Source organism: Phoenix dactylifera, chromosome 2 (assembly GCF_051530095.1).
Source record: "Phoenix dactylifera cultivar Ajwa chromosome 2, Ajwa_hap1_PhDact_Kaust_v1.1, whole genome shotgun sequence".
Lineage (NCBI taxonomy): Eukaryota > Viridiplantae > Streptophyta > Magnoliopsida > Arecales > Arecaceae > Phoenix > Phoenix dactylifera.
This window is the reverse complement of record NC_143191.1, coordinates 49,718,663-49,845,895: the sequence shown is the minus strand read 5'-3', so window position 1 is coordinate 49,845,895 and position 127,233 is coordinate 49,718,663. Positions and strand designations below refer to the sequence as shown.

Genomic DNA, 127,233 nt, shown 5'->3' with positions numbered 1-127,233 from the left:
AACCGGAGGAGTCGAGGAGACCTTCTGGCAAAGCTTCATCTATGAGAATCTACCTGCTCCGTGTTCCAAGTGCGGCCGGATTGGGCATTCGGCGCCGGAGTGTGGCCGATTCCCTCCAGTGGCTGGTACGGGGGAGACGACGGAGACCGGGGGGAGGAAGACGCCTGGCATAGGGGCGGATGATCAGGGGGTTGAAGGGCAGAAGCTTGGGGAAGCTGATGCAGTGGAGGAGCCGGCGGCGTATGGGCCATGGATGGTGACAAGCCGTATCTGGCATAAGCCGGTGGCCAAGAAGATGGTACAGAGGAAGGAGGCAACCGAGTTTGCATCTCGGCCGGACCCGGCGGCCACTCCCTACCGGTCCAGCGAGAACTCAACCGGGGAGTCTTCGCCGGTCGACCTTTATGGGTGGCAGAAACCTTCCAAGGTGGCCCGGCGAAAGACGCCGGAGAAGGATGTCACGATGGCTGGTGCGGGTGCGGCCACTGGTGGGATGAGTCAACCCGGTGCAGATGCCGAGTTAGGCGACGGGTTGGGCCTGGGTCGACTCGATGAGGCTTTGGGCCGGGGAACTGGCCCAGGTGAGTGTGGGCTGACTGATGGACCGAGCCGGGTGTCTGACACACCGGCTGGGCTGGTTGTTGGACTGGGCTGTGGCGGGCTCAGGCTGAGTCCGAGGAAGAGATCCAGAAGCCCATGCCGAGGGCTTGGGTCTAGGGGTCGGAGTGCGACTGGGAGCTGTTCTAGATCGGGGGTGATCCCCCTTCAGCCATGTCCGGAAGGATGGCCGGACGTAGGTGGCCATCGGAGGAGCTGGAGCTCCCCTCCACCGTTCTCGGCGACGGGCAACCGACCCCCTCGGGCGGAGCGCGACGGCAGGGGGGCCGGTGACACCTCGCGGCGTGGGGTGATGGCGGTCTCCGGAAGGAAGACGAAAAGGGCAAGCTCGGCAGCGGCGAGTCTCTCGGCCTCCGGATGGCGTTTTCCGGTTAGGACGTCCGATGAGGTGGGGTGTACGGACTGGCGGGAAGGGAGTGGGATGGCTCCGGACGGCTCCAGGCGAGGTAAGGTTCCTGTGCTTGGCTCTGTGAAGGTTTCATTTTAGCCAATTCCTATGGGCCATGGCACGGCATACACTATGTCAAGCCGTGAAGAGTGTGGTCCTGGGAGGCAGGAGGTGGGGGAATCAAGCTCCAGTGTGGATCCCAAAGGTAGTAGCAGGGATGGGGGGACCAGAGTGGAGTTGTGTGAGGGAACGAAGGCGGGTACTATGGCAGGATCTGAAGCTTCTTGTGGCACGGCACACCATTTGGCACAAGCTGCTGGTGGAGGGGAACATCACCATATCCTGTCCCAATTGATGGCAGCTGTGAAGCAGGTGAACCCAGTGGACTTGGCAAGTGGAGGGACTTCCGAGGAGGCGGTATTCCACGATTGCAACCCCAGGGTAGGGGTTGTGATAAATCCATGGGTGAATTATGAAGGTCCTTCTATGGAATTGCCGTGGCGCGGGAAAGCCTTCTTTCGCCCCGGCTTTTCGTAGGGTTGTGCAGCAGCACAATCCGGACATTTGTGTAGTATTGGAAACCCGGTTGTCGGGACAGAGCCTACAGAAGGCTAGGAGAGCGGTACCGAGGTCATGGGGATTCTATTCAGTGGAGTCTCAAGGGCTATCAGGAGGTATTATTGTTACTTGGGCGCAGGGACCATGTAAAGTGGATATTTTTCATGTTTGTACCCAGGAGGTGATTATGGTGATTTCAGAGGGCAGTATGAGGCCTTGGGTATTTGCTGCGGTGTATGCCAGTACTGATTTTAGAGTGCGACGGATACTGTGGGAGGAGGTGCCTCAGCTAATCAGTTTGGGTTATCCTATGTTAGTAGCAGGTGATTTTAATTGCATTACAGATCCCTCTGAAAAGATGGGGGGAAGACCGTTCACCTATGAGAGGAAGATTACGGAGTTTCAGGACTTTCTGACATCGACTGGATTGATAGATCTGGGATTCTTGGACCCCAGGTATACATGGTGCAATAATCAGCAGGGTCGTGCTAGAGTGTGGGAGCGACTTGACAGAGCTTATGGGACCGCTGGTTGGGTTCAGTGCTTTCCGGATCATCGGGTGAGCCATCTATCTAGGATAGCGTCTGATCATTGTCCTCTATTGGTGAGCACAGATGTACACATTCCAGTTCGACCCCCATTCAGATTTGAGAAGATGTGGCTATGCTATCCGCGGTCGTGGGGGATGGTGAGGGAGGCATGGAGTACACCAGTCAGGGGTGATGCTATGTACCGAGTGTCCCGAAGATTGGAGCTGACGAGGAGACGGTTGAGGAGGTGGAATCGTGAGGAGGTTGGAGACATCTTCAGGAGGATTGAGGAGTCAGAGGATGCTATTACCAGATTACAGATGCAGGAGGCTCAGGGGGGGCCTTATGGAGGGGGAGATGGTAGAGTTGAGGTCACTTTTGACATTGCATGATTGCCTCCTTAGACAGCAGGAGATTTTTTGGAGACAGAAATCGAGGGCTCAGTGGATTGTGGAGGGGGATAGAAATACCAGATTTTTCCACCAGGCGACAATTATTAGGAGGCATCAGAACAGGATCAGAGCCATCAGGGGTGAGGATGGGCAGCTGTCAGAGGATCCGGATATGATTCAGAGGATTATGATTAGTTTTTTCAGGGCCAGGTGGACTGAGCAGACTACAGGAGGGAGCACTGTGGATATTCCATCGCCTTCGATAGGGGTATCTGAGGATGAGACTGATGCACTGATTAAGCCGGTGTCGGAGAGGGAGATCAGAGAGACGATGTGGTCCCTAGAGGGGGACAAGGCCCCAAGGCCGGATGGCGTTCCTCCGTTATTCTTCCAGAGATACTGGATGATTGTAGGACGAGATGTGACGGCGGCCATACAGCAGTTTTTCGATACAGCAGTGATGGCGGCAGATTGGCAGCGGACCTTTATTACCTTGATTCCGAAGCGGCAGGACGCTACGGAGCCGAGTCATTATCGCCCGATTAGCCTTTGTACGACCTTGTACAAGGCTACGACGAAGATCATTGCCGCTAGGTTGAGAGTTGTTCTCCCTAGACTCATTGGTCCGAAGCAGGGGGCCTTCCTGGAGGGGCGGAGCATATCTGACAATGTGCTTATTGCCCAGGAGTTCATGTTTGATCTCGGTAGGGCCCCGATGAGGGGAAGCTTGATGGGGATCAAGCTTGATATGGAGCGGTCCTATGACAGGATGAGATGGGATTTCCTGCAGCAGTCCTTGCAGGGATTTGGCTTTCATGAGACGTGGATTAGATGGGTTATGGGCTGCATTCAGATCCCTTCCTTTGCCATTCTGGTGAATGGTTCGCCATCCCGGTTCTTTGTGTCATCTGGAGGGTTGCGCCAGGGTTGCCCCCTATCCCCGCTATTGTTTATTATTTGTGTAGATGCCTTGTCTAGATCCCTACGCCAGGCAGTGGACACTCAGGAGTTGGAGGCTTATAGACCGGCGGCTGGGGCCCCTGCGATATCTCACTTGCTCTTCGCCGATGATTGTTTGCTTCTTGCCAGGTCGACGCGGCAGGCGGCCCGGGTTATAGGTCAGATTCTTCAGGACTACTGTGCAGCATCAGGACAGAGGGTCAACTTGACCAAGTCAGCCATCATTTTCAGCCCGAAGATTAGATTGGCTATGAAGCACTTGATATTGGAGACTTTGGGGGTGGGTGAGCAGGTGGGCACGATGATGTATTTGGGCATTCCATTGTCCGACCGGCGGTTGCGGAGTTGGGATTGTTTGCCTAGCGAGCTTTGTATCAGACGCAGATTAGCGGGGTGGCAGATGCATACACTATCTATGGCAGGGAGGATCACCTTGGTGCGCTCGGTTCTTACATCGGTCCCTGTCTATCTACTTTCCAATGCCATTGTCCCGGTGAGATTCCTGCGATCCCTGGAGCGGCTGTTTAGGGATTTTATATGGGGGAGGAGCAGTGGTAGAGGTGGTGTTCACTTGATGGCATGGGAGGTGGTGTGCCAGCCGACTAGTTGTGGTGGCCTGGGGGTTCAAGCCTTCGCAGTGAGGCGTGAGGTGTTAGTAGCCAGACATGCGGCTAGATTTGTGCTTGAGCCCGAGAGTCTATGGTCCTCGCTGATGAGGGCTAAGTATGGCGCCTTGGTACCGGGTGTGCGTGTGGGACGTCGTCATTCCCCGGTGTGGAGGGAGATGTGTGCCAGAGCTACGGTGGTGCTTCCAGAGATCGGATGGGCTATTGGCGACGGTCAGTCTATCGATGTGCTGGAGGATAGGTGGGTGACTGAGTTACCGCTTTGCTGTATGCCGACCATGGTGGATTCGACGAGATTAGCAGGGTGGAGGGTCAGTGACCTATTGGATGCTGAGGGGGGGCGATGGAGGGAGGAGTTGGTTCGGGAGGTATTTGGGGAGCAGTTGGCGGAGTTGGTCTTGGCCCGAGCGACCCCTAGGGGGGAGGCGGATAGGCTAGTATGGATATCGACGGGGCGGTCACGGGTGCGAGCTAGGGATCTTCATGCATTGATCAGTAGGGAGCCAGTACGACAGATTAAGGGGCGGTGGATATGGAGGATGCGGGTTCATCCGCGAGTGGCACTCTTCATCTGGAAGGTGGCGTGGGATTGCCTCCCGACTAGGAGTTTGTTAGCTCGGCGTGGTATGAGGATCTCTCAGTGTTGTGAGGAATGTGCAGATATCGAGGAGACTATGGAGCATGTTCTTTTGCAGTGCCCTAGGGCCCAAGAGATATGGAGGAGCTCACTGATTCCGCTACCGGCCTCGGTGATTTCGACGCAGGATCTGATCCATCTGCTGAGAGATTCCATGCGGCGTCCCAGATCTGTTGAGGCAGGGATTTTTGTGGCGTACCTGTCCTACCATATATGGTTGGACAAGAATACCGGTATATTTGAGGGGAGGAGGGCGCCTCCGAGGATGGTAGTAGACCGGGCGATGTTGCTTGCGAGGGAGGTTATCGGGGCGGCTGCGGTAGTCACTTCTGGGTTGGTCAGGGACATCTGGGGTGCTCATCACGCTGTTTCAGCGCCACGGTTTGCCCTTGTTTCTTGGGCACCCCCACCCCTTGGCTATCTCAAGGTGAACTTTGACGGCAGCAGGTCGGTAGATGGTATGTGTGGAGGGGTCGGATTTGTGATCAGGGACCATCTTGGCAGGATGATAGCAGCAGGAGGGCGGCGCACGCTAGGATTTACAGTGGTTGGAGCAGAGTTGCAGGCAGCCTGGGAGGGTATATCCTATGCGAGGCAGATATTTGGAGCCGAGCGGGTGTACCTCGAGGGTGATTCATCGGTGGTGATTGATTGGATTCGGGGAGTGGATCGGTTTGGGGATGGCCACCCCCTCATCCGAGAGTCCCGCAGGATGGCTCAGATGATGGTTGACTTTCAGGCGGTACATGTGTTTAGGGAGGCGAACCGGGTAGCAGATTGGGTCGCCTCCTTTGTCGCCCGGCACTCCGGTGATTTCCTGTGGACGTCTGATGCAGACGTCCCTTCACAGTTGTACTTTTTACTTTCCTGTGATTTGGAGGGTTGTACTCACATTCGAACTATATGAGATGAGTAGCCATTTTTACCAAAAAAAAAAAAAGCCCTGTTTGGAGGAGCTTTTGGAGGGCCAAAAAGTACTTTCTGGCCCTCCAAAAGTACTTTTAGCTAAAAAATGGTGTTTAGTAAATTTTCCAAAAAGCTGTTTCAGCTTTTTTTTTTTTTTTTTTTGGCTAAAAACGGGTTTTCATACAGTACGTGTACGAATACACCCAATAAAGTCAAAAAAGACTAATTCACGGAGAGCCAGTGGCAGCTCCCCCTCCCCCACCCAAAAGGTGTACCCTGAATGATGAGCCGCGAAGGCAGCCACCCAGTCGGCTGCCCCATTGGCTTCTCTGAATATATGTTTGGCCTGGATGGCCACCCCAACCCCACACATCGTCCCTATATCCCGAACCAAGGGTGGTTTGAGCCCCCACCCCTCAGCTCCTCCTGGATCCAATTGATAACTGTGGCTGAGTCGCCCTCCAAGACAATCGCGCCAGCCTGCAGTACCTGCCTCGCATATCGAAGACCCGCCCAGGCGGCTCGTAGCTCTGCCCCGGGAACCGATGTACCGAAAAGCTGACAGCCTCCTGCTGCCACCACTCTGGAGTGCGGATCCCGTATCACAAAACCCGCACCTCCTCGCGCGCCTCCATCCATGACCGATCCGTCGAAATTGACCTTGAGGAAGCTCGGGGGTGGGGGTTCCCAGGTGAAAAACACTTGCTGAGGAGCTGCCGGAGCAGAGAGGGAACCCCAGGTGTCCCGAGCTATCAGAGGTCTATCTGAAGAAGGTCTGATCTCCAATGCCTGGACTCGCGCGAACTCCGCAGCGAACCTCGGTGATACCCTGCGCTCACCGAAGGTGCGGGCGTTCCTCGCCAGCCAGATCTGATGTGCTGTGCAGGTCGCTCGAATAGCCTCCTGACATGTCCGAGGCCGGGCCAGCCACTGCTACATCATCTGTACAAACTGAGGCCTCCCACACCAAACCTCCTGCGGGAACCCTGCCCACAGCCATGCCGACCTCGCCCACATACACTGGAAGAGCACGTGGTCGGTCGACTCCTCAACACTACATGTCCCGCACTCCGCAGGGATCCCCCAACCTCGCCTGCTCAGCTTTTGCGGGAAGCTGAAAACAGCTTTTGGAGGGAAGCTCCAATTTGGAGATTTCCAAAAACGTTGTTTTCAGCTTTTTCGCAAAGCTGTATTTTTGACCAAAATACCCCCATTTAAAAAAAAAATTTCCTCCCAAAAACCTCTCTCTCACCGTCTATTCCTCTCCCACCCAACCCCACTCCCTCTCCCCCGCCGCCGTACCCTCTTCCACTGCCCCGCCGTCACACCCCCTCACTCTCCCCCGCCCCCATGGTGGGGAGGTGCCGAAGAAGAGGAAGACGAGTGGTCTTCCCCTTCCCGCGGCCGCCGCCGGCGATGATGCCCCTGTCACGGAAAGGCCCGGCGCCCTCCTCCTTCCCACGATGGGGAGGGGCCGAAGAACAGGAAGAAGAAGGGGGCGGCCTCCCCCTTCCTGCGGCCACCGGCGGTCACAACCCGCCCCCCTCCCGCGTCCGCCACGGCCCGGCGCTGTCGGCCTCGCGGGAGGAGAGCATTTCCCAGGTGGCCAGCCGCGGCCGCCGAGACTGCCGCGGGCACTGCCGGCCACGGCCCGGCCCCGTCCCACGGCCGCCGGTGGCCCCGGCCCGTTCCCCTCCCGCGGCCGCAGCAGCCTGGCCCTCTTCCAGCGCCGCCGGCTGCGCGGGAGGAGAAGAAAGGAGAACGATGGAGAGGAAGGAAGGAGAAGAAGAGAAGAAAAAAAGAAAAGAAAAGGAAAAAGAAAAAAAAGAAGAAAGGGAAAGGAAAAAAGAGAAGAAAAGATAATTTTAAAAATAAAAAATGAATAAATAAATAAATAAATAAATATTTATATAAATGAATAAATGAATGAATAAATAAGATAATAAATAAATATATTTCAATATTATTAATTATTTACACTAATAATTATAATATTTTATACCTTTATTATTGTATTATACTATAAATATTATATTATATTACATTACATTATAATACATTATTATGTTATTTTAAATAATTTAATATTATATTATATTATGAGAAATTAATTTATACTAATAATTATAATATTTTATACCTTTATTATTATATTATACTATAAATATAATATATATTACATTATATCATAATACATTAATATGTTATGTTAAATAATTTAATATTATGTTATATTACCAAATATTAATTTACTCTAATAATTATATTACTATTATGCTATATTATAATAATATTATTTTATATTACAAAAATATTATATTATATTGTATATTTATGTATTAATATATGTTATGTTTTATTACGTTTTGTTGTATAATACTATGCAATATCCTTTATGGTAATTTTGTCATACAAAAGTACTTTCTCAGTTTGTTTACCAAACACAAAACAAAGTACCACAACACTTTACGAATGTAGTTACCAAATAGCAAACAGCTTTTTATAACAGCTCTACTTCTAACAGCTCTACTTCCAACAGCTCTACTGCCAACAGCTCCCCCAAACAGGGCCTAAATCTATTAGGTGATCTTCTAATATATTAGAAATAGCCCTAAACATGGAAGTGTATGAAAGATGCCTACTGAAATAACTGGAGGAGCTATGTAGACACTTTACAAATTAAATTCTCAAAAATCTCTCCATATATTTGTGCAAATTGTTTAATAATTCTTACTCCATATATCTCTTCATCTGAAGATGACAACTAGGATTTATACACTATAAACAATTTCTAGTAATCTATCATGGAGAATAGGTTTGACAGAAAAAATATTCCCAATTTTGGAGATATATGAGTAAGTGTTTTGCCACATGTTTAATCTGAGAAATTATGGAATGAATAACGTTATTATCTAAAAAGTATCAACTTGGAAAGAAATCAGTATCTCTTTTTAAGGTTTTTTTTTTAATTTTAATTTTAAAGATAGAAAGAGAACCAAGGAAAATGAAAATAGGTGCATGCACTAAATTTATCATGTACCAACATCCTTTTATCTTTCCTCAAATGCAATAAATTTCTATACACAAAATTCCTTGGAATCCATTAATTTATCACTTATGAATTAGTCACAATTCTTTTGTATGTTTCTACATGTAAAGTTCAGGTGTGAAAGAAATTAATTTTGCTGCACAACTCTAGCAGATTTAAACATGAGTTTGTACTAGTAGCATAATTGCAAATTAAAATTATTATTTGAAAAATCAAACATCGAGCATAAAATATCATAAAGTTGGCAAATGAACAATACTAAAAGAAATTATGCATGTAAATGATTCATAGTTTTTATGCATGCAAGTGTCCTACTACTATAATGGAAGAACTGGGATAGGATCATAGGACTCTTCCCCCCTCTGCCACTCCAACATTCCAATAACTACTAAACTAACATGCTGCCCCTAAGCAGTGGCTCCAGGAGCATGACAATGTCATCATTTTAGCATGAAGTAGCTACTCGAATGCTAATTATCTCAGCATTTCCTCGGTCGCTGGTGACTTTGATCAAGTTAGATCCTTTTAGATCTCTCTCTCACACACAGACACACAGAAAGAGAGAGAGAAACATGATCAGACAACATTTTTTTTCTCTTTTTTTTAATGCATAATGGCAGCTGAGTATATGCAAGTACGCTGACCATATATCTATCCAAGGATCTGGTTGATCTAATTAACAACACTTAAATCCTATCCTAGATTACATGTTAATGAATTGTTTGAGCTGCTTTCCATAACAATCATTTCTATGTCATGTGACACAAACCGTGTATGTTGTCACTCCTTTTATTTCCTTTCACTTATTATATAAAGCTTTAAATTTAAAAGAAAATGGGTAAAAATATATTGCCAGGTTTCTGATATTTAGGCAATTTTTCCTCATACAAGTCTGGTGCAATTAAACTGAATGCATAACTGATGATCAATATCATGAACCTAAGGCTTGCTTTCTTAAGTCTTTTCATCTTCTTTCCCTTGCGGTTTCAGCTACATAAGCCCTAGACCCTACTCAAGTCTTTTTTGAACTTCAAAGTACTGGTCGTATAACTAAATAAAAAACAAGGTGACTGCTACCAGCCAATTCCAACTATACTTCTTGTTGTCCTCCTTTTAAAGATCGATATATAGATACAAATTATTGAAACATTCATTTAGTATTTAGATTATACCTAGATATGGATACTGAATCCATAACTCCTTTCTATTCTTTGGACTGACATAATTGATTATGCCATTTCTCACCTATCTGAAGGTCAGATTGTTCCTATTCAAGACCAAATCCTAGTATCGGACAACAAGAATTAGAAGATAACAAAGCAAAGGAACAACTGGGAATATTGTTTAAACTCCACCAAGAAAAAATTCAGATGCATTACTCTTGTAGATCCCTTACACATTCAAATCCACATCTTAATTCAAACAACAAACATGTGCTAATCATAATACAAACATAAATTTTCCAGTGGCCATTCGTACCCTAATGCTATATAAGGATCACATAAAATTGCTTGCACGTCAATGCAGCTGCAAGTGTTGAACTACCAATTCAGAATGAGTGAAGTTTGCTAGAAAAAATACAAAACACAAGGTCTCGAGTACCTGTTGGCACAATGAATAATAAGAGAGGGGGAAAGAAGATCAAAGAATAAGGACAATATAACAGCACAAAACAATAACAATCAGAATTGGGTGATGTTTGGTGGTATTGCTAACAAATATGATGTTAGAATTAAAATATTTAAAAGAATTAATATGACAAACTACCAGCATATGCCATGCTTTTTGCATGACATTTCTATAAAATGAAAATTTGTAAGTGGCATCTCTATCCTCTTCAAGGCATCAACTACTTATATATAAACATCAGAATATAGAAGGAACAATAGATGTACCAAAGAAAGCTCGCAATTTGTTGAGCAATTGTTTGTCCATATCCAATGTAAAATGTTCAAGGATGCATTATTCATTTTAAAGTCTCACATATCATTATTTCTGAACTCTTTAACTCAACTGAGCTCACAATGTATATGCAAGCTAAGAGTCAGCGGAGCGTACAGAAATCCTTCGCTGAATGGGCGTCCTACATGAAGGACAGTCCTTCATACCCTGCTTCTCGTGAAGCTCATTGCATTTGGTGCAAACAACTTGGTGGGCACAAGGAAGGAAAACAACAGACATCTCTTCAGTCAAGCACATCACACACTCTCGTTCGGGCTGTATGTCATCAGATCCCAGGTCCTGGGCAATAATCTTCATCAAATAATGTGCACTACTGTTCTTTCTTCCATAAGAAAGGCATGACGCATAACTTTTATTTGCGCCCCATTTTAATGTCGCAAACTTTGAGGAGTCTGTCATTAGCCGCAATTGCGCAGTCTGCTGCTCAAGCCTCCTGATATCATTTTTGTATTTTTGTAAATCATTTTCTTCTTTCACTATTAATGCATTTTCCTGTGATTTTGCTGAACTCTCAATTTTTTCTTGCTTAGTTCTTTCAGAGTTGGACAGTGAGAGGGCTTCATCCTTCATTTTTGCTTCTTGTCTCCACCTAGCCTGTAATATTTTTCAGGTGTAATAAAAACAAAAGAATTAGATAACTCTGATTTAAAGAACGTGGAACCAAAACAGAGAGATGGTTATGGATGGTGAAAAGGATTTTAGCAATTCAAGATAAAAGGTCACTGCTCTTCAAGGAACGTGATTGAAAAAGAAAAAAGAGAAGGTAATGGAAAATAAGATACCAAAGACAAGCCTACTCTTCATAGATTTTCCCAATATGTTCTTTTCATTTGAATATTTTTAACAATCAAAAAGAAGAAAAGGTTTTGGCCTTTCCTTCCTGAAATAGTTGTTGATTTTTTTCATTTTCAAATACCACTAGAGTGAAACAATTCAAGAAAATAACAGCTCAATATAAGGCTGAGATCAGGTCAAAGCTTTTGGTATGAACATTAATAATTATCCTTTATCAGTGAAAGAAACAGGTGAACTTACAATATGTTTTACCAAATCCTCAACTACCACATCCTTTTATCCAAAAGGCTAATCACTTATGAATAAATCATTCTTCATCTTCATCACTGCAAACACTTCCAAACAACTTGGCAGCAAGAACGCAGACAAAAGTTGCTTTAAGGCATAAAGAGAAACTGAAGAATGATTTCAATTCCATATGTTCAAAAAACATCTCAGTCTGTGAGTAAAATATGCTCCTATGCAATATACTCGCAATCTAATTTGCTACCCTATGTAAAATAAGCCTCCATTGTACTTTCACACAAAAAAAATGTCTTTATCTTTTTGACATACACCAAAGACACTTTCACAAGAAAAGAAAAAAAAAACATTGCAAATATAAACTAATCCACTTAGAGAAAGGCAAGATATTCAGGTACAGGATTGAAAAAGGTGCTGTGCTAGAGCATAATAATATCATGAATTAAAGCAGAGAATTTTGACTGCTTAAAGGGAGTTACATGTAATGCACCACACAACTCACCTGCACAAGCAAAAGGCACATACACCACACCACTCATTTGCAAAAGCACAAGGCGCATAAACATCATATATATATATATATATATATATATATAGAGAGAGAGAGAGAGAGAGAAGGGTGAGGGAGGGAGGCGAAGAGCTTCCATTGTACTTAACTAGAACTTCACCAGAACTTCACCTTATCTTTTTGAGATACTCAAACCAAAGACATTTTCACACAGGAAAAGCAAAACCAATACAAATATAGACTAATCCACTTAGAGGAAAGTAAGGTTGTTAGATACAGGATTGAAACATTAAAACATGTGCTAGAGCATAATAGTTGCATGAATTAAAGAAAAGCAGTCAGATTGTTCAAAGGGAGTTACATGTAGCAATGCACCAAAACAAAAACTTGAACAAGCATAGGGGGAGAGAGAGACCTCTAATTGACCTTGTTGCTCTTTAGCTTGTTCTAGTTGCTGCAGCAGCAGAGAGAGTTTCTGCTTTTCACTCACAAGCTCCTCTTGAGACAATGACTTCTGTCTCTCCCATGACTGGGACATTTTATGAGTCTTGACCTCCCTTCCTGTAACTTTATGGCAACTAGCCGCCGCTTCTGCAGCCTGTAACTTTGCAGCTTCCATTTCCAGCCTCAGCCGGGCATTCTCAACTTCAAGCCTGCGTGCAGCAGCACTGGCTCTCTCAACCTGGTCATTCGCCTTGGATATTGCGATTTCCATCTCCCCAAGCTTTTTTCTGGTGTTATCTTCCAAATTTCGCCTCTCTTTTTGGAGACGAACGACATCTTCCTTGTCCTGCCTCAGGGTTTGCAGCTCAAGCTTATCTTTGCTCAGTCTACGGGCAGCCTGCATCACCTTTTGCTGGGCCCAGTCCGACCAGTCCTGCAGTTGTGCCTGCAGTTCCCGTAGCCGGGGAAATAGTTTAACCAGCATGTCATCCTTCTTGTCCCGTGGTACCCAATCCCTAGATATCTTATCGGAGGGGATGGCAGCAAAATTACTGCAATTGGAAGCCTCAATACTACAGTCTTGTTTAAAACCAACACCACTGCCGCTTGTAGAAGGCAGAGACAAAGAAAGTTCAGTGTTTGCAGCAGGTGTTGGAGATGGACTGCTAACTGGTTTTGCACTGCATGATGCACTGGAGGAGAGTCCAGCAGTAAAAGAAAGGTCAAGTGTCATTTCCGCTTTTGACTTATCTACTCCCATTGCTTTGCTTACCTTAATGGAGGTGCACTTCGTATTTATAATTTTAGAATTGAAAATGGGCTTGCTTTTCCTATCCAATATTAAATCCCCCAAACCACTCTGTTTGCATGCTCTAAAAGCTGCTTTAGATCCTAATGCTCTGTAGCTCTTCTCAAAGTGAATGGACTTCTGCCGGAGAATAAATTCCCTCTTTGAACTACCTACATGGACCCTTCTACTACCTACTGGCTTCCCTTCTCGTAGAGATTGAGAAATGGTTGAAGAAGAGGATTCCTCAATATGACCAGATGAAGAAATTGGATTCTCCTTCCCTGTGTTAAGATTTGGAACCATGTCATGGACATTGCTCGAGGCCAGGAACCTGCCATAAGGTAAATTTGGGATCCCTACCACAGAGGACATTTCAGGTTGTGGAGTATTCTCAGGATAAGGTAAAACAGTTTTCAACTTCTCAGGTCCAGGAGCATTTGATACAGGAACGGTTGGAGAAGAAATATTATTGGAGTTTGAGCTTGATTCCACTCGAGGAGAAGCAGAATTGCCTGAGATCTCACCATTTCCCACACTATTCAAGGGATTGTCATCCAATGCACAAGCATGGCAAATATTTAATTCACAGATCAGCAAGCACCACATCGCATCACCTGTACTGAAGAATGGTCGGACCTCCCTAAGCACGGTAATCATGTCTGCCAAAACAGTCTTTGCCAACTTCTGCAAATCCTCTGATGAATTCTCTGTTCTAGAAGATTCAACCTCTTGCCCACTCCTCAAAAATTCCAATGCATTGTCAACAATGTTAGAAACTGTATCTTTGCATCCATAACACAGCCCGGACCTCAAGACAACACTCCTTGCCACCTCCTCAGAGTATCCAGAAGAAGTGATAGTCTTAATTGCGCTCTTAAAGATGGTATCCAAATTACTCAACAAGATCTCCTCAAGTTGGGTTTCCGTGAGATCGGTCCAATCTGTGTCTTGGAATTCCTCCAATCCAAGCCCTTCTAGAGGACCGCACATAAGCGTCCCACATGCACCGCAGGCACCTTCATGGTGCTCAAGGCTGAGATCGTCGGAGTTCCTCTCAATGGGGAATAATTCATCATAGTTAGAGCATTTGGTTTGCAATGGAGGGTTGGCTGCAATTGGGTCAGTTATAGGTGGATCAGCTCGAAATTTTCTCTTGTTCCTCCTACCCTTTTCTTGAATAGAGATCGAGGAAGACAGAGGACTGCTACCCCTAGCCACCATTGTCGCCATTCTAACAACTGATCCCGCAACAAGTCTCTATCTATATGCATCATCAACGCGAAACCCAAATCCAGAATCCAGACAAACAAAAACATGTGAAAAGAAAGCAAAAAAGAAACATGATCAGAAAGAGGTGCCAACGTTTAAAACCTATCCCGAGATCTCCCTTTTTTTCCAAAAAAAGAAATATCCAATCAAAAGAATCATCGTGATTAACTAACTCGAGCAAGAGATGGGCGACGAGCCAACCTTACGATGTGGAGATTATCGCATAATCCGAGTGAAATCCCTGCATCAAAACAGTCGATTTCCATCAATAATGGCAATAACCAAATATAAAAATCAAAGGATCATGCATCAATCTAAAAAAAAAAAAAGACGAATTCGTTGCAATAGTACTAAAAAAAAAAGAATAGCTTTCATAAAATTCCAAACATAAACACAAAAATCAATCAAAAAACACTCGAGAAAGAGGAAATCTAACATACACGAAAGAAATCGACGAGGGAAGAAGAAGAATCTATTGGATTGAATATAGATCGGAATAAATCCAGAGAAAAGCGGATTGAGAAGGATCGACACCCACCGGTTCTGGAACAACGGGAACTGGATCGATTGGCGAAAGATCGGCGGGCGGAGGGACTGACGGAAGGGGCGATGAGGGTTCTGCTGGAGCTCGCAGAGAAGAACGCCTCCGCCTTTTCGTTTCTCTATCTCTGTCTCTATTTACTTCGCTGCATTGGGTTTGGTTGTCAAGGATGTCATTCCATACGTGTCACCGCTTGGTGTCAGGTGTTAGCAGACGCTCGTAACCACGTTGGGCTCGTGGTGGTGACCAAACCCTAGGACCGACCAGAGCCAAAAGGTCCGACCTGACCCTAATCTATTTTGGCTAGGTTCGGGTTCGGGTCAAGAGCCAATTGAACTTTTTATGATTCAGAGTTCAATTGAGGCATGAATTGAGCCAGATAAAAATAGAGATTTTATGGGTCAAGTTGGGTTGGCACACATTAGGGTTGCAAAGGAGCCGGCTTCTCTAAATCGGTCTGCCATGTGGAAGAACTAGTCAAGTTCAAGCCAAGCTTAAGGTTATTTTTACGATATCTAAGCTAGCTATCAAGGTCAGCCAAATTGAGTTCCTATGTGTTTTTACAAGCCTTTGGCTTCCAAGCTCATTTATATGCCAGGTTAAGAACCTATTTGAGCTTACTTGTTTTCTAGCTAAGCCGAATTGAAAGACGTCTATTAGCCAATTGATATTAAGCTATTCATGAACAATTAAGATCTTTTATAGCTATAGACTAGACAAGATGATTCGGGATTTAGATCCCATGAGAACAAGATGATATCTCTGATATTGCACCATTCTGACATTAAAATGGGTCTGAGATAGTTGTGGTGTTGGAATTTTCATATTCTTTACTTTTGGTTTTTAACTTTTGTTGCCTCAAAATTATTTATATTTTATATTAGTTTCATTTTGGGATGTTTCAAACAGATGCTATCAAGTATAATACCCAAGCCTTTTAAAGCCTGATACCAAGCTGGGCTAGGTCTATTTGATTGGCCCAGAAGTATGTTTCGGCCCAAAAAAAAAAGGCCGCACGTGCATAAGATGTGCGCCAAGGAGAGTCTTCTTCCTCCCGACCTCATAGGAAGGAATCCGACCAAATGTCAGATTTTAACCTTTCTCCACCTCTATTTAGAGCTCTTTCAAGGTTCTCTTCGATCCCACCAGAAAATCTAAGCCTCTGATTGAAGCCCGTCACCCGATTTCTTCGAAACTCTCTTCGATTGCTAGAAATCGTTTGCGCCGCCGTCGCCATTTGCCGCCGAGAAGATAGCTAAGAACCCGAAAATCTATAGATAACCCTTCTCTCCCTCTTCCGTGACCTTTGGAGTTTTGTTTCTGGCTGGGATCACCGAAATTTGGTCGAGAATAACGAGTGCTTTGTTTTTTCCTGTTTTCATTGGATTTTCTGATTTCGTTCGATCTTTTCGGTTGGTAATGCCATCGAATCGTGTTGCCGAGGTTTCCGCTGGTGCCTCACAATGGTTTGCAACCATGATTGGGGCTCCCATTGCCGAGATGTCTCAGTTTCATGGGTTTTGGGGTGGGGGGCTTAAACTCCTATTTTAGGAGAGTTTTTTCCTTGCCGTCGGCCACCGATTGTCGTCGGCCGCCATCCACATTGGGCTTCCATGAGTCCCTGACCCCGGGCACCACCTGCAGCCACTCCCTTCTCCTTCTCTTCCTTGATTAGAGAGAGGAGCTTGTTTCCTCTCTCTTCTCCATCTTTTTTTTCTCTTATTCTCTCTCTACAAAGTTTCTCTCTCTTGATTCATGGCCAGATATGTTAATTGATTTAGGTTGATCGTGCCATTGACAACCAAACCCAGACCCCTGATTGAACTCGGTATAAGATTCTCTCTCTACTTTCTCCAGGGTAGTTGGATCCAGTAGAGACTCTTCAAAATAATTTTGGATTGATCCTTCTGAAGGGTCTTCATCTAGGATCATTGAGCGGCATGTCAGCCCCTACCCCGACCTCTATCAATCATTGTTAGATTTGATCACCTCGATCTTTGTTAAGCCATCTGTGCCCTAGCCCAAGCAAGATTTGATGAAATTACCCAGATTGGATCGACTTGGATATCAGGCACTCCTACTTGGTCAGTTCCATGAAGAAGTTAGAATTTAAAATTTTTATTTGGGTTTTTTGCATAGATACCCTTCTAAATATCAGATTTTGCGTGAATACCCTTTGAAAATTAGTATTTGCATGTATACCCTCGTAAAATTTTGTTATTGTACAAATATTCCTAATATAACGGTTGTTCTAATGATGTTAAAAAAAATCATATTTTTATTAATTAAAATAAAATAAAAATATGAAATGATGTTATTATCCTTACTTCCCTCCCCCCCTCTTTTTGTCCTCGTGAGAGGGGAGCTGGGAGACGCCAAGTTCCGTCCAATCAGTCATATAGATAAAAAATAGTGTGAGATGAAATTTGGAGGACAAAAAAAAAAAAAAGGAGGGGGGTGGTGATGGGGAAGCCAGGCACGGAGAGCGTGGGGGGAGAAAGGAAGCAACGATAATAACATCATTTCATATTTTTATTTTATTTTTAATTAATAAAAATATGATTTTTTTAACACCATTAGAACAACCGTTATATTAGGGATATTTGTACAATAACAAAGTTTTACGAGGGTATACATGCAAATACCAATTTTCAAAGTGTATTCACGCAAAATCTGATATTTAGAAGGATATCTATGCAAAAAATTCTTTTTATTTTAATATTATGATAAAATTCTAATAACAACTATAATTTTAAAATATTAGGCTTTAAGAAGAATTTTTGAGATTAATTGAATATATGAGTTAGATTGCATTTGTAAGGTAAGTAATGTATTCTTTCTTTAAATTTATCGATAAGTTATAAATATTTTTTTTGAATTGAATTATTCTTGAGTTATGAATTGATGCATGGTGTTATATGCCTTTTTCTACAATATTGTATGATTCTTAATTGAATGTATTGATTTTAATATGAATTAAGTTTGATTGATTCCGATATTGCATCTTTCGATTTGGGATACTAAACATATTTTGAGAAAAATGATTTTAAATCGAAATAGATTTAGACTCGCAGTCAAGCTATGTTGAGGATCTCGCCAATAGGGGCTAATATGTTGCCACATAATTTGTCCCGAAGATTGTGTCCAATATGATTAATGACATACCGCCAGCAGACCAGTGGGCCTAAAGAACTTTGCTGCAAGTTGATGTGCAGCTCACCGCAAGAAAATTAGTCGATGTTATGACCCTGACACCAGAAAGATGTATTCATAGCTCTTGACTGTTGAGTTGAATTTGATGATTTAAAAAAAAATTAATTTATGAACGATATTGAATTTTGAGAAAAATTAAATTTAGCATAAGTAATGTATCACTTTTTTCTAAATTTATCAGTAATCATTAAATTATTATATTCATGACTTTTGAGTGGTATTATTCATAATGCATGAATTTAATGCAAAGTATATTATTATGAAATATATTATTTTGGAAGGTTATGACGATATATGATCTTATTATGAATTTGATCGATTGATTTTGACACCTCATGACTATAGAACTAAAATATGAAATCTAGAACTAGATGAATTTCGACCTGGCTATATTGAGAACCCTGCCAATAGAGGCTAATACTTTGGCATATGATTTGTCTTGAAGGTTGCGTCCAAGATAATTAGCGATATATTGCCAGCAGATCAACGATCTTGAAGAACTTGGTTGCAAGATGATGCACAGCTCACTGCAAAAAGATTAGTCGGTGTTATGATGCCACCACAGGAAATATGTCGTCATAGCTCAGAATCAATAATATAATTTGAGTATTTAAAAGAATATGAATTCATGAACGAAATTTAATATTTAAAAAAAAATGATTCGTATAACAATGTTGCATATATATTTATTTTCTACATATTATTATCTATTTAATAGCCTAATTTATCTAGCTAAAGTATTCATTACTTGCTAGGCTGTTTAGCTTATTATACGATTTTTTATTTTTTTTACAGATTCAGAAAACTAATCTATCGAAATTTTCAATATGAGAGAGCGACTAGAAGAACTATGACATAAGTTATATTAGATTAGAGTTTATTTAAATTGATGTTTATCTTAGATTAATGTTAGAATTGGGAGACATCGTATGTTGAGTTAGTTAATGAAATAAAATTTATATATTATTAGTTAAATTATTCCGCTATATATTTATGATATCATGTTGAGATGCCTTGCATATTCGTGGGGTAAATTTCCTATAAATATGCGGCAGTTGCCGCAACTTCCGGCTCGCGATCTCGGATCGGAGGCCTGACACCAAGTCTTCATTAGAATAGTTGTATAGGCAGATGCTTCTAAAGCATCAAGTCTCTTTGCTTTCATCTTTTGGAAACTCATAAATACCAGTTCATAAGGTTACTCAAGTGACAGCGTAAGAAGATTGAGGGAATTTTCACAATATTCATGATCTATTCTGAGTTTTGCCTCATGTTATTTCTATCAACTTTTGGGCTTAAGACTAGTTCAAATTCACCCTTGAGACATATAATTGGAGTGCGCAAAGATAATTATGAAACAGACCATTGAATATTAGGTGAGACCGTCATCAAACATTTTATGCTTTCTGCTAAAGAACAAACATTTATGCTAGGACAGGACAAATTGCACTGAAAAGGAGTTCTATCCATAGCGTGCTTGGAATCATTGATATGTTTGGAACTTATTTTTATTTATTTTTTATTTCACTATATATCTTATGTTAATTACTTCATTATATGTGATAGCAAACATGATTTTTTTTCCAGCATGCTAGATAATGACTTTCTCTTGAACTAGGATGTCCCGTAAATTCGATCCATCCTCACCATGTCAACACTTGGGACATACTCGAATAATTGTGATGAACCTGATTTGTTCCGACCATATCATCTTGCCTGGAAATCATATCGTTCCAGTAGATAAACAAGATAGGCCGAGGTATCCTAGAATGATGGTTGCTATTATAATGACTGTATCATTGTTGGTGTTAAAGTGATTCACATAAAGGTAAATTTATATTATAGTAAGATAAAGTCGAGTGAGCAAAATCTTCTTTTATCTTTATTTTTTTGGGAATTTTAGCATCAGATGGGTTTAAGATGGATTTGGTTCGATCAAGATGGTTGAGTGGGTAAGCGGGTAAGGTAGGAAGAACGGTTGCTATGGGTAGGATAGGATGGATGCTTTTCTTGCCCCTTACAATTTTCACAATAACTCTTTTAATCTATAAATAAGATGCGTCGTTTCCACAATTCCCTTCTTTGACAGCATAAGTGTGTTATGATGCAGTCTTGTAAGCACCACTACCTAGCGGGCAAACTTAGTTATACCTTTTGACCATTTGAAGTGATGGCTAAATTTAAATTTAACGTTAGGAAAGAGTTTTCTCTAATCTATTTTTCCAAAATTTCATTATATTTGGCTAGTTAGGGATGAAAGTGGGTCGGATAATATCCATCTAGATTCATTTTTATATTCCAATCTGTCTGGATATAGCTAGAAATTTGAGAATCCTAACTAATAGCCATATCTGTTTCATATCCGTCGAATAAAAATGAACATGAATATTGATAAGTAATTATCCTATCCATATCTGAATATCCGATTTTTTTATAAAGTTATTTAATTATATATAACGCTCATAAACTTTTAGGGCTCGTTTGGTTTGTGAAAAAAGAAGAAAGAAAAATGTGGTCAACGAAAAAATAAAGAAAGACCTCGTTTGGTAGGAGTTTTCAAATAAGAAAGATGGAATAATAGCATTGCTATAAAAATAAGATTTTCGTGTTTCATAGAAAAGAAAAATACATAAGGCATATAGGAAAGCTACTTTCCTACTGATTGAGAATTTGATTTTTTCTTCTTTCAAAACTATCTTTAGGCCATCAAAATCCACAAATAAGGTCTTTTCTTTTATTAAGGGTATTAATAGATATTTCACACAACTCTCCTAGAAAAGTAGATGATCAACGAAACATAAGCCATTTTGTAATGTACCATATTTTCATGGTCAACCAAACATGCCAAACTATTTTTTTAGGCATCATATTTTAAGAATTATCTTCCCAAAAAAATATTTCGATAAGAAAAAATTCTTCCCACGAACCAAATGAGTGCTTAAGAAAAGTAAATGACCACATCGATTGTTATTATAATTTGATTTACCTTTTACTTAGAAATATCTTTAATTTTATGGTTATAAGTTTTAATTATCCAACTCAAATTTGGATTTATATCTATACTTCTACTAAAACAAATATGGATACGAAGTTTTGCATCCGACTAATATCCATATTTGTATCTATATTTGTCAAACAAAATAAATATGGATATGGACATACTTATATTCGATCCAGTTTCAACCCTAGTTCAAGTTCAACAATGATCTTCTTTCACCAAGATGCACTTTAAGAGGGATATGAAGTGGTTTCTTTGATCTTAGAATTAGACCAGATCTCTCTATTGAGGGCTCTGAAGCAGCTATTCAGAAACTTCATGTGAGGCAGGCGAGAGAGCAGGAGAGGTATTCATCTGGTGGCATGGGAGGTTGTCTGTCAGCCTCTCAGACTTGGGGGCATAGGGATTCTATCATTGTTGGTGCGGCAGGACTCTAGCAGCACAGCGCGCCGCCAGATTTTTTTCTTGAGCTGTTCTGTGGTGCGCCCTGTTGAGGGCGAAGTATAGTGGCCACTCGATGCGAGAGGAGCTCCGGAATGGGCGCCAATGTTCCTTCATTGGGCGGAAGATTTGCTATTCCGCGCCCTCGGTGTTTCCGACGATCAGGTAGATGGTTGAGGATGGGCAGTCCATTGACATTTTGGAGGATTGATGGCTGGCAGAGCTACCCTGCTCTGCAGGATGCCGACGATGGTCGACTCTGCGAGATTGGCCGGTCGCAGAGTCAGTGATCTAATGATCCCTGGCGAGGTCCAGTGGGATGAGGCCTTGATCAGGGAGGTTTTTAGGACACAGCTAGCAGAGCAGGTACTCGTCACTCCAATTTCACAGGATGGGATGGATAGGCAGGTGTGGGCGGCTACTGGGTCAACTAGGGTGAGGGCAGCTGATATACTTGCACTACTGGAGGGTGAGCTGGCCAGGCATTGTGATAGCAGGTGGATTTGGAGGATGCGGGCTCACCCGCAGGTGGCACTGTTCATTTGGAAGGTGGTTTGGAACTGCCTGCCGACTAGGAGGATGCTGGCTAGGAGAGGAATAGGGGTTTCTCCGATGTGTGTGACCTGCCCGGAGTCGGTGGAAACTATTAGCCATATGCTATTTGAGTGCCAACAGGCAGCTCAGGTTTGGAGTACATCTTTCCCCTTGCCAGGGCTTACTTTTGGTGTGGAGGACTTTCTACGGCATGTGAAGATTGTGCTACGATCGCCGAGCACTGCAGGGTGGAGTATTGCATCTGTCTACTTGGTGTATCATATTTGGTTGGACAATAATGCCGGAGTCTTTGAGAAGAGAAGGGCTCCCCGGAGATCTGTTGTATAATGGACTCTCTGTTAGGCGGTGGAGATCATGGAGGCTGCTGAGTTGCATTTATCTACGATGGCTAAGAACATATGGTACCCCCTTTTCGCTATCACAACGCCCAGATTTATTTTTGTCTTGGAAGCCCCCACCCCTAGCCATCTAAAGGTGAACTTCGATGGGAGTCTGCCCGGTGGTGCCAATCGGGCGAGAGCAGCTTTTGTCATCCGAGAACATGGCGCCAGGCTAATTGCCGCTGGAGGATATCGCTCCTTCAAGGCCCCGACTTTTGGGGTAGAGCTTAAGGCAGCTTGAGAGGGGCTTTCTTATACGAGATATGTTCTGCAGGCTGGTTGTATCACTGAAGGGTGACTCAGTTTTCCTAATGGCTTGCCTTACAAAGGAGGGGTGGCAGGAGGTAGAGCACCCGCTCTTGGGCAACATTCGCCGGATGCTACGGGAGTGTCGGGTTCTCCGGATTAGGCATGTCCTTCGGAAGGCGAACCAGGCTACTGACTAGGTCGCCTCCTTTATTGCACACCACTCCAGAGAGTTTCTTTGGACTCAGCAATCTTTCGTTTATTTTGTTGTGTTGTTTACTTGATGCTGATGCAGTTGGCTGTACTTATACTAGAGTAGTGTGAGCAATCGATTCACCACAAAAAAAAATAGAGCAGACAACACTAATCGACCGTCGCTTTTGAGGATTTTCCCCATTCAACTAGTGAATGTTTAGGAATGCTCTGGAGCACCAAGAATGGATCGGACTCCTTCCACAATTATCCCAAATTCTTTTTTTTGGCTCCTGGTGCTCATCTTGACAGCCCTCACACCCGAAACTGCTTTCGACGGTGAGGTTTTCTCAAAAATCTATATTTTATTTTTTTATATTTTTATTTTTTTATCGACCCCGATCTTTTTTCGATTCTAATTTTGGACTCGGATACACAATAAAAGATCGGATCGAATTGGGTCGAATCAACCGCTACAATTTTTGGCGTAACGAATTTTTCAGGTTGGGTCGGGTCCATGTATAACCTAGGCCCGACCCAAAAATAATTCGAGTCCGGGTCGCTCTGCCAGAGAGAGAGAGAGAAGAAGGATTGGGGGGGGGGCTCGCTTAGGCAAGAGAGGGGGAAAGAGAAAGGGCGGAGAACCGCCGGTAGCGCTGGTGGGTCACGGCGGGAAAACCGGCGACAGGGTGTGGCGGCGGGTAACCGGAAAAAAAGGAAAACTAAAAAAGCAGGGGAGGCTAAAACAGTGGTCTTGGGCTCGTTATGAGCCTCAGCTCCCTCGTCGATGGCTGAGGCTCTAAGGCTCAGGCAATGTCCCAGCTACATCTCTCGGCAAAAACAGAGATAGGGTATGGCGAAACCAAAATCACTTCATAAAATCCAGAAGAAGAATTAAGGCTTACCTGCCGACACCTTGGCGAGGGTCTGGATGTAGGTCTTGATCATCTCCTCGCGGGTGGGAGCGGGGTCCTTGAGGAAGTCCATCGTGGTGAGCCAATGGTTGTAGTCGCAGCCCTCGAACAAAATCTCGTCCGGCTATATCTTCCTCTCCTCGTCGCCTTCCTCCTGGCGGTCGGAGAGAATCGTCGACGACTGGAAGGAGAGAGATTGGACGCGATAATGGGGCCGAATGCTAGGGTTTTCGAGGAGCGTTGGGGCGGCGCGCGGCTGCGAGACAGGGAGAAGAGGGGAAGAAGAGGAGGCGATCGAGAAGAAGGGCTCGACGGAGGTGGAGAGAGAGCGCCATGGCCTGCGGTTTAGGGTTTCAGAGAGCTAGTAGGGTTTTAGAGAAGAAGGAAGGAAACGACGAGCGAATGAGCGATCGCATATTATAAGTTTATAACAGGTGCTGGGCCCAAAGTCTTGCCGGCTCCAACGAGGCATTGGGCCCAGAGTTGTTCTAAGCAGTTTGGCTCCAGAACGGGTGCCGGGCCAAATTCCATTTGAAATTCTAGACTTCACTTATTTGGTTTATACCATGCAACCAGTAGGCCAAATAATCTGATTGGATTAGAGAGAATTGTAGAATTGAAAACTTCAAATTATTTAAATTTTAAATGGGTCAGATCGAGTTTGAATTTAGTAAACTTAGACCCAACCCGAAAAATGGAACAAGTCCAATTTTAGGATCCGATCCAGCCCCACGGGTCCTCCAAAATGGATCAGATTGGATCTAAGCAGGTCGGGTCGGGTTGAGTCACGGGTCAAGCCGATCCATTTGTAGCCTTAGTATGAATACATCCAAAAAAGTCAGAAAGTACAAGCCTTGGAACGTTCTAGATAGCTCCCTCTCACTAGTTCAGAGGACTCCCCTAAAGTGTTTTGCCATAAACGAAGCCACCTAATATATAACTCCATTGGTCTCTCTATAGACATAGCCCGGAAGACGATGTCTTTGCCTACTATGCCCCAAATGTTCTAGAGTAGTGGACGGTAGCCACCCGTGTCGCCAGTTGATGAAGAACTACTGCAGGGAAAAGAGGGAAAGAGGAAGAAGAAGGAAATGAGGAGGAAAAAGAGGTTAAAGAGACGCAGGAAGAAGAGAAGAGGAGGAAGAAAAGAAGAAAAAGAAGAAGAAAGAGGCTAGGTTTTTTATTCAATCATCAATTTTCCTAATTCATGAGCGGGGTGGCCCTTATATAGGCCTTACATCATGAATTGACCAAGTCAAACAATTAACAACTAACCAAATTTGGATCTTTCAATTAATTGACTAAGTCAATTAATTGATTATACATCAAATTAAACCTTACTAACATTAGATTATTAAACTAATTGATCGCACCCAAAAATTGGATCTTTATAATTAGGTCTTACATTGATCAATTGATCCAATCACTTGACTCAACAACCAAATCGACTCAAACAAAAGCAACTAATGAGGCAATAAAAAAAACATGACGCGGACTATATTTGACCTAATCCAGAGCCCAACTCAATTTGGTGGCTCAAGAGCATCTCCCAACCACAATAAAGTCAATCCCTGGTGCAGACGCGAGCGAGCGGCTCTGATGGCTCGATCGTCTAATCAAACGGATCTGATGTCTCCATCAACTCCTCTCAGATGGAAAAAACTCAATCCGTCGAGTGTAGGTCTGGCCGACGGCCGTACTGGGTCGGGGCACCATCAAAGGTGCGGTCGCATCAAGTAGGCTCATAAAATGGAACAAATCGGATCTGACCACAGCAACACGACGGATCTGGTCAAATCGGGTCGGATCGGCGAGTCTGATCTCGGGAACTCGTGGGGCCTAAGTGGCGTCCGAACAAAAAGGGGGGGGGGAGGGGTGTGCGGCGTGCGATGTGCGGGAATGGGGCCTGTTGGGGTTGGGAAGTCGGTCGTAAACTTCCTCCTTCCCTCTCCTCTTCCTGTATCTCTTCTCCTGACTATCTAAGATAAAAAGGCTTGCTTGTTGCTGTATCGGTAGTAAGTAGGGTCTTTGTTCATAAAACGGGGGTGTAGCGCGCGAAGGGAGTTACGGGCCTAGTCAGTTTTAAAGATAAAAGGAACATTTAAATAAGTTTGATTCTTTATCGGATCGTAAAAACCTACTTTTCTAAGACCATAGATCGAGGGGGGAAAAAAATGATGGGCTTGAGGTGTGGAAGGGCCAGTGTGGGCTGATGTAAAAATGGTCCTGTTGGGCCCAAGGAATAAAGAAAGGGGGAGTGGATTGGGCTTTTAAGTGATGGCGCGGGCCTGATGATTTGGGCTCGTGAGAAGGAGCTTGGGGGTTTGGGGCGATGAAGCAGGGTTTCGAAACCCTCTGGAGAGGAAAATGGGTTCGGGAAGGGGGGAGGAAAAGGGCTGGTGGTGCGGACGGAAGAGGAGGCGGGGCGGTGGAATGGATCGAAGTCCTATGTTCTAAGAACAGGGATGGGAAGAGGGTTATGGAGGTTTGGGTCTTGGGGTAGATGAAGAAGAAAGGGTGGGTGGGGGGGGAGGGGTCGTCTCGGGTGAGGAGGTGTTGGCGGAGGCGGCGCTCGGGGGGTAAAGGGATGGAGCGGCGGTGTGGCAAGGCTCGGTCGGCGCGGCTGGGCAAGGAGGGAGACGGCAGCGCGGGACTTCTGCTTGCTAGTGATGACGGCGGAGGCTATGGAGCGCGGGCGGCTGGCGGCAAGGCGGAAGCAGCAGTGGGGTGGCGTGCCATCGGAGAGGAAGCGGCGGAGGCTGCGTGGAGGGGACGACATTGTGTGCGACGAGGGGCGGGGCTTGGGACGGCGGCGGCACTTCGGAGGAGCTGGGAGGCGGCGGCAGCTCGGGCACTGGTGGGGTGGCGGTGTTGGCTCGGGCACCGGCGGCTCGGGCAGTGGACGACGGAGGACAAGGAGGGGCTCGAAGGCGACGGGGAGGCACCGTGAGGAAGCGGCGGCACCTCGACAGCTCGGCGAAGACGGCGGCGGAGGAATGACACGGATGGGCGGCGCGGTGGCGGTCTCTTTCTTTCCTTCGGAATGGATCCGGGTTAGCGGGTGACGGGCTAGTGGGTTTGGGGCTTACCCGTTAAGGTCTTCTTCAACCTCTCGATGGGTTCGGGAGAACACGCCGATCCTCGTGGCAGCGGCGGCAGGGTGGGGCGGGGGTCACGGCAACGACTGTGGGCTCGTGGCGACAGACAGCGGCCTGAGAGGGGCGGCCGGTCACTGCGGCGGCCAAAGGTGGCTTCTAGCGGTGAAGAACATGGACGAAGCTAGCATAAACCAGATCGAGGGCTTTGGCAATAGAGGCAAAGCCTGCCAAAGCTCTGATACCAAGCTGATAGTGGACCACTGCAGGAAAAAGAGAGAAAGAGGATGAAGAAAGGAAGGAGGAGGAAGAAAAGATTATAGAGATGCAAGAAAAAGAGAAGAGAAGAGAAGGAAGAAGAGAAGAAGAAGAAGAAAGAGGCTAGGGTTTTTTATTCAATCATCAATTCTCCTAATTCATGAGCGAGGTGGCCCTTATATAGACCTTATATCATGAATTGACCAAGTCAAACAATTAACAACTAACCAAATTTGGACTCTTCAATTAATTGACTAATTATTTGATTACATACCAAGTTAAACCTTACTAACATTAGACCATTAAACCAATTGATTGTACTCAAAAAATGGACCTTTATAATTAGGTCTTACATTGATCAATTAATCCAATCACTTGACTCAACAACCAAATCGACTCAAACAAAAGTAACTAATAAGACAATAAAAGAAACATGACGCAGATTAAATTGGACCCAATCTAGAGCCCAACTCAATCTGGTGGCTCAAGAGCATCTCCTAGCCACAATGAAATCAATCTCTGGTGCGGATGCGAGCGAGCGGTTCTGATAGCTCGATCGTCTGATCGAACGACTCTGATGTCCCCATCACTAGTGCACCCTTAGATCCAGCCGAATCACCTTCGAGGAGGATTGCGTTGGCCCACAAAGTCGTATCTTGTACAAGAAACAAATGTCTTCTTCTTTTTTTGAGATAGGAAAAAACTTAGTTTTTTTTTGGGTACATTGACAGCTCATACGTAACGAGTGTGAAAATAGCCAACAAAATCAGAAAACAAAATGTTGTGCAAAGGTATAGGCACAACCTTGTGGTTTAGCCAGAAAAAGCCTTCCGAATGATGAGCCGCGAAGGAAGCTAACTTGTCTGCAGCATTGTTCGCCTCCTAATATACGTGCGTGGCCTGGTAGGAGTCAGCCTCCTCCAGTGCTCTACGAATATTGTGGAGCAGCGGTCGGTCCTCAGCTGAGCACCCCCGTTTCTAGATCCACTCAATCACCGTGATCGAATCTGCGATCTGCACTTAGTACCCACCTCGCATAGGAGACACCCTCCTAGGCCGTCCGAAGCTCAGCGGTCACTACTGACGAGTCAAAAATCCTCCGCCCACCTGCCGCCACAAGTCTAGCGTCGTGATCCTTGATGACAAATCCCACACCTTCACATCTCCCGTCCTCTGCTGTGCCGCCATCGAAGTTTACTTTGAGAAAGCCAGTTCAAATTGATACATTATTTAAAGCATGTTTGGTTGAAAGGAATTAGACTCTAGAATAGAAATGAAATTGAGTGACACCTATTTTAACCATTTGGTTAGAAAAAGTTCCATTCTCATTTCGATTTTAGATAGGAATGAGAATGCCTCAATTTTTCAAACCCTAATTTCTACTATCTTTTAGTATTTACATTCCATTCCGATTTCAATTTTGAATCCAGTCACGAACCAAATACATCGAAGTATATGACCATTCTGATCCTTATTCTAATCCATCCTGATTCTGATTCATTGCAAACCAAACACGCCCTTATATCTCATTATTTCCCTTGTTGATTCATTTAGGAGACGGAGCAAGTTCGTGGGATATGAAAACCTTAAGCATCGGGTCCACACCATGGACGCCACCCATCACCCCGCCTTGCAGCTCTACCTCGCCGCCCTCTTCCAAGACCGTTGCACCCTCGTCCTCATGCTTGATGAGAAGGATGTCACCCAGATTAGTCCTCTCCATCACGGAGAGGGATAGAAAGATTATAATAATTTGCAACCCCATCACGGACCCATTACTTGCAACGTTATTTGTATGTAATATTAATTCTTTTATAAAAATAAATTTGCTTCGGCCTCGGTGATCGAGAAAATCTGCGGTTGACTCTCCGAGTCGGATGGGCAATACTTACTCCTTGACATATGGTGAATGGTAGGGGACTGTGGCTCCTTCAAAGCCACACATGTGTATCGGAAGGCCAACTTAGCTGCTGACAGAGTAAGCTCCTATGCGGTGCATTACTCGGAGGATTTTATTTGGGTGAACCAGGTGGATGTTTTCTACTCGCTTAGTTAACCTTTTTTTTTTTTTTTTTTGATTTTTTTAGCTGTACTTATATAAGTTTGGTGTGAGGAGTCGATGTTAAAAAAAAAAAAAAATCTTGCTTTACATGTGGGGGCCAACGGTATGAAGAAATTGTTGGGAAAGCGGGAGAGGTCCAACGGAAAGATGGTGGAGAAACTGTTGAGATTCCAAATTCTAAAATCTCGGCCATTTTCGTCTACACAAGAAGGGAGGGCGGAGAAACTACTCGAGGGTGGAGAAGCCGGGCATTTCTGTACATACGGTTAAAGTCACCACTTTTCAACAAAAAGTTATTTGGTGCGCGTACTAAAAATAATTATATGGAGCAGTTTCTATTTTCCACGTCTCCTATAGCGTGCTTTTTAACATGGAACCAAGAGTCATATTGGGACCATCTTCTCTTACTAACAGAGTTCATCCGTCCCGCAACTTAAGAAAAAAAAAATCACGATATGCTCATAATGAGTAGGGGCCGCCCACTGCTTGCATCCTTTTTTTTTTTTTTTAATCATCTTCAAGGCCGTCTTCGTCCGTTTGTGAGAATTTCCTCCATCCATCCATAGGATTTTTGATTCAAGTGGAAATAGTAGATTATTTCAAGAATTGCAAAAGTTATGTATTCCTTTTCAAATACATTATTGGAGTTATGTGATACAAAGTTTGATGCTAATATATACTTGATGATTTGCTGATACATACTTTAAGCTTCTTTGATACACACCCAGCAACGACTCAATATACATCTCTAGATAAATTAATACATAATTTTCAGAATATTCTTTAGTATGTATTACATGGCCAGATAATATACATTTTGCATATTAGTCATCCAACAATCTATTACATACCTTCGACAAATCGATACACAGTTTTCAGAATATTGTGTTTGCTAATATGGTACATAGTTTGGTGATACACGCTTGTCAGCTTTCTGATACGTACGGTAAGCTTTTTGGATATCAGGCAACAACCTAACATACATCTCTAAGCAAATTAATATATAGTTTCTAAAACATAATGTTTGTTGGTATATAGTCCGCAATTAGATAACACATACCTTGCAAATTAGTCATCCAGCAACTCAATATACACCTCGAGGAGAAAAGTTTTCTAAACAGACATAAAGAAACTTGACAAGAAAGAAGAGAAAATGCGGGTGGACGAACAGCCTAAACTTTTTTTTTTTTTTTTTGAGAAAATGTAAGAAACATCCGCTTAGTTCTCCTAGAAGAACCAAATAGAATGATACACCACAAAGGAGACCATCCAGTCAGCTGCACTATTCACCTCTCGGTTAACATAGATGGCTTGAAACGGCCTAAACTCTTCACATATGTATCATAATTTTCTTTTCTATTTTATATATATATATATTTTTAAAGTTATGAAATAGACGGGCTCCATTAGTACAAAAATTCAATCCTAATACAACTCTTCCGTTTCTACATTCAAATGCACATTAAAGGAGCTATGGCGAAAAAAGAAGCCCATTCCATATAATTTTCTTTAGCGTGCAGTAAAGAATTTTTGTTCCCACTTTTCCTTCCAATGAATAATATCATGACAGATAACCCCTGGATTGAAAAACACAGATTGTCTGCGGTGCATTTGTTTCACCACATTGAGTAGTGAGTGGTGCATGCTTGGATTGCCGCCACGTTACCCACGTCAAAAAATGGATGACTCTCACTAAGGGAGCGTCATGTTGAGATGCCAAATACACCTGTAGCTAAATACACAAGTGGGGTTTAAGCGAGAGCCTTCCATTTCTGAGATGGTTGATATGACAGGCAAGAATGCATATATTCTCCACAGCGTAAAAAAAAAAAGTACCATAGGGAGCCGAAAGCCCAGATTCCCAGGCTTATTCATCCAACCAAATGTATAGAACTTCTATTCAAGAGGATAGCTCAACCCTCCAAACTTGTCCAAACAACTTTCCCTTATTCCGCCGGAATATATTCTACAACTAGGCGAGATAATTTTGACAACCAACAACCGAAAATTTAAAGATAATACCATTGCCAGCCTGCACACCCAAATCTCTACCACCACCAGAACAAGGTTCCTTCATAAATAACCAGCAGATGGAGAAAATTCTAGGGATTACAGCTCACATGTCTTCTGAGCGCTGATATGTTCAGGAGGGAATAAAAAGTACTGCTGCAGCGACATTTTCCCTTTGTCATAGAACAACTGTTTGGCCATAGAATTCTTTTAATATGCAGATGTTTCTGAATTTATAATCTCGTCCAAATGCATGCAGTAACACATAAATCAACCTTTTTTTTTTTTTTTTTTTTTGCAGCTGCAAATCCCAACTGGTTGGCGTGCTCCCATCATTGATAATGTCAAACGCCATGTTCAGCATCTGTAGACCTGAGAAGGATGTAATAATGAGAGTCCAAAAAAATGTGTTAAAGCATGGTGCATTAGTAGTGTTATGCATATCTGTATCCTTGTATTCTTCTACATTAGTGCATGTATGGCAACTGCAGAAATAACTTTGAAGATGGCATGATCAACAATTCCAAAAAGAAGCCTGGTACAAACTTACAATTCTAAATGAACTACCGACTTTGCAGGGAAGAAGATGCACGCATCAACCTCCAAAGGACATATCGGTAGTGGTAAAGTAATATAGAAATATAATTATGTGAAAGAAGCAAACCTTCAAAAAGAACTGAACTTCTTTACTTTTCCATATAAACATCATATTTACAAAAAAAATTGAACTGCAAGTTCTTTCTCAGGTATACATGTCAGAGCCTTGCACCCATGGAAGCAACTTGATGCGCACAACTCATCTGACAAAGGGATCCAAGAGAAATACAATGACACATGTACATATAAAACCTGGATTTGATGAGACAGAAACACCACCAAATTCACCCATGGAGGTTCCATTTTGCTCCCTTGCACCGTGATCTTGTATTTCAACTGGTAATAATCAGCATGTCTTCCATCATTTCCAAAGTAGCCATCATGAACTCCGAATTTAGTCAGGCTTGGTGTACTCCAGAAGCATGTGTGGTGACCTGTAGATTTTCACAAGTGTCCAGTAAAGGACTTCTTCAACTTCTAACTCACCCTCTGCCCGTGCAGCATAGATGTCCTCACAGATCGCTATCAACCTACACCGAAATGATAAGATCTTCTGAATCTTTAAAGAAGCATAGGCAGAAACACAGAATATCAACATGACATTATAGCATAGGCAATTTAAGTATTTGCTGCAGCTGAAAAGTCCAGAAGATAGAGAAAAAGAAACAACAAAATATGGAGTGCATAATTTTATCCCAAAAGGGCAAAAAAGAGAATATGAAAACAGCCCCATATAACATAAGTGATGATCCTCCCCCTCCATCTAGACTCTTTCCAGAGTTACAGGGTTTTTGGAGGCCAGTTTAAACTGAAATCCACAAGGTAGATCTATATAGTTGTCAACTGGCTTCATAGATTTCATAGTACATCACTCTCTTGCCAAAATCTGCCCAATGAATTCAGCAGCAACTTTGCAAAAGACATCAGGTAGACATCTAGTAGTAAAATCTAATCATCCTTGTATGGAGACTCCTCACCTTAGAGTTGCCTTGTACCCATATATGATGAGAAAAGATATGCATGATGATGACGAATGGGATAATAGCCAGAAGCTTGGAATTGCATATAAAAAGTTTAGTCTACACAATGATGAAGTTGGAGATTAATTATTATTACTTGATGGTTTATAGCTTATACTTGGATCTTATACTTAGAAAAAATTCACTTATATTTATTATTGATACAAGACAAGCTACCCATCTTAAAACCCCTCCATTAAAAAGAGGATAAGGGAGAGTTAATTTGGTGCAAAAACTATATGATGAGAGTTTTAGATCTTTTATTGGAATAGAAACAACTTTTTAGTTCATAAAATGATGGAAATCTAAGATGAGTCATGATGCAGTGGAGGGCTTCAAGACTTGGAGACTTTTTGTCAATTTGAGGCATTTTTCTTTCATTTTTGTTACTTTTAGTTTTTAGTGGGTTGTTCTGAAGCAAGCGTTGAGTCAGAAAGATCTCCTACCATTGTCAATTTGAGGTATTTTTCTTTCATTTTTGGTTACTTTTAGTTTTTCGTGCGTTGCTCTGAATCAAGTGTCGAGTAAGAAAGATCTCCTACCGTTTAGTAACTTCATAGGTCTATTATTTAGCACTATTTGTATGGTACTATTTACACTACAATAACAGTAACCATTTCTTGTGACAGTATTTTAAGGGTTCTAAAAGTCTTGAGGTACAGAGTGGGTCTGATATTATCTTTCCTATTTCCTTCATTCTTATGTACATTTTGGTTTTGATTTCATATATCTCCGTTGTTTATAGGGCTGGAAATAGGCTCAAACAGGACCGAAACCTGTGGACCGGGTTGGCTTCAAGCTGGGTTTCGGGTCAAGCTAATGGAAGTTCAGAACAGGCTTCGGTCTGAAATCCAAAACCCAAATGAGTTTCAGGCTGCATCTAAGCAAAGCCTTGGCTTGGACCATGCCCAGACTGAAGCTTGAAAATTAAAACAAACATATATTTTCGAGAAAATAAATGTTTCATATAAATTACATATACACATAAATTTTTTGGTTCAAGATTTGGACTCCATAAAATGATAATAGATGGCCAAAATTTATACCCTAAATTCAAATTCCCATCCTAATTACTCTAGTACCCCCTATCCTGCGTTTCCTCTCTCACATCTCGCCTCTCTTTGCACATTGGCTCGATGGTTCCTCCGACATGATTGAAGTCCTATCCTTTGACATTGCTGATGTCAAGAGTTACCTCACACCCTCCTTCCCATCTCCTCTGGTGATCATATCAACTCATAACCTCCTACAATAGTTCACATACCAAACCTTTGAAAGACGACAAGCCAGCATATTTGATAATCTCAAAGTGCTCTGTGGAAGGAGGTGAGCAACATCAACGGGCTTCCATTAGTTCCTGAGCCCCAGCAATCCACTTGCTTGAGTGAGACCTAGGCCATCCCCATTGTCTCCTCTCTCCATCCGTATGGCTCGGACAATTGCCATCATCTCCAGACCTCAATCCTATCGCAGGCGCCACCTCCACAAACCCCATGCTTTCTTTCCACTCTTCTCTTCATAGACCTAGATGGCTCCACTCTTGTTGCCACCGCCACTGTCACTGACATTGCAGGTAAAATCACTGGATGAAGAGGAGGGAAAAGGGTCAGGAATGGCCCAGCCTCAACTCTCCCTCTTAATTGATTGATTCTTCAAATATGTTGCCATGCCTCATCACAACCACCAAGGAGGGAAGCACCAATATGATCAAGACCTATGTCATGGCCACAAGCTCTCTCTTAGCTACACAAGCCCCCTTCACCAACCAATCCCCTTCCCTTCATCCCTTCTTCTTTATAGAACTTATAACGAAGCTCTCCCTTCTCTCTTTTAGTATTATTTGCCGGTTTGACCTGGTGAAGTTGTGAGGATTATACCTTCCTCCCAGTTTACTAGAAAAGAATGAAGAGTACATCACTATAAGAAGGAGAAGGGCCAAAATTCACCAATTTTGAGGCTAAAGACTAGAAAAGAATATGATGGTAGGGGACTTGGAGAACAAAAAACAATGGAGATGTTTTGATATGAGATTTGAACCATATATGGTTAGTTTGGGCCAATAATTCTAGCACTGGATACCAATGATAGTAGTGGGAGATGCCAATAAAAGATGTTAAAACCCAAAATTATATGGAGATGCCAATAAAGGAGGAACCGTCCTAGCATAATGGTATGTTTTCAAGGACTGCATGCATCTTGATTCGAGCACTAGTTGAGATTTTAGGGTTGCTAAAACTGTGACTATCAGCCATCATAGAAGACAAACGATACTATGATAAAGAAAAGAGAGAACAGGAAGAAGAGAAAGATCATATTGAGTGAAGCCAACTGATCTCACCAATAAGTAGAATTAAAGAAAATTCAAGCTACGCCAGCTAGATCTTTTCATTATGGAGGGAAAAGATCAGTATAATCACAACAACTTGGCAGAAAATGCTAGGATAGTGGTAAGCATTAATGAAACAAATTTGAAAGTTCTATAGCTTGGATTAGGATCAATACCAATGTGGTCTGAATGCCTGGTGGCAAAGCCAAAATATAATCTGAGAATAGTTGGAAGTTGGAAGGGCAGAATAAATGACTTCACAAGCAATAAAATTTTTCCTCAGTTATCTTGCACAATGCATCTCTTAAGTCACTAACAATCTTAAGCAGACAATATCTATCATTCATACCATGTAACTTTAAAATGTTAAAGAATAAAGCAGAAGGGTAATAAATCCACTGTGTTTAAATAACCCACGCTATATCATGATGCTCATATAAGACATAACTGAATATAAGCAAGTGTCACTGCATGTACACACAGTACAACTATACACACTTGCGCATGTCCAATGCATGACATGACGATTTTTCATAATTGACTATTCAGTGGTTTATTATGTGTTAAATCCACCAAGTAAGAAATGACCTGTGCTAGATCATGGTCCTCAAATAAGATATTATCTGACATGTATGGCTGTCAATGCATGTCCGAATGTAGTTGACTCAATGACTTTATAGGATGGAATTCATCTTGGAAAAAGTATGACATCGGAAAACATTATACCAATTAAGCACAACAAAGATAATGATTATCTTAAATTCCAAGAACAGCACATAATATATCTAACTTAAGCTTCAAAATACAGAAAAGTTTGGCATATGTACCTGTCACAAGAAGGAAGATTTTCATAGGGTATTCTCATTCTCAAGTCGGAACATTGAAGCCTGATAAATCGACCAACAGCTAGAACAAAAGTAAGATACAGACTCCAAATGCTGAATTTGCTAAGAGTTTCACCAAGAATACCCTCTGAAAAGTAAAAAAGAATAATTAATTCAAACAAACAAAAACCACTTATGCCTTAATAACTGGAACTATAAATCTTTTCTTACGCATGGAATACTTAAACCAAAGAAATATAAGGCAGGGAAGTATTTCTGATAATGGTTGAAAATGGTAAAATCTTGCCAACATTATTATTCTCCTTTTCTATTTGAAAAAAAAAGATAAACCAAGGAACACTCAACCCTGTGCCTGTCTGGTTTGAATTGAACCATGCCAACTTGGCTAGGGGTGTGATCATCCTTCCAATACACAAGGATCATAAATGCTTTGCAATAGCAAATATAATGGACAAGTTACTGATCCAAAATTCTGTGCAGCATAAGCTCTCGAGGGAAGACATACACACATGGACAGAAAAGTTGCTGGCATTTTAAATTAAGTTGGAAAAACTATTTCAAAGTAAGCAGAATTAGAATGTTGGTTCTCTAATGCCAAGAAATTTGAAAAGAGGCAGTTTATTTATCATACCATACCCTTTTACCTTAGCTCAAGGAGAATTTATATATTTACACAATATTTAGAAGTACCAATTGAAATTTCACCAATAGGTCTCAAAGAATGATTGAATTTTATTTTTATTTCTAGTGAAATCAATAGGTCTTTATGACACAGATTTCTTTGAGCCCGTAATTCCTATCCAAACTAAACATCAAATTCCTCTCCCCTTTCTGCCCATATTAATCCAGCAAAATCTTTGTTCCACAATAGCCTGAACAATAGAGAACGTAAAATGCTTTCATACACAAAATTTGAAAATAAAATTCGAAAAAAGAATTTTAAACTCTGATAGAACCCAGAGGTTTTAGGTCTATCACAACATGAATCTATATTATACAGTTCTATTATGTCAATGAAAAAACAGTACCCAAGTCCTTTTGTATCTAACTAAGAATACTTTAATTGATAATTATTATATAAAAAAATTAAAGATTCTAAAACTATTAGCAAGATAGAAATATCATCAGCCATACATCCTCATCAGAATAAGAGAATTTGCTGTCAAAAATTTCACCATCAAACTTATTTCTTCCAAAAATGTCACCTTCAAAATTTTGCTTTTAGATCCCCATACCAAAGAATACTAAATTTCAAGTTTGGTAAAGGTAAGAAAACTAATATTGCATCATTTTTAAATTATTTTTGGTAAGACTAGTGCATCTCAATACATTTATATTCCATCACCAAGTCTTGATTAATTTTGTTTATTCTCTTATAAGAAAAAGCATTGCATAAATGGATAAGGAGTTGTATATAACAAATCATCAAAATAAGAATATTTTAAGCATTAATCAATCTTTTATCAAATAAGTGTATTGCTCATGTCCAACTTGCTGATATATGCATCCCTAAAAAAAGTTATTTTTTGTGATTAAGAATTTAAGATAAAAAATGGTTACAGTCATTCAGACTGTGGTTAATTTAGGACAGTAATGATTACTTTCAGTCTTTTAGAATTTCTGTTGATCAAAACTAAGATTATGTACTGCACGAATTTGTGAAGAACTTTATCACTTGAGGGAGCTCATATCAACTAGAGTGCAAAAGTCATCACCAACACCATCCCCAAGCCTTGTACTGTTAAGTTGGGTGAAAAGGAGGGGGGGTGGTCGGGGTCGGTGGGTTGGGGGCAAACTAATGAGCAAAACGTTAAGAAGGCTCTATGGATGGTCTTTGTAGATCCTATGGCCTATCATTGACCCTTGAAAAATCCTGAATTCATGGCTTAGGCAAGAGATGCGCGTAGGGAGATCTACCTTCTTTGTCAATATTTAAGCTCAAATCCTCCAAAAAGTTTCTCTAAACTTGTGAAGTGTCAAGATGAAGGGGGAATGTAAAAGCTTTTAATCTATGGAGTCATGCTCATCCTTATGGAACAAATAAGCCCTAACCTTATGTTTGGTTGGGTCATGAGAGGGAGGATGGATGGGGTTGGAAGGATAGATGGGCCCCATCCACCGGTTGGTTCAAAAATTTTAGAAAAGATGGATAAAAAAGGAGGGATTGCCCATCCATCTTGGCCCACCATTTGCATCCTCCCAAATTGAAAACATGCAAGGAAGGATGGGTTGGAGCATGTGAGAAGTGGGTTTCTATGTTGACAAAATTACCCCTCATCATTAATTTTTTGACAAAAGACGACACCCATGCCCCACCTTTTATATCAAAGGGTAATTTAGTACAAATGTCATACAAATATCATCCATCCTCCCTTTCATTCCTCCTATACCAAACAGAGAAGAAAATCATTCTCAACCATCCTTCTATATTTCACCAAACACATAGGAAGATGGATGGAAGACCCATCCATCCTCTCCCTCATCCATCCTTCCCTAACCATTCTTCATACCAAACAAAGGCTAATAGATCAAATGGACGAGGCAAAGGGAACTTAACAAAGCTAGGAATAATGGAACCTTTCCGAAATAGGTTTTAAGAAATCATCACTATAGTCTTTTATCTAGATTGAGAAACTTTGATGAAATCGTGATTCTGGTTCCAATTAAGGCCAAAGATTTTATGTTGTGGGGAATTTTATCCTTAGGAGGATAATACAAAACCATCAATGTGAAAGGACCAAAGGAGAAATTGAGAGATCTGAAGAAATGGCGAAGAGGTAGGATAAACATCAATAAATATTTCACACACCAAGGTTTTAAATTCTGTGGGATGGGGCAGTCCCAATTTTTCAATAGAATGGGATGCGCCATCGTCCTGCCTTGTCCCGACACTTGGGACAGGGATGTCCCAAAACGCACCAACCGGGATGCTAGGACAATGGTGAGATAGTCCTGTCCTGATACTAGGGATGGTACCCCATTCCAGTGTCCCGCAGAATGTCTCACTAGGACTTGAGTCCTTGTTGCACGCCAATAAGTTGTTTAGTTGGCCAAAAGATAGATGAACCAAGATGGGGATGTGCTTTTAATGATCAAATATCAACAGATATAGGGCATATTTGAGACCAAACAACTTTAAAAATAAGCTCCAAATATATCAATAAATTAGACTTACCAGGCTCTTATTAATTAACTTCACACCTGACTTACGGAACTCTTTCTTGTGCTAGTACATGAATAATAAAGCATCCAAGTTCCAAGCAAGGTTTTGTGCCTTGGTTGAAACTGATCAATTCGATCAAGACCTAACCTAAATAGTTTTGGTTTTCAATTAGTTTTGACAATTTTGTCTAGGAGTTTCGATTAAACTGATTAGTCTTAGTCTAGTTTTGGCAGTTTTGGCCAAAATTGACTGAAACTTGATATAGACGCTTTTTGAAATCCATGTTTTGGTGTTTGTTGTCATATTATAGTCATTTATTATTTGTTTAAAATTAAAGGCATATGCCATGTATTTCTAGTTTTCAATATATTTTCTTTTCTTTTCTTCAGTTAAAAGATTGGATAAACAATACAAACAACCTTTCATGGGCTGATGGCTCTGAAAAGGCCCTAATTTCAGTACTTTCTAAAGAATACTTTGAACAATAGAATACAATCCAGGAAGCATGGTTACAGATACAGGATACCGATACACCCACAATACGGATATCCTATATGACAACTTGAAAAATTAGGATATAGTGTCTAAAATACGACAATAAATAGATATACTACTTTAGATATGGGCTTCAACAACATCTGATAAGCATGATTGTTTATCATAGCACACCATATATGAGAACTTATGCAGGCATATGTTTAGTCTAATATCGTGCATTGGGAAGGTCTTGGGCATTTAAACAGGGCCAAGGACCCCAAGTAACAACTCTTAGCTAGTCTTTTTGGATGAGATATTAGGTCATTGAAATGGTATCAGAGCTTAACCTAGCCCATGACCCATGTGTATATGACACCTATAAGGCATATATTAGTCCCACAATTGTGAATTGGGAAGACCTTGAACATTTAAGCAAGGTCAAGAAACTCAAATAACAACCCTTGGCTAATCTTTTTGGATGAGGTCTTGGGTCGTCACAATGGTATCGGAGGCAACCCAACCCAGACCCAAGCATGAGTAAGAAGACAAGGCAACATGGGCCATTTTGGGGATGACCACGAGCCAGTCAAAGTGCATGTGATTGGATTGTATCCAAGGTGTCAGGAATAAATGGGGAGTGTGCATGGATCCATGCTAGAGTGTTTAGTCCCACAAAGGTTGTCAATTTGGAAGGTCTTGGGCATTTAGGTAGGCCAAGGACTCCAAATAACAACTTCTGAGTAGTCTTTTTATGTGAGGTCCTGGGTCATTAGACCATATGACAATATTCGACATCAAAAATTGTAAGCTACTTCCTAAGAACATGGTTCTTCCCCTCCATGGTCTACCCAAGCTCCAAACTACGATCTCTCTCATAAAAACCAGGATAGGTCTGCCACCTTACCCCCTCTACTTCTACATTACTAATCTCTCCATTCATTGCCTTCTTTATTCTTATTCTTTATCCTTTTATTCTAATCCTTAGCTATTTACAACAGAAACATTGTCCTACAATGACGCCACCCTTTCCTCCTAGGCTCTACCATTTTTTCAACAACCCTTATTGAAATATCCCTACTCAGTCTCGAAACAGCAAGGTTTCTTGGAGAAGAGATGAGTAGAGAGAATTGAGAATGCACTTGCTTGATTTCTGGTCAATTCAAGTGAAAAACAACCTAAGGCATAAACCATGTAAAACATTGATTTATTTATTTTTTGGATGCTCTTGGTTTCCATATATCACTTTGCTCCTAGCTAAGTTCTATTCATGTTGTTAGGCTACCAAGGAAAGAAATGGTATACAGGAGACCCCATAATGAGCTTAAGAATGTGTTGGAAATATGAAGGCATATTCAATGCATGTTAGTTAAGTTATATTTTATGATTGTTTATTAGTTACATTGCCAGAAATATAAAGATCTAATCAGTTCTGGGAAATGTCTTATAACTTTTTTTTTACCAGACATGTTAAGATACAACTATGTTCTCATTGAGAATTATTAAGTATCATTAATTTTTTGCTTACAAAATGATATGTATAACTTCTTTTTCTTTTGATTGATTTCGAAATCGGTCCATGCAATAATCTTAAGCTTATTATTAGTGGTGTACTAATAGACTAATACTAAAGTGTAGGGTTTTACTAAAAAAATTCTTCGATGAACTAATTTGTTTAGTTGTACCTGGATAATTGAAACAATGAACAAAAAGAAGCATCAATGACCAAATAAAGTGCATGTTTGTTACCAATCTCAGGTATATCTTACTTTAACTTTTAATATTTTTATATAAAACCATGATTAGATTTTAGTAATCAAATATAGAAAATAATGGTGCCCCCTGCACGAAGTTCCTGGTTCCACAATTGAAGAGAACTTTATAAATTTAATATAAACAAGTGGTAAAAGCTATAGCTATGAATACTTCGAGGGGAAAACAGAGTTCGAGATATGTACGTGGTGTCTCCTCAGATACAACGACAGCCATTGGCCCAGTCAACCCTTTACATGCTGCTCCATCTGATACATCAATATCATAGAAAGACCACCATGGAGGACTCTCATGATTCAAAAGAAGATCCCCACTAACTGAGTTTCCCTGCATATATAAGATGGTAACCTTTAGAAGGTCAATCAGCATTTAAATATTAATGTATGGTGCTATTAAGTATAGATAGGATAAGTGTAGATATTGCTACATACTATTGGTACAATTAACCGCACTTCACCAGAGCCAGTCAATCGAAAGTATCTAGGGTATGCGTCAACTATCCTGAAGCTGTTAGCTGTCCCATTAAGCACTTGTTTGACATCATCCTGATTTGGAGAAAATTCAACAGGTGCTTCATATTTTACTGCTTCCTTCCCCTTTGGCCTCTCCCTTAAAAAGATCCATGTTATAACTATTTCCATATCGTTGTCCTGGTCAATGGATCTGGTGTATTGATCTTGAACGACTGGAGGGACCAGCCACATTGTACTTGCATTAGGTTGGCAGCAGATCAATTGAATGTCCTGTACATTGTAACTATCCAGGTAATGTTGCGGGTCCAGATCATCATCTAACTGTAAGTTGTTCCATGGAAATCTTTCACACAGAGTTGTTTGGAACAAGGTCAGCCTTCCGCTTTTTGCTTTAATATCAATCTGAACACTCACATCTATAACATGGTTTGCAATGTTTGTTGGGTTGCCACTACTGTAAATCTGTGAGGACATTAGAGACATCAATGATTAGAGAAAATCATGACAACCATCTCAAAACAACTAAAGTTCATGATCCTTAGATGAACCAAAAAGAACAATATACATTGAGAAACTAAAAGGAAGAATGAATTTTAAGATATCAGTACATTCAGCTGAAGGACACTGGAAGGACTTATTCTAGCATTATCATGTACACTATTCTCTAACAAAGCTTTGTTTAAAAAGGCATAATTTGTGAGCAATAATCTACTTATGGAGTGCAGGACAGAAATTGCACAAACAATCTTGAAGCAACACTAATTATATTTAACATTATACATGAGAAGTAATTCTAATCACATTCTATGATCATGTAATTGTGATCATACAAACTTCAAGTATCAGCATTCATTTTACAGCTTTAACTATATTCAATACACATGTGAAGTAATTCTAATCCCATGTTATGATCATGTAATTATGGTTATACAAACTTCACGGATCAGCATTCATTTTGCACAGGAACATAAAATTACAACCATAACCACAAAGCCTTTTACCAACTATTTGGGTCAGATTTAAGGATCCTCATTCGAAAAAAAATATTAGTACAAAAAGGAATCTTCCAATACTTCCTTGTTGGGATTAGTTACTAGCTCTAATTTAATAGAAAATAATATTTTTTGGGAATTTGTGGGAATGTGTTCATATTTATTAATAGGGCTTTGGTTCACACGACCGATTGCTACAAGTGCTTGTCAAAAAGCTTTTGTAACTAATCGTGTAGAATATTTTGGTTTATTATTAGAAATCCTAGTCTCAAAAGACTCTCTATTCTTGTCCATTCTAAATAGGAAAGCATCAACAAAACTTTCCTTCAGCTACACAAACCGTTGAAGGCAGTTCTAGATTTGGGCCAGAACGAACTATTGTAGAGAATTTATTGAAACCATTGAATCGGAACATGGTAAATAGCACCAGGCTGGCGAACTACACGACCTGGAAGAGCAAACGATCCACCTAGACAACTCAACTGAGACAAGCCCAATCTTTAAATGGACATATGTGTATTTTTATGATAGAGCTAGGGGCGAAAGATTGGAAATTAAAGAACATATTTGGGTCAAGACTATAACACGCTATTCGGATTCCCCATGGTTCTAGTATGAATCAAAGATTTCAATTGATTCATAGGGTCAAAAGAAGAGGGCCCCAAGGTGTGTGTGTGTGTGTGTGTGTTTGGGTGGGGGGGGGTGTGGAGGGTGTAAGAAAAATAACCCACTTAACACTTAGCCCAAGCATTATATTTGGTTATTTACTAAAATCTCCTTTTGAGGAAGAAGGATAAATTGTTAGTGTGGACGATTCAGAAGATATAATTGGAGGGCATGTATCATTAGGTTCCCATAGTATACTTGGTGGAATTTGGCATATCTTAACGAATCACAATTATTTCAGCTAAACAGTTTCTTTCCCTTGAATCAAAATTCAATTAGTTGAAGCGGAAGTCTTTAAAAGTGTTCAGTGCAGTGACTCGAAAGAAATCCCAACAAAAAATCTTTCTTTGTCCGTGTGAAAGCAAAACCCCTCTTAGTGTGGGTCCCCAGTCAATAATCACTATTTAGGGCTACCAGTGATGTTAGTTAAGCCTTTTCAAGTCTTTTTCTCACAACTTCTATCCAAGTTACTTTCAAGTATTCAAGTCATAGTGCTAGTAGGCTTGCTTGTCATTTGCTAGCATGAATGTTTCACCATTGTGCCCGAAAAAAAATTAAACCTTATTAATTAAAAAATATCAAGAAAAAGTTTTAAGTATGTGTCCTGTTGACCTAGTGTAATACATGTGCCAGATAGCATGGATTTGCATAGCTGGAAACTAAAATCATGATTGCCATTGGTCTTTCCCTTCCCTTATATTTTCTAATCCAATTTGAGTACCCTCCCACGGTATGCCGTACCGGGCGGTACGAGGCATACCGTACTGTACCGGTTCGATACCAGAACTTGATACGGATGGCGTATCAACACTCGGTACGCCAAAAAAGATCCGTATCATACCGTACCGATACTGTGGTAGCATGGCACCGGTACGGGGTTCCGGTACCGAGACAGCGAACCTTGTACCCTCCTCACTAGAGCACCCTTAGATCTTTAATGTATAAGGCACACCATCGTCATTGCTGTAGCTCCTACAGTATACTCACATCTATAACATTATACTATCCTAGTTTTCCACCCAAGATCTAAATATAAGAAGCTAAAAATTAACAAGCAAATATAAATACAAATATATAATTTAGACAACTTAAATGTAGTAAAATTACATTCATATGTTATGCTTATTTACACATCCCACGACATAATGTATGATCCAAATTTGGTTCTATAGTACTACTACAAGCAAAATTCTATCACGAGATATTGGATATTAGAATATAACAATATATACAATTTCATTTCATGCACTATTGCAGAAAAATATTACACATTTCATATCATATCAAAACATGCAAATTGTCAATTACAACATCAAATAGCTAATATGATTACACGTTAAGGCTCTAAGGGGCACATTTGCATTTGAAATAGAAATGACAAAAAGGAAAGTTGGAACTATATAAGGGAGGGCCTTCAGTTCTCCAACTTGGAGGCCTAAGCCACCTCCAAAATGATTTCTGGCATTTAATTCCTTCAAAATCAGCAAAAAGAGTCCAGAAAGACTCAAGCCTTCATCAGGGACGCTGAACTCCACTTTTAGAAAAGCAAGAGAATCTAGAGGAATCTTTGCAATAGAATGAGGCCAAAAATGTCCAAGGCAGGCTTATTTACAAGCAGTGACAGGAAACTACTGCCCCTTTATTAGAGATGCATGACATCACCTATCAGGCTAATCTGAATTCCAACTTCTATCAGGGCCTAATCCAATTATTGTTCAATGGAAATATTTCAGTGTTGTTCTACATCAAAAATTTTGTCCTCTAGATGCAAGTGCTCTTTGATTACAGCAAATGCTAATAGAAGTTGCCCAATGCTATCTACAGTAATATTTGCTGGTAATATGTCCGTTGAAGCATTTGAAGATGCCGCATAACTAGAGGTTCACCATAAAACCTTTTGCAAAAAACTAAAGCATACGAGCACTTTTATGATGAGTTCATACAAGTGCATATGGTATGTCTTTCAAGAACAAACTTCATCTCAACATATACACTCGAGTTCTAGATAGCTATTTTACATGGACTCGGGTACGGGTGTCAGGTGAAGATGTGTCTAGGAGTCAGATTTGTGTTATTCCCAAATCTTAGGAAATGGGGACTCTGCTTAAAATGATGCAAAAGTTGAATGCAGGTATGCGGGTATTGGCTGTTATTTTGCATTTAGTTTTATATAGTTCTCATTGAATTTGGAATCCTTTCACAAATTAGGCATTATCTCTACACAGTCTGTTCATACATATTAATGAGTAGACAGGGCTAAACAATAATAAGCAATTATTTCAAAAATTAAACATGAATTTTGCCTTTTGAAATAGGGCCACATGCAGAACAAGTGCTAAGCGTAACAAAACCTAGCTCTTTTATCATATATCCTAACCGATCCTGCCATGTCTTCCAAAAAAATACCTGCTTCTGTCCGCATTCCACCAAATTGCCAAGTAGGTACCCCCTCTCTCTCTTCCCCTTCTTCTTTTCCATCTTTCTTTCTTTCTTTTTCTTTGTTTATTTCCTCTATTCCTTTTCCTTTTTTTCTTTTGCTTCTTCATTCCTTCTTCTTTTTTTCTTTTCTTCCTTCTTTCCTTTTCTTCTTTCCTTTCTTCCTTTTTCCTTTCTTTTCTTCTTCTTCGACTTCTTTATTTCCTTTCTTCCTTCCTTTGTTGCTGTTTTCTTTCTTTTTCTCCACCCGGCCGATTTGAGTGGCATTACAACCAGTCCATGAGGGTGAAAGATCCATATCCCATACTCATGTGGTGTCATGTCGTGTCGACACAGGTATGCTGGGCTGAAATGAATAGTGTGGTTACAGTTGCAGAAAACCATATTTCAACAATCAATGGTCTCAATCCATCAGATCAGTCAACCGTAGTTTTTGATAAGCAACTAATAATTTTTGCATTGCTAATCATCTGCTTAGACTTGCAAACCATGGAAAACCTCAGTCAAATTTAACCACCAGGTATTTTGGGCCACAAATGAAAATTTTCCTCTCCAAAGTGATTGCTGATTTCTGTTAGGTCGTCTATCTTACAGGTCACATAGCCCAACTTATCACCTGAAATTCCTGAAATACATCAGGTGACTAACTTGATCCCAGCTAGGTGCCTTAGGCGTGAAATTCCTGACATATATCCCCTTTATGTAATTGATGACTTCTCAGCTTTGCAGTTCTATATCTTTCAACCTAAATCTCTCGTTCATGAGATGCTTCAGTCAAATCTAGTGACACTGATAACCAAGGATTGCCAAAATGGGCCGTACCGCCCGGTTGGCCCAAACCGGGCCGACCCCATCTCTGATGGCCAAACCGGGCCGACCCCATCTCTAACCGGGTCGGTTTGCTTATGGAAAACGGTTCTGGCCTTGTAGGTGCTGAAACCACAATAACACTGGCTGGAATCGGCCAGTACTAGACAGAACCGGACGGTTCCATCCGGTTCAATCAGGACTCGGTGGGAACCGGTCGGTTCGCACCGAGTTGGGGCTATTTTGGGCCTTTGGCCCAAAGCCACAGCGCGCATGCGCTATGGCCTTTTTTGCCACAGCGAGCCCGCTGTGGCAATTATTGTATATAGGAGACGGGCTCCTCGAGGTCATTCAGGAGGACACGATGTAGCTGCAGATAACCTCGCACGTGGAGTTGGATCCATAGATGTATCAGGTTTCAAATCTTATATTGGATCCTATTATCTGCAGCCACAGGCAGCCTATAACCCATATGCATACGGATATGGAAATGGTGCATCTGAGACATCTTCCGGTGGCTACTACCTTACGTAGCCCGAAGCATCTCACAGGTCGGATTTTGCTGCTGACATATTCGGATGGACCCTCCACAGCCGTATTATCAGCCAGAGGGCACCTCTCAGAGTCAGAGCTTCAACGAGAGATCCGAGAGTGCTTAGAATCCGGCGCGCATTTCTTATGAAATAAACATACAAGACTACAACGCTGCTTGGATAGAGGGGTGGATTGATGTGCCTCTTGATTATGCTGATGATCTGGATATCTACGAGAGGCATTGCCACTCGATCCGATTTTAGATATTATGTATATTTGTTGGACTTTAAAAGTATGTAATTGATTGTATCTTGATTTGAAGATATTTTATATTGTTCATTTTATGAATTGTTTCATTTTAAAGCAATAAGATGCATCATCTAGCTTAAACCAGAATCATGGAAACATCAGAAAACATAAAAAAAATCAAAAAAATATTAAAAAATAAAAAAAATTAAATTAGACTTAAATTCATAGAAAAAGTTCGAAAAGAGAGAAAAAGAGAAAACTTCTAAAAAATAAAAATTAGAGCATGCAGATGCGTGAACCAAGCTAATCGGTTCGATATCGGTTCGGTTTGGTCCGAACTGGCACCGAACCGGGCGCCGACCGGTACAACACCCGGTATCGGTTTGGCAATCCTTGCTGATAACCAAGATCAGTAAGACCAATACTAAAAAATATACTAGTACGTTACCGGTTTGCTATGGTACGATTGGTACCTTGGTATGGCATGATTGGTACAATACGGTGTGCATCCCATATCAAAATAGGCTTCCAATATTTTTTTCTCACATCTAGCCATGATAAGCTGGAAGTCAAGCAGTACAGGATGATTCCACTTGGTTCGAAACAATACAAACCGATTCAACTCATGTACCGAATTGAACCTTGGTACCGCACCGGCAACTTACCAAAATGGTAAGTTTCTGATATGGTCGATACAAGCCGGTACGACAAACCCTGTTGACAACCTTCAAGGTACAACAATTGTTTCTGATATCAAAGGAAACAGGTGTACATCCCTAAATGCCTTTATACTGATAGGACACTCAAAAACCACTATGATAAGATAGTGAGAAAATCCATTGTCTATCAAAGGGTGATGTGGAAGCAATTCATTTCTATTTAGCATTTAATTAGCATGTGGGAGCAACGTATTTCCAAGGATCAACTTTTAAACTTACTTCTCTTGATATCTTACCAATGATTCATTGAACCTTAATCTAACCACAATGATCAATTTTCAGCCCTTCAGTTTCCCCTTCTTTTTTAAAATTTCAGAACATAGTTCTCCACTTAAGCCACAGATGCCAAAACCTTGATTAGAGTTCATTCTACTTCTTCCTATTTCCTATAAGAATTTCACCTTGTTTCTTCACTTGCAACAAAACGCTATAGGATAGCAAGATTGTGATTTGCTTCTAAGCATTTAGTATATCTTAGTTCCCTAAGTGAACCGTAGTTCCAGATTCCTTGGGTTCAATTCATCACCATAAACTGTGTCAGGATATTAATTTTAACTTAAATCCAAGTCTGAATTCAAGTCTCCAGCTACCTATACGTACAGCTCTCCTAAATCCTAGTAGATCCAATTCCTTGAGGAACATCTTACATTAGAGAGGAAGTAATTTACTTCTCAACACTCACACCATCTTAATTCCAACATCATGGGGCTCCTCGCCATTTGTTTAACTTGTAAAACTACTTTATGGCATTTGAAATGCCTGACCATTTATTTAACTTGTAATTCTACTTTATGGCATATTTGTGGGCATCTTGTTTTAACTCAAAACAACAAATCAGTTAGTAATTTTCAAGTTTTTGTCATTATCATTATGATCGGATGTCGAAGTTAATTACACCAAAAAATGGAAAGCAATTCTAGAAAGAGATATTATGAATTACATGTTGACTGTCATTGAGCAGAATACACAACAATAACTATAAATCACAAGCACCGATACGAAGCTCAGGCCTCAAAGGAAATAAGCAATATATTTTCTTCCTTAGAATTAAAATTGGGAAAATTCTGATGATTGAAGATATGGAAACATTATCACCATGTAATGATTGTATATCCACTAGACCCAACATAACAACACTAGCAAATAAAAAATAAAATGCACTGCAAGGTAAAAACTAATGTAGAATCCATAAAATTGATATTGCATAGTCTAGAGGCCTATAATATGTGCCTCAAATAATTGCAGTATAAATTAAACAGGGAATTCTTGCCCATTTTACTCTCTATTTTTTTCTAAGTCCTTAAATTGTATGATGATCTTCTCGTTTTCATGGTAGGACCATCCATTAGCCATTTTTTTTTGGATAGAATTAGGAACCAACCCACAGAGGGTTGACATTATGTGGAAGTGAGTTATTAAATATTTGCATTGATGGAAAATAAGTAAACCAGTTAAAAAAGTACAACCATCCTACAGTGCAATCTCCAAACTCTTAAACACAAATTTGTACCCTTGAAATTTAATATCTCTACCTATAATGTTACAACAACAAGAATATGGATCAATTATAACTTTTAATTAGCAGAAAAGTTCCACTCCCTCTCATAGTACAGAAAGAGTTATACAAGAGCAGTCTTATAAATGAATCAAATACAAAAAAGAATTGTCAGTTTAACGGCCAAAATTGATTCGACCAGATAGTACTGAAATAGAATACAATGTTAATTTTATTGGCAATGGCACAGAGTAAATTAATCAAGAAAAAATCCAATTTTAGGTCCAATTCCCATTTCTTCAGATAAAGTGTCAACTTCATATTTTAAGAAGCTGCCAAAGTGTTTCAGTCATTCAAATTCTTCAAATGAGAATACATTACAAAGTCAGATAAGGTACCAGATTTTCTTACCAACATAGGGGCCCAGATGACGCATATTAGTATGAAGAACACACATATTCCACTGCAGAATTTGGTCATTTTAGTTTGCTTTTGTCCTTGCTGGTGCCTTGATCTATGCAGATCAGCATCACATCTGACCAGAAACAGGCTTGCATAGATGTCCTCCAACTATGCAGAAAATTAGTATCAGATTGCACTAAATCAAGAAATGTTGTTAATGGACATATTGCAAAATCTTCGCAAAAACAAAACAATTATTTAAATATTAGCAACTTTCTGAAAACATGAACTAATATGTATTATCTACTATTTGAAGGGCAAATGTGGAGTAAAGATTTTTTAAGACTACATGCAAATTACCGTTTTAAAAATCCCTTCTTTGATTTCTAACCTTTCAAGAATTAAGAAGTTCCTACAAGCTTTGGTTTCTGGTTTTCAGTTATCTCTTGTTAGAGGAACTAGTTATTTGGATGTTAATTCTAATATGAGTTCATCACACAGATCTGTTCTTTTAAAAAGACCAACTAGTAATTTAAATTTTGGAGATCTTTATGGAATGCCTGGCAGAGCATTGTAAAAGATAGAGACTAACGAATGTCAATCTACTTTTATTAATGTTCATCTATTCACCTTTTTTCTTTTCCTCATCTTGATCTATTTTTGTCATTAATTTTCCTCTATTCTCATCCTACTACTTTCTCTTGGCTTTCTTTGCGCACATTCTCTTTTTATTATCCATTTCTATTCCCCACTCAGCCTTTTTTCTGTAATACATTCTTTATTCTTCCAATGCACTCTTCAGACCTTGCACAGTTTCAGCCATGCAAGTGGAGCTTAAAATGCATCCTTCTAGCACCAATTCAACTTTGATGCTAGAATAAGCGCTAAACAAGAGTCTAATTCTATATATATGTTCAATAATGTAGCTTCGTAGCTCTTGAATAGGAACTACAATACATAGATTAAGGATCACAGTTTCAGTCTAACTTAAGTGGTATTTGCTGAAATAAAAGCAATGGATGTCCAAATCCAGCAAAATAGGGTGAAGATGGCAGACATTCAGAGGCATAAGTCACTAAAACCCAAGGTATGTTGAATCATCCTGAACCAAGGGATTCAAGGTGTATCAAACTGAACCGGCCAGGAATAGGGAAAGTTCGGCCAATTGAAATGGTTCAGCTCATCATAAATTAAAAACCACAATCCCGACCTTGACATCCTCAATCACATTTGGATCTCTCTTCTCCTTCTTCGAACCTTGGCTGATGTCGTCGCCCCCAATTGATGCCGACGCCGATGCCATTACCCTCGATCAACGCCGATGTCGAGGTTGATGTCGTCATCCTCGGAGCATTCAAACTGGTATGCCTCTTTCTCTTTTGCCCTCTCCCTCTCCCTCTCCCTCTCCCTCTTCCCTTTGTCTTCTCTCTTCCCCCATGGTTCTCCTTCTAGGATTACGATTAGAGTCAAGGTTTTCCGAACCGGTACTAGGTCTTGTACCGGCAGGTGACTAGTTCAATACGGTATGGATCCGTACCGTGCTGTTCCAGGATGTATCAAGAATAGAGAGGGAGGCAGAGAGGGAGAAGGAGAGAGAGAGAGGAAGAGAGAGGGAGGGAGAGGAAGAGAGGGAGGAAGGGGGGGAGAGAGAGGGAGCGAGCCAAAATTCGAGAAGAAGTGCAGCCGTTGATGCGAAGAGAGAAAGATAGAGAGAAGAATCCCCTATTTCGATCTCAAACCCTAGCCCTAGCATCTTCCCGATAGTGATGATGAAGCAACAACAGTAGAGGATGGAGCTGCATGGACATGAGAAGAATCTCTTGTTTCAATCTCAAACCCTAGCACTAGCAACTGCACATCGACGACGAAGCGATGGCAGTGAAGGAGAGAGTTGCCATGGATGCAAGAGGGAGAGAGAGGGAGGCTTACCAGTAAAGTGAACGACGAGGATCGAACAGCAAAAGAGAAAGCCCCTTCAAGCTCTCAGCCCACTAAATAGAAGGAAGGGAGAGGGATTTTATAGCCAAACCGACCCAACCTGTTGAACCGTTCCGACTTAACATCAATTCGACTTGGTATGGGCCGAACTGTCGGGTCTTGGTTAGTTCGACATTCGTTGGTCAAGGTTTCTCCCTCTCTCCCCTCTTCTCCCGATCCTTCGTCCCTAGTACACCTCCACTTGGTACAGTATGTATTGGTACCGTACCGAATAGGCAACCAGTTAGATGACCCCTAGTGTCGGTTTGGCGGACCTTGTAAAACCTAAAATATGAAGTTTCTTACAACATGAAACTTGAGGCCATCGAATATAATGCAGTTTCCAATTATAAAATTTGAAGTAGCGTTGAATCACAAGAATTATAAGAATTCTTGCTAAAAAAAAGAGACGAATGGATATCCCAAAAAGTTCTAAAATTGTCGCAACTGCTTCTTATAACATTAAATTATAAGCAAATAAGTTAGGACAGTTTAAATCATGGTGTACTAGTTCTAAGAGAAAAGAAATTGTTCCACGCAAAAGGAAAAAAGGCTTTAGCTTCTTATATTGGTTATTCTAGTCCTGCTAGTCTAAAATCATAGAAACCTATAAAAGAAAATAATTTAGGATTACATTTATGTTTTGGAGATTTTGGTTTGCTATGAACCATATTTTTAAGTCAAATTGTGTTAAAGGAGTCCAACGTTACTTTGATACCTGAAAATATGGATATATGAAAGCATTAAGAACGATTGCGGACAAACTAAATTCTTCTTTAGCTGACCACATATAATTTCACATTTCATCCTCTTTAAAAATCAAGGACAAAATAGATAAATACCACTCATGATTTGCACCAGATAGCGCCAAGAAGCTTGCTATTTCATTAGAAAAAAAAGACACTATAAACAAGAAAGAGAGATTAGAAGGGAAAATCAAAAACATATACTGGAAGGAGAACCCATGGAAAAATAGAGGACGAAAGGAAGTTGGGAGTTGTAGCATGGGGGGAAGTGGCGTACAGACAAACAACAAAGTACGAGTTCCATATGTCATATACAAAGACACCTAAATAGCTTTATCTTAAGTTACTCTAGGACAATTTAACTTGAGTACCTAAAATATGGTTTAACTGATTTTTAATCATGATACTTTTCAATATAAGATTCCAAGAGATGCTTAATTTGATTTTATCTAATTCTAAACAAACAAGAATTCAAATCCATGTTTAAGGAACAAGGAATCTCTAAGTATTCAGTAATTGATCTTCTATTTTAATATGCAAATAATTCCCGCCATTTACAATCTTCATACCTAGAAAAGGTGGTTCAAGGTAGCACATGCTCCATATTTTACAAAAACCAAATGGTATCATTTAAGCCATGATTGCACACTTTAAAGACATATAATGTTGTGAAAGTTAAAGATTATAAGAAAACTTTTTGTTGGGCAGATGCCATATTGATAGAAAAAAAAATATCCACAAATAATTCATCTAAAAATCAAAATTCACCAATTCGATCGAGGCATTTGTTATTATTTAGTAAAATACATGGCTAAATTCATTGGATAAATGATTTGATATCATACAATAAAAATTAACGGGTGCAAAGCTCTTACCTTCAGCCAATCATACATTGTTAGAGATGTAGATGTACAGGACCAATCGAGTACACATCGTAGTTCATACAAAAATGGTAAAGCACGATAAAGTCGGAAGCCCAAATAGTTGATATGTGTAACTTTACTAGTCAAAAATTGCCGGTACAAAGTGCTTTTGTTAGGAATTCCATAACGAATTTGTAATGCTTGTAGGGCTAAGGAAACTGATTTTGTGAGATAGATAGCACGGAGTGCAAGTCGTCCTATATGCTGGTGAGATGGCTCCATGTACCAAGCATACTCAGTGACTGAGTATGTAAACAAGACAAGATTGAAAAGATAGAAAATAATCTTTCCAGCAGCAAAGGAACATAGATATATAATGCGATCAAGCACAATCAAGAAAAAAAGAACCTGCAAAGGAAATATAAACAGAAACAAATTTAGGGAAGACATTCACAACACTAAAGACCTAACAACTCATATTAATCTTCCCAAATTGAATGCCACAAGAATTGATCCAGCAGTATAAATTTGTCCTATCAAGATACTGCATATACTTTCTTATATATAGCTGCTTTCCCAAAATAATACATGAGACAAAATTTCAGGTATGAATTTTCTTACCATCAAGATAAACACAAACTCTTTAGGAAACTGGTCTTCAAACTGATATACATCAAGAAGTTTGCTTTTATTTTTCATAACAAACTGATAAAAAATGGCAACGAGAAAGAAAACAGCCAAATCTGCACCAAATACATATGCATATAGGTCAATTTCTCTTCTGCCGCCTCCAATCACAGATAATATTGGGTAGGGAAAGTCTACTTCTTCCAGTAACCCTTCCTTTTGTGATTTTAAAATCTCTGCTGCGACGTCCGCTGCTGGAGTTAGTGATCTACACCACTCTGCTGCTGAACATCCCACAGAAGGAGAGGCACAAACAACTTCAAGAACAGCAAGAGCAACGTTTGTATTTTCTTGGCTTCTTTCAATGCTTTGAATTCGAACTCTGCTAGCCGAATGGCATGAATAAGATATTTTGGCTTCACATCTTTCTTCATGACCTACACGAAGCAACTCATTTATTCCTGATTCTATTCTCTCTGGTTGGATACCATCCTCTGGCCACTGATTAACTTCCATTGACAGTTGCACAAAGTATGGGGGAGCCTCTGATCCTTGTGTTAATGACTTCCAGTACCTAGAGAAGCTTCTTGCTATTATCTTTAAGAGATTTGTTACTGGTGAGACTAACTGCTGTAGCCTATCCCTCCAACCAGGACTGAAACTATGTTCTTCTTTATAATGCTTCTTTCCACTTAATAGTTTAAATTCTGTTACTGGTGCCCACTCACCATCTTTAGCAGTTATTGAACTTTGCAGAAGAGTTGATATATAGACCAGAAAGAGAGGTAGAGTGCTGATAACGAATGATGCATTTATTTTATGTTCAGGAAATCCTAACCTCCGCAATAGGGATATGTGAATATTTAACCCGCAGTGCTGGATGATAATCTGATACAAATACTGAAGCAAAATATTGATCTCCGTATAAATTAGCATGATAAGCCAGAACAAGTAACTAGGACCAGAATTTACACACAGAGCATATAAGAAAAGAGCTGCAAGGTAGACCATTGACAGCAAACTGAAATTCCAGAGAAAAACAAGTACAAAGCAACAGTAACACACAACATCATTATTCGATCGCATTTGTGACCATATAAAACGAAAGATCCTTCCAATTTGTAGGCTAGCAGGACGTGCCCCTGTAGCAGAATGAACTGAGGAGATCCTATCCAAGTGTCCACACTCCACGATGTTTTGGCTCTCTATTTCATCATATACCCCATCTTCTGAATGCCCATTTGAATCAGATTCCTCAGGCTCAATGTCCAAGAAGCTCACAATGTTTGTGACCGCCTGATTCCCAAGGGACTGAACTTGAGAAACACCATCACCTATCAGCTGGACAGCAGACATTATTGGGTTTTCCTTGTGCTTGTCCCTTTCTCTCTCTCTTCTATTTGCATTTGAAAATGCTGTGTCATGATCATCACCCTTGTCTCCAAGTTCACTTATCTCACAAATAGAATCCAAGGAATGCCTCCCATAATCCATCGAGATTGGACTCTCACTTTTTATACTAGTAGGTGAGTTTTGCAAGTCAGATTTTTCCCAAGGCAATGGTACATTCTTTTGCATATCAGACACAGCAAAGTCAAAGGAATGATATGATTCTGTACTGACATTCTCATATTGCTTGTTTGGTGATCCAGTCTCATTATCTGGCATCCTACTAACTTTATCCATGCTTTGGGAAGAGTTCCTTCTACGTCGAAGACCTTCTGATTGTGGAGAACTGCCACCAAGAGTCGTAATGGAATTCATGCTATTGAGCTGGCTTTGCAGATTGAGCATCTCAGATTTCATCTTCTCCACTTGCAAGTTACGCTGCCGTTTTTGCTCTTCTGATTTACAAATTTGCAGTAATTGTGCAGTTGTCCTTGCAGCCCTTTTCTCTTGCTCATGGACCATAGCACCAATTTGTTCGGCCTCAAGGTATCTTGCTACATAATCAAATTCTTCAGAGCAGAAGATGTATGATTGCATTGATACTAACAAAAAAATTACTATCTCAACCAATGCAGATCTTGATGTTATTCGGAACCCATAATCATACTTATAAAATCCAATGACCTCATATATATAGTCTATCTGTTCACACTTGCCGGAGCTGAAATTCCCAAGATAAGGAGATTGATAGGCAAGAGAAAGGACAATGAGCACAAAATTATACATCCGCAAGAATTTGAAAATTTTGTTCTTCTTTTTTAATATTTCAAGTCTCATTCGGAAGAAAACCAGAGCAAAGCCAAGGTAGCCAAGGTGCAGAACATCATATTCCAGAGTTCCAGTTATTAATATTAAAGCAAGAACAATGTCTAGTAAATGACAATAGAGATATAGTCTCAGATAGTCAAGAAAAGTCCAGAAACTCTTCGTTTCAAATGAGAGGTCTTTCCAAACTAATGCATTTTTCCGCTGAGAGATCATCTGACGGTATGTATGTGACTCTGAGAAACCAGAAATATGATCAGAACGGAGTTTAAAAGAGGAGAAAATAAAAACTGCATAATAGCTCACGAGCATTCGTGGATCATCAACAATTATCCCTGTATTAAATGAAAAAGCTTTAGTTAGTAAACAATTTCTTGCTTCAGTTCAAGTAGCAGCTAAAACCCATGGAATATAATGAACATAAAGCTGCAGAGAGAAGTACCCAGCCAGCATTTTGCACAAAAACTGAAGTAAAGGGTTGAGCTACTCCAGCAATCATGGCAGTTGATTTCCATCTCTTTGGGAGAGTGAATCCAAGGAATCAGATCTTTCCAAATGGCAAAATACTCAAGAATGAGAATAGAAGCAAACAAGAAAACAAATATAGGCCATAATTTGTGGATAACCTCTCGTTTCAGAAGAATACATGCGGCAAGGCATATGATATATAACATTGAAATGGCATTCAACACAGCAAAACTTGCCAAAAGTAACACAATCATGTTAATCTCAAGACCTCGAAGTTTAAAAAGATTTTCCATCCAAAATTTCATATAGAATATTAGTGTAGTCTTCTGCATTTCAAACCTTTCTTTTCTCAAAGCAAGGATATGTTTCTTGTTCCACTTGTGACTCTCTTTAGTACTTCCCCAAATGTAGGAAAATGAGTATTTCCTAGTGTTATTCTCTGAGGCTCTTGTCACATTAGGGACCGACTCTGATGATTGATAGGTATTAGAGCTGAAGGATGGGCTTGAATCGGTACTAGCACCCTTTTGCATTGCAGAAGGAAGAGTGACATCTGCTGGCGCCTTATTTTCTTCATGATGAACCAAAGTACCCACTGAAGATTGTTCTGATGAGATAAACAATTGGCAAGGCTCTTCCCACTTACCTTTATGTACTAGAGAACTTGGCATATTGTCTAGCCAGCGGAAAACATTGTATTGAAGAGTACAAGAAACTATTACCAGCACCTTTCCCCTAAAACCGGACTCAAGGCCCCAAAATCCAGAATCAAAATACTTTAGGCCCAGAAACAGTGACAAACCATAGAGCCGTTGACCAGGACACATATAAGCAAGTTTGCACCACATTTGAAAGAGATATTCAGAAGTCACAAGTAATCCTGTATAAACTAAAAACAACTTGGAAGGAATCCGAGAAGTTTTTGGTAAAGTAGAAAATATAATGAGACCCAGGAGATAAATAAAGCCGAATGCACCGATTGAAGACAATAAAGCATAAAATACAGCTATAGACAAAATCTTCTCGCCGTGCCAAATAAGGAACCTTCTGGAAAACCCAAAAATTCCATTTTCGGATGCATCAGAGGCATCAACTGTTCTGTACCTACTCTGTCTCCTTTCATAGCTGTAAAGTTGCATTACAGTCAAAACAGCCAAGGATTCCCAGACATTGTTCAATAAAGATCCTTCAGGATTGAACCCCAAATCAGGATACAGATCAATCAGCTTGGACATCCATGTTGCTAATATGGGAGAAATGCTCAAGCTATAGGTCAAAACAAACACTAGAGTGGCATAGACTTTCAAGGGATACCAAAGCCGCCTTCTTGTCTTCTCCACAAGCTGCCTCCCTATTATCCAAAACAGGAGGAAAAAAAGGTACCCAAATGATACATAATTTGGAGTGACCAAGTATAGTGTGAAAAGAATGGTTAGAAATGCCACATATGTCCCATAAGAGCGGTATGTAGATAAAAACATCTGACTGACTTTGCTGAGATATGTTGCTATCTTTTGCTCTATAAGATAGAAAAACAAATGACTTTAAACTCAGAGATGATAAATGCCATTATCTTAAACTAAGAAAATGAAACATGTAAAAAATATGATCATCCTTTTTCTTTTGGGTCGAGAGGTCAGACAAAATATTATTTGTTAATCTGCTAAACTTTTAATATTAGGTTTAGTGATGTACCATGTGAAAAGCTGAGGGAATAACCAATTCTGGAACTTGATGAGGCATAAACTGACAGCAAAACTGATTTGCTTAAACCAGCTTTCAAGATGCTAAATCCAAGTGGAGGACAAGGAGTATGTTGCAGAATAGCAGAAAAAGAAAAGAGCATTTTGAAACCATGGTTCTGCACTGAACAAAAGCACGCTAGGACACCTATTTCCATAAAATCCCTGAAAGAAGCATGATTTGGGAGACCTGAAAGCCACAAAATAGATATCATTAGTATTTCTATCAAGATCCGCAATCTTGGTACCTAGTACCGTATCGGTGCCTTATGATTTAGTACGGTACAGTACACCTCTGTACCGAAGTATCTCTCTTACCCATTTTCTCAATTTTCATCTCAAAACGCCTTGGTACAGACCGGTACGCACCTCGATTTGCCTCGGTACAGGGCGGTATGCCTTGGTAGGGGTGGTACGGGGCTTGTACCAACTTGAATGTGTGTGTCGTACCGGTTTTCTTCCGGTACGATACGGTACGCCCCATATCGGGCGGTACGGCAGACTTTGCTTTCTATATTAATTTGGACATTCAGAATTCAAATTAATAATAAGACCAACCTTAACCATGATGATTATAATGTTGTGGGACAGATGGGCATGTCAAAAAGGAAAACTCATCCAGCACAAGTTAAAACTTGCAATATACACCAAACAAGGTATCAAATCATATTGTATTGTTTGGTAACCATCGTTTTAAGGATACCAGCAGGATACTAAAGTTCATAAAACACTATGATATAAAGCATGTAAACACTATGGCCTCACTAGGCATTACACAAACTTCCAAATCTGAGAGCTCCATGTCGACCTGTAATGATCAGTGTCACTATGAATTGTAACATGACAAGTGGTATTGCTACGATAGTTTGCAGTATGTTACCAGTGGTATAGATACATCATACATGTAAACATTTTAACACCCAATCTGTTTTTTTTAGAAAAAATATTCTTTTGTATAATATGGATTCCTTAAAAAGTGTAATCTTGTATTTTTTTCTGGTGTAAAATCATTAGTTTGAAACATGTCCACCAAAAACAACCAAGCTGCAGAAAATCATCCTTGTTCTAAAAGGCTAGTTTTTTGTAATCTATCATTATATATATAGAACGTGCATTAACAAAGTCCAATATTTATGTGCCTATAGTATGCAGATTAACAAAGCCCGTACATATATGATGCTCTAACCTATATGGTCATGACAAAGGATCTGTATACTGGTTTTGGTGCATTCACCCAGTATATCCAACCAGCCCACCTGGTACTATGTTATGGAAACTTGGCATGGTACACCCCTGGTACCAACACTGGTCTGGAGGGGTTTACCAGGTACACTAATAGGGTATGCCTCGTGCCAACCAGTACGATCCAGTAAGGGAAACCTCAGGACAGACAGAAATTTGAATTTTGTACTTCACATACCCCTTATGAGTTTGGAGTTACCTCATAACTTGTATCACGTTATAGCTGAATACATTTGAGCAAGGTCAACAGTGCAGCTTTAATTGTTTGGTCCAAGGCATACCAAATGATAGGGCCCCTGAACCTGGATGGTACATTCCCTTAGCTCGACACTAGGGCCCGAACCAAGCAGTTCCAACCTAAATCAAGCATAAACCTACCAGTTCTTCTCAGTTCTGGGGTTTTCGAGCCAAGTTTGCCTTTAAATAATTGAGAGGGTGGCACTTCCTCTACCTCTCTCTATATTTTTTTCCCAAAAAAAAGGGATTTTCACAGATTCCCACTCAGATCCAACCCAAAATTAGGTAGGCAGTCCTCTCCCATTCTTTCTTTTCCCTTTTTCTTTTTCTTTGTCATGCCAAAAATCGGCCAAAATGGAGAAAATAAGGGAAGTCATGTCCAAATTTGGATTTTAGCATGATTTTATGATATGCTGTAAATCTATGGATGATGAATGTAATGCAACCAAAATCATATTTTTCCACTAAGTACATAAATGTTTACATTAAAAAATAAATTTTCGGATTAAAAATAATAATAGATAAAATAATGATGAAAATTTTTTTGTAAAATTGGTTGCTGCCCGATGCATGGAATAGGTAAGTTAATTTTAATGGCATATGGGATTATTACTTTGTCAACTCAAGCAAATCATTTACATTATAATAATACACGTGTTTCACAGACTAAAGCATTTAGGGATAGCTCCCACAACTTCGGCGATAGGCCAACTATGGCAAGCAAAGAAAGCATAAATCAAGGTATTTTCAGACACCGACTATAATTAGTCTAATGTCAAATGATAAGTAGCACCCCATATGCAATTTTCGTAATTGCATTTGCAGTTGAATGGTGATTCCATTTCAAGCAATCATCCAAAACCCTAAGGGGGTTGGCAATCTGGACCTCTCGCAGATGGTCTGCTCTAGTCACCGCAAGCACAAGTGGTCTATCTTCTTCACCCTGATCCACAGCAAATAGAAGTATTGCTTCACGCAGAAGTTGCCTAAATGATCTTGTATATGTTCATTACAAGATGATAATCCACTTCACATTGATTTCGAATATGATGAAGATGATCTAATGATTGGCAACTTCAGGGCCAACAGTAGCTAGAGCTAGATAAGCTAGGATCGCCTCCTCAACCGGGGGTCTCATAGCAAAGGAGGCCGGGGTGGATGTAGGAACAATGGGTGGAATGACACATGCCATGCCCACATTCAATCGAGCAGCCATAGAGATCAAGAGGAGCTGATCATCCTACGGCTCCATGTCCGAGATATCCTTCCAAAGATTTGACAAAGAGATGCCGATACAAGGCTACCATGGTACCTAGTCTAGTCAAGATGGTGGGTGCAGTCAAACAACCCAACAAAGCCAAGCAAGCAGAGGCATCGAGAGAAAGAAATCAATTTCTCAAGTTAGCAAGAAAAGAAAGGGAATTGTAGTTCCCTTGGAGAGTGGATGAGGAGCTTGTTCACTCCAATTCAGAGGCTAGTGAGCTCTCAAATGACTAGTTGTCCAGATCATCTCGCGATACCAACAATGATAACAATAACAGACGAGCAATAATGCATCGAATGGTCAAGAAGGTAGCAATGAACATTGCACAGCTGCATATGACTCATAGACCCAGGATCTTCGATTCACTGGCGAGTCCCAGTTAGATTTGTTCATATGTCGGACGACTCGCTCGGCCCGCTTGAGCCCAAAGCATTTTGGGTGGGCTCGAGCCAAAGGTTTAGGCCCGTCAGACCAAGCTGGGATAGAAAAATAGGCTCGTTTAATAAATAAGCAAGGATCAAGCTTGAGGTAGAAAAATAGGCTCATATTCGAGTGGGTTACTACCCTCCACAACCTTAGGCACCTTATTGATCAAGTTTTGTTGTTGTGATCTTCGGATGGCTAATCAAGTGTCAAATAGAGGATTAAAATCATCGTAGCCATCCACTAGGTGCAGGTTATCAAATGCAAGAATATGGAACAGATTATCTAAAAACTTGGTGTTATGATATGTTGTACCAGCCCGAATTAGACGGTATGGGACATACCGTACAGTACCAGTTTGGCACCGATACTCCGTACGGATGGCGTACCGAGTATCGTACCGACATTGTGCTAGTGTGGCACTAGTAGCGAACCTTGCTTGGTATAATATCCCAAGCGTGAATAACGATTGTGATCTCGACGTCTACAAGGGACAAACACTCACAAAATTTTAGATGTTAATATGTATTTTGTACTTTAAACCCATTTGTTATATTATATGTATATTCAATTATATGTACTTTATTATAATCCAAGTCCATTGGATGCCAAAAAAGATATCAAAACAACATCAAAATCCTATTAAACCACAATTATTAAAAAGATTAAAAAAATAAAAAATGAAAAATAAAACAAAATAGCATCCTAGTCAAATGACCGGTATGCCATATCGTACCATGTGTAAGTATGCTACCGAGCCCGCACCGCATTTGGCGACAACATCAAGTACCGATTCAATGGACCTTGCTTTTGAGCAACTATTGAGATGTTACTGTTATCATATTAGCATAACTACTCACTCATAATTGATAGCGCATAAGGATTTATTTTTACTTCAGTGAACCCATACTTGGACTTCCAACAGTAACCTGGTTTATATGTTATGATCTGAGTCATATGTTACCAATGGAAACTTAAATTGTTAAACATAGTTGAAGTTTACTAACTAAGCTTTGTAGCTCACCTTGTCTTTTATATAATTTTATAGAGTGATTAGTGAGAGCTGTAATGGATCTATTCGAGGAGGTGACTCGAAGTTGACATTTTGGATTAATGATTATTGAAGTGGCATCAGCAATGTATCCCATTGGTATTAAGTGTCCATACAATATTTTGTATAAGAGGATATGTCAAGTTTATATGTGGAAATATTGTGTAAATGATATTGATTACATTAAACGCTTTAGTCATACATGGTCTGATCATATGCTTTCAATTAATGATATTGAATTTCAATCGTATTATCAATTATGACAGTGACACCTCAGGATTCGAGCAAGTGCAGAAAGGGGACGATGACACAACATGCCATATTTCACAATCCTTGTGACGAAATGATGAATACAAGATGCTTTGTAGCGTTGTAACTTTTTTCATAGAATCACTTCGAATTATGTTCTAGGAATTCAAAATGATTTAGTCAGCTAAAGAAACTATTATCCTTGTGGAATATAACATTATAAACAATTTATGATTCTTAATTTAGTTATCCTAAAATCCTAATAAAGTAGCACCAACTAATGTCATAAACCCCCTTGCCATTAACCATTACTTGTAGACATACGAATACTAACATTTGTTAACTATGGGCAACTATTCATAAAACATGGTACAAAAAATTAGTTCATTAATGTGTATTAATTAAATTAAAAGAAGAAATAGATGATTCCTTTTCTATATCAAAAAATTTCATATGCTCTGAAAATCTAATAACATCCAAGAAAGTTGGATAACCATAAGAGATTTTCAGTTACTTTTCATACAAGAAGTGGAGGGGAAAAAGAAGAGATAATAAATGAACATGAAGTCCTACCTAATTGTGAGAGAATTACCGCAGTTAAGGAACCACTCTGCTCCAAAGCCTTTGAGATTAGGTTAAGCTGAAGGATATATAGCAGTGAAAAATGCACCTCACAAAAAAGAATTAAAGATTGACGCATTTTTGCACTAATGGAATGGCTCAACAGAAACACCAAGAAGAAGCACACTGAAGCAAAAAGAAAAATTTGGCATTCATCAGTAAGTCTATGGTACAGTATATGAAGACAAATGTAAATAAATTTACAAAATAATGGTATACTGTTAATGATACTAAGGACCTTCAAGATATCGTGGTTCAATCTCAGTATATTAAGCTGAAGATGAATTGCACTGATCAGTGACTGGAAAGTGTTGCAGATCGCAGAAAGACAAAAAGCACATAAAAAAAACCTCATATTCACTGGTATTTGATTTTCTACAAGGCTGGCTCGAAAAACAAATATCACATGATGAATAAATATGATTGGATCTATCTTAATTACTAAATTCCTAATACCAGTCCCTCCAATGCAGCCACTTCACCAGAACTTTTGGATTTGATGAGAAATGGTCAAAGTTTGGGTTAGTCATCCCCTAGAAGCAATGCTTCACAATTTAATCAAACTGTCATCAGAAATAGGGCATAGTTGGTAAAGGTATACACAAGTGATTCACATAAGCTGGTCATGGTGAAATATGCATGAGTTGACTACACATTCCCTAGGGCAGCCAAGTTGGAATGATATGAAGAATGATGCAAGGCAAGAGATGGAAGCTTGTCCCAGAAAAGAAAATTGCACACCACATAAGAAAATGATTTGGTTTCACCACAGGGAAGAGGATAATAACTAGAGATAAAAACTTGTGGGCACAAAGATGGAAGCTAACTAAAAACATGTCCCACATAACTGTGATAGCTACAACTTTATAAATTTTAAGAAAAAAATATAATGATTAAGAATAAAGATATAATAAATGAAAATAATAAAATGGTAGCTGTTAAAACAGTAAACAGGGAGATAATTACAGCCATTAGTACACTTGCACTGACAGAAGGATAGCGGAGAATTAAGTATCTTGGGGGGCATTAGATTGATATATTTGCAGATCTCCTAATGGAGAAAGGACTTCTTTATTATTTTGAGGTTCATATTGGAATTTAGACGGTAATGTAAGTTTAAGTAATTAGATGGGATTGCATATGGGGACAATGTTTTGAAGATTGCTTGTGATTTTGGAATGGCTCATGACATTCATATGATAAAGTGTAGACATTTAGACATTTTCCAACTGTCATATCAACAGATTGCAGGTAACAGTAGGAAGTTCGCAGGTAATGGTAGGAAATATATGGAGTACTTTAGTAGCTCTGGCTGGTGGAGTAGAAGCATGAAGAAAGTCTATGCTACACGGACTCAAGTTTCTGTGTTGTGTGCAGGTGCGTGTGAAGTGTCTGATCCTTTTAATATCCAAGAATTTTTCTTTACAGAGCTATGTGCAAGCATCATAACAATATCCATGTTTAAGTGTCTTGTGTGGGTACTTCAGGCTAAATTGAAGGGTATTTCCAATCATAAAGTCTTCCAACATATACATTTCCCTCATTGTCTGATCTTTATATATGTATAATACTTCTTGTGTGAGTTTATCTGACAAAGACTGCTTGCACTGAGCTCCTTTAGTGGGATCACATACTTGCAATATTTTTTTGACTTTTTACAGTTTTGATCATTCAAAGATTCTTGAACGATAGTATGTGATAATACCAGGTTTGTTGTTACTTTATAAATGCCACATGGTCATTGGGAAGAGAAACAAGATCTCAAAGACAGTCAAAGTTATTTTATTGGTTGTTGGATCTGTATTCTCACGATCAATGGGTGATATTATGGCTGAAATCAGAAAATAAGAAGACTTTAGTTCATTGTACCTTGGTATGAGGGTAGGTCAAATGTATTTCTTTTTAATTTGGTGATCATTTCCTTTGCTTGCTCCTTGCTGAGGTGGATGCGGAATGGCCACATATTGATTCCAACATGTTCTCTATAGGTATTCGCTGGTCATACTCTAAATCTCTCATCATGAGTTCAATGGTTGGCAACAGAAATATTATTGAGTAAAAAAAGTAACATTTATGTACCAATTGAATCTATATCTTATTATATGTTAAATGAGCCTCAGTGCATATATTAACAGATTAAAAAAAAGAAATATAAGATTTTATTTTATATCTTTCTACAATACTTAAATATTTGGTAAGTAGTATTCTTAAAGCCACAAAAATTGAAATGCAGGACACATCCCTAAAATTGTAGATTTCCAAGAGATTGGTATATGCAGAAGAAATCAGAAGCTACAAAAGAAAAAGGATGTTTCACCATACTGTAAACAGCATGAATAAAGCCAGGTTTCATAACAAGAAGAAACAACAGTGCCAGAGAAATTGCACGGGAACTCTTGCGTAGCCCCCAAGCTATTGTAGCAACAATTAAAACTTTTGTGTCTCCTTTATCTGCAAAAGGAAAGAGAGAAGGGATAAAATGAAAGCTTGCAGATATAGAAAGTGATGCAATAATATATAATTAAACCAAACACAGAATCCAAAACAAGCACAGAGTGGCCACAAAACAACTAAGAAGCCAAATATATACATATGCATGAAAGCACTTTATTCCTTGTAGAATCATGTACACAACACATTACATTCCACAAAGGAAAATACACCACTTCCAGCATGTTGTTATTGACACATGAATCGGACAACTATATGATTTATAGCGTTGCTGTTTTCAAAATTCATTCAGCGACATAAATGTTGGATCACAGGAATCCGTATTATTGAGAACTGAGAAGAGCACATCAAAAGTCCTGTAGATGAAAGTGTGAACATTGATAAATGGAAGACTTTGTATCTAAGCATGATCTGTCCAATGCATGAGTAAACATATTTCAAACAAATAATGACTTGAAAAATCATTTTACTCAAAAGAACCATAATGTGCAACCCCATCGTATGATAAGAGGTTGGTCCACTAGAAATTTATCATAAGGTGGTTAGCAATTCTTAAGTGGCATGGCACAGATCCTGGTGAATCGAGGAATGGAGAACATGAACCTAGTGTGAGCATGAGTAGAAGCAAGGATTTAATTAATTTCGGGATGTGGAAGCAAGAGGTTCAGAATGCCTATGACTAGAAGACAAGTTGGAGTTCGAACTACAATGTTTTGGCACTAGCAAGACCATCCAGACCTCTTCTATCCCAAAAGGGAATTTGTAATCAAGTAAAAAAAATGGTGGCAGATAATACTTTTAGGATTCTTATGGATGCAAGGTAAAATCCTATGAGATGATTGATAAAATCTGACCCAAAAAACCAAGCCTTATGGTGGATGGACTCGAGTACTTAAGCACAACAAACAAGATCAACAATACCAACCTATACCGCCCCATACCATACTGTACTAGTAAGTTACCAATCTGGCACGAGGTTCAGCTCGGTATGCAAGCTAAACTGGTCCGTACAAGTCTGAACCATGTCACACTTGCCCATACTACCCAATTTCGGGCTGTACCATGGCTAGGAATGAGAAAAAGGTGTTCGAAAACTGTATTGGTATGTACCACACTGTACGGAACCAGTAGTGTACCAATTTTGTGGACCTTGACCATAACGATCTTTTCCCTATCCAACGTGGGATTATACCACACTCTCAACACTCCCTCTTATGTGTAGGGCCATTGGAACGGTCGACATGTGGATACATGGTGAGGGTGCTGGAGCAATGGATGGGAACGAAGGATTGGTGGGCTCTGATACCATGATAAAAGTCCAACCAAAAGTCCGAACATGTAGGTCACTGGGCCAATGCATACTTAGGCACCACAAGAGTCCTTTCCCTTTCTTATATGGGATTATCTCACGCTCTCAACCAAGGTCCGCCGTACCGGTCCGGATCGGCGTACCGGTGGCCGGCCGGACCGGTACGGTACCGGTCCGGACCGGTACCGTACCGGTCCGGACCACTTTCTTTCCCATCAAAAAAAAAAAAAAAAAACCACAGCGAGGCGCTGTGGTTCCCCCCCTCCCAAAAACCGGTTCGCACCGGTGCGAACCGGCCAGTTCGCACCGGTACGAGGCCGGTACCAAGCGGTACCGGCCGGTTCACAGAAGAAAACCAGAAATACCGGTTTTCATCTGTGTCCGGTACCGGTCAGGGACCGGACCGGTACGTACCGGCCCGTACCGGCCGATACGGACCGGTACGGCATTCCTTGCTCTCAACAATGATAACTGGCTAAAATATAATAGATAACTCTCTCAATAGAACATAGTCATACCGGTCATCACTGGAGCTTCCAAACTTCCAATGACATCACATTGGCTTCAATGAGAGGCTCTTCCTCAGTTGCACCAAAAAAAGAGCCTTGGACTCACATTAAGGATTGTCATGGACTTGCACCACAGCAAATTTCGGAGTCATACCACCAAAGACACAAAAGCACTAAAAGCTGGAATATAGCTCACTATAATTTGTACCAAAAAAGCACAGTATATGGAGTATTTATGGTGTAATCAAGCACCTTAAATTGATGGGGACTTGTAGGAGCCTCTAGAATTTGATTCAATTACTTAATCCAAAAGAAGATAGGACTTTCCTAGTTAATCATGTACCTAAATAATGGTTACACGATTTAAAAAGTCAAATGACACTATTGTTAGTCAACTAGATTTTTTCATAGAGCATGCTTATAATTTTTGGTTTTGCAACAAATTTTGAACTATAAACTGACTGAATTACGTAACAAAATCAATACATGATGTTTTTTTTTGCAATCAAATTTATGGAGATAGAAGTCTCTTGTCTGATTTTTTTTGTGCAATATAAATAGAAAAATATAAACCATCAATCTCTATGGTGCCAAGTTAAGGAAAGCCGCCAATAGAAATTGGAGGGAGATAGAAAAACTAGGGCTTATTTCTTTTCTTCTTTTCGTAATATAAAGTGCAAATACTTTTTTTATTACCAAAACTCTATCGTAATTGAAAAGCTTAATAGAAGTGATAATGATTTAAATTGCAAAAGTACTTTCTTTGCACTCAAAGTCTTAGACATAAAAAGGAATTTCTATGGACCCAAGGGGCCATGGCCCCCTCCACTCATGTACACTTGGCTCTGCACCTGATGAAAACTAACCTTGATAACCACCCATGCACAAGAACACCACTAAAACAATCACCTATAACAAATCACTAGTCCCTAAATCTAATAAATATTCTAATCAAGGATTGTTGTGTTGGTACCTGACCTCGGACCGATTGCCCAGCGGCACGGATCGGCACAGCCCTGTGCCGTGCCATGTCGGACCTATACCGACACAGTAAAAGAGACGAGGGAGAGGGAGAACGGAAGAGAGAAAAAGAGAGGAAAGGGGGAGGCCAAGGGAGACCGATGGAGGCCGGCGGAGAGCCAGTGGAGGGTCGGAGAGCCGCTGTGCGAAAGAGGCAGAGGCTGGAGAACCGCTACGCGGAGGAGGGGCTCCGCCTCCGGTCCAAATAAAAAAAGATTAAGTGAAGTTGGCAAAAGGTTTGCCGACTTTCACTTAAAATCTCAAAAATAAAAAGGGCCCCCTCCGGGCCTCTGTTTCGAACGAAATAGGGGATCGGAGGCGGAGCCTCTCTTTTGCTTCCTCGCCACGGCTCCCCGGCCTCCACCTCCTCCGCACGAAGGCTCCCTAGCCTCCGTCGGCCAGCCTCCTTCCTCTCTCTTCCTTCCCCTTCTTCTCCCCCTCCCTCCCTCCCCCGCTCTCTCTCTCTTTTCCTCTTTTTTCTTCTCCTTCTCCCCTCCATCGTCGGTTCTCGTTTTCATTGTCGGAACCGTCCCGGTCCGCTGCCGGTACGACTCGGGACGCCCCGAATCAGGCTGACGACCATGATTCTAATATGGTATATCCTGATAAAAAAAATACATAATAGAAGTTAATGTTGAACTATATTATTAATGCTTGCTGGCTTGTTGAGTAAATTATACATTTTAGGAATAAGAAACTAAAACTTTCAGCGAATATCAATCAGCATAAGGATATCAGACTTATGACATAAAATGACCATAATGAGGAAAACAAGATTCTTCTTAAAAGACAAATAGAAGCACGGCATGAAGGAATTAGCTTATGAAAGGACTGCATCAGAAATCAAACAACACAGTTGATGCATCTGGTAACCGAAAATCGCAAATGGAGAAAAGGGGATGGGGTACTCTTGAAGAAGATATTATAATTATTCCTAAAACAGAGTGCATCTCATTTGTATGATGATTAATTTGTACTCTGTTGGTTCCCTCATAGCTTATTTTCATGTTCAAAGTAAACAATATGAACACTAACAAATCACCAATGCATGATACCTAGACAAAGCAGAACTCAAATCCAAACATTTGCATCATGAATACTCTCACCTTCAACTGTGTGATCATCACTAGAGGATTGCCTATCCTCATCAGACAGGTATTGAAATACAGAATTATTCACTAGATTACATAATGCTACAAAGACTCCAAGGCAGAACTGTGCAAGTAGAAATAATCCAGGAATAGGATAATGCCACAATCCAATGGTTTCCCAAATCATCATGTCCTGGAAAAAGAAAAATGTTATAAAAGATTCCAATCTTTTGTGTCTGATATTAAAAAAGATTCATGGGAAAGAAAGAATACCTTTCGGATTTTTTTGTTAAGAAATGTAAATGCTACATTGAATACATACGTGCTAGCAGCCCATAGGAGAATGAAGACTAGAAGTAACCCATTCAACCGGTGCAAATGAAACAAAGATGGAAAGACATATAAAACATAGCCCACATATGCTAGCAGACCAAAAGCGCACAAACTAGTGAAATTGAAACTCCAAAACGAAAGAGCAAGCAACAAGACCTGTCACAATCAGCACTGAAATGTTTAAAAATAAGCCGAATAGTATCTGATGGATCTCAATAATAACTGCATTAAAGAAAAATATCTAAACTTGCAAATAAATATACAGCCCAATATCACATTCATTACTTGTGTAATGATAAAATACATCACATGATTGCATGTGAAAAACTATATGAAACTTGGGCTGTGAAATACATAATATAACATGACAACTGCAGACATAGTAAGGCAGAAATACTCGCAGGCATACCATGTTTATGCTCGAAGAAAATTAAGACAACAGCAGATCTCTCTTGTACTATCTGATCATGTGAATTAGAAAAGTGAAAATGTTCATTTGTCAGTGCACTGAAACTCAAGTTCGATAGGACAAATTCATGTGTGTTCCATTCTCACCTGGGCATCACAAGTATGGAAACAGCCTCTCCACATGCAAGGGTAAGGCTCTGTATCTGACCCTTCCCAAACCCCAAAGTGGTGGGAACTTGTGCATTGGCCACCCCTTTTTTCAAATGGCAAACACAAGGCATAGGTATTCCCACTTCAGTTATACTACAACCTCATCTCAGCAGGCATGAAACTTCTTTGGAAGCTAAGCTACATGGGCAACCATGAATTATTATCCAACATACTCTACATGTAAACCACTGTCATATTGCACCTGTGATTCATTCGTCCGACATTCATTATCCTGGCATTGCTCTATGGAACAATTAATGACTTTCTGGTGGTTTACCAAACTTGCATGCTTCGACCAAGAAACATTCAGTTATTTGGCAAACTACCAGATTATGTCTGATGCAAGATGGACTATCCCACAACATGGAATGAAACTATCACATATATTTCGTGATTGAAGCTCATGGTAAAATGATCCAAATACAACATCACAGAGTCTGATTGCAGATGAAGGGCATTCATTATCTAAATCTAAAGATTAAACAGTAAAACTGGAAAAGCAAGTATTCAATTTCAAATAAGCAGAAAGCCAGAAAGTGATAAAAAATTCTTGGAAGACTGCTCATATAGAACTATGTGATTACTAACCTCCTTTGCATGTTAAATATTACATCAATAATACAAATTTTTAAATTGCCTAACTATGCACAACACCACATTTGTCACCTTGACTATCATCCAAAAGCATTTGTCCCAAACTATAAAAAAAAACTCCTTCAACTCTAAGTATAACCTTCCTGTCACCTCACCACCAAGATACCTTTTCCACTGAGAAAAGTTATCTTATAAATCACTAGCTATCATATTTTTCCTCTTACTGACATCTCTAAGTATTTGTTCAGCTTTATTAATTCATGAGAAACACCATAAGAAGAACCACGCTTCTCCTCAACTTAACCTTTAAAAGGTTGTGTTGCTAATTAATTACCCTTAGTACACATAAAAATCTCTTAACTGGAGCCATGCACAGCTTTGATTTGAAGTAGCTAAATACAAAATGGATGGCATCAACCTAAAAGACGAGACCAGGTTATGCCAGTTCACTCTACTAAGAGTTGAAAGAAAGGGCCGGGAGCACCCGGCTCTCCTATATGTACAAAGAAAGGGGAACGGCCACTCAATTCGGCCCGCCCTTCTCACCTATTACGATCAGGAGAAAACGGCCCATGTACAATTAGGAGAGAAACTTGGAATGTGCCATTTCCTACTGTATTATGATAGTTGAAATTCTTGCACAAAAATGATCAAAAAAATCTATAGTATGTTGACATGACTAGCATTATATCATCAATCAACTAGACAACCAGGGCCATACTCCATGGACTATCATAGTTATACATATAGGCCTGTAGGCCCGTTGGTAGTCTCCGAAGTCATCATATTATGAGTTTTAAACAAGGTTCACCTTCTCGGTACCAGACCCCGTACCAGTGTTACACTAGCATGGTGTCGGTATGGTACGGTACGCAGTTCTTTTGGCGTATTGAGTGTCGGTACACCACCGATACCAGTACCCATTCCAAATCGATACGGCATGCCTGATACCATTCAGTTTGGTGCGGTACGACATACCATGGTTTTAAATGTCATAGTAGTATCATGTCCGGTGCTTTCAAAAGGCACAATCTACAGTTGCATATGCTTAGGTGGTTTATAAATTGCACATTTATAGGATTGTGTTACCCATATGTGGTGGGGCCACGCATTGGGCTGCATAGTCGGTCCACAGACCATGTATGCAGCCAGGTAGAATGCATGCCGCTTTATAAGGATTCAAGTAATGTGAGCTAGGTCGCCACTCATACGGGTCAGGCAGGTTGAAATTGGGTTCAAGTGGGTTGAGGTTGCTTTTGTTTATGATCTAAATGTACTTTCATAGTTTAAACTTTAAACCTTGTTTTAGATACATGTTTTGTCACTTTTGTTTATGAAGTATGTACATCAAAGTTTAAATTTTGTTCTAGACTGTTAGTAATGCTTTATTTGCAACCTATAGTTTACTCTTGTTAGTTATAATTTCATATTCATCAATGATAATTTGTAGATTTGTTACTCTAAAGTTCCATTAGAATACTTGAAATTTGAGCATGTATTACACTTCAAAGGAATTGTCATTTTAATAAGTTAACATATCTAAGTATTAGATTTATACAAGGTTCACCGTTTTGATACTGGACCCTGTACCAACGCCATCCTATTTCAATGTTGGCATGCAGTTTGGTACAGTACAACTCGGTATACCGAGTGTCGGTATGGTATGGTACAATGTATAGAGGTTCGGTACCATATGCCCAAAGATGGATGTTAGACTTCGTTTAAATAAATTTAGTTTATTAATACAAAAAATAAATAATACATGTATTGAGGATTAAAAATTAGATATAAAAAATGTAATTTTGTAGAGAATTTATATGATTTTTTATTTGAATAAAATTCTACTTGAGAAATTTAAAAAAATTCCCACCCCCTTCTCCATGATTTGTTTTTTATAGAAAATCTCCACAATTTTCCACGTTGCCAAAGTAACCTTATCAACTTATTTCCTCTCCTAGGTCTAGATTCCTACTCTTATTGGTCTCCTCATCTTATAAATCCTTAGTACTCAAAGACTTAAAATGCAGTCATCCCAATCTTCCCCTTAGCAGGAAGCTTACATTAGGGTAGCAAACCCGCTTCCAAAGCTCCTCAGAAACTCATTAACACACCTGCTTCGTATGTTCTTTCTTACTAAACTTTTTTAAGAGACCCACTTCCCTGTACCAACACCCGCCCCACTTTGGGTAACTAAGGTCTTACCCATGCGAATAAAGATTTTTAATCTCCACCTTTGCTCTGAATTACAGCAAATCCTATTCTAAGTTGGTTTGAAATTTTCCAATTCGCATGTCGCCACTATCCCAAATGATTTACATAACCCTATGTCTAACAATGCTAGGATATACACCCAAATGTGTGATAGCCGAAGTCCCTTTCACTACATGCACTAAATGCTGGCCCACAAATTGAAGAGTCAAAGTCACAAATGCAAGATTAAGCTTGCTATCTGGAGCAATATTGTTATTTGAAGGAAAGAGCATCTTGGATTTTTACTTTTATCACCTATGCACTGAGCAAAAGGATGCTCTAAGGAAACAGCAGAGCTGGTAACTTTTGTTGGTCAAAATATTATTTTAATAAAGAAGATCAAAACACATAACGAGCGTTAGAAGTAGAAGAATGATTGGATGTGCATTATGTACAGATAGTACGGATAGAGTTGAATAAATACATAAGAGAAAGCATCCAATATCCACTAATGAGTGATATCACAACTAATTGAAGTAGTAGGATATCTTAAAACAAAGAACAAGCAGAGACAACAGTATGGCAAGAAAAATGAATGGATTTGGGTATCACAGTATGGAAGCAACAGACATAGAAAATGAATATAAGAGAAAGCATCTAATAAACAACTAAATAAGATTTATCACTTTTGACTACTAAATAAAAGGCTAATTTAAGGTTTGCGATTTTGATACTAGACCACGTACAAGTAGCATATGGTACAGTGTCAGTAATCAAGGTATGGGATCGGTTCGGCATATCGACACTCAGTACGCTCCCCATATTGAGTATCCGTTTAGTACCGGTATGGGGCTGCATTAGCACTGCGAACCTTTGGCTAATTTGATGATGCTTCTAAATACGGATCAGTAATCTCCTAGACAGTGCCCAAAGGGGAAAAAAATGTTATGGCCACTTAACGAGCATTACAGAAATTAATTGCAACTTGTAGGGTAGTAGTGAGGCAATGGATCCTTAATAAGGATGTAGCAGTTGAATGCTCCTTCAACAAAAGGCCATACAAGAAAAAGGCCTCAAATATAGGTGGAAGCCAGTAGGTTTAGAGAAGAGCAAATGACAAACTATAAGAACTTTGAAATAATTGCTGGGAAAAAAAAATCCCTACAGAGAAACATCCATCAACAAGAACAAGTGGGATGGTGTTTCTCACATGATCTATAATTTATGATTAAATTAAACTGAATTTGGTCCATAGGGTAGCAATTCTTTTGTCAAACAATTAAGTTATAGTCCATTTACTGAGAACAGGTAGAAAGTGTTATTTCAAACCAGAGATCATTAAAATATTGAATTCGCATCTATTCTAATATATAACCATGACTCTCAACTGTATCTTCATTCCAGGACTATGCAACTCTCAAGACATGTTTGTTGGAAGAAAACAAAACAATGTGGCTGACCCATAGCCCAACTTATCTCTTCCCAAAACCATGACAAGCCCCCTTTCGCCCTCGACATCACAGCTCCCACATTTTCCCCTAATGCCCGGCAAGGAAACAAATGGATACCCTATACCAAAGATTAAAGGATGTTACAAACACCAAAAGCATTTGAATTCAGGAAAATTCCTACCGGAAACCCGTAAGTGAAGAAGTTGATACTGAAATTCCGGAAAACTGATCCCCCCAATAGCACATTTGCATGCCTTCTTCCAGATCTGGAAATTAACAAACAGTTTGATAAGATTGCATGTATTGAGAATAGATAAGAAAATGAAAAATAGATAAATTGAGAAGGAAACCAATAACAGGGCAAAGAGCATTAACAGAAATGTTAGAATTCCCGAAGAAGATTTTGGAGAACCAAGAAAGCTCGGACATTAAATCTAAGCATACATATTAACAACAAAATTAAGAGGTTACATGATTTTTTTCAAGATACGAAAGAACTGAAAAAGTTCATGCCAAGAATGGTATAATTGGTTGCCCTAGTTTAACTAGCACATCAAAAGATTCAACCTCTCACCCTGTTTTATACGATATGTCGGGGTCAAAAGCAAAGATTTATAGTTAAGAGTGCATTTATTAAACAATTTTCAAGACCCAGTATAAGATTGTCAGGATAAACAGAAGGAAAGCATGCATCAGCATATGACATCACAAGTAGCTCAAACTGAAGCACCACAAAATGTTCTAAGCAATGATGAGAACAGAGAAGATTAATAGTAAGAGTACACTCATCAAATGAATTGTGCTGCATATCAAACCAGGTCTCGACCAAGTTGCTCCACCTAACATCAGCCGATATTCATAGGGGCTCAATTCAGTTGGAGTCGGCACCCAAGGGTGAGGTGTGTGTCGAGCAGAAGGGTGGGGTGTGGGTAGAGCAGAAAAGGTAAGGAATAGCCCATCCTAGTCTCTACTACTACTACTACTACTACTACTTAATGATGATGATGATGATGACGACGGCGACGATGATCATCATCATCACCATAATAATAATAATAATCAAGGAATGCTGAACCAGCCTGTACCAGCCCGTTCAGCCCATACCGAACCGAACCGGTTCAGCATTAAAAAATGGTACTGGCCCGTACCGGCCCATATCGGCCCCCATACCGGTTCGTACAAGTCCGAACCGGCCGGTACGGCTAGGCCAAATTTTTTGGGGCTTTTGGAGGCTGAACTCGTGGTACCGGTTCGAACCAGTCCAATGGCCAACCGGTACGCCTACCGGCACCGGTTCGGCGATCCTTGATAATGACGATGATGATGATAATTTAGTGTAAAGAAATTGACCAGATTGAACCTATAACATATTTGTTAGAATAAATTAGTATCCATGACTACATTCAGGATTTTTGGGATTAGGATGCTAAATGACAAAATAACATGCTGGAATATATGATTAATCAAGACTCATTGAAATATCTAGTCAATATTGGCAGAAAAGAATTATCTCATAAACAAATGTAAGAAAACATTTGAGTTCAGTAGTAAGAGTAGCATGAGAAAGTCCCTTAAAGATCAACTAGGTCATCTTCACATATTGGATAAATGATTAAACTGCCATGAACAATATCATCACTGCTGCCAATATATGGAATACCCCACATACCGAGATTCTCGGATGAAAAATGAATGCTTTGATGGTAGAAGTCGCTCAGTCAAACTGTTAGTTTCCATTGACATGATAAAATCCATTTCTTGCAAATCACATTTAACAGAGGATAACTGCAGTAGTATGAAAAAGGACAGAAAAAGAATCAGTTTTGCATGAACATTAATCTTGATAGAAAGTTTATAATAAACAAGTCAAAAGGAAAATATCAAGCAACATATGCTTCTTAAGCACCACATAACCTTTTATTTATAATTCATTGGAGAAGATAGGTGACTTATCACATAAATAATGTATTTTAAGTGATGAACAATGTTATTCATCTCTCAAGGTGTATCGAGGGCCTTGGATGCCGTACATGATAACTATTTATCAAACATACATGATAACTATTTATCAAAGTAAATATTTTTCTACGGGAATAGGATTCATTATTATAATAATCATCAAATTATTGAAACGTTTAAATAATTTAATCAAAATTTCCAATTCATAGTCAACTATGGCCAAGTTTAGGCTCTCATGATGATTTTCAAGACTGTAATAGATGGAGTTTCAACTTTCAAGTTTCAAATGCTTTATGAGTGGATAATGTCATGACCCAATACTCGAAGTTATCTGAATATCGAGTTGTGGTCATTGTAATCAATTCGAAACTAACATCCAAACTTAATCATCCTCACAAAATTGATATGATCAAATGGACCCTGACTACAATTGTATCATAAACAATAACGAAATCCACTTACAAATTCAACATATTTTGTACTCAATATTTTACCTCCAAAAATAGAAGAAAATCTATTGTCTCTAATGTAGCTTCAGTAATCATTAGATATAAATTTCAACTTCAAAATATTTCCACAAGAGCTCTCACTAATCACTCTGGAAAATGTAAAATAAATGAAGAGAGATACAAAGCTCGGTTAGTAAACTCTCACCATGATCAAAGAAATTAAGGATACATAGAAAATAAATGACTCTGAAACGAAATACATGATCAAACCATCACCGAAAAGCTTGAGTGAAACCCACTGAAATCATTTCAATATGAAATCCCCAAAAGCAAAGTTTTGAAGTAAGAGATTCCAAGGAATTTATACAAAATCACAAGTTGAATACTTATTCAAAATCAAATAGCCAAAGAAAAATTTATATATCAAAAACTCTTACGTTCACAGAGTTTTATATTTTTCTACAATGTTTCACTTACACCTCAAGACTACACGAATCCTCACTGCTGACAAAGCCATATAAAATCGTCACAACTAAACTGGATGAGGCCATGCTAATGCAAATGAGGCCAAAAGAAAATCCAAGGTCCATATACGAATTCATACGAGTTCTCTGAAGCTACGACAATTGGCTCAATTCTAGGACTTGGTGAAGACCAATCTGGTAGGGCCAGTTCTCTCTTCTTCTTAGGTGGTCTAAGTTCCTACGACCGAGTCTTTCTGGTCCCTGACCTCACCGTGGATCAAAGCTTCCTGTGGACTTCTTGGCATTGGGCAAACAAAACTACCAACATAGATCTTTATACTCGGCCGTGAATGTTGTCATAGTCAACGACCACCATTGAATTGGAAGTTGCGGGATCACCCATGATGGTTGTTTCAGTTCTTGATTCAGTTGAATTGCCCGCTTGATAAAGTTACGGTCTTGTCCCCAATTGCACATGAAGTTTTTTCTTCTCCCGTTCATTCACAATCGAGGGGAGAGCTCATCGCACCAAGGGTCCAAATAAATCCTTATCTAGGACTTGAATGAGGCAACATATACCATCTAGCTAGGGGCTGAAACAAATCCTCATTAATAACTTGAATGAGGCTACATATACCACCTAGCTAGAGGTCTACAAATATCTTTCAATGTTTCAAGTTTGATATTACTTTATGATTTGAAAGGATTTCATAAATGCTATTCAAAAATACTCTTAGAAGTTCCATATCAAAGTCAAAATATAAGTGCAAACAATCATGGTAAAAAACTTTTCAGAGGAAAATAATTCAAAATATTTGCAATCGACAATCAATTAAAAGTATTGAAGTCAAAAACAACGTTTAGAGCCCAAATATTCAAAAATCTTTACAGCTCATAGGTTCCAAATTCCAAAATAACTCTGAAGATGAAGCGGATCGAAGAATCCAATGTACCAAAAATAAAATAATAATATGAACTTTAAATCGATACAAGGATCAGAGAACATTAAATGCTCTAAGCTTTAAAAATTGACTAGGATTTAATAGTTTTAAAATGCTGTTTAGGTTTGCAACTAACTTATTTAAAAGAACATCTAGGTTTCAAAAAGACAAGGTAAAGCTTGAAACGAAAAGATAAAAAGCATACTTAAGAGGAAAACAATAGATTTTGAAAAAGTAAAAAAAACATGTAGCTTAGAATTGCAAACCACTCATAAGCTATAATGTGATTATGAGGTTCAATAACACTGACCAATCAAAACTTAAATTTAGTTAACCGGGTGAAGGTTCCTTACCTATAATCATAACCACAATCATAGCCATCAAATCTTTTCCCAAATATTTGAGGTTGGCCTTACGGATCCTCATTCGTCAAGTACTACAATTTAGAGTCATCTCCGACATTATTCCAAGTTTCTCCATATCTTTCCTTACAACCTTCATCTCGGTTACCTTAGGTCTTCCCATCATTTTCTTATCACCTCCAGCACAAACCAAAGTATCTCTCCTTATTGGAGCCTCCTCAATCTTTGTTGTACATGTCCACACTATCTTAAACTATTTTTTATCACTTTTTCCCATGGTATGTCGTACTGGCCTAAACCGGACAGTACGGAGCGTACCATACCATATCGATTCGGTACTGGTACCGATACAAGTGGCGAACCGACACTCAGTATGCCAAAAAAATGTTATATCATACCGTACCAACACTATGCTAGTGTGGCACCGGTACGTGGTCCAACACCGAGCCAGCTAACCTTGCTTTTTTCTTAACCTACGCATATCTTATACCTCCTCTAGTATATTCATTTCTTATTTATCCTTTTTAGTTTTACCATACATCCATCTTAACATTCACAATCCTACTACATTCAACTTTCTTTTATATACTTTCTTTATTGCTCTGCACTCTAAATCATGCAACATGGCAGCCCTTACTATTCCGTAAATTTTTCCCTTATGTTTTATCATAATATTTCAAATGCATCTCTCCATTTCATTCAACCAACTCTATTTATATTACATATATCTTCATCTATCTCCCCATTATTTTGTATAATATATTTAAGTAACGAAAATGCTCACTTTGTGGTATCTCTTAGTCATCAATCTTAATTGGTATTACATTTTTATTTCCATTCTCACTAAATTTACATTCCATAAACTTTGTCTTTGTTCCACTAATTTTTAAACCCTTATCCTCTAAATTTTTTCTCCATAAGACCTATCTAGTATTTCATACTTAGCAATAAATTCATCCATAGTCAGTGCAAGAAGATATGGACTTGGAGCATATCCTTGATGCGAGCTATAATAGATGGAAACGCTTGTTCTATTGCAACAACTCTTCACACTTGTAAATGCCCCGGCATTCATGTCCTCGATTATTTCAATATAACATTAATGTACACCCTTCTTTCTGAAAGTCCACCAAATTATTTTTCTTAGTACCCAATCATAAGCTTTCTCCAAGTCAATAAAGACCATATATAGACATTTCCTTTTTCTCTATATTTTTATCAAATATTTAAGTAAAAAGATAGCTTTCGTTGTTGATCTTTCGAACATAAATTCAAATTGGTTATCTGAAATAGTTGTTATTTCCATAACCTTACTGAATTATCTTTTTTCGAAATCTCGTACAGTGACTCATAAGCTTAATTCCCTAATAATTAGGACAATTTTGGACATCACACCATTTGGCATTTTCTTAGACTCTAAAATTTCATAAATAAGTTAGTAAGCTAATTTAACCCAATACCTCCCATGATTTCCAAACCTCAATAGATATTTTTCACATAGCCCTAATGCCTTACCTAATTATGCAAAAGAAACCCTTATCCAAATTATAATCTTCTCCTTCACCTTCTTCCAAAGGCCCACATGTTCCTACCTAGCCTCCTACTATGTAGCCTTCCTTAGCCCTATTTATAGGCAAGGGCGGTTCAGTTTGGCAGGGCCAATTAGGTCAGTCACCTAGCTCGGTCGATTGTATTTAGGCATGTCAGTTGGCCAGGCGAGGTGCTAGGTTAGGTCAGTTAGGAGCAAGGCTCGACAAGCAAATAGACAAAGTAGACAAAGACAAACAAAGAGGCTTGTTTACATGTAATATCATTAGAGTAAATGTCTACTTAAGACATTATGTATAAACAATGAAGTAACCCTATTCAAGTACAATAAAGATACTTAAAAATTCCAAATTTCTCAACAAAAAAAATGATTTCCCAAATTCAGTTCAAAACCTTGATTTTTGCTTCGGTCAGTTTCAACTTTCAAATGCTAAGATATTTCTCAAATATTAAGGTATGGTAAATTCTGTAAACCTAAACATTACTAAAACCTAAAAGTCCAGTTAGAAAAATCTTATAAATTAGCGTCCAAAGCAAGGACTGCTGAATCGATATTGGGCCCATACCGGTCGGCGGCCGGTTCTATATGGTACCATAACCTTAATATTTGTGTTTTGTGACACCGGCGAATGCGCAATATGGAGGAACAAAAGTATGTATACCATATGAGACAAAGCTAGGGGAAAAGGCCCAACTCGTATCTTTGGTGCATTTCTGCCTCTCCAGGAGCTCTTTGGGATCCCTATCAAAATGTATCTCCCAGTGAGGTCCAATGTCTTCAACGACAAGTGCTTTTTCATCAGGAAGATCGGTGTCCAAAGGTAAGTCATCAGGCACCGGATGTGTAGCGAGGAAGTCCGCAAGTGTGTTACTTTGATAGCTTGGCATAGACTCCCCCTGAATTGGAAATTTGTCTTCACTCAGAGCTGTGCATCCTATTTGCCTGCCATGTCTTTCCCCAAGATCCATTTTCTGATATTCACATGTGTGCATTCTTTTCTAAATATAAGTTTGGTTGTTATAGATAATTTCCCTTATTTAAGGGTCTGATGGTCCTTCAGAGTTCAGATTATGGAAGCAAACCTATTACTCCAGATGCCCCAACTATCGGTAACTCCGGTTGATCACTATCCATTATTATGAACTACATTCTTCATCCAGTGATTAGTTTGTTTTTGACTATATGTGGCAGAAAAGTTTCAAAGTGGTCCTCAACTACATTTTAAGCCTGCAGGCTTCTTTCTCTTAATTAATTATCTAATACAGAAAGTGGAATTCCAGAAACATCTCTATTTTTTATCAATTATCAATTTCATTAACAATAGAATGCACTGTGTGTATCTACAAATCCAATTGATGAACTTTAGCAGCCGCCTAAGGTGTTCTACAAGCCTATAATTCACATATGGCAGATCATGAAATTCCTAAAATACCTTTGAGGCCCAGCCTCATTGGGCCAGCCTGTTGGCCCGGCCCGATACCAAGTGAGGGCCCAGGCCCCCTTTCCATTCAGAACAGGGCAGAGCCCTAGTGAACCATGGTGGAGTAAGAGTCTACCACGGACTCTGTCAGAGGCTAAGATAAACCTAACCTCCACTTCTATTTAAGCCGTCAACCCTCTCTAGTTCATCCTCACCGGAAAATCCTCGCTTATGCAGCCGTCTTCTTTTCTTTTTCTCCTTTGATTGCTGACGGCCTAAGCTCTGTGCTCGCCGAAAAATGCAGCCAAGCCTTGCCGGAATTAGAGGTATGACCCTTAATCTCCTTCTTTGTTTCCCCATTCACCAGCCTCGTCGCCGACCAAGTTTTTGCTGAAAAAATCTGTGAAAGATGGGGCTTTGTTCATCCCCTGTTTTTCGATCCAAAAACCACTTTGTTCTTCTTTTTTCGGCCTCCTCTGTTACCAGCACTTGTAGCTGACGATAGGACCTTGTCCCCTTTGATGCCTTGGGCTGTCACCGGAGCCCCATCGTCGGAGATCTTGAAGGAAGAAAGAGAGGGATCGAAACCCCTGTGTCCGGCCCTTTCTTCCTCTTCTTTTCGCCGCTAGCCGATCTGTCGCTGCCGCCAGTCGCCTCGTTCGCCGGCCTTCCGGCTGTCGACCACCTGACCATGGCCCTCACCTCCTCCTTCCTCTTTCTTCTTCTTCCTCTTTTTCCTCTTCTTTTCTTCTTTCTTTGTTTTTCTGCATTATTTCTCTCTCGTCTCTCTCTCTCTCTAAGTACGCTTAGGGATCTTGTTTTAAGATCCTATCATCCTTTGGTCAGATCCAAGTTGCCCTTAGGTGGAGGCCCTGCCCTTAGGCTAGCCCGTTACCTCGGCATTATCAGATCTCTATGCAATTTGGTTATCATTGATCTTCATTGAGTCACTTAAATCATGTTTGATCTTGATTAGTTTAGTTCACCTTGTTCAGACCGATCCATGCAGTCGAGTACCGCTACCTAATTGACATTGCCGTTCATCCATCCTAATTTGGGCATGAGGTTGAATCCCCAACAATATCTTAATTTTTGACTTCGCTTGGCTTCTAGGATGATGATGAAATTAATGATATTTTAATGATATTAAAACAAGTACACCCGACCCATCTAAGTGAAGTGAAATTTTTGAAGCGAGAAGAAATAAGTAACCTAATGCTTCGAAGTATATATTTCAAATTTTTGGTAAAATAATAATTATTTGATTAAATTTGATTATAATATCTATTTATACTTAGTTAAACGGGTCAGGCATGTTAATATTATGAAAATAATTATTTTAAAATATGTTGTGCTATGTTATGAAATCTAAAAAAAATGTCACTAGGCAAGTTATGAAAAATTTGTTTTATATGTATGTATTCTCAGCACGGCTATGATCTGGCCCTGCCAATGGAGATTATTCGTTGGTCCTATCAACTTATAATCTGAGAAATAGCTTTCGATACCGCACCACCGATGACTAATAGTGATATTTGGACACCGTATCACCGGTGGTTAAGAATAGTAGTGTTTGGCACTTTATACAATCCATGCCACTGGGTTACGTGGCCATAGCTTGTTGGATTTCTGGTATTAGTTTATAAAAATAATAGTATATTTCAAAAAGAGATATATGTATTATTCGAGAATTGTTTTTTTTAGTCAATATTTTGCTCTTTAACTTATTTTTTAGCATGCTTAAACCCCACTTTGGGGTGTTATGTTGTTTATTGTGCTAGTGTAACTCATTATTATGTTTTCTTTATTTTTTTCAAATCCAGATGCATGATTGCTCGGGACTTGGAGAGTGCGCAAGATCTTTTGAAAATACTTTTAGTTATTGAAGTTTTAGTCAGACTAGTTAATGTATTTTATTTGATTTATGTTAATAGTTAGCAAATGTTAACTTATGTCACTTTGAAACTATTGTAAGAATTATTTGGATAAATTCTTGATTAAATAATTTTTTAAGAATTATTATTGCTTGATATGATCTCTAGCCTTGTATTGCTTATATGGTCCGCCATACAGGTATGCGGCGTCTATTACGCTTTGAGTTCAGGGCGTGACAGATTAAGTAGTATCAGAGCTTAGGTTTAAGATCACTAGGGATCGTGATAAATCATGGCAGAAATAGTCATATCAGAGCTTAGATTTTAGGATCCTTAGGGTTCGCGTGAAAGTTTGAGAGTTGGGTAGAAATTAGAGAATGAGATTGATGTTTGTTTGCTTTGGTTGTTAGTAGATTTTTGTTATCTTATCTTAATCCTATTTGTGATGCTTATTTTAATCAGATTGCCACCTGATTGTGCTGGCAGCCAAGTGTGAATAAGCTGGTTGGGAATTCTCTCGGTGGATATTAGGATTTTGACCAAAATTTAGTGCATGAGGATTGATCATTAGTTAATTTGGAAGTTCATTTACATATGGGGGTATACTATGATATTACCTCTAGCTTGAAGTTAATTATTTTGGTGGCAAGTTAGGATCCATTCATAAGAAGTTGTTTAAGATTTGAGCTATGAAAGATTTTTATGATACCCAATTAGAATATTCTTCGAGGTTTGAACATGTATGTGGATTATGAATGAAACTCTTATGTAGAAGAAAAATATGCTTGAGAATATTGCAAATAGGTCCATTTTCTTATTGAAGAAGTTATTTTATTGGAGATTGTAAAGTATTCATCTTAGTGGAATCATTAATAATTTTAATTGTCTTTGGATCCAAATAATAGATCTTATTCATGTCTATCGGACACTATGTAATGTATATGAAATTTTAATTCAATGTTTGGACTTATAAGTTGATCTAGGATCTTTTGTCAATATTGTTGAGGTTGTTGATGAAATCTATTTGCATGAAGAATTTGAATTTTAGAGGCTTATATGGTTATGATGGAAGATTTTTGATAAATGCTAAAGATCTCGATGAAGGAAACTCTAGGAGAGATGATTGAGTCGGTTTTACTCATTTGTGTTGATTTAAAGCCTTCTAATTTGGTGGAGCATTAAGAAAATTTTTCTAGTTATTTTTACTTGTAGGAGTTTGACTTGAAATCGTCTAGTTGAATTGATAAGAAAATTAAGATTCAATTCATTTTGAATTATAGTAACTAGCCTCTATGAGGATTTTGAATGTATCAATTGACTTGAGGGTTAATCTAGATGGATGTGCTCGAGATAAATTAGGAGACGAGAATCAAAAGTTCCTTTTTAGGCTTTGCCTAAAAATTGAAAATTTGGATATTTTTAGTTCTTAATACATAGTAGTATTTTGATCAAAAATTATTAGTGAATCCAAAGAATTTTGGTGGCATGAATCAAAATGCGCAGCGAAAATATAGGGGTCTGAATTATTTTTCTAAGTTGGTCAGAAATACTATCTCTTTCATTCTGCAAGTTTTAATAACAAAAGACTTGACTTATTTCCTTGTATAATAGAATTTTCTTGATAAACGAAAGAAAAATGTTCTAATTCTTAGATGTCACTGTGCTATCTTAGGTTCTCCAATTTTATGTCTCGCTAAGAAAATTCTTAGCATTTTGAGACTAGAAATCGATTTTTGATCTTGAATCTGGAATATTTTGGTTTTAATCTCTTTTCCCCTAAATCTGAAGCTGGTACTTCAATTAATATTAACCTTCTATTTGATTAAAAGCAATTGAGGTTATCAATCGATTTTGATGAATATTCTACTAGGGGTGGATTAGAGTTGTTTATGATCTAACCTTGTGATAGATCGATTAATCAAGAGCAATTGATATTTTGATGAACAAACGTGATAATCTTGTTCAGAATTAAGATGTTGATTTATGTTTATAAAAGAGAAGTTTGATTTACATCATCTACAAAAAGAATCAAGTCTGGAGGTATTGGATCTTATTCTTACAATAAGAACTAATGATGTTGTATTGATAAACAGAAATTATTAGAAACTTCAGGATGAGATTAGAACTATGTATCTCTAACTTTTTGAAAAGAAAAAAAAAATCGTGGATGAAATTTTTTTAAGGCGGGGCAAATGTGAGGCCCAACCTCGTTGAGCCGGCATGTTGGCCCGGCCAAATGCCAAGTGAGGGCCCGAGGGCCCTACTTCCATTTAGAACAGGGCAGAGCCCTGGTGAACCATGGCAGAGGAAGAGTCCACCATGGACTCTGTCGGATGCTAGGATAAGCCTAGCCTCCACTTCTATTTAAGCCATCGACCCTTCCTAGTTCATCCTCAATGGAAAATCCTCGCATATGACGTTGTCTTTTTTTTCTCCTTTGATTGCCGACAGCCTGAGCTCCTTGTGCTTGTCGGAAAATGCAGCCAAGCCTCACCAGAATTAGAGATATGACCCTTAATCTCCTCACCTTTGTTTCCCCATTCGCCAGCCTCGTCGTCAGCCTCCTCCGCTGCCAGCACTTGTTGCCGGAGATGGGGGCTTACCCCCTTTGATGCCTTGGGCCGTTACCGGAGCCCCATCGTCGGAGATCTTGAAGGAAGAAAGAGGGGTCGAAACCCCTATTTTCATCCCTTTCTTCCTCTTCTTTTCGTCGTCGGCCGCCTTGTCACCGCCGTCGGTCGCCTATGTCACTGGTCTTCCGGCTATCGGCCGCCACGACCACCTGACCGTGGCCCTCACCTCCTCTTTCTTCTTCCTCTTCTTTTCTTCTTTCTTTGTTTTTTTGTATTGTTTCTCTCTCGTATCTCTCTTGTATCTTTTGTTTAGATCCAAGTTGTCCCTAGGTGGAGGCCCTAAACCACCCTGGTACCCGAACAGTATGCTGGCCCGTTACCTCAGCATTGTCAGATCTCTTTGGAATTCAGTCATCATTGATCTTCATTGAGTAACTTAAATCATGTTTGATCTTGATACATTCAGTTCACTTTGTTCAGACCGACCCATGCAATTGGACACTGCCGCCTGATTGACATTGCCTTTTATCCATCCTGATTTGGGCATGAGATCGTATCTCCAATAGTATCTTAATTTTTGACTTCGCTCAGCTTCTGGGATGATGAAATTAATGATATTTTAATGATATTAAAACAACTGTGCCTGACCCGTCTAACTGAAGTGAAAATTTTTGAAGAAGAGGTAAGTAACCTAATGCTTCAAAGTGTGTTTTCCGAATTTTTGATAAAATAATAATTATTTGATTAGATTTGATTATGATATCAGTTTTATACTTAGTTAAGCGGGTCAAGCATGTTAATGTTATGATGGTAATTATTTTAAAATATGGTATATGCTATGTTATAAAATTTGAAAAATGTGACTAGGGAAATTATTAAAAATTTGGTTTATATCTACGTATTCTCAGTACGGCTATGATCTAGCTCCTCCAATGGGATAATTTATTGGCCCTGTTGACTTATAATCTGAGAAATTGCTTTCGACACCATACCACTATGATTAGAATAGTGGTATTTGGACACCATACCACCGGTGGTTAAGATAGTGGTGTTTGGCACTTTGTGCGACCCATGCCACTGGGTTATGTGGCCATAGTTTGTTGTTGGATTTCTGGTATTAATTTATAAAAATAATAGTGCCAAAACACTTGTGTATATTTCATATTGTACTAATGAATTCAAGTGTTTCAGGTCAAATACTTTTAAACTTGAAAGAATGCCTTAGAAAATGGTTCAAGGATCTTTAGTTAAATTTTACTCATGTTTGGAACCATTTAAGTCTTTGGTCTGCATTCGAGTCGACTCCCAAAATTCTCCAGTCGACTCTGGCACATAGTCAATGTCTGGCACTTCCTCGAGCCGACTCCCAAATGAGGCAAGTCGACTCTTACAGGAATGACAGTTAGCAATTTTTCAAGAGTGCAGAGCGCGAGTCGACTCCAACTGTTCGCGAGTCGACTCTTACAGAAAAGACAAAGAGCTGATTTCCAAGTTGCGGAGCGCGAGTCGACTCCAACTGTTCACGAGTCGACTCTTACAGGAAAGTCAGAGAACAAGTTTTTAAGGCACAGTGCTCGAGTCGACTCCAACTGTTCACAAGCCGACTCTTACAGAGAAAACAGAGAACGAGTTTTCAAGCTACAGTGCGCGAGTTGACTCTCAGAAGTTTCGAGCTGTCTCCCGTAAATTGAAACCGCAAAGTAATTTCTTCGGCACAGTGGCCGAGTCGACTCGAACTGTTCACGAGTCGACTCTTACAAGAAATGGCCGAAAGCATTTTTGCACAGACCAGAACGCGAGCTGACTCTGGAATTACTCGAGCCGTCTCCTGGAAAAGAGCTGGTATTTCACTTCTGAAGATGTCGTGGGCGAGTCGACTCCCGATTCCTTCGAGCCGTCTCTTACAGGATCGACAGAGAGCCTTTTTGTAAGAACCTGAATTCGAGTCGACTCCAGATTTTCTCGAGGCATCTTCTGCTTCAGCCGAGCCGACTCCAAGACGGGCGAATCGACTCCAATCCCAACAGATACTTTGTCAGGACGTGCAGTTTTGTCAGAACGGCTCTTTTCTCCTCTCTAACGGCTAGTTTTCGAGGAGTTAAGTTATAAAAGGTAGTTCTAAGTATAAACAACAAAAATAGAGACATTCCATTGAGAGCATTCAAGTCTATCAACCACCAAAGAGAAGTGAGAGCCTTTCAAAGTGAAAAAGAGGAGTTATTGCATTCCAATTGATTTCAGAGCTCTCCTCACATTAAAGGCTCATTGAAGTGATCCTCAACTACCAGCGCATTCAAGAGGATCCAGTAAAGAAGAAGCCAAGTCTTGCATCAACGTAATCTGTTTGAGAGCTTCTTTCTTTACATTTTGAGATCTATCCTGCTTTACTTCTTTACTGCTTTCTTATAGATTATTTAATCACATTTGTTTAAAATCAAGAAAGCTTTCATAATCCTCAATAGATGAAATTAAAGAATCTAATTTTAATTAGAACCCAATTCACCCCTCTCCTCTTGGGTTGTCTTCTAGGCAACAAATAGTATATTTCAAAAAGAGATATATGTATTATTCGAGAATTGATTTATTTTTCAGTCAATATCTTGCTCTTTAGCTTATGGCATGTTTAGACCCCACTTTGGGGTGTTATGTTGCTTACTAGGCTAGTGTAGCTCATTATTATGTTTTCTCTATTTTTTCAAATCCAAATGCATGATTGCTCAGGATTTGGGGAGTGCGCTAGATCTTTTGAAGATACTTTTAGTTATTGAAGTTTTAGCTATACTAGTTAGAGTATTTTATTTGATTTATGTTAATAGTTAGCAAATGTTGACTTATGTCACTTTGGAACTATGGTAAGAATTATTTGAATCGGCCTTGATTAAATAAATTTTTAAGAATTATTATTGTTTGATATGATCTGTAGCCTTGCATGCTTGTATAGTCCGCTATACGGGTATGCGGCGTCTATTACACTCTAGATTCAGAGCGTGACAATACCACTCCCCCTACTAGTCAATTTTTCAAAAAATCTGCAGGCATACACTTGTCAGTCCGCAGATCAGAATTATATGGAATTTTGACTAGGTATGGTCACTTATGATGTTGTACAAGAACATATCTTTGTTTGCTATCCCTGGAAGCAAAAGTCCCAAAGTGCCATTCCTTCAATTTATCCAACGATCTATAATTCAAAAACCACTCTCTCAATCCACATCACCAAGTAATATGAGACCCAGATGAAGTTTGGCTGCCTATCATGTTTCTCAGGGCCATGTAATGGTTTCAATCAATCACAGCCACCTTCAAAGACTAAAATACATATTATGGAGTTGTCTCTCAAAAACTAACCTAACCAACGGCTTCTGCTAGTGAGCTCACAATATTATCATCCAATTCATATTCTCCATGAATACCCTTCTGCAAAGGATATATTTTGCAGTTATCACTCCAAAGCTAATGCCCTACACCTACATATTTATCTTCGTAAAAGAGTGATACTTAGGTATCACTAAACTACTACCCACCTCACCAAGAAATAAAAAAATAAAAAATAAAAGCATACAAAAATTAAAACATAACATATATGATGGACAGATAGTTTTCTATATCCTCTCATGGCATCATATACATGATCTTTTTTATTGGTCAAAGGGATTACTTAAACATGAAGATAAAAGAAGGAGCACAATAGACAATTTTTGTTTTCAATATAAAGCACGCCTACAAAAAAATATATAGTACTTAATATGTGGATAAATATCATCAATTCATAAACATAAGCAAAACCAAATGACATATAACCCCCCAAAAAAAGACGAAAGTCTTTTAATGTGTCGAACTGAACTAAAGAACGAAATATGCCTTAATCAAATTAGTGAACAACTGAACCATTTCTCTTTTTTTATAAATAAGAGCAAACACAGAAATTTCGACTAAAAAAATGATGTTGCTCTCCTTCTCAACCTGTACAGAATGATCTAGAGAAAATTCGTGCCTGACTCAAATAAGATGGGTGGTTGAACCTCCTCTTTAGCGGGATCTAGTTCTGGAGACAAAAAAAAAATGCTGAACTGATCTTGATCTAGTTTAGCAGGATAGATTAGATTTGCAATGGGATAATGGGATATCGAAAGTTCGATCTACCATGAATACCATGTTTAAAAAGCTGGAAATGCCTAAGACACCCACTTTGGATGAGAAACCCTCTGACAGATACGGTGAATGACATCACCCTCCAGATGGACTCCTTGTCTTGTGAGAGGGATTTCTATTATCCGACCATTTTCAAGTATCTAAAGATTCTAATCCATTGATCAGTAAGGGAAAGCAACACCACTCCACAACTTCCACATGTTCAGCCACATTTTTTCCCTCTCCAATCAAAATCCAGCAGGGCCCACCACCCTGACACTAATATTTACCATCATTGATTAAATTATTGATTAAATTCAGACACTAATATTTACCATTGCAGTAAGGATCATACTCCATTATCTCATACTCAGGAAGCAACAGGAAATAGGAAGTCTAATGTTTATGCTGGATCCCATGTACAATCTCAATATATATATATATATATATATATATATATATATATATATATATATTAGAAATTTCAGAATTCAGATGTTTCGACTAACTCTCTAATTACTACATCAGTAGCTATATTAACATATATAACGAATTAGGGAGATGGAACTTACAATGATTCACATGATGCATAAAACAAAAGGGGGAGCACCAAAAAAAAAAGGCTGAAGATAGAGAAAAAAATAATACTAAGATATGAGGCAAAACTAAATATGCGCAAGTTAAGATTCTATAGAAAAGCCCGAAAGATATATTCACTATGCCATTTTCTACAGACTTGGTCTAGGTACATGCAGTCAAGTAACTACATCAGAAACATAATTAAACTATCATTTGGTTACAAGCAGCAAAAATCGTTAAGTATCGATGTTATTCTGTTTAAGATGAAAAACTAGTCTTTCAGATATAAGCAAAAATAAAGGTAATCAACAGTTACCTTTTTCTGATATACAAAAACAAATTTATTCAATGATCTACTATGCGCATATGTGACAGAAGTGATTGCTATAATAGATACTTACCATGAAGTAAAATGTTACAAGAGAAATTCCAGCACAAAGTTCAGGCCACTCTGCCGTTGCAGTTAACTTATATAAACCGATGAAGTCAGCAATTACTAGGACTACATCTGGGAATTTCACCGGTAGCTGGTAGATATAAAGCAGAAGAATACTGAAAAATGCATACACTAGGAGAGGCCTCCACCACCTTTAAATGCCATATAATATATACAAATCAGGTCATACAATGAGTAGACATTTAAACATCAAGGTCCTCACATGCAGTTTAAATTAATCACACGTCATGAAAAGGAAAGAGATGACTTTACTAAAACTCACCGGAAAAGACCAAGAAAATTACTTGTTAGAGACCAATCAACAAGACCAACACAGCTACAAATAAAGAATGGCAGAGAAATCCAAGATGGGTAGCTAATACCCACAACCAACTGAACAGCAGGAAGCAGTAAGCAGCAGGAGACCCTAAGGTGGGATCCTTCAATGTGGAAAAGAAGAAAGAAAACCAAGTCAAATCATCATAACAACTAATTACTTGACATGATCAAACATGCAAGCAGATGTCCAGACTCACTGAAAATTAATTGAATGATGAAAATTATGGTTAAGATATTTATTATTAACATGTCATAAAAGGTATGCAGATGCTATAGATATCTCGAAAAAGGAATCAATCAATTGAAAGTGTATGACTGTTTGAAAAAAATAATAATAAATCTTAGTATTGATCTCTTTTTAAGGTTCCAATAGTAAACATTACTTGGAGGAAGAATAATTGGAAAAAAAATAAAACAAATGAGAACTATAATGTGACATGGGTCCTTGGGAGCATCACTGACAACTGCAAGATTCTTTTATAATTAAAATGATGTGGCTAACTAAATGAAACACTTGAGAAAAGTAAAAAACATTTTACTGAAGACTTAAGAATGAACCAAAATTATAGCGATCAAACCTAATTCAATTATAATGCAGCCTACTTTCTCTAATTGTTGCAGAGTTTTGAATTGCAGAACCAATCTCTAATATCTTTTTTAGTAAAATTAGTTAAAAACATAAATTAATAGGTGCTCATGCAGGGCACAGGTACTGGCCTGACAGGGTTACATGCTGGCCTGATGGGCCCGTACTTAAAATATTGCTCCATAAATGTGACAGTCATTAGTTGTCATTTCCAACATTGTGCTTCCCCACGTAAGCTACAGATGAATGAAGTAGGAAACACAAAACAAGGCGAAAACAAGGAGATTTCAAGGAAGACAAACTGATTAGGCCTTGTTTGGCAACACCAAAAAAAATCCCAGAGAATTATTAAACTCTGGCAACTGAGTGACCATCAACAGAATACCAAACAAGTAGGTACTGGCCTGACAGGGTTACATGCTGGCCTGATGGGCCCGTACTTAAAATATTGCTCCATAAATGTGACAGTCATTAGTTATCATTTCCAACATTGTGCTTCCCCATGTAAGCTACAGATGAATGAAGTAGGAAACACAAAACAAGGCAAAAACCAGGAGATTTCAAGGAAGACAAACTGATTAGGCCTTGTTTGGCAACACTAAAAAAAATCCCAGAGAATTATTAAACTCTGGCAACTGAGGGACCATCAACAGAATACCAAACAAAATTTTTACTTCGGAATATACTTGTGTTGCTGGGGGTCCAAACCAAGAACGATTGGCACAGCGGTGTGAACGGGGTTCCCTTGGAATTACTTCGGTTGCGCTCCACCTTCCGCCGGGAAACCTGCAAGCAAGCCTCGCACCACCACCGGGGTAGTGGGGGCCCTCCGACGATCAAGTTAGGGGAGATCGAAGGAGAAGGAGAGGTAGCAGGTAAGATGATACTCTGGAAAATCTTGCTTACCCTCCCCCTTCCCCCCCCCCCAGCCGCATATATATCAGGCTAGAGGGTTTTTCCGGGGATTGGTCATCGTGTGGCGCGATGGGGTTACCACTGACATGGTCGTTACAGGGCGTCGTGGGGCAGCGCTGGGTACGGCTATGGCAGGGCGTAGTGGAGCTCCGCTTTGTACGGCTATTACAGGGGATCGTGGGACAGCGCCGGATACGGCCGTTGCAGGGAGTAGTGGACCAGGGGGCCGCGGCGTGCCTTAGGGGAACAGTCTGTTGTTGTCAAAAGTTTGCCGACTCGAGGTCGGATTGCTGGATCAAGGGGCAGCCGACTCGGGGTCGGGCTGCGGAGCCGAAGATATCCGACCCGAGGTCGGATTGCTGGATCAAGGGGCAGCCGACTCGGGGTCGGGCTGCGGAGCCGAAGATATCCGACCCGAGGTCGGATTGCTGGATCAAGGAGCAGCCGTAGTCTTCCTGGGCGCGCGTGCCGGTCACGTGGGGCATGGTGGCTAAGTTCCCCCGTAACAGTAGCCCCCCACTTCCGAGCCTGGAACCAGGAGGGGAACGGGTGAAGGGAGTGACGCTTCGAGATTGCCGCCATCCCTCGGAAAGGCGCGCGCGCTCCGAGCTCCCCACCTTCTTTATGGCGTATGGCGGTTGTCGCTGATCTGGCGGTCTGCGGATTTCGGCGGACATCCTTCCTTAATGGCGTCGATTCGCCTTTGGGGCGCGAACGATCCTTCGGCAGCCAGGCGTCCTCTGGCGTCACCGAGGCGTCACCCGCCTTTCCGCCTATTTAACCGGGGGCCCTCCCCCGTCCGCCTTTCTCTTCACAGGCATCCTCGAGTTTCTCCCTTGTGCTGCTGCCGTTGCCGTCGGACTGTTCGTTCGCTCCTCCTTTGACGCTCTCGGAGCCGTTCTTCCTTCCCTTCCGGTGAGTTGCCCCACTCTTCAATTTAGGGCTCTCCGTACTTTCTCCTTTCGTATTAGTGTACCCCAGTCGTTCCGGTCCCTTCTTCCCTCTTGACCCCATCCTGACCGTAGATTCACTGGCCGTTAGGGATGGACGAAGTAAGAGCGGACCGCATTCAGTCGGAGCTGGTCCCCGAAGACCTAGATAGGTTCGTGGCCCGGTACCACCTTCCCGAAACCTGCAACGTTACGCTCCCGGGGCCAGAGGAGAGGATGTCCCATCCTCCTCCAGGGAAGGTCGCCATCAATGAGGACATCCTTCGGGCTGGGTTCCGCTTTCCCCTCTCGGACTTAGTCGTGCAGGTGCTTCGAGGTTTAAGAGTGGCGCCGACGCAACTGGTGCCGAACTCATGGCGTACCCTGACGGCCTTCCAGGTTCTCTGCCGCATGCACGAGATTCCCGCCACCCTGAACGTCTTTTGGGAATGCTACGGCCTGAACGGCCACCCCCGGGACAGAGGGTGGTGGTGCTTTGCGGCGCGGCGAGGGTGCAGCCTCGTCAAGGAGGCTCCTTCCTCCATTCATGGCTGGAAGGAGCGTTTCTTTTTCATCGACGTAGATCCCTCTTGGGGAATCGGGACAACCTGGGAGACGCCGATGAAGTCCCCGATCGGCCTATCGAGGTTGTCGAGGGAGGAGTCCGATGGCGTCGCCGTCTTGAGGGGGTTGGTTGCCGAGGGCCGGCTCCCCCCGGTGGCTAGCCTTATTTCCGAGGATGCCTTGGTGAACGTCGGTCTGAGCTCGGTCCCCGCCGACCGTGAGCCCACCACCACTTCTTCTTTTTTAGCTCTTTTCTCCTCTTTCGTTTCTTCTTTCCATCAGCTTCTCAGTTTCTAACCATCTCGTCCTTTTTGCAGAAATCGACGACGTCATGCAGTCGGACAAGGCAATGGCTGTTAGTAGGGCGTCCCTACTGGAAGCGGTCCGGAGGAAGAAACGGACTCCTCCGAGCGGGGTCCCACCGGCGAAGAAGCCCCGCCAGCAGGCGACTCCGACGCCGACAGACGGGTCCGGGCCCACCGATCAGGGGGACGCCGCAGGCTCGGACCGACAGTTGACGCCGTATCAGCCCTCCGGTGATGAGACTACCGTTTTTCCGGAGGTGTCATCCGGGCGCGCCCGAGACGGCCGGGTCGGACTCGGTCGGTCCCCAGCCCGGCCTTCGACTCGGTCGGCTTCGGATGATACGAGAAGGAGGGGCGCGCCGAGGCCCCGGCCGAGCGGGACCCTGTCGATTTCTGGCGCGGCCCCCGCCCCGAGCACGGTCGGCATGACTCTCCCCCAAGCGATGGGTAAGGGTAAGGCTGCAGAACCACCGTCCGGCTCCGGGGCGAAGTCGGGATCGGCCTTCACTTTCGCCGGCGCCCGAAACCTCGTCGAGACGGTGCTGCTGGAGAGTGACCGTAGGCAGGTCCGGCAGATGAGGATCCCTGAAGTCGGAGCTGCCAGCTGCGTCTGTCTCATGTCGGTGAGTGTTCTTTTGGTTGCTTTCGTCATTTATAGGCTCTATTGATCCCCGTCTGACGCTCTCATTTTTCCTATCTCTTAGCTCGCCCAGTACATGATTCGTCTGGAGGAGAGCCACGAGGAACAGGCGAGGCTTCTGGCGAGGGCCGAGAGCCGACTGAAAGCTGTAGAGGAGGGAGGCCAGGCTGCGGCGGGGAGGACGACCAGGGACCTCGAGACGAGGCTCCAGGTGGCCGAAGAACGGGCATCCGGCTTCGCCGCCCTCGAGAGGCAACTGTTGGATGCTCAGGAGCAACTCAAGGTTGCCTCGGGTCTCGAAAGCGAGATCAGGAAGGCGGAGGAGCGGGCCGAAAAGCAGTCCCGGAAGGCTGCCGACTTCCGGGAGAGGTGGGAGAAGGCCCAGCAGTCGGCCGACAACGCCCGCAACCGAACCCGATCTCTTGAAGCCAAGCTGGCCGAATTGGAGTCGGCCTTGGAGGGGACTCGTGCGAGCAACCAGGAGCTCCATTCGCGCCTGGAGGAGGCTGAGGCTGCTCGCGTCGCTGCCGAGGCGAAGCACATGGAGGCTCGGGCCGATCTGCTGAGGGTCTCCTCCGAGGCGGACGACCGGATTGTGGCGAAGGTCATGGAAACGAAAGCTCAGATTACGGAGCGAGCGGAGGCGGCGCTGGCCGAGAAGAGCGCGGAAATCGGGCGTCAGGCGGTACAGGCCTATCGTCAGTCCGCCGAGTTCATCCGTGACATGTCGGACGCGGGGTCCGACTCCTTTGCCTTAGGCTTCGATGAAGGCCTGGCAAGGGTGTCCGCTAAATACCCCGGAATCGACCTGAGTGGGGTCTCCCTCCTCGACTCCCCTCCGATGCCATTGCCTGCCGATTCTCCAACCGTCTCCCTACCCTTCGCGGACGTGCTCGCCGTTCCAGACCCAGGGGTTCCTCCAAGCTGACTCTCTGTACTTTTCTTTGTTCTTTTCTTTGTATGTTGGCGTTTTGCCATGTTGTATGGGTCTCGGCCCTGATGCAACGAAAGTTAATGCAAACAAAGTGTTTCCTCATTTCACTTTCGTCCTTCCTCTTTTTAACTCCTGGTAGCGTCTCGCCGACTCCTGACTCTTGAAGTTCCTCCGGCGCTAGGCCAGGCATCCGAGGGTTAGGCCTCAGGAAATTCTTCCGGCGCTAGGCCAGGCATCCGAGGGTTAGGCCTCAGGAAATTCTTCCGGCGCTAGGCCAGGCATCCGAGGGTTAGGCCTCAAGAAATTCTTCCGCTGGTCGGCCAAGGCTGGCGCAAGCCGAGGCGACCGGTCGGGGCTTCAGGCTAGTCTGCTCCCGGGATGATCATCGGGTTAGCCTGGCATCCGAGGGCCGAGCCTCGGGGAATTCCGCTCGTTGGTCGGCCAAGGCTGGCGCAAGCCGAGGCGACCGGTCGGAGCTTCAGGCTAGTCTGCTCCCGGGATGGTCATCGGGTTAGCCTGGCATCCGAGGGGCGAGCCTCGGGAAATTCCGCTCGTTGGTCGGCCAAGGCTGGCGCAAGCCGAGGCGACCGGTCGGGGCTTCAGGCTAGTCTGCTCCCGGGATGGTCATCGGGTTAGCCTGGCATCCGAGGGCCGAGCCTCGGGGAATTCCGCTCGTTGGTCGGCCAAGGCTGGCGCAAGCCGAGGCGACCGGTCGGGGCTTCAGGCTAGTCTGCTCCCGGGATGGTCATCGGGTTAGCCTGGCATCCGAGGGCCGAGCCTCGGGGAATTCCGCTCGTTGGTCGGCCAAGGCTGGCGCAAGCCGAGGCGACCGGTCGGGGCTTCAGGCTAGTCTGCTCCCGGGATGGTCATCGGGTTAGCCTGGCATCCGAGGGCCGAGCCTCGGGGAATTCCGCTCGTTGGTCGGCCAAGGCTGGCGGAAGCCGAGGCGACCGGTCGGGGCTTCAGGCTAGTCTGCTCCCGGGATGGTCATCGGGTTAGCCTGGCATCCGAAGGCCGAGCCTCGGGGAATTCCGCTCGTTGGTCGGCCAAGGCTGGCGCAAGCCGAGGCGACCGGTCGGGGCTTCAGGCTAGTCTGCTCCCGGGATGATCATCGGGTTAGCCTGGCATCCGAGGGCCGAGCCTCGGGGAATTCCGCTCGTTGGTCGCGCGCCTATCACTTGCCACTCGACGGGGTTTCTCCGTGGCCAGCTGCGATCGTGTTTCTCCTCCTCTCGAAGTGTCACCTGGGGAACACCAGAAGGCCATTAAATGCTAATTGAGGCGTTACCTGGAAAATCGGACCGGCCAGTTGCTGCTTGCGAGGAGTGCCAGTTAAGCGGCCGCGATACGCGCGTTCTTCGAGGCGGATGCGGCCTGGGCGCATGCGGAGATACGGGGGCCGCGGGATACACGCCGCCCGGAGTGTCCTGCACGAAGAATGCAATTAAGGAGAACGACGCTTAGGAGATCGTGGGGGGATAAGCCTCGAGAGCCGGAACGGCTCCGGATTCGATGTGCCCGCATTTATTGGAGCCACCCGCATCGGAACGACCGGGGGGCCACAGTTTGGCTATAAATATAAGCGTAGGTGCGGTGGAGCCTGCCAAGCCGGAGCTGTTCAGGTTGTCATGGGTCGTGGACCTCCTCTCCGGCGCGTGGCTGGGAAATCCCTGCCGGAGGAACGGGAGGCGCGCCCCTCGCGACTTCCGCCAACTAGCCGTTTCATCTGGGATCAACGGAAAGATTCTCCCCGGTGGAACTCCGCTCTAGGCGTTTCATCCGGGATCACATCCCCCCTCTTTTCAGTCCCACCTCCCGATTGAGCTCTGCGCCAGACGCTTCATCCGGGATCGCGCCTCCTCGCGCTCTTCTCCCTTGTATTCCTTTCCTTCCCTTCTCCTGGGGAAGACCGGAATATCCCTTGGAGGTGGCGTTCCTCTAGAAGCAGTGTGAACTTCTTCTTCGTCCGCGCCGGCTCTTCGTCTTTTGCGTGAGGCGTCGATGGCGCCTCCGGGGAGAAGCACCCACGGCCAGTGGGATTGTAGCTGCTTCGGGCGGAGGGTTCGGGATCCCAGATCTTCAGCTCCACGGAGTTCCCACCTCTTCCTTACTTTCTTTACTCCCCAATCCCCCTCTGGGAATTCTTTGTGATCACACGAACACGCCATTGTAACCAGGAATTATTGAAATGAAAAGAACTATATATTTTGTCGAACTGTCTTTCTGGCTTTGTCTTTCTACTGGTAATACACCCGCAGGTTAGCGGAATTCCAGCTCCTTGGAATTTTTCGACCATCTAGGGCCTCCAACTGGTAGGAGCCAGGTCGGTTTACCCAGCGAACCCTATACGGGCCTTTCCAATTTGGCGCAGCTTCCCACCTTCCGCGGGTTAAGATGCTTTGGCTCGCCTTAGCACCAGATCTCCGATTCTGAAAAGTTTTAGTCGGACCTTGGAGTTATAATATCGGGCCACCCTCCGCTGATACATCGCCATCCGGACCTGCGCCATTTTCCTCGCTTCTTCCAAGAGGTCCAGGTTCCCTCGGAGTTGCTCCGAATTGGCCTCGGGTCGGTGCGCGGCCACCCGGGGCGAGGGGAGTCCGAGCTCCACGGGGACAACCGCTTCCGTGCCATAGGTTAGGCTGAAAGGCGTCTCCCCGGTAGGGGTCCGATGCGTGGTCCGATACGCCCAAAGGACGTTCTCGAGTTCTTCGACCCAAGCTTGCCCCGTCCGACCGATTCGCGCCTTAAGTCCTTGGAGGATTGTCCGATTTGTCACCTCGGCCTCACCGTTGGTTTGGGGATGCGACACAGATGTGAACCGATGCTCGATCCCGAACTCCTCGCAGAAGTCACGGAAATGCTTGTTGTCGAACTGTCGACCATTATCCGAGATGAGGACCCGGGGTACCCCAAATCGGACAATGATGTTTTTCTTCACGAACTTCCGGACTTGCGCCTCCGTGATAGTGGCCAGCGGCTCTGCCTCCACCCACTTGGTGAAGTAGTCGATTGCAACAATCAAGAATTTCCGCTGGGCGGAAGCGACGGGGAATGGTCCGAGGATATCCATTCCCCATTGTGCGAAGGGCCAGGATGCGGTGATTGGTGCCAAGGGGACAGAAGGGACTCTCTGGACGTTGGCGTGGCGCTGGCAGGCGTCGCATTTCCGTACGCGATCCTTTGAGTCCTCCAACAAGGTAGGCCAATAATAGCCTTGCCTCATGATCTTGTGCGCCAAGGACCTAGCCCCCCGAGTGCGATCCGCAGACGCCCTCGTGGACTTCGCCGAGGACGTAGGCCGCCTCCGAGGGGCGGAGGCACCTTAAGAGGGGGGCGGTAAACGAGGTCCGATACAGCCTCCCTTCATAGAGTACGTAGTGGGCGGACTTCCTGACAAGTCGCCGAGCTTGATCTTCGTCTTCAGGGAGGATCCCTTCGGCGAGGTAGGCGACGAGCGGGTCCATCCAAGACGGCTCCGGATCAATCGCCATCACCGCTCCAGCCTCGCCGATGCTCGGGGCATCCAGGGTCTCCAGGTAGATTGCCCTCGACAAGTTGTGCGCCTCTGCACCCACCAAGCGGGACAACCTGTCGGCCCTGGCATTTTCGCTTCTGGGGACCTGCTGGAGGTCGACGCTGCCGAGGTCGGGAATGAGTGCTTGCACCTTCCGGACGTAGTTCTGCATGGTCGGGCTCCGGGCCTCGAACTCCCCACGGACCTGCCCGACCACCAGCTGGGAGTCAGTGAAAACCTTCAAACGCCGGATGCCGAGCTCCCCGGTGAGTTTGAGTCCCGCGACTAGGGCCTCGTACTCCGCCTCGTTGTTGGTCACTGGAAATCCAAACCTCAAGGCATACTCGGCTATCACTCCATCAGGACTGGTAAGGACCAGCCCGGCTCCTCCACCCTCGGGGTTCGACGACCCATCGATGTGAAGCGTCCAGGTCGGGAGGTCGAGGCTGGGCGTTTCCGGCGGTCTAGGTTCCGCCTCCTGCACCGTGCACTCAGCGAGGAAGTCCGCGAGCACCTGGGCCTTAATGGCGGGTCGAGGCTGGTAGCGGATGTCGAACTCACCGAGTTCTACTGCCCACTTCACCAGCCGTCCCGCATTCTCGGGGTTGCTGAAGATCTGTCGTAGTGGTTGATCAGTTAAGAGGGTGACAGAATGGGCCTGGAAATAGGGGCGGAGCCTCCTGGTCGCGGTCAGCAGCGCGAAGGCGATCTTTTCAGCCTTCGTATACCGCGCCTCGGCATCCCGTAGGACCCGGCTGATGTAGTACACGGGCTTCTGGAGCTTTGCCTCTTCCCGAACCAGCACCGCACTGACCGCGGTTGGGGAGACCGCCAGATAGAGGTAGAGCATCTCCCTTTCTTGCGGCTTGGACAGCAGGGGAGGAGACGCCAGGTATTCCTTGAGCTGGTCGAACGCTGCTTGACATTCGGCCGTCTGAACGGGCGGTGGGGAGGTGGAGTGTTGCTGAGAGTGTGTTGGAGATGCAGCGGCCCTCCGGCCAGAGGCGCGAGAGGCCCCGCGACCGGAAGCATTGGAAGCTCCACGACCACCTCGCCGTGCCATTACGATCGCTCTGAGATCCGGTGCCCTTCCTCTAGCGCCAACTGTTGCTGGGGGTCCAAACCAAGAACGATTGGCACAGCGGTGTGAACGGGGTTCCCTTGGAATTACTTCGGTTGCGCTCCACCTTCCGCCGGAAAACCTGCAAGCAAGCCTCGCACCACCACCGGGGTAGTGGGGGCCCTCCGACGATCAAGTTAGGGGAGATCGAAGGAGAAGGAGAGGTAGCAGGTAAGATGATACTCTGGAAAATCTTGCTTACCCTCCCCCTTCCCCCCCCAGCCGCATATATATCAGGCTGGGAGGTTTTTCCGGGGATTGGTCATCGTGTGGCGCGATGGGGTTGCCACTGACATGGTCGTTACAGGGCGTCGTGGGGCAGCGCTGGGTACAGCTATGGCAGGGCGTAGTGGAGCTCCGCTTTGTACGGCTGTTACAGGGGATCGTGGGACAGCGCCGGATACGGCCGTTGCAGGGAGTAGTGGAGCAGGGGGCCGCGGCGTGCCTCAGGGGAACAGTCTGTTGTTGTCAAGAGTTTGCCGACTCGGGGTCGGATTGCTGGATCAAGGGGCAGCCGACTCGGGGTCGGGCTGCGGAGCCGAAGATATCCGACCCGAGGTCGGATTGCTGGATCAAGGGGCAGCCGACTCGGGGTCGGGCTGCGGAGCCGAAGATATCCGACCCGAGGTCGGATTGCTGGATCAAGGAGCAGCCGTAGTCTTCCTGGGCGCGCGTGCCGGTCACGTGGGGCAAGGTGGCTAAATTCCCCCGTAACAACTTGATTAGTGGTTTGGCTTCTCACAGTAATTTTATAGGAAATTTTCCCCATCGTGCAACTCCCTCCCCTAAACCCCTTTATCTTTTGTTCCTTCCAGATTTCTAACCTTCCTCACCGATCTCATCCTCAAGAATTGCAGTAGATTGAAGAAGCCCAAAGTCAATTTGGGTCAGGGTGACACAAAAGAGGTGGTGGTGACAGAGATGACGGTGGCGATGGCGATGACAGTAGTGACAGTGTGATGGTGGTGGCGTTGATGGCGATGAAGGTCATGATAGTAGTGGTGGATGTGGTGATGATGATGATTATGATGATTGTGGCAGTGCTGATAGTGTTGATAGCAGCGGGGGAGGCAGCAATGGTTGTGATTGTAGTGGTGGTGATGATTGTGGGTGTTGGGGGAGGGCATCACCTAAGGGGACGATAGGGAAGCGATTGGAGCTGATCTGGGTTGCCGACGAGGGACATAGGGAGGAGAAAAAAGTTGATAGGAGTCACCAAAGTGGGAGATAGGGAGGGGATCAGGGTTGATAAGGTCACTGGAGAGAGTTGGAGTCCCAAACAGGGGCAACAAGAGGAGATCAAAGTTCGTTTGAGACAGCTGGGGTTGCCGGAGTGGGTTGGGGTCATCTGTAGGGTCGATCATGAGGGATCGGAGTTCATCAGAGTCGTGTTCATCGGAAAGGATTGGGGTCGTCAAAGGGGGCTGCCAAAAGGGGATCAAGGAGGAAGCCAAAGAGCCTGATAAGCCTTGTATTTTTATTTCCATGGGTATTGGTGGAGTAAGAAAATACTCCCGAATTGGATGAAAAGGGGTTCTCTTTCTTATTCTTGAAATTTGTTTTGCTTAATAAATCCCTACCCTACAAAGAGCTACTCCTTACTCAAGTTCCAATAAGGACCAACCTTTCATTGATTCATTCTTTTTTATCCTAAAAAAATTCTGAATAACTTATGACAAAATGGAAATGTGAAATGCATACCAGAGTATTCATACTCCAAAATCACCTTCCAAACACCACTATAAGATATTTATATATTGGGGACCAAAAGTACTAGAGTATCAACGAATACACTGGTATTTTTGGGTACCCAAACAGGGTCTTAACCTATTTGATAGAAATGTTATGCTCTTTACATTCATTACAAACACACTCATGACTCATATGCTAGTGTGGAGTCACACTCTGATGGCTCATGGCACACCACTCAAACAAGCATATTTGGTGTTCAACACGGCAGCCAAACACGAGTTCCCAGACCCACCTACAAATAACGAAAGTTTCAGGTATCACATACAGAAAGGCAATGTTCCATGTCAACGTGAAGTTACGGTCAATCAATAATCATGAAAGTTATAAAGCATAATTATGAATTTATGATCATAAATTGCATGTAAGAGAAGTAAAAACTACATGATTGCTGCGGTGATTCTAATCACTTGTCATATAATAACAAATAGAAAATTACAAGCATATGATCCTCTGATAATATATACCAGATCAAGCATATTAAGACAATTAATGCAACTGAATTTACAAGGGAACCCAATATAGGTAGGCTCACTAGAACTATTAGCCTTAAAAAATCACCTTCCCAAATTAAAGGCAGACAAATTTAAAGCATTATAAAATAGTGTAATATTAATAAAATGCAGTTATATACGATAAATCCAGAAAAATAAGAAAGTAAAGCTTGTCAGTATGCAGACCTATATGATCAACTGCAGAAAAGAATTTTAGCCAACAGGAATCTTGATGAAGTCTATTTCCAACGACTTCGACTAAAGCAACAAGAGCAGCTGATAGCTGTATGATCACAAAGTAGATAACAGATGTTGATCCCCATGGCTGGAAACTGCAAAATGTTTATTGTATGTCAACTAGAACAATCTCTATGCAGAGTAAGCTTGCAGATGAAACATGATTAAATTTGAATCTCCATAATTCTGTATGGCCAAATGTACCAAGAGATAAAATAACCTTAATATCAGAGCAAAACAATGTTGATTCTCTTATTTAACCTTCATTGCAGGAAGATTTATAATTATACTTTAGACTCTCAGATAGTTAAAGGCAGGGAAAGCTGATCATTCTATCTCAGTTATGATCTCCAAGATAACTTTAGCACCATAAGTGACATATCATACACCATATGAAGCTTTCTTTTCTTTAAGATGTGGTACGTGTTCATGGCATTCTGCAGTAATTGTACGGGACAGGGTATGAAGTTCTTTTGTTGTTTTGAAATAATATAAGCAAAAAAGGAAAGAAAGAAAGAAAAGAAAAACATATTTGCTTATGCTTTTCACCAACAAAGAAATGCCAAACCAAGATGGTTAATTAAAAGTTTTGAATATTTGACCATGTATTGTTGGTGATCATGTTTATCAGTGGCTGCAAACAAGCATGACAGAGATGACCAAATAGGCAAAAAAAGAAAAATATAAAATACAATTGCTCTGTTTCATACCCAAAAATACATGAATACAAGAAATAAAAGAACAGACTTTAAATATCACCTCACAAAGCCAATCATCTTTGCCCACCAAGCATCAGCTACACTCCACCCTTGGCCCTCTATACACCAAAGAGTATGAAATATGATTTGTGCTAATATAGCAAGGACAGAAAAAATGATTGTACACCACGATATTAGATGTAACTTCCAAGAACGGGATCCTGTCAAGTAGCATGTCAGAGAAACATTGTTTAAATATTAAATAAACTGCATACTGGCATTTGAAACCATTCAATTTCAAATTACTGAATATTATTTTGCTATAATACAGAAATTTCTAAACACTGAAAGGAAAATGAACTCATGAATTTGATTTTAAAAGACAATATTCTAACAAGTTACAGAAAATTGAAGGCAAAAAAGGTTCGCTATGTTATTTAATTTTGCAGCTCAATCAATTACATGTACAACACAAGCAGTGGTCTTCATATATGTTTAGGATGTCAAAAAGATACACACAACATATCATGTGAAAGTCCCTAAAGTAGATTTTTTAAATGATGCATAGCTGGCACTGCAAGGTACACGTATTTCAAAGAAGTCCAGAAGTGTTGTAACAATTTCTCAAAAATACAAGGTCTGAATGAAATATCTCACTTAAAAGGGTCACTTATGATATCACACCTGCAATGGCTGCTTTATATAAGAATCGTTCATAATAATCAATGGCTCACTTTCACACGGCACTGTTATGTCAGAAAAGGAACACATTTCATTTGGCTTCTGCAATACAGTTAGCTTTCAATCATAAAAAAGAAACCAAGCATGAATGAAAAAGAGTATGTTTGACTAAAAGTAGGCTAAGAGATTACCTAATTGACTTTAAGGTCTAGCATTTTCAGAGCATTTAAACATATTCTTTTAATAGCAGTTTAAGGTTTTTGACATACATTGTGGTAACAAGGAGAAAAATTCACATGAGCACAAGGCAACACAAGTTCCAGAGTGAGCTGCAAAGTGAATACGAACATTTCAGCGGGAAGGTACAATTCATCTGAAAGGAGAAATCATTCATTGAAAATAGTAACAAAGTAACAAACTATGCGAACGTCATTTCAAAAACGCTATTACAGGCTATCATCATAAGGTTCCAAATCTTCTTCCTTCTGTCACCATCACGGGCTATCATAATAAGGCTACCATCCAGACAAAGGATATTTTTAACGAGAAATAGTACAAGACAACTTATAACCGTAATAGGAGTTCCATTGTTAAAATCAAGGTCATAGAAGGACCTTAATCAAAAAAGGCTCCATTATACACATTACATTAAGATCTTGTTCTTAACCACGCTGCTTCCAAGTTTGCCCTTTCAAAACGACAGAAAGAGGAAAAGATGGGACCTAACAAGAGCTAGCAAATGACCCAGCAAGAGCTAGAAAATGACCCAGCAGCCTATCACCTTTCATCTTGGTTTTAAAATCTTGAAGAGAGACAGCAAATAAATATATCCTATCATAACATCCATCTAGAAACTAATCTTGGAGTGCTTCCAAACTTGCACCTCACTGTAATCTGAAATTTAAGATTTCTCTTAAGAAAGCATAACTAGAGGAGATAACCATCCAGTGGTCCTTATGAAAGAAACTTGCAATATCAACCAGTACACATGATGATAAACTATAACCAATTGTTTATGCAAGTACATGCACTATGCAACAAGATGCCATCGACATCGCGGAACACATATGTAAAATATATTATAACGGTTCCAAACAGAGACTTTGCCTGATAATGCTAGTAGAGATCTTGTGCTCTCCATGAGTTCGTAAACTATATGTGTACCAAACCAAGAAGTCTAAGCTTATAAGCCCCTATATGCACTGTAAATCAAACCAAATTAAATTTTGAACTCAACTACATAATTGGAAAGGACCATGGTATTACAAAAAAGTAGAAAAGTTGAAAAAGTTCGTATGATCTGCCAAGTTGAAATGTTGGAAAGGGTGACAAATAAAAGGTCTTAAGAAAACAATGTCACTATAAAAACAAATATGGAGGACCTCGAAATGGTATTACGAATAAGATCAAGAACATGCAACCTCTGGCTTCACAACAAGGATTGCCGACCGGTACTGGTAGGCGTACCAATCAGCCACCAGACCGGTTCAGTACTGGTTCGGATCGGTTCAAACTAGTACCAAACTGGTACCACTGGTTCGGCCTCCAAAAATCCAAAAAAAGTTGACCCAACCAGTACGGGCCGGTACAGACCAGTATGGAGGCTGGTTTGGACCGGTTCGGACCAGTACGGGCCGGTACGAGCCGATACCATTTTTTAACGCTGAACTGGACCGTTCGATATGGGTTGAACCGGCCGGTATGGGCTGGTTCAGCATTCCTTGCTTCACAATACATTTACACAGACTAGTGCAAGGTTTTAAATCCTAGCCCCACTACCAGGATTCAATATCGATCCAAGGCTAAGGCAGTAAGGCGAGACACTACTAGGACAGCACCATTCTGACACTTTGAATGGGCTGGTATCCCGGTGATTTGTTTGTTATTCTTGTTTTTTGTTTTTAAAGATTGTTCCAAGGGCTTTTCGGGTTTATGTATCATAAATTAGCATTACAAGAGATTATTTTAGCCTGCAATCAGATTTATGGTGTTGAAACCAATTCCAGTTCCAACTTGGAATGGGGTTTGATGCCCATGATTTGGGCTCTCTCCCTGTCTTCCTCTCTTTTCAACAAACAAACAAGAGAAATATTACTAACAATAATAATAAAGAATTAGCTTTCCAATGAAGAATGCCAAGGCATTCAAAGTGTTGGAATTGTGGGCATCGGCCATCCTGGTCAGCATCCATGTTCATCCCAATTACCAATAAAAATGGGACAAGAGAACCGTGTTTTTCATGTATCAGGGTTAGAATTGTCCCAGTGCCCAATATCTCATAGATCGATAATGAAAGATGGGGATGGACTGCAAAGACTAGGTCTTTAATCCTTCTAATCTGTCATACAAGAAAGTCTTATACCAAAAAAAAAGGTTAAGTTTGGTTAATGAACTAGAGAATACAAGTTATATATGCATTGGCAATGGACGAACATAAAGTTAGTGTCAAACAACCATGAAATATGAAATTCAACCAAAAAGAATCGAACATCATGTGACAAATGATATGTATATGTACATACATATCTGTTCATAAAGGAAAGAAAATCAGGATTGAAGCATGCATGTATGCATGCACACCCACACCCACACCTCAAAACTAAATCTAGAGGATCTTAGTTTCTCATAATTGTATAATTGGTCATACTTAAGGAATCTCGGCCACACATATTCTGATTTGAGTTACCAATAATATATTTTGTAGAATATCATTATCCAAATTCTCTGACACACACACATATATAACACCATCTACAAAATTAGATCTAGAGGATCTTAGTTTCTTGTCATTGTATTATTGGTCATACTTAAGGCATCTCCGCCACACATATTCTGATTTGAGTAACCAATAATATATTTTGTAGAATATCCTTATCCAAATTCTTTCCTTAGATTTTCTTTCTTCAGCACATTTTTTGATAAATATCTAGTTAGGTTTAACTTTACCATTTTTTCTTGAGCTTTCTACTTCTTTATAAAGATCATAGCTTGACAAGTCATGAGGAACCATTAAAAAATTTTAAACTTGACCATTTCGCCATATCGGCTTGCCACTTTTGGATTTAACTAAGTATAACCACTCAATCTTAGCCCTTCATAGTTAGGACTTAGGTGTATTGTTGGAAAGCTAGGATAATTATGGGGTGTCCATAATAAAGCTCTTCACAAACTCAAGAAACAAGAAACAAAGTAATAAATTCAAAATCTTTATCAAAAAAAAAATAGAGAGAGAAGGGAAGAATGGAAGGAGTTATATATACAACATTCTTAAAGCTCATGAGGCTTTCACAGAAACCCAGCAACATAGAGAAACAACATAGAGGTTATTTTCCCTTATTTTTTCCTTAATTTTCCCCAAATTCCTGTCTATGTTTCATCAACTGTTTTCTCATTTTTGTAATATTATTTTTCTTTTTTTCTGATTTGAGTTCCTTTCATGTTAAGAAGAGGAAAAGGAGACTTGACTTGGCTCAAACCTAAAGGGTGTGTGCTATAAAAGATCAAAGCAAGCACAAGTGGAAGAAAATGCACATTAGGCAGCTTGCATTAATTTTGGAAGCTTATGAATAAAGAACAAGCCACAATCCTACCAATAGTGCCTAGATGCCAACAAGATAAAACAAGCCCTTATCGATCTCATAGTAGGTTTATAGTTTTGAAATAAAATGAACATTCAAGCACAAGTAAAAAATATCATAATATAATAAATAATAAATAAGCAAAGCAACAGATAGTGATGAATCAATCGACAAGGATTTGAAGCATGACACACCACAAAACATTTGCCTGCATGTGGAATTGACACCTGGACTTGCAAAAGGGTTGCTTGTCGGCCTTTTAAAATCAACAAGATGCCCTCTAAATCAGCACTACAAGTTTGGTAGAAAATCACCACCCCAACAAGAGAAGAGGAAAGCAAATGAGCTTAAATCAATTTTAACCAACTACGTCAAAAGACAAGAGTAGATGGGGTACTTAATGTAATGACCCAGTATCTCCTAATAAGACTAGATAGAAACTGTTATTTAGGGTCCTTGGCCCTGCTTAAATACACAAGACCTTCCCACTGCACAACTAATATTGGATTAAGCATGTGTCTTCCAGGTCCTCACACACTCCTCTCGTTTAAGCCTAAGCATCCTTACTAAGGAAGGGTCCCATCAAAAACAGTCCAATCACATACACTATAATTAGCTCATGGTCAGCTCCAAAAGGGCCTGTGCTGCAATGTCTCCTAGTCACACATGGGTCATAAGTTGGGTTAGTTCCAATACCAGTTGTAACGGCCATGTGTGATTAGGAACATTGAAGCATGAGCTCTTTTGGGGCTGACCACAAGCCAATCATGGTTTATGTGATTGGATTGTTTTGATTCGACCCTTCTCTGCCAAGGAGGTCAATGTTAAATAGGGGGAATGTGTCAGGAGCCGTGCAAGCTTGTGTTTAGTCCCCCATCTACTATACATTAGGAAGGTTTTGGGCATTAATTCAAGGTAAAGGATCAAAAAAATAACAACTTTTGGCTAGTCTTTTTGGGTGAGATCCTAGGTGGTTGCACTTAAAGTGTTCCAAGACCCTATATATTGACCAGAATTTGTGAGTCATGGGTGCCTCCGGAATTCAACTTGATTATTTGATTCTACTTCCCCTAGCTAACTCGGCGCAAAAGGGTGGTCATACAACTTTCATGGAGTCAAATGGCACTTAGGCGCACTTGAAGCCTCTTACAACATGCGTGTGGCCATCCAACAATTCCTAAACCTAGAAGTCAACATACAACTATTTAGACTAGATAGATAGGTTCTTATTGTCCAAATGTCTCATATAGTTGGTTTATCCATCAAACATTGGCAGCAATGGCGGTGGTTTTCACATCACTCCTAGCTGTGAAACTGACTCCTATCCCATGACTAACAATGCATTTTTTTCTAAGTTCATTATTTCCCTAGAAATTAAGTGCCATCACAAATTCACCCACTAATTTGTGTCCATAAAGCCTAGAATTTGTTTAGGTATGTCCCAACCCCCACTAACTAACCTTGACATAAATCTAAAGGCATGGGCCTTCAAATTTCTACTAACATAACTTTTGGTGCAATCATGATTTTAGTTTGAGCTTCGGTGGTTATCCATCACTTTATTAATCCCTTTATGCCTCTTTCTCAATCTTTAATGCATAGTAGGCCTTGTACATGGAGACAGATTTCATGGTATGGCTCTCCTCATTCCACAAGAAGACTGCTTAAAAGCCTCATAGCCCAAGAAGATGAAGAAGTTTTCTTTTAAGGTGCTTTTTCTCCTTTATTATTTTGGTTTTGCTAATGTATTACTCCTAGCATCGTTTCTCTGATTGGTTCCTTATTTCCTTTTTGATCATAGAAGGACCAAAGGGAGATGAGTCTGAGGAAAAGGTACAAGCCAAGTAGTTGAGTTACTTGATCTATTTTGCTATTTCTTTCTAATATTAATTTTATACTCTACATACTATATTTAACTTTTCAATTTCCCATGGCATATTATCATGATGTTACTCAAAATCAATAGTGTTAGCACCATGATCAGATTCACCATTTTTTTCTTGATATAAGATGCACGTCTAAAGTTTTATGCATGAATGATCCTAAATAAGCATAGTTCTACAATATTAATGATAATAACTATAGGATTAATACATTAACTTCTTGAAAATAACAATTATTAAAAATTGAAATTACAGAAAGAAACATTAATGATCTTCTTTTGAAAGGGTCCACAAAAAACTTTACAAAAAGTTTACAACCATCAAAATTGAATACATGCAGATGCACCCATGACATAGGTACACAATGACATACAATAAAAGTTCCTATAAGGCATGATGATAAGACAATTTTTACTAAATATTTTACATCAAGGTATGCCATATTGGTACTAGGCCCCGGACTGGTGCCACCCTGCTACTATATTGGTACGCCATGTACGGGGGCCAATTCCGTGTACCAAGTGTCGGTACGTGCTCCGTACCATGCACATATACCGAACTAGCATGATACGATACGCTCTATATTGTCCGGTTCGATACAATATGGCATACCTTACTGTATATATTTAATGTAGGGCACTGGCTCACAAATCAACTGAACTTCAAAGATAAGGCAACAGTAATAAATGTTCAATCTAAAACATGAACTAATTGCATCATGCAATCACCACCAGTTATATTGCCAATAATGCATAATGCATACACATACATCCATATGGATACAGTCAACATGTTATAGCAACATATCTGAAAACGGTTGAAGAAACTAAGAAAATCCATATATAGTTAGAGAATGTAAACATTAATAGAATAAGAAAGTTAGCATAATATTATTCATCTTAAGGAGAAAATAAAAGCATGCATGGCAGAATTTTCATTGAAAAACAGACAACCTAGTGTCAATAAAAAAGCAAATAACATGCAACACTGCAAGAAGCATACCTATTTTTGGAGCAGTAAATTGAATGGCCAAAAAAATTAACATATTGACCAGAGAAATCAAGCTCCAGTCGAGCAAAGAACCTGCAAAGAAAAAAACGAAATAAACTTCTGCATGTAGTAAATGATCATAAACTGACATGATAAAGCTCTACAACAATTAACCTTCCAAACATTGATGGTGAGAGATTATGTCATAACTTCTAGGCAGCAAAAGATATTGTCCCCCCCCCCTCTCACCGCCTTTTTTCCCCAAACTCAAAAAAGAAGAAGAAGAAGAAGAAGGCATTAGATTCCTCGACAGGCCCCAAGGCAAGATTATTTAGCTTAGTCAACCTTGTCATACATCGTATTTGGTCCCCTCCAATCCCTACCTTAGCCACCCCCCCCCCATCCACACACACACAAAAGGAAATATTTATCTTTCATGATTCAATTCAATGAAAACAATAATCATTTTTCTATGTAATTTGAACCAGGCAATCCATATAACATTATTTAGATGAAAAAATATCAAACACAATTTAATAAGTTACACTTCACAATTAGAAACTGCAGAATCATAAGGGCAACAAAAAGCCTATAATAATTTCACAAACCAAAAGAAATTTTAGGGAAAATAATTACCCTCATGAAACCTGCTGAAACAATAGCTAAAAGGAAAACATGAGAAATAACAAAGCAATTCATGATAGAATTACATAGTTAGAACTACAATATGTGGACAATGATTATAATTAAATATTAAATACCAATAAAAAGAACAAAATTCATAAGTTAGAAACAGATTTAAAAGAGACCAACTGAAAAAAGATTCATGGCAACGTGGTCCTGAGCTCAGTTCAATCATCGTGAATCATTCAATCCTTACTCAAATAAATTTGAATCAGCTTATTCATGTTTTCGTATATCTTCAAGTCCAAATCAACCATCTATTGTATGTGTGCATACATATAGGTTAATATAATCACTTCCTCTTAAGGTTGTCGAGCAAATATGTCAAAACAAAATTAATAGGATAGTCGTAACCTTGAAAGTGGCAGTTCCTGAATTGGCCTACCATTCATGCCCATGAATCAGGTGTATATCAAGCACTAAAAACATGTAACCCATACAAATTTGGTGCAACTTGCACATGCACGAGCCAAGTCGCTATTGTTATGGAATTTAAAAAATATAATTTTTTGAAGTGCTGACATTTGACACACGTTATTTTTTACATCATTTTAAAATCATTCAAATATTTTTATAAGATTTAGTTTTTGGAGTCAGAACAAGCTAAGTCACAGGTTAAGACCTAAGATATGCTTTAACAGTTTTGAAGGGTGTATCTGGATGTTGGATGTATTATAAAATCATAATATTTCATCATTTTCAAGTTATGATTTTATCATACGAGGTGTTTGGTTAAGCAATAAATTTCGTAAGAATCCTACTATATGAAATTGGAGATTTCTACTTTGTGTATAACTTTCCAAATTCATATTTGTCTCCCCTGATCCTCTCGTGCTTCTCCAATCAACACTCCTAAAAAATCTCAAAATTCTAAACTTTAAAATTCTAGAGAAGGATCATGTCATGATTTTAAATTAAAAACCTCCAATAGGATCAATAAAATTAGTGTATTTGACAAGTGTTTTAGGTGAGTCAAATCTCCAATGGTCAAGGTATCGCGAGTGGCAAATGGGTTCCCATGAGGAGGTACCTTAATGTCCACATAGTAAGTTTGCTTGTGCATGGCATGCCAGGTCAGCCCCTCTAAACTAGGGTGAGAGGTATTAACTAGCTAGAAGAGTTACAAAGCATCTTGACTTCCATGCCTAATGAAGAAGACTTCCCAATTTCTAATGGAAGCAAAACATTCAAGAGAGAGAAAGAATACATATGGTAAGTGCATTTTTAGCACAAAGGAAGCAAGATTTCTTTTGTGTATATACATATAAAGAGATAACAAATACAAGTCCCACTGCAATGAACACTTTATAGGATTGGATAGTAAAAAGATAAACCTGATAGCAGGTCAGATCTGCACTCCCTAAGGCGAAGCCAAGCAACACAATATTCATATGTAGGCTCAAGAGAAGCTTGGGCCTCCACTCTCTAGGTTTCAGAATGGATGTAGATAGAAGGCATTGAGCTAGTTACACGTTTAATAAGTGTTCTCATGAATGAGTTATAGAAAAAGATTTTCTTCCACTTAGATATGCTCAATTTTTATAAGCACCCTGAATATCTTTTCATTATATGCATTGATCTTCATAATGATGGCTGATTTTAGGGTAGCAATTGCATGGTCAAGTCTATAAATAAGGCTAACCTGTCCAAAGGCCCAGCATATTGCAACCTCTTGATTCCCTACTACATGAGGATTACTAAACCATTATCATGCATCGACTCCCATAGCTAACCAACAACACAAGGCCTTATGGGACATATTATATTACAGAAAATTATTTTTTATGAGCTGTTCCAATGTACCGTGCAATCAGACTCTTCGATTGTGGAATTTGGACCCATCTTACCACATTGATATAGAGGTGACAAGCAGCCAACGACCTGAGTAAGCAATGGGCGATAAACCCAATTGAGTTTAGTTACCTCGTAACTTGGAGATCAAAGTTTCAAATATCACAGTACGGGGTGTACCGGTCATGTACCAGCATGTGGTATGCCCTTGTATCAACTCGCAAGCTGTCAATTCATCTTAATATGCCACAAGACACATGCCTAGGTAAGCCTTGAGATGGAGCACACCATATCACCGTCAATTCTCTGTGCATTGCTAGAAGGTATACAAATTCTGCCCTTAAAAGCATTCCCTGTCCTAAAGAACCATATCCAGGCAATGTTCCCATTGTACAAAGCAAGCAAAGGATGGTCAATGCCTACTATCTCATGTTAACCATCACCTAGACATCTCATTTCTCCTCGTATGGATGCGAGAATCAACTGCAACCATGATATAGTAGGGACATCACATCTAGACTTAAATTTCAACATCCTCTTCCAGGAGCTAAGCAAAGCAGATAGGAAGCCTTGGTACTCAAAACCACCCATATGCCTTATCTTGGGAAGAGTAGAATCTTCGTATTCAATTTGGACAGCACAAAGTATCAAGAGAATAAGCTTCACCCATGAGATATTCACTTGGTCCCTTTGAAAACAATGAAAACACCAGAGCGCATCACCTTCCCGGTGGACCGAGGCAAGTGCTAGCCACTGCTCTTTGATGCCATGGTACAAAAAGAACTATTCTATGTGATCACTCCAAACTGCCACATCGATCCAAGAAACAGTACCGTTAGTCCTGTTAAGAAGCTATTGATGAGCTCAAGGTTGGTACTCAACGTTCCAAGATTATTTCAAAAATTTTATCTCATCTTGCTGACGTTTCTTGCTTCGCAAAATTTCTCCCTGCCACTCATTGCAACTAACAGTAATACTAGATTGTTAGGTCCAGAGCCCCAATGAAAGGAGTCTTGATTAAGTAAGAGAGTGTCAGATAAAGAAATACACAAAATTGGCCAAACCCTGAAGAAAAAGCTTCCCCTCCATCACTCAAAAGCCTAGGATATTTCTTGGAAATTTTGTTAATACTATACAAACCATAAGTCGACAATACAAACACCAACATGAAAAACTTCGCCATCAAGACAACTAAACATGTACACCAGGAACATTCATCCTGCTCCTGGATAGCTTGTTTCCGACTAAAACGTGAACAGATTACACGATAATGTTCTCATGATTGCAAAAGAGGAAACCACTATTAGATCCTTAAAACATTCAAGAACGAATCGTATCTCCTCAAATTTGGAAACCTTGTTGAAGGTATCATTCAAGAACCACAGAAGTTACGAAAGATTCATCCAAGATGATATGCGAGAGAAAGAGAGAGACCAATACCTGCTAAGAGTAGCAGAGGCAGTACGAAGCGACCAAGAAAACCCCCCATCCGTCTTCTCTGTATTCCAAATCGCGTTCCCATCCGCTATCTATCAGTGCTTTGGAGAAGGGAAATCCGCCGATGGGTTTTCTAATTCCCAGCCGGCAGATGAAAACCTATCTCGAGGAATCATCCAAATCCTCCTCAAAAAGGATCGATCCCGAAATCAAGAGCCGGAATCAAAGTCGAAAAGCAAAAGAGAGAACTGACGAGCTCTTTCTTGGGAGAGGGGATCGCCTCAAAAAGGATCTATTCCGAAATCAAGAACTGGGATCGAAGACGAAGAGAGAGAACCGCTGAGCTCTTTCTTGGGAGGGGGGAGGAAATCGCAGCCGGCAGAAAGAAATTGGATTTGCGATTTGCGATCGTTGGAGTTCTCCCCGCTTAGCTATATGGATCTTGGGAGCAACATCTGCCGTCCATTATTGAAAACTGGATCAGATTCCGCTGATGGACGGGACTAGATGCGTTCAGGAGGGCGACGGGCGGGTAGGACCGGTAGAGCTTATATCCGCATAGAAACTATATGGGTCTGTGAATTCGAATTGGGGGTCTGTCGACATCGGCAAGCATAGGTTTTGGAGAAAGGAATGCTCGTGGTAGGCCCACATCCACATGGTTGCGGAAGAGAGACGGGTCAATGACACAAAGCTATGCATGACGGTTTGAGTCGCAAGCGTATGTATTCAAGGGCATCACGTTGCAAGTAGACCATAAATTTTTTTACAACATGAAACTCTGTTGTGTAAGGCCATGTTGGACTTTATCATCTACTAAGTTTTGGCTTGGCGATTTTGGTACAAACATTTTGCTAGCTTAGGTAGATTTTAATATTGGGTTGTAGCAGCATTGATACAATTTATCCAAGTCTAATTGATAGTTATATCAAAATATTATTGTTGCTGCTGCGGCGGGCCCCATGGTTCTATAATGTGGTGGGAGTGCCTCCATGAGCTATGACAAGTTTATTCTAGCCCATTTTTGTTTGGCTTTTCAATAATGACTTGTGATCCAGCTACCGATGTTATTACTTTCTTAGAAAACATTAAACTTGAATTTCAAAACTCAGCTTGAACAATCTTTGCAAAAAAAGATACAAATCTATAACAAAATGGACCCATCCCACTATAAAGTGTCAATAGAATCTGCAATCACTTCAAAAATAGACCCAATCAATCAATATACAAGTTGCAAGAATGCCTATAAACTCTATCACAGCCTATGCCTCTACAATTACATAGGAGCTCCAGCTATATAGGCCTCGTTTGACAGAGCTTTTGATGGGTCAGAAAGCACTTTTTGACCTTTCAAAAGTATTTTTGGATGGAATAGAGGTGTGATAAAAATATCGAAAAGTTATTTTAGCTTTGCCAAAAACTAAAACAGCTTCTTCAAAGAAGCTCCAAAATGGAGCTTCTTCGGAAAGGCACTTTTAGAAAGTTGTTTTAATTTATAATTTTTTTCTTGTTAAACCAAAATACCCATAATAAAATATTATAATTGTAGAAAATATCCTTTTATATTACAGAAATATATAGAAGTCCCAAAAAAGGAAACAAAAAATCCTAAATATCTTTTAATATATAATTTATAATATTTTATACTTTTATTATTATATTATACTATGAATATAATATTATATTATATTATATTATATCATAATATATTGATATGTTATGTTATATAATATCAAATTATGTTATATTATTATGGTATAGTATACAATATTATATTACTATATTATAATAATATTATATTACATTACAATAATATTATACTATATCATATATTTATGTATTAATATATATTATATTTTATTATGCACTATTATATAATAATATGCAATATCTTTTATGGTTATTTTGTCATACCAAAAGTGTTTTCTTTGTTTGTTTACCAAACACATATTAAAGTTACACATCACTTTAAAAATATAGTTACCAAACAGCAAATAGTTTTTTATAAAAGGTCTACTTCAAAAAGCTCTATTTTCAAAAGCTCTACTACCAACAGCTCTGCCAAACAAGGCCATAGTCATTAAGATTGGAGCTATAGTTGTGTAATTTTAATTGAGTAGATGGTGGTGGTTCCCAACAGCTCTGTCAACTGCTCCTATTTCCAACTTTTCCATTAATCAAAACAATCTATTTATACATGAGCAAACAAGATGACTTTAAATAGATCACTAGAATCCATAGTAATAAAATCATGAATAATCACCTTAGCTTTTCCATTAATCAAAACAACAACTTCGTTGGAAGTAATAATAGCTTTAATCCACTCTATCCATTTCATCAAAAAGCCTCTTGTTTGTTGAAAAAAAAATATTGCCTAAATATTGCTATATTATTATTATAAAATATTATTATAAAAGAATAATCTATTAAAATAAATTTAAAAGATTGAAAAATTTTTGCCTGGATAAAGTGGTGCGATAAACAATGCCCTACAAATGTAATTCAGCCCCTACACGTGGGTCTATGGTGATCTTGTCCTCAAGATACAATAATTCAGCTTAGCCCAATCCTCCTCTAACGAGCACGATTGTTGGGGAAGCTTGATCCAACCGACTCCTTCAGATACCTAAAAAAAGAGAAGGATGGAAAGAAGAAAATTTGAAAGAGTGGAAGAACTCTATCTGTAGAAGAAACTCTTCGAACACAGATACAGCGAGAGAGAACACATTGTATTGGATTAATCCCAGAGCAGTCTATTTATAGACTCTATCCGAATAACGTGATGGTTCCGAATATACGTAATATTTCAGAAATACTATATCTTTTCAGAAATTAATGTTCTCTTTCTAAAAGTCACAATACTTCTAAAAGAGACATCTAACAAAAAGGTATTTTAAAGCATTTAAAACAATTAAAATTTATGAGATAAGAAAATTTATTTTTTAAAATTAAAACTCCAACAATCTCCAACAAAATATTTAAATATTTTAAAAATCATAAAGTAGAATATTTGGGCACCTTATACTATGCAATGGGTGAGGTATCCTGTGAATTTGAACTTCACTTAGTGCTGATAGTATCTGTAATAACCCCAAAAAAAATTTTTATTTTATTTATATAAAAAGGGATAGAATAGTCCTTTAAAATTGATATAAGGGGTAAAATTGGAAGGAATCAAAAGATAATGGTATAGTTGTAAATGCGTTGAAGTGGTAAGGGTAAAATTGGAAAGGAATCAAAAGTTAATGGCATAACAGTAGATCTGTTTAAGTGTTAGGGGCAAAATGGGAATTTAATAATATTAAACAAAAGGTGAATAGTGTTTGATGTGACTTAATTCATGGGTTTGAGCTGGCTGAGGCGTTGGATTGAAACAGAGAGGGGGGAGTCTCAGGCGACAGAGAGGAAGAAAAAGAAGAGGAAAAGAAAAGAAGAAAAGAAGAGGAAGAAGAAGAAGAAAAAGGAATTTTGGTTATTCTATATATGCTCCAGATGAGTTGATTGGGATTGTGATGATTTACTCCATATATCTTATGTTGAGTTATGCGTATCCTGTTCTTGATGACTGCTCATATGCTCTTGAGATTTCACCTCGAACCATGATTATATCTGGTCTCATGTGCATAGTACTCTTTACTCCACTCACTGAGTATTCATATACTCACTCCCCAGTTTGGTGTTTTTGATTGCAGGGCAGGTATTGTATAGAGAGGAGCAGGATTAGTGGTTGCCTGCTAGCTGTGCCACTCCATAGTATAGTATAATGTAGATAGAGGTTTAAACCCTTTTGGTGTATTATAAACCTTCTGTTGTATATAGTGTATAGTTACAGTCATAGATCCTGTTGTGGATATGGGTTTGACCATGGATGGATTGGGAAGCAGGTATATATATATGTGTGCAGATCAGTTGTGTGCCTGTGATAATGTATGGCTATATATTGTCCAGGTTTATTATATGACAGATTATGTGATTGCTGCTCTGACAGGTAGTATTTGTATGTACTGAGATAATCCTGACAGGTCACCATAGGAAAGGTGATCATTTTGTGCATGCATCATGCCAAAATTTCAGAATTTATTGATGATTGATAGGTAGTAGGGTTCTACGTGGTGGCTGGTGGCCTTATGCCTATCCGCACCCTAGGACCGTCGCAGCGGCCCGTCGGAAGCAGGGCGGGGGTCGTGACAAAACTTGGTATCAGAGCAAAGGTTAAGAAGAGTCCTGTCAGAGCAATCGGGTGAGTCAGGATTAAGTATAGGATTACACTATGGAGCATAGGGTTTTTCTGTATGTTATTTTATGAGTCATTTACAACTGAGTAAGATATATTTCGGGATGAGACTTAAGAGTTCTTCTTTTAGCTCTACTTGAGACATAAAATTTTATATCATTCAGTTTGCAATCAAAATTTGCATTTTGATAGAAAGTCAATTAATAAATTCAGAGGATATTGATCAGAGTTGTGCAGCGAAAGTATAGTGGATCGAGTCAATTTAAATTGGTCAAAAATATTGACTGTGATGAGAAACTAGAAGAACCATTATATGTTCCTACACCCCTATAGAAAACAGTAATTGTTGACATTAGTGCAAGAATTGCATAATTCAAATAGAGGTAGGAGAGTTAGTGACAAATCTTATATAACTTGACATGCAAGACTTTGACATCATTTTGGGAATAGGTTGTATGTCTCAGTACCACACGCATATTGATTGCTACAGTAAAAGAGTGATATTCGAGATATTTGAAGAACCAGGGTTCTTCTTTCAAAGCGATGCATCTGTGTAATGTAATTCATCATTACATCTAAATTCTGCCCTGAAAGTTAGGAAGGCATTAAGAAAGGAGTGTAAGACTTATTTAGTTTGTGCAATGGATACTTGAAAGGAGACCAAATTGGAGAATATTCCAGTAGTAAATGAATATCTTGATGTTTTTTTCGGAAGATCTTCCTGGTTTGCCACCAGAGAGAGATTGAATTTGTAATTAATTTGACTCCCAATACCACACCAACTTTCAAAAACCCCCTATAGAATGGCTCCAACTAAAATAAAAGAATTAAAGGAACGGTTGCAAGATCTGCTTGATAAAAGCTTCATTTGACTTAGAGTGTCACCTTGGAGAGCTCTACTATTGTTTGTAAAGAAGAAGGATGGAAGTTTGAGGTTATGTATTGGTTATCGAGGATTGACAAGGTAACAATAAAGAACAAATACCTTCTGTTTCGGATTGATGAATCTTGTAAGGTGTATACGGATCATAAAAGTCTAAAATACCTTTTTACCCAGAAGAAACTCAATATGAGACAGAGAAGATGATTGGAATTGATAAAATTTATGCCTTGTCTATACTCACCTCCGGGAAAAAGCTAATATTGTGGTAGATGCACTGATCAGAAAAAGTGTTAGTGATACAGGAAAGGTTGAGGACAGTGTTTAGTAGGTAGAAGAGTACGCAGATGTCAGGAAGAGAGATGTGCAGTTTGGCATTGGGGATCATGTCTTCCTAAAAATCTCCCCTATTAAAGGGGTAATGAGGTTTGGAAAGAGAGGCAAGCTTAGTCCCAGATACATTGGCCCCTTTGAGATATTAGACAAGGTTGGCACTGTATCTTACAGACTAGCACTACCTCCAAACCTCAGCCATGTGCATCCAGTATTCCACATATCTATGCTCCGAAAATATGTGCCGGATCCATCCCATGTGCTGTCAGTGCAGGAAGTGACAGTAGAGGGAGACCTTTCTTATGAAGAGATTCATGTAGCTATCCTTGATACTCAAATCAGGAAGCTAAGAAATAAGAAAATATGTATAGTGAAGGTCCAATGGCACCGGCATAATGTTGAAGAATGCACTTGGGAGTTGGAGCAGAGTATGAAGAGCAAATACCCTCACCTCTTTGAGTAATCAGGTAATTTACTCTTTTAAATTCGAGGACGAGTTTTATATAAGGGGGGAGGATGTAATAACCCCAATTTTTTTTTTTATTTATATAAAGAGGGATAGAATAATCCTTTAAAATTGATATAAGGGATAAAATTGGAAGGAATCAAAAGATAACGGCATAGTTGTAAATGCGTTGAAGTAGTAAGTGTAAAATTGGAAAGGAATCAAAAGTTAATGGCATAACAGTAGATCTGTTGAAGTGTTAGGGGCAAAATAAAAATTTAATAAAATTAAACAAAGGGTGAATAGTGTTTGATGTGACTTAATTCATGGGTTTGAGCTGGCTGAGGCGTTGTATTGAAACAGAGAGGGGGGAGTCTCAGGCGACAGAGAGGAAGAAAAAGAAGAGGAAAAGAAAGGAAGAAAAGAAGAGGAAGAAGAAGAAGAAAAAGGAAGGGAAGGAAATCCCGGTTGCGCTGCCAGCTGCAAGAAAAAGTGTAGATCTCCTTTTCCTCTACGCAAGGACCTCGATTTTCAAAAAGAAAAAGGTAAATATCCGTCCCTATCTAGTCTTTTGATGATATTAGGCTATACAAAGGGTGGATGTAGTCTAGAGGGGTCGGATAAGGGTTGTAGAGGTGGTTAAAAGAGGAAGAATCGGATTTCGACAAATTTTTTCGGCACTACAAAAAAATTGTGTTGAAGTCCCAACTTCGGCGAATTATTTCGGAGGTCAAACGGCCTCCGATGGTGATTACCTTTTTGGAATCCCCTATGAGTGTGGAATGTTAGGTAAAAATTTCATCAAATTTGGAGTATGAAAAATGGATCAAACCCGGGATGAAGTAACCGGCTGTCGATCCGGGTTACTGTTCATCCGGGTGGAAAAATAGGGGATTTCATGCTATAATAGGGTGTTAAGCCTAGATTAAGCTAAGGAGACCTTGTACTCATGCAAGGAAATTCCTAGTATACATAAATGATGAGTTAATTAATAGAAAAAGAAAAAAAAAAGAAAGAAAAGAAAAAATTTAGGAAACGGGGGAGTTGAATCAATTAAAGTTTCCTATATTATAATTGGCACGCAGATTATGACCCTTGATACAAGACTAAATGTATTGTAAATACATGTCACAGTTGGGCAAGAAGATAGGGAACAAGAGGAAGAAGTTCCCCCCTGCCTGCTGTAGATTTTTGGAGGCGTATCAAGGCTGTGCCGGATTGACAGGTGAGTGGGAGTCATGTACTTTGCTCCATGAGCCCATTCTTTATTCATTTTCATGAATGTTGCCAAGTGTGACTTGATTCCACCTGAGCTTATTGATTAATTGTTGTGGTAGATTCCTCTATATTTTGTTCTCTATGCTTGATTATTTTGTACATGCATTTGAGGGAACATTGAAAAGAATTACGAGGGGTAGATGAGTAATTAAATTGATTTCGAATTGTGAAATGACTTCTTTTGTAAATTGATTTCATTTTCTCTATTTCAAAGACTTGTAGAGCCCTTCTTATGGTATATTGAGTTGCATTGTACTCTCGTGATTCCTCACTTCCAACCCTGATGTTAGTTATGATTGGGTCGTGGCCGAGTGAGTGGTAGTCTTGATTATACTCCTTTTTAGTAGAGTATTGGGAGGGTGCATTATGGCATTCATGCATGGCTTGGCAGTATCTGCAGGACACCTATAGTCGATGGGGTTGAACATCAGCCTGTGTGCACATAGTAGCCTTCTAGGTGGGCGGAGCCCAGTCCCTTCCTAGGGGGGACACGGCCCTAAGCATAGGATCGGCCGGTCCTACGACTTATATTTTGCTTGCCGCCGGGCATAGTAAGACCCCGCGAGGTGCAGTACGGCTTTTCGCGGATGTAGAATTCTCGCGAAGTGCCGTTTAGTATATAGATGTGAGATGTTTCTATGGATTTCTGTTCTGGATACTGGCCAGCATTTACATGATCAGTATGGTGTCTTATCCTGCATATGCATGTGATAGTAGGAAGTTGTTGTGGTTCGCTTGGGGCGTAAGACCCACCTTCCGACAGCTGTCTAGTGAGGACTTCGCATATGGACACCCTAATTTACATATTGGTGTGGTGTCATATTCTATGCATGCATGTGACAGTAGGGAGTTGTTGTGGTTCGCCTGGGGCGTAAAACCCACCTTCCGACAGCTGTCTAGTGATGACCTTGCATATTGACACCCGATTTGCATATTTCAGTGTTGTAATCTATTTGTCTTATTCTGCATATGCATGTGATAGTGGGGAGTTGTTGCTGGTTCGCCTGGGGCGTAAAACCTACCTCCCGACAGCTGTCTAGCATTTACATTATCGGTATGGTGTCTTATCCTGCATATGCATGTGACAGTAGAGAGTTGTTGCTGGTTCGCCTGGGGCGTAAAACCCACCTCCCGATAGCTGTCTAGCATTTATATTATCGGTATGGTGTTTTATCCTGCATATGCATGTGACAGTAGGGAGTTGTTGCTGGTTCGCCTGAGGCGTAAAACCCACCTCCCGATAGCTGTCTTGTTGATGATTCAGCCTATTGACACCCGATTTATATGTTTTAGTACTATAACCTGTTGGGCATATTCATGTTATCATACATACTTATTTGATTATTCTATATATGCTTCAGATGAGTTGATTGGGATTGTGATGATTTACTCCATATTTCTTATGTTGAGTTATGCGTATCCTGTTCTTGATGACTGCTCATATGCTCTTGAGATTTCACCTCGAACCATGATTATATCTGGTCTTATGTGCATAGTACTCTCTACTCCACTCACTGAGTATTCATATACTCACTCTCCAGTTTGGTGTTTTTGATTGCAGGGCAGGTATTGTATAGAGAGGAGCAGGATTAGTGGTTGCCTGCTAGCTGTGCCGCTCCATAGTATAGTATAATGTAGATAGAGGTTTATACCCTTTTGGTGTATTATAAACCTTCTGTTGTATATAGTGTATAGTTACAGTCATAGATCCTGTTGTGGATATGGGTTTGACCATGGATGGATTGGGAAGCAGGTATATATATATGTGTGCAGATCAGTTGTGTGCCTATGATAATGTATGGCTATATATTGTCCATGTTTATTATGTGACAGATTATGTGATTGCTGCTCTGACAGGTAGTGTGTTGTATGTATTGAGATAATCCTGACAAGTCACCATAGGAAAGGTGATCATTTTGTGCATGCATCATGCCAAAATTTTCAGAATTTATTGATGATTGATAGGTAGTAGGGTTCTACGTGGTGGCTGGTAGCCTTATGCCTACCCGCACCCTAGGACCGTCGCGGCGGCCCGCTGGAAGTAGGGCGGGGGTCGTGACAGTATCTATCTGAAGGAACCATAGTAAATTTGACCTTGAACTAGGTCGTTTGACTCGAACTTCTACGTACCACACACATGGCCATTTAAAGGCCTTGCACTTAGTACCTTGATGCCTTGCACTTAGTACCTTGATGCCTTGCTCTTAGTACCTTGATTTTTTATAAGAATTTTGTTAGGGCTAGCTTAAACTCCTAGTCGCGGCCTGCACAACAATTCTCACATCGATAAATCCTCTAAAAGTATTTGTGACCTAATACCCTACAGATTTTCTTTCTTGAACTCATTAAGAGTATAACCCAATATTTTCGATATATTTTTGTTACTAATAAGAGTACACTTCATAGAATGGGATGAGACATACTTCGAGAAATGTGATTTGACTCGATCACTCAATCAGCTTTGTTTCTACCATATTGAACCTTCTTTATGGGATCTCTAATCATAGAGTTGAGTATCCACTATCGGTGACCAAACTATTAGTTGATTGGTCTGCCATTTTTTTTCTCAAACTTGACAAATTTCAAGAAAATGGCATTTCTCTTTTGAGTTATCTTACAAATACATAACGAATCCGGATATGTCGGTTCATCTTTTCATTAGTACTCTTTTTGATTTGTCAGTTTATCACGGCTTTATTATCACGATGGATTGATATGGCTGAAACTGACTTAGGTACTAAAGGTAGCTCTAAGAAATAAAATTTAATTCACTCTGCCTTAGTACAGGTAGTGGTATCTAGAGTAATCAACTCGGACTTCATGGTGCTCCAAGATATAATTGTTTGCATTATAACCCCAAAACTTATTCAAATTATAAATAAATACATGTAAAAAATTGATAATATGAACATCATAAATTAATTATTTAACCTTATTTTTTTTGTCGAATATGTCTCTCTATCTCTTATCAATTGGTTAAACTCTCTATTTTTCCAAATTTTTACATTATTTAACCCTATTAGAAAATTCCAACTTAGCAAATCAACCTCAAGGCTAAAGTTGTGATAGAGACCGTACATACGCTAATATTATCTTAAAATAAATTATTAGGGCCAGCAGTAACTGAGCTTGATAGACCACCAACCCAAGAAATATGAAATCAGCATGATTATCATTTTCAGAATATGACCACATCAATAAGCATGACCTTGTCTCCAAATAACCTTATGTTTTCACAAACTAATGCTCCAACAAAATTAAGTCATGTCCATGTCCAAAACACTGGGATACGACATACCTAGCGATGCAACGGAACATGTGATAGCTCTTTGGGCAGACACGCCGGAAGAGAAACCTTTCGCTCTGAGGAACTACAGGAACTGGCACATATTTTATGCACACAAATATGATCATA

At 40.6% G+C, this 127,233-nt stretch overlaps 3 protein-coding genes across 11 annotated transcripts in view; all 3 read right to left on the bottom strand.

Moving 5' to 3' along the window:
- Positions 1–10,556: 10,556 nt before the first annotated feature.
- On the bottom strand, positions 10,557–15,409 carry LOC103716183 (putative E3 ubiquitin-protein ligase RF298). Of its 4 annotated transcripts, none has more exons than XM_026808138.4 (4): positions 15,214–15,409; positions 14,849–14,916; positions 12,588–14,667; positions 10,557–11,220 (listed from the first exon to the last, which is right to left on the bottom strand). In XM_026808138.4, the coding sequence occupies exons 3-4, from the start codon at positions 14,634–14,636 to the stop codon at positions 10,702–10,704; spliced, it is 2,568 nt and encodes an 855-aa protein (XP_026663939.3). In that variant the 5' UTR covers positions 14,637–14,667; positions 14,849–14,916; positions 15,214–15,409; the 3' UTR covers positions 10,557–10,701. The 4 variants fall into 4 exon arrangements, with proteins under 4 accessions (XP_026663939.3, XP_026663938.3, XP_088572911.1 ...); XM_026808137.4 differs by having other exon boundaries at positions 14,877–14,916; positions 15,214–15,407; XM_088716785.2 differs by having other exon boundaries at positions 12,588–14,663; positions 15,214–15,381.
- Positions 15,410–32,245: 16,836 nt separating this feature from the next.
- Positions 32,246–117,110, bottom strand: LOC103716184 (piezo-type mechanosensitive ion channel component). Of its 6 annotated transcripts, none has more exons than XR_005511215.3 (21): positions 116,652–117,110; positions 112,749–112,829; positions 105,666–105,825; positions 104,856–105,001; positions 92,861–93,017; positions 92,543–92,729; positions 77,510–77,625; positions 76,022–76,106; positions 70,928–71,143; positions 70,670–70,847; positions 66,597–66,725; positions 64,227–64,400; positions 59,141–59,377; positions 57,420–58,964; positions 54,758–57,312; positions 54,149–54,544; positions 50,560–50,746; positions 42,209–42,712; positions 41,963–42,104; positions 36,350–36,494; positions 32,246–32,707 (listed from the first exon to the last, which is right to left on the bottom strand). XR_005511215.3 is itself a non-coding variant. In XM_039124948.3 (21 exons), exons 1-21 carry the CDS (start codon positions 116,731–116,733, stop codon positions 32,572–32,574), a joined length of 7,530 nt encoding a protein of 2,509 aa, XP_038980876.3. In that variant the 5' UTR covers positions 116,734–117,110; the 3' UTR covers positions 32,246–32,571. The 6 variants fall into 6 exon arrangements, 5 of the variants coding, with proteins under 5 accessions (XP_038980876.3, XP_038980881.3, XP_088572909.2 ...); XM_039124948.3 differs by having other exon boundaries at positions 50,560–50,718; XM_039124953.3 differs by having other exon boundaries at positions 50,560–50,718; positions 57,420–58,796.
- A 9,883-nt stretch (positions 117,111–126,993) lies between these two features.
- The window catches only part of LOC120110305 (potassium transporter 7-like), a 3,462-nt gene continuing 3,222 nt past the window's right edge, over positions 126,994–127,233 (bottom strand). The window contains exon 2 of the mRNA XM_039124943.3: positions 126,994–127,233. This exon is cut by the window's right edge and continues 406 nt beyond it. Coding sequence (XP_038980871.3) covers positions 127,059–127,233 — 175 coding nt within the window. The 3' untranslated portion in view covers positions 126,994–127,058.

Bases quoted from the DNA above. Each gene is read 5' to 3' on its own strand.
- LOC103716183 (XM_026808138.4), bottom strand. From the start codon at position 14,636: ATGGCGACAATGGTGGCTAGGGGTAGCAGTCCTCTGTCTTCCTCGATC. The intron at 11,221-12,587 runs GTCTCTCTCTCC...AAAATATTACAG, and splicing joins AGCAACAAGGTCAATTAGAG to GCTAGGTGGAGACAAGAAGC.
- LOC103716184 (XM_039124948.3), bottom strand. From the start codon at position 116,733: ATGGGAACGCGATTTGGAATACAGAGAAGACGGATGGGGGGTTTTCTT. The intron at 36,495-41,962 runs GTACATATCTCG...TTTACTTTTCAG, and splicing joins TGTATCTGAGGAGACACCAC to AGGGTATTCTTGGTGAAACT. The intron at 32,708-36,349 runs GTACATATGCCA...ATTTCGGTGTAG, and splicing joins AATCTTCCTTCTTGTGACAG to GTTGATAGCGATCTGTGAGG.